Below are 143,416 nucleotides of genomic sequence, written 5' to 3' on the forward strand. Positions count from 1 at the left end.
GTTCAGCCAGAGCCTCAGGAAGGAGCTGGAACTTTCCTGTCCCTCCAAGAATATACACCAACACCTCCAAAATCCACATGACCCTTCCTTCCAGCATTCCCGGGGATTTCTGCAGTGCCAGGAGCTCTGGGACAATGTGGGAGCATGAACCTCCCTGTCCAAAGCATTCCCAATCCTTGGACTTGCCAACAACACCGAGGATGCTTAAGGATGGTTGGAATTCCCTTGGGAAGGCATCAGCTCCACCTCCAAAATCCAGGGCTCCCCTGACCTCCAAATTCCTGCTTTTCACAGAGGAAATCAAATCCACATTCAAATAAGGCCTGGAGGGCAGGAATTCCAAATGCTGGAAGTTCCCAACTGCAGCTCCCAGGAACTGGAACTGCTCCTGGTTCCAACTTCTCCAGAACGTTCTCTGCAGGGAATGCACCTTCCAAGAGAAAAAGGGCATTTTGCAGGAAGACCATTTCCCCACTAAAGCAAAGCTTCAGGGCTTTGAAGCCTTTGTGGGATTCGTTTCCAATTAAAAGCACATAAAACACTCGGGAAGAAAAATGATTGAATTAAATAAGGAAGTCGATTTTGCAGATCCCAAAGAAGATGTAACTGACATTTAAACAGGGATTTCAAAAGCCACTTCAGCCACGTCTCCCAGCCCTATGGAAAACGCTTCCCGTGGAAGAAAAACATCTGAACATTCCAGATAAAGCACCCAGGAGCTCTTGCAATAAGGAAGCTCCAATCGTTGCACATGGAAAAGAAACTTTCCCATTTTTCTGGGTTTTAAGTGGTGATGAAAGAAGGTCTTTCTAGAACACACAAAAACCTTCCCAGCTCCAGCCTCGTGCACGCCCAGGGCAGGATAATTCTTGTCAACTCACAAATAAAAGCAATTACATCCTGGAAAAAACCCTGCCGGAGAGTGGCAAGTGTGAGATGAGAATCGTTGGGAAGCAATCTGCTTTTCAGCATCCCTGCGAGGAACAGCAGCTGCTGGGGAGGCACAGGGGGGACAGAGGGACCATCTTCATGCAATGATTCATTGGTCTTAGAGAATGTTTTAAAAAGCAGTTTAAAAAAACCAAAAAGACACCATTAGATGCCCCCGTGCTTCACAGGGGTTTGAGCTCAGTGATTTCTACATCTCAAGGATTTCTAAATCCTCGCTGTTTGTTGTGAGTGTGAATTTCTGGACCACAGCAAAAGGCCAAGAACCTACTTTTTAGATCCTTTGAGAGAAGTTCCTGCAGTTTTTCTGCAAATGAGCAACAAGGCAAGCAGAAACTGCCTGATCTAGTGAAGCATTCTGTAGAAAACTCTGCCTGAGATGGATGATCCTGCTCTCAAGGCACACTTCAGTCACTGCTGCTCTCAGGTATTACTGATGCTGCCTGGAAAGGGAAAGTCTGGCCAGGAGAAGGCTGCAGGATCCTGCAGCGTCACCCCAGAAAGCTGCACAGGGAGCAGCACGAAGAACACAACCCAAACCACAAAATCCGGAGCCAGAGCCCTTCCACGGACTTCACAGGCAGCTGCGAGATGAAAAGTGGGAGCTGAGAGCTCCGGGGATCAGAAGCTGCTTTGATTTAAAGGAAATGGGCTGGTTCATCAGGAGCCCACGCTGAGGAGATTGTTCACCACCCACCAGCAGCCCCGTGTGAAGCTGTGACCTCCAGGACCCGCAGCTCTGAGAGCACCAGGCGTGTGCAGAGAGAGGGGCTGGCCAGAGGGACGGCATCAGCAGCATCCAGAGGGAATCCTGGAGCATCCCAGGGCTTTAATGACTTTTGGGAGCTGCTCAGGAGATGGATTCAAGTGGTGGGGAGGGGAAAAGGAGTTTGAGAGGAGCTGCTGGAATGCTGATGGCTCCATCAAAAATCTTCCCCCAAACTCAGCTCTCTGCAGGAACAGGGAAATCAGAGAACGGGGAAATCAGAAGCAGGGAAACGAGAGGATTTCAGGAATGCTGCTCCAGAAAGAGCTGACGGCCCCCCAAGGGGTCTCAGGAACACAGAAATGAGAGAGAACACCAGAAATGTTGCTCCAAAATGGGTTGATGGCCCCAAGGGATCTCAGGAACATGGAAATGAGAGAGAACATTAGAAATGCTGCTCCAGAGAGACCTGATGGATCTAGAGGGTCTCAAGAACATAGGAATGAGAGAAAATTTTAGAAATACTCCTCCAAAAAGGGTTGATGGCCCCAAGGGGGTCTCAGGAACACAAAAACAAGAGAGAATTTCAGAAATGCTCCTCCAGGAAGGGCTGATGGATCCAAGGGGTCTCAGAAACATGGAAATGAGAGAGAACATCAGAAATGTTGCTCCAGGAAGGGCTGATGGCCCCAAGGGATCCCCTGGGCTCAGCTCCAGAATAAACCCACAAAATCAACCAGAGGAACTTGGAATTCCAAGGTTTTTGGTTGTCCCAGGCTCACCTGGTGCACGGGCACTTTTGTTTTCACCCACTGCCCAACATCTGGAGCACAGTGAGGTGCCTGTGCTGCCTTCACATCTGGCACAGCTGTGCTGGAAGTGTCTGCAATAATTCACACCCAGGGGCAGGTTCCTTCTCCAGGAAACCACGGGACAAAGCCAAAAGGAATTCTACACAAATGAAGTGAAAAAAACACAAAAAACCCCCACCAAAAAACCAGAGGAGAAGAAAAGATTTTGTGCAAGGGAGGGAAATGCAGCGCCCAGGCTGGAGAGGGGAAACGAAGACGAGGCACTGAGGGGGAGGAACTGAACTCAGACAGGAATAAACTCCCTGGATTTGGCCATTCCTCACTTGCAGCCCCTGCTTCTCCCACCACATCCCCTCAGCATGGGATTACCATGGGAAAAATCATGGAGCAGAAACTGGTTCCCAGGGGGAATGACAAGGGAAGGCTCAAGGAGTGGGAGGCACTTCGGGGCAATGTGACAGCTGATGCAACTTTCCTAAAATAAACCCCAAAAGGCTGGGAGCATTCTGTGCTCTAAAGCCCACGACATCAGGATAAAGCAGCAACAGCAGCACAATTCCCAATGAAAATCCCAGTCCCTCCCACCCACACAAAACACAACAGGGATAGAAAAGATCTGGAGAGCCTCGTTATTAAAGCAACAATCTCCAGCCTAAAAGTCGATTTCCCACCTAAATTTTCCAATCAGGAACGTCTCCTGAAGCTGCAGAACACCCCAGTCTCTGTCAGAGGCACGTTTTGGGGTGTTCAGTCTCACAGGTTTTGGGGTGTGAGGCTCTGAGCAGGTGCCACAAACTAGGGACACTCAGCAGCAATTCCCAACAGTCTCAGCAGCAGGAATTCCCAGCTCCAGCAGGTCCTGGCACAAGCACACCATCAGGCCCTGGAAGGACTCAAACTGTTCTGGAGGATTTTCCTCTTTTCCATGGATTTAGAGGAAGAATTTCACTGATCCTGTCAGATCTCTCAGGGACAAAGTGAAGGGAAAAGAACCCCAAGTCTGGAAGCCGAGAAAAAGTTTGGGGGTGAGGATGCCAGAGAATCCCAGAGTGGACTGGGTTGGAGGGGACCTCAAAGATCCTCCTGTTGGCACTGGAGGGGAGCATTCCACACCCCGGGGACAGGGCAGCTCCTGCCCTGCTCCCATTTCACCTCCAGCCTGGAGACCCCACATCACCCTTCCTGATCCCACAGCCTCATCCCACCCTGCTCCTTCCCCATCCTCAGCTGATGCCTTGAGTTTGATCTCTCATGATTTCCATGTTGTGTGGTGCCCAGGGGAGCAGCTCTGAGCTCACAGCAGTGTCACTCAGCTCTGCACACAGCAGGGACACAAAACAAATCCTTGTCCTGCTGCACACCAAGGACACCTGGGACAAGTTCTCAGGGCCAAAGGCACAAACAAGGGTGGGCTGGAGGGAGGGACAAGAAGGATGGGACTGCATCAGCTGGAGCTGGGATGGGACAATTCAACCCCAACGGGAAAATGGACCAACACTTATCAAAGTGTGAGACCTCGTGACCGTTTGTCCATTTTGTGCCCATTTTGTGTCCATTTTGTGCCCACCTTGGGTGTAGCCCTGCCCAGGCTCTTGTCCTGCCCAAGATGCACCTTAAAGACCTTTAAATAAATCTCTACTTTGCTCTCCAGCTCTGTCCAGTCTCTGTTCCAGCTCAGCCTTCCCAAGGCATCACAGCAGGATTTTATTTCTCACCTGTCAAGGCTCAAGGTCCCCTGACAGAACCGTGGGAGCAGCTGAAAGAGCTGTAAATGTGTGATTTTTATTAATCTGTCTCAAACAGCTCCTGCACTGCTGCTGCTCTGCCTGGCACAGCCCTTTCCCTTGGAATTCTTCCTGCAGGATTCACATCCAACAGGTTGGGGAACAAAGGAAACCCAGCTCAGGACTTTCCAGGCCGTGGGATCAATGTGAAGGCACTTAAAGCAAGTTGGCTCATTAAAAAAAAAAAAAAAAAAAAAAAAAAAAAAAAAAAACAAAAACAAGAAAACCACCCCAAAATTCCATTTTTAAAGCCGGGAGGGTGAATGATAATGCAGTTTTTTTCTAAAAGCAGGTCAAGTCAAGGTTACTTGAAGTGCTGAGTTAATGGGCTCATAAATACCATCATTAGGTGCCATTCCATAGCCTGGAAACTCACAGGAATTATCCTCCTGATGAAATTGGATTTTGTTTATTTGTGCCCAGCCCTGGCCATGACTAAAAACTCTTCAGAATGCTCAGAAAATGAAATATTTGAACTATTCAGCTGCGAGAGGCTTCAAGAGAATTGGCTGCAAGTCTCTCTGCCCTATTACCAATAATTAAAACCTGTTTTTTTTCATAGGCAGAAGGGGGAAAAAGGGGTTTGAGCTCTCTTTTCCTGCTGAATCACATCAGCATGGTTAAAGATGAGATAGGAGCATCAGGTTTGGTTTTTTTTTATTCCCCCTACGGGCAAAAATTATTGAGAACTGACTCATCTGAATTTAATTACTGGGCCGGCTCAGAGAGATGAAATTCCAAACGAGACTCCTCTGCAATTCCACTTGTGGGACTGCGAAGTTTCCTTTCAGGAATGTGAAATGAGATGCCCTGGAACGGGCTGGGGGTGTGGAATTCGGGGATGTGGAATTCAGGGATGCACCTCAAAAAAGCAGCTTCTGCCAAGGGGGAATTCCTGCAGGTGGGAGCAGAGGATCCCAAAAAGGGCTGAGCTCCTCCAGGGAGAGGAAAGGCAGAGTCAGGGATGCAGCACAGGCACACCATAACGGGAGCAGGGATGCAAATCCATCATTTTCCCTCCAACAAGCCCCAAAAGTGCCACCTGTAGCACTTAAACCAAGCTTTAATCTCATTTTTAATGCCTGCACTACAGCCTCAGCTCAAAGCCAGGCTTACATTCCCCCCAGTTAGCATTTTTAAAGGGTTTTTTTTTTTTTCCCCTGCTGTATTTATGAGGAGTTTATTAATTTTATTTTATTTTTTTTTTCTCTCTCCCAGCAGGTTCCCTCTGCCAGGCTTCGTTTTATTTTTGACATGACAAGACACAGCTCTGCTCTGGCAACACCTCCAGGCTGAATAATGTTTCTTAACCAACTCCATCCATCTTCCCAGCCAGCACAGCTGAGTGCATACGAACCAACAGAGCCCTAAAATATTAATGCATTCTAATAAAACCAGCCCAGGCTTTTTTTTTTTTTTTTCATCAAACAGCAACATCTAATTTTCCAAGGGGGCCTGGGAACGGTAAACAATTGGGTACGTGGTAAATGGCAACTTCCCTCCCATCAATACAGCCTAAACACTCCAATCCTGCTCCCTCAGAATTGCCAGCCAGGATAAATCACTCAAATAAATGGGATTTGCAACAGGATCCTCACAAATAATCACAATTTAACTGGCTGCTGATAATCCCAGGCAACACCCGATCATTTCCAACGCTTCGTTCTTCCCTTTCAGGGGGATGTTGGGTTTTAAATCCAACTTCCAGGACCTTCCACCTGCTGCCACTCAGGATTTTTAACCGTTTGCTGAGTGCAGTTGAGCACCGTGTCCAAAACCAATGCCAGGAACACACCAAATTCCCTCTGCAGTTCCTGATTTCCCCTGCCTTCAGAGCACTGGGGGAAGCTCCCGAATATTGGGAATATTGGCCTTTATCCCGAACCAAAGCAATATTTCTGAGAGCATTTTCCAGACGACCCCTGGGATGAGAGAGGAGGGTTGGAATTCTGTCTCCTGTCCCAGTGGATGTGGTGAAACATTTCCAGAAGTTCAGCAACAGCCACAGGTTTAGCAATAATCAGGATTTTTAGCAGCACCTAGGCTTGAGTGTGGCAGGGTTGGAAGGGTTCTCAGAGGTTGGGTGGTTTTTTTAAAGAGGTTTGGGATTATTTTTAATTTTTCTTCTCCTACCCAGCCACAGCACAGACTCTCCTTGCAGCCAGTGGGATCCACAGCAGCCAACGCTCACTGCAGAGCTCACCAAGCAAATCCCAAACCTCACCAAGAAGCCACTGGGAATAACTGGGAATTTCCCCCTCCTTCAGGCCCAAGCTGCTCGCTCTGCCCACCCTGGGAGGTTTGGCTGTGCCCACACAGCCCACGAGCGTCCCACAAGGAATCAACAGCAGCAGGAACCTACCAGAGCGAGGATCCCTCTGTGCCAGCAACTTCCAGGACGTCATATCCATCCTCCAGCTGGAAATCCATGAAAACCAGGGCAATGGTGTCCCCAGGCTCGGCCAGGATGGTCCAGGTGCAGTCTGCATTGTTGCCATACTCCAGGGGGAAGTGAGGGCTGGAGATGATCCCGCTCTGGCCCCGCAGGGTCCCTCCACAGGCATCATCAGCTGCAACACAAGGTGAGGGGTGAGCCCTGGGGAGCCCCAAAACCCAGAACCAAACCCCAGAGGAGGTTTGATGCAGGCTGTGTGAGGCCAGTGTGGTATTATCAGCCCCACAAAGGTGTGTCGAGCTCTGAGGGGTGACCACCAACCTCCCAGAAACGGCTTCAGAATGATCAGTGAGGCAACTGAGCAGAGGTGTTTCAAAAAAAACCCAAAAAGGTTTTAATAAAATAGAAAATGACAAACTGTACAGAACTAAAGCCATGCAGAGTGCAGTAAAATCCCTCAATCCTGCTAAGACACCCCAAAAAGGCCGAGAGCATCACTGCTTTAAGTAGGTAACGAGTGAGGAGGGTTTTTTGGCAGGCTGACCAATAGAAACAGTCACAGGTCTTGAGGTACATTTTTACTGCCCTGCAGGTGCTTTTCTGCTGGCACTGGGTCAATCAGGGTGAGAGAAGCATAGAAGGTTCTGGTTCTTCTTCCTTAAAAGTGCAGGGGTGAAACTGAAGCCCTTTTCCCAAGGTGGGAACACCTGTCGGGCGTGGGGGTGCCCTGCAACATCAGCTCACTGCCCACTCTGAAGGATGAAAATGCAAAATCCAGCAGGATCAGCCAGAGGCTCATTCCTGGCAAGTCTTGGCTCATTTCCCACCAAGCTCTTGGCTTGGTTCTAAACATCCCCAAATGCCAGAGCTGCTCCAGCTCTCCTGAGGAGCCCGTTCCCAGAACAACTCCCTGTCAGACACGATTTTCTTCATGGCCCAAAGAAATGAACACAAGCCAGCAGTGTGCCCAGGTGGCCAAGAGGGCAAAGGGCTCCTGGCCTGGATCAGGAATGGGGTGGCCACAGGAGCAGGGGCTCATTCTGCCCCTGGGCTGGGCACTGCTGAGGCCACACCTGGAGGGCTGTGTCCAGTTTGGGGTGGACACTGAGAGCTGTGTCCAGTTTGGGAAGGACATTCAGTGCTGTGTCCAGTTTGGGATGGACACTGAGAGCTGTGTCCGGTTTGGGATGGACACTGAGTGCTGTGTCCAGTTCTGGATGGACACTGAGTGCTGTGTCCAGCTCTGTCCCCTCAGTTTAGGATGGACACTGAGGACACTGAGTGCTGTGTCCAGCTCTGTCCCTCAGTTCACGAAGGACATTTGAGATGTTTGAGCTCATCCAGAGGAGGGAATGAGGCTGGTGAGGGGCTGGAACACAAACCCTGTGAGGAATCTGCGGGAGCTGGGGGTGTTTGTCCTGGAGAAAAGGAGACTCAGGGGTGACCTGAGCACTCTCCACAAGCCCCTGAAAGGTGGCTGTGCTCAGCTGGGGCTGGGCTCTTTCTCCAGCAGCACTGACACAACGAGAGGACACAGCCTCAGGGCCAAGGGAAATACAGGTTGGGTATCAGGGAAAGGATTTTACTGGAAGGGTGATAAAGGACTGGAATGGTCTGCCCGGGGAGGAGGTGGAGTCCCCATCCCTGGGGGTGTTTAAAGCAGACTGGATGTGGCACTGGGGCCAGGGGTTAGCTGAGGTGTTGGGGTTTGGGTTGGACTCGATGATCTTGGAGGTCTCTTCCAACCTCCACATTGTGTGATTCTGTGAAATCCTTCAAACTTGGCTGCACCTTGCACAGGATACACAGCGGGACCTCCAAAGATCCATGGAAAACTCCAACCCACCCCTTGGGCTGGAAGGAACCACGAGGGGATGGAGAAGAGGCTGAAGGATTTTCATTCAATGCCACATTAGAATTCCTCAACAAGGGACTACTCTGTTTTTATGCAAACTCACAGGAGCTGAGGATCCAGTCAAAAGCACGGTGCTTTGGCTTTTTTTTTTTTATTATCATCATATTTATTATTACGAGGGGAGTTCTTAATTTAAATTCCTTGACAATTTTTTTTTCCAACACAGAAGGTATTTAACAGGGAATATTTTCTCTTCCCATCCACCTTTAAACACACCCTTCCTCGGTTTGTAGAGGCTGTTATTGCTTCAACACAATCCCACAACCTTCCCAAATCTGCTGGAGCAGCCCTCCAATCATTCTGGGCACGCACAGCCTCGGCAGCTGCTGGAGTTACAGTAAGACAGAGCACTTTTAATGAGATGATGCAGATTTGATATGCCCAAAACGGAGCTCCACAAATGTTCCCAACTTTTCCTGTGGCTTTGCTGAGTTTTTTTTATTCCACCGCCCACCAGAAGCAGAAACCCACCAGTTCTGCCTCAATTCAGCAACAAGTCTGGGCAAAGGCTTCTCCCTGCGTGCATGGAAGTGTTTTCCCAACACGCTGGGATGTTTCTGGGATCGTTTCCTGCTGCTCCAAAGGCTCTGCTTTGCTGGAGGTTCACTGGTACAGGTGAGGGCACAACGGGAATTCTGCTCCCAGCATTCCAGCTGCCAGGATAAAAACACAGCTGGGTTTGTGGGGATCAGCCTAAGCCCCGTTTAGGCTCAGAACTGCCCTCATTTCACTGCTGGGGGCAGAAGGATTGGGCAGGAAACGTGTAAAACACATGGGGAGATGATCCCTGTGTCAGGAATCCCTGACCTGATCCCTATTCCAGGGATTTCTGACACAGGAATGAATCCCTGACCTGATCCCTGTTCCAGGGATTTCTGACACGGGGATGGCATTTTTCTAGTGCTGGGATAAACCTCAGCTTAGCCCAGGCCTCAGAGGCAGTCAGGACTTCCCAGCTGTGGAGGCGAATTCCCAAATTCCACAGCCAAACTCCCGCCCCAGGTGCTGCTCTCCTCCATCGCAGCCATCCCTGGGGAGATTCCAGCCCTTCCCACCCTTGTCCAGCCCAGCAGGGACCAACCCCAGCACAGGGAGCCTGAGCTGCTGGATCTGTGCTGAAAGGATCCATTCTGATCCAGCTGTGCTCCCCCAGCTGAGCTGGAAATCTTCCTGCACATCTCCATCCTGATCCTGTGGGAATTCCCTGCTCCTTTCCCTCCCCACTGGGTTCCCGCTCGTCGTTTGTGAGAGAACTTTGTCACTCCAAAGTTTGTGATCCCAAAGCATGTCCCTGAGCTGGGTAAAGGCAGTGCAGCCAGTTCCCGTGGAGGAGGAGGATGAAGGTGAGCCCAGCATTCCAACACTCTCCTGCCCCAGCAGATCCTCCCCTGGATTCCTCCTCTTTCCCTCCAGGAATTTCTCTCTGATTTTTTTCAATGCACCGAGACCAGAGCAGAGGCAAAGCTGCCAACACAGGGACAAAATATCACAGAGCAGGGGAAAAGCAGGAAAGAAAAAGCACAAGGAAAAGCCTGGATCAGAATTCTCCAACACCTCCCTGTCATCCTGGAGAGAAGGGGAGAGGGAAGAGCAGAGTCCCCAAACTTTGTCCTTTAAAGTGACACTGGACAGGTCTGTTCCCCAGAAATCTCCCCAGGTTTACCCTGCTCACCCTGAGAACACTTTTCTTCCCAATTTATCAGGATCCCATCCCAAACTCCCATTAGAAAATGAAATAACACCTACAAATACATTGAATAAACTTCCCAATGGCCACGGCCAATAAGCCAATTTTAACAGAATTCGTTACAATCTACAAAGGCCACAAAGATCTTTTTGCTCTGAGGCAAACCTAAATGTATTAAATATATTTACTCTCCTTCAGGCAAGAGCTTTGGAGCCATCCTTTTCCCTGCATAAAAAAGGGAAAACCTTTTTGACAGGATGAAATTCCTTTCACCCTTTGCTCCAAGGGCGAAGTTTCTCCAGTTTATCCCAGTTAATCAGCCAAGCACGACTGGGATGCTCCTGGGAGCCCAGTGATGCTGTTGGAAGTTCAGCAGGGCTTCAAACCCACCCTCTGCAGCCTGGATTTGCTGCTTGCTGCCTTCCTGGAACGAGATTTTAACGTTCCAGGAGAATATTTCTCCTGTCCACCTTCCAAAAAATGCTTCAAGCGCAAAATTCCGAGGTAAAGTCTTGAAGGATCAGGAATCAGGACCAAACCCAGGAAGCTGCAGGCACAGCTCCACCAGAAAAGCACATTTTGTGCTGCCCGTGGAGGCATTCCCTGGATTTTCCTCCTTGCTGGAGCAGCTCAGGCACCAGCAGCCCCAGTGCCCAGACTGGAAGGGCAGCCTCGAAATCAAACACCAGTTTGGCAGCTCAGGAGGGAGAAGCAGAACTGGGCTGCTCCTCCAGCTGGAGAGGGGAGCTCAGAAATGGAAATGATGCCCAGGCTTAGCTCCAGCACCAGCTGGGGTCAGGATTAATCCCTGCCTCCCTGGGGTTCCCTCCACAAATGCTGGATGAAGCTGGGCAAGGAGAAGACTCTGGGAAATGCTGTCACAGGAAACTGCTCCATCCAGGCAGGGAATTCCCTTTTCTCCTAACAAAGTGTTGCCTGGCCCGTTCTCAAGGTGGAATTTCAGGGAATTTCACCTTTTAGAGTGTCCAGAGGGGGCAAAGGGGCAGCTGAGGGCACCTGAGGTGTTCAGCTGGAGAGGAGCAGATTGAGGGCAGAGCTCAGAGGGGCTGCAGCTCCTCCTGATGGAATATTAGGATGGATTTAGGGAAAAAAATCGTCCCCCCAGAGGGTGCTGGGCCACTGCTCAGGCTCCCCAGGGAATGGGAACATTCCCAAGGCTGCCAGAGCTCCAGGAGAGTTTGAACACCACTCTCAAGGTGGGATTTTGGGGTGTCAATGCAAGGCCAGGAGCTGGAAGCAATATTCATTCATCCCTTCATTATCATTATTTGAGTATTTTCAACTCCAATGAAACTCAAAAAATAGATTTTTACCAAAAAATATTATCAAAGCATCAAAGACCATCCTAAATTGGAAGAATAAGCAGAGAAAAGCATCGTAATTGACCATAAGAATCACCAGGGATAAGCATCCTTCTCTCAAGCCACTCTGAGCCCCTCCTCACACTCCCTAAACGCTCCCAAACCAGCAGGAAACGCCCAAAAAACCCCAAAAAAACCGCACTGAGAGGCAGAGCACACCTCTGCGTGCATTAAAAACATCCAGAACAAACAACATTTGCTCACTTTTTAAACCCCAGCTCCAGGGCCCGGCTTGGAGGGGCTGATTGATTGCACGGGCAGAGTCAATAAAAAGGATCGATTGGAGATGCTCTGCTGGAGTACACAAGGAGCCGAGGGGATGAGACCTCAGGAGCAGCAGCAAATGTTTCTGGTAGAACAACACGGACATTTGTGTATTTACAGACTCTCCAAGCTCCCCCCGGTGGGAGCACAATTAGCAAGGCACTCTCTGGGCTCAGAAAGGAGTTTGATGTTTTCCCCGCCCCTAAACGAGCAGGAATTTGGGAATTGGTTTTCAATCCAAGGACATCCCAGCCCTGCAGCAGAGCACCACGATCAGCCCGGGGATGTGCCACAGGAGAGGGAAGGTGGCACTGGAAAGGAAAAAATCCAGTCTCATTTCCAGTGTTTGGGCTGGAAAACGTGGTAGGAGCTTCTGGATAATCATGGGATTGTGATTGGGTTGGGAAGGAGCCGAAGGATCATCTCAGTTCACCCTATTCCCATCTTCCACTATCCCAGGGTGCTCCAGCCTGGCCCTGGACACTTCCAGGATCCAGGGGCAGCCACAGCTTCTCTGGGAAATCCATCCCAGCCCCTCACAGGGAGGAATTCCCTCCTGATATTCACCCCAAAGCTACTCCCTTTCAGTTTAAAGCCATCCCCTCCCTGTCCTGTCACTTGTCAGATTGGGGTTTTTCCTCACTTCACATGAAGAAACTGCAGCTAAAGCAGCTCTGCCCCATCCCCAACACTCTGAACCTTCACAACCTCCCCACTGTTCCCCCAAACCCCAACAGCCCTGAGGAACCCATGGAAAAGGATTAACCACAGCCCCAAAAACCACCAACCACAGCCCCAAAAACCACCAACCACAGCCCCAAAAACTACCAACCACAGCCCCAAAAATCATCAACCACAGCCCCAAAATCTACCAACCACAGCCCCAAAAACCACCAACCACAGCCCCGAAATCTACCAACCACAGCCCCAAAAACCATCAACCACGACCCCAAAACCCACCAACCACAGCCCCGAAATCTACCAACCACAGCCCCAAAAACCACCAACCACAGCCCCAAAAACCACCAACCACAGCCCCGAAATCTACCAACCACAGCCCCAAAATCCACCAACCACAGCCCCAAAATCTACCAACCACAGCCCCAAAACCCACCAACCACAACCCCAAAATCTACCAACCACAGCCCCAAAACCCACCAACCACAACCCCAAAATCTACCAACCACGACCTCAAAAAACATCAACCAAAATCCACCAACCACAGCCCCAAAAACCATCAACCACGACCCCAAAAATCATCAACCACAGCCCCAAAAACCATCAACCACGACCCCAAAACCCACCAACCACACCACATTTACTCTTCCCTTTTAGGGCTGGTTTTTAAGGGTTGGCTTTCAAGAGCGGATTTTTAAGGGTTGATTTTTACGGGTTGGTTTTTCAGGGCTGGTTTTCAAGAGCTGGGTTTTGAGGGTTAAATTTAAAGGGCTGGTTCTTTAGGGTGGATTTCTAAGGGTTGATTTTTAAGGGTGGATTTTTAAGGGCTGGTTCTTAAGGGTGGATTTTTAAGGGTTGGTTTTTCAGGGCTGGTTTTCAAGGGCTGGATTTCAAGGGTTCATTATTAAGGGTTGGTTTTTACGGGTTAATTTTTAAAGGGCTGGTTCTTAAGGGTTCATTTTTAAGGGTTGACTTTTAAAAGCTGATTTTTAAGCATGGAGATTTTTAAGGATTAGGGGTTTTTTAACCCTTTTAAACCAAGCCCCCCACCCCGAACACCTCCACAACCCCCATTCCGAGGGGGATCTCGTTACCTCTGCAGACGGGGAGAGGGAAATCCCAGGAGGCTCCGTGTCCCGAGCTGGCCTGGCAGGTGAGCAGGGCGTGGCCCTCCAGGAAGAAGCCGGGGTTGCAGCTGTACCTGACCCTGTCCCCGATGCTGAAGGTGGTCCCTTGCTGCACCCCGTTCTGCAGCCGCCCCGGGTTCCCACACGTGTGGCTGGGCAGGGCTGCAAGGAAAGCAGGGCCTGGTTAGGGACAGGGAATTGTCACAGGGATGAGGGAAAGCCTCAGTTAAAATGGAATAATCGTCACTGAAAACAGAATAATCGTCATTGAAAATAATCGTCACTGAAAATTGATTAGTCGCCATTGAAAATTGAATAATTGTCATTGAAAACAGAATATTCAACTTGGGCTGCAAGGAAAGCAGGGCCTGGTTAGGGACAGGGAATTGTCACAGGGATGAGGGAAACTGCCACTGAAAACAGGATATTGGTCGTTGAAGATAACCATCACTGAAAACAAAATAATCGTCACTGAAAACAGAATAATCATCATTGAAAATATTCAGCTTGGGCTGCAAGGAAAGCAGAGCCTGGTTAGGGACAGGGAAATGTCACAGGGCTGAGGGAAAGCCTCAGTTAAAATGGAATAATCGTCACTGAAAACAGAATAATCGTCATTGAAAACAGAATAATCGTCATTGAAAATTGAATAATCGTCATTAAAAATAATCGTCATTGAAAATATTCAACTTGGGCTGCAAGGAAAGTAGGGCCTGGTTAGGGACAGGGAATTGTCACAGGGATGAGGGAAATTGTCACTGAAAATAGAATAATCGTCACTGGAAACAGAATATTGGTCATTGAAAATAACCATCACTGAAAACAAAATAATCGTCACTGAAAATTGATTAGTCACCATTGAAAATTGAATAATTGTCATCGAAAACAGAATATTCAACTTGGGCTGCAAGGAAAGCAGGGCCTGGTTAGGGACAGGGAAATGTCACAGGGCTGAGGGAAAGCCTCAGTTAAAATGGAATAATCGTCACTAAAAACAGAATAATTGTCAATGAAAATTGAATAGTCGTCACTGAAAACAGAATAATCGTCATCTGAGCTCTGGTCACACACAGAGTGTCCCCAATGCCCGTTTTGGGGTTTCTCAGCTGTCCCTCTGGTCACACAGCGTGTCCCCAAGGCCAGTTTGGGGTCTCTCAGCTGTCCCTCTGGTCACACAGCGTGTCCCCAAGGCCAGTTTGGGGTTTCTCAGCTGTCCCTCTGGTCACACAGAGTGTCCCCAAGGCCAGTTTGGGGTCTCTCAGCTGTCCCTCTGGTCACACAGAGTGTCCCCAATGCCAGTTTGGGGTCTCTCAGCTGTCCCTCTGGTCACACAGAGTGTCCCCAATGCCCGTTTTGGGGTTTCTCAGCTGTCCCTCTGGTCACACAGAGTGTCCCTGGGGCTCCAGCCACCCCCAGCCCCTCCCTGCACAGCAGCAGGGGCAGATCCCAGCTCCTGACACCATTTCCCCCCCTAAATCCATTAATTACATCCTCCCCCAAAGCCCCTGGAGCTGGGACATTCCACCTGGGAACATTCCTGCCCAGGCAGGTTCTGGGAGCAGGGGCTGCTGTCAAATCCAAACGGGTGGAAAAGCAGCCCAGAACTAACATTTCATTTTCTGTAATGATCCTCAAACCCCCAATTTAATTAAATTACCAGTGTTGCTTTTTTTTTTTTTTTAAATGAACCCATTCCTGCTTTTATGCTTCCATCCTTTAAAATTAATGAGGAGAACTCCGCTATAAATAAAAATCCATCATTTTTAAAAGTCAATCTCCACCACGAGCCGCTCTCTACTTAATGAACTGTGAAGAATCAGACAACCCTGACCTGCATGGGATCTTAAAAATCAGACTCGAAAAACAGATCTCAGATTAAAATTCTGCTTCACTGGGCTGCCTGCACATCTCAGATCTCGTTCCAGGAGGGGAGGCACAGCAGCATTAACCCCCCACTACCCTGGGTCCCGGCAAGAAACTTGGATTTTTTTGTTTTTTCCAAATCACCCAAGTGCAGGAGACAAGGAGATCTTCCAATTCCTGCTCGTGGAGAGAGAAAAATGATCCCAGAGGGGTTGAGGTGACATCCAGAGCTGAGCTGAGCTGCCCAGGTGCAGAAGCTGTGCCCAGGGAATCTCGGATTTCCCATCCTTTGAGTGCCCAAGGCTGGGTTGGAAAGGACTTGGAGCACCCTGGAGTGGGCTGGGATCAGCTGGAGGTCCCTTCCCACCAAACCCAGCCTGGGGTCCACGTGGTCAGCCCCAAACCAGACCTGCTGGAATCTCCCTTCCCCTGAGAAGAGGGCAGGAGCGGAGCCCAAGGACACAGCACTGGAGCCTCAGAGAATTCCAGCCTCCTTGGGGCTGGAAAAGGTCCCCAATTCCAACTCTCAGAGAATTCCAGCCTCCTTGGGGCTGGAAAAGGTCCCCAATTCCAACCCTCAGAGAATTCCAGCCTCCTTGGGGCTGGAAAAGGGTCCTCAATTCCAACCCTCAGAGAATTCCAGCCTCCTTGGGGCTGGAAAAGGGTCCTCAATTCCAACCCTCAGAGAATTCCAGCCTCCTTGGGGCTGGAAAAGGGTCCCCAATTCCAACCCTCAGAGAATTCCAGCCTCCTTGGGGCTGGAAAAGGGTCCTCAATTCCAACCCTCAGAGAATTCCAGCCTCCTTGGGGCTGGAAAAGGGTCCTCAATTCCAACCCTCAGAGAATTCCAGCCTCCTTGGGGCTGGAAAAGGTCCCAAATTTCACAGTCTGGTGACCCCTCCATGGTCACCACTGACCCAGGTCCTCAACATCACACCCACACTTTGCTCAGGGCTTCCAGGCTTGGTGACTCCACTCCCAAACATCCTCCAGGCCTGGCCAACTCTTCCAGTGAGGACATTTCTCCTCGTATCAAACCCCAACGTGCCCTTAGGGCCATTTCCTTGTCACCTGGAGAAGAGTCTGACACCTCCTGCCAGGGAGTGTGGAGAGGGACAAGGTTCTCCCTGAGCCTTTTTCCTCCTCAGCTGCTTCTCTGCTGCTCCAGAACCTTCCCCAGCTCTGAGAATCCCACAGGAGTCTGAGAGGGGTCTGGGGATGTCCTTGGAACCCTGAAAATGCCACAGGAGACTGAGAGGGGTCTGGGGATGTCCCTGGAACCCTGAGAATCCCACAGGAGACTGAGAGGGGTCTGGGGATGTCCTTGGAACCCTGAAAATTCCACAGGAGTCTGAGAGGGGTCTGGGGATGTCCCTGGAACCCGACTGTCCCCAGAGCTTTGGATCCCTGTGAGTGACTCCCTGAGCTGCTGCAGCTGCTGCTTCCATGGATTTGGGATTCTGCTCCAACACCCCTGAGCAGAGATAATATTTTATTGTATTATTGCTCATCCTTGGCTGCCTCCACCAGCCAGAGCCCTGATTGCTGCAGGGATTAATAGAGCTGGATTATTTACCTCAGATGTCGCCCAGAATAATGTTATTAAAGCTCTGTCTTCCCCACTTACCAATTCCACTGCAGATTAGGAGCAGGGAAATTTTTTTTCCCCCCCCTCACCTGCCCATAAAAGCTTTGTTCCCAGCAATCAAGGGAGTATTTCCCAGTGATTGTATGGAAATGAGCAGAGGCACGGAGCAGATCTGTGGAGATGAAGGGAAGGTCCTGTTACTCATTTGGTAGCTGAGGCTGTTCCTCCCCACGATGAATTCCGAGCAGTTTGTTTCATTTGTCTGGATCTGAACAGCTGCCAAAGCCTTATCTGATTTTACGACAGAGGAAAGGCAATGGGATTATCCTGGTGCAGTGGCACCTCCAATGTCACTGTCCCAGGGCTGGCTGGGCCCTGGACCCCTCCCTGCCAAGGTGACCCAGCACAGGAGCCACTCCGGGGGTGGGAAAGGCCACCACAGACACGGCAGAACCAGGGGTTAGCTTTAGTTTTAGCTTTTATATTTTTCATGTTGTGTGGTGCCCAGGGGTGCAGCTCTGAGCTCACAGCAGTGTCACTCAGCTCTGCACACAGCAGGGACACAAAACAAATCCTTGTCCTGCTGCACACCAAGGACACCTGGGACAAGTTCTCAGGGCCAAAGGCACAAACAAGGGTGGGCTGGAGGGAGGGACAAGAAGGATGGGACTGCATCAGCTGGAGCTGGGATGGGACAATTCAACCCCAACGGGAAAATGGACCAACACTTATCAAAGTGTGAGACCTCGTGACGGTTTGTCCATTTTGTGCCCATTTTGTGTCCATTTTGTGACCATTTTGTGTCCACCTTGGGTGTAGCCCTGCCCAGGCTCTTGTCCTGCCCCAGATGTACCTTAAGGGCCTTCTAATAAATCTCTATTTTCCAGCTCTGCCCAGTCTCTGCTCCAGCTCAGCCTTCCCAAGGCATCGCCAGAGCAGAACCACGAGTGTCACACCAGGTGACAATGACCCAATGTACAAGTGGCACCTTCTCAGCAAGAAGCCAGGCCATGGAGAAGAGTCTGGGATAAACCCAGCAGCACCTGGAGCTCTCCCCCTTCCTGCAGCTTCCAATCATCCCTGAAAGCCACTCAGCCATCAGAAGGGAACCTGGAGGGCACAAATCAATCTCTGCCCAGCTGAACGTCCTCCTGCTCCACATCTTTTCCTTTTCCCTTTCAGTTTGGGCCCTTTAGTCCCATCCTCTGGGACAGGAATTCCCGGGATTTCTGTCTCACCCTCCATTCTAGCTGGAGGTGTCCCTGACCTCTGGGGGTGGAACACAAAGAGCTTTAAGATCCCTTCCAACCCAAACTCCTCCGTGATCCTGAGATTTCACCCTGGGAGAACCATCCAGGACTCTCCTTCATCCACACTTTCATGCTTTTCCTCCTGGGCCCAGAGCTGTGAGTAGCAGAGCAGATCTGACCCCCAGATCTGACCCCCGGATGTCACAGGGGGTCACCTACAATGGAATGAACTGGAAATGGAAACGGGAGATTTGAGGCATTTCCATCACCCATTCCCTGGAGCTGCTGCAGAGTTCTCAGGACTGCTGACCTGCACCAGCAGCCTCAGCCCAGCCCCTGATTTTCATTTTTTACCTCCCTTTCTCCCTGCTCTTCTGAACTGTGAGCTGCCACAGAGCTCCCAGAGCTGCTGATCTGCACCAGAACCCTCCTCCCATCCACCTTCATCCGTTTCTTTCCGCTCCTTTCAGCCAGGCTGCTCCCAACTTTCCTCATCCCAGGATGGCTCCACTGCGAGTTTTCAACATCAGGAGCTTTCACAACCTGGTGCTCGTCAAGCTGTGCCTCCTTGTTCCAGTTCATTCGAAATTAATTAGGAGTTTTTAAGTCATTAGATGTGACTCAACGCATCCTTGGCCAGAGTCCCACCATCACAACGCATTCAGCCTAATTACATCAGCCTCTCCCAAGCCCCCAAAGCTCTCATTGTCAGAGAGGAAAGAAAAGAGAATTAAAAAAAAAAAAAATCAAAAATAAAGAGATGCTTCTCGTCTTGCTCGCCATCAGCTCCTTGACCCATTCCAGGGACTTTCAAACAAAAACCCAAATCCATCCTCACTCCCCTGAGGAGAAATCTTCCCTGCTTCCTGTTCCAATTAATCTCCAGCTCCGTTTTGTCTGTTGATGGTGTTGGGATATGAAAGAAGCCCGAGGTTTAGCTCTATTACCCTATTTACATTGCTAAAAGCAGCTTTTTTATGGCTCGAATTACCCGGGCTGCTTTACGACTGGGAGATTTCCACGCTATCATTGTTCTAACCTTGAGATCTTATCAGCGAGCTCAGCGCCGATGATGTGAGGCTGTACATCACATCTCCGCATTCCCAACTCATTTTCATCCCTAATAAAAGAGGAAGGAAGGCGAGGCAGAGCAGCAATAATTTATAAATCCCATGGAACGACGCTGCGCGGAGCACACAAAAATAACAAAATCATTGACCTCAAGCACTTGGCTCAGGCAGCGCTGCACACACGGCTCCAAATTAATCCCCATTCTGATTTTTTTCATTTGTTTTTAACCCTTCTTTGCATTTTCCTGCATTTTCTGAGGGGGGTTGGAAGTGAAGATATCCACAGGAATCAACAGGAGAGCCAGGGCAGGAGATATTCTCTGAATGAGCCAGCCTGCACTGGATCCTAGAAATTCAAGGCAAAAAAACAGGATTTTTAAAGAGAACATCCATCACAATTCAAGAATTAAGAGGACACCCATGGAGGACATGGAGAGTGGAGGAGAGACCCACACAGATCCATTTCCTCTCCCTCTGCATCCACCCTGGGCCAGGTACCCCAGGGACACTCCAGGGCTGTCTGAGATCCTTCAGCAGTGTTTTAGCACAATCTGCTTCACTTCAGGAGAGTTTTAATCTTCACAAGAACTGTCCAGAGTGTGTTACAGCAAAGGAAATAAATGGGATCGTTTTCATTTCATTTTATCCCTCTCTTTTTTTTTTTCCGTGCCATGATTTGTTTCCAGTACAGCCAGAGATAAAACTAAATGGAAACTACTTTTCTCCCCCTCCAATATTTCTCTGTTCACTAAAAACCAGCCAGAAAGTTACTTTGGGATAATAGCAATCAAAATGGATCATCATCTGTCTTGTTTGTGGGAGTAGTTCTGGGGCTTTTTGGTTGGATTTTTTTTTTTTTTTTTTTTCTTTTTGGAAACTCAGTTTCAGTTTTCAATTTCTCTTTCTGGAATGTGCCTGAGCAACTTCTGAGCAACTTGAGTGCAACTTCCAAGGATACCCCACCAAGGCTGGGAGAGGATGAGCTTGGATTTGCTGAAATCAGATTCAGAAATTCGAATTCAGGCTGCAGAAATAGCAGATGAGAGCAGTGAGTCGAGGGGAAATTCAGGAATAAACAATCCCAGGTGTGTGGGGGGATGTGGGGAGCATCCCCAGCAGTGGATTTCTGCCACTCCTCATTCTGACTTTTAAATCACTGGCTGAGCACAGAAGAGGAAGCCTGGCTGGAATGATGCCACAAATCCCAAGATTACGGAATGTTTTGGGTTGGGAGGGGACTGAAACTCATCCCCATTCCATGGGGACACTTCCACTGTCCCAGGCTGCTCTAACCCCTGTCCAACCTGGCCTTGGACACTTTCCAGGGGCAGCCACAGCTTCTCTGGGAATTTCAGCCCAGCTCCCACAAGGAGGAATTTTCCCCACACTCTTTAATCTCACCTCAACCACTCCGTGGCAGTTTGAGACCATTCCCTCCGTGGGAAATATGGAAAAACGGGATGTAGGAAACCTCTGCTGCCCCTGCAGAAGGACCTGAGCCCAGCAGACCTCATGCTCCAGAGCCCTGGGATGCAGCAGGATGCTCAGCAGGGATCTTTTTATCCCCATGAACACAAGACTCCAGACACGGCTTCATTTAAAGGAGGTGCTGAAGTGTTGGAATGGCTTTAAGAGTGTGTTTAAAGGCTCCACTGAACTGGCATTTGACAGCTAAAGTGACTCCAAAACCCTTCCCCAGGGAGCAGGGGGTTCTCCATTCCCTCTCTCCCTGCCCTGAGCCCAGGTTTATCCATGCCACGGTGCCAGGAAAATTAATCCACCAACACCCGAGATTTGTGTCCAAAAAGGAGACAGAGGAGTCCTGGATTTTTACTGGAATAAAGGGAGAAGCCATGGGGCATTTCCCATGGGGTCTCTCCAATTTTTGGAGGATGCAGACTCCTTTTTATCCCAATTTCCCGGCTGCATTTCCCTCTCTCTTTCCCCACTGGCTGAGGGACTTGGGAGGTACAGACTGCCCAAACCTTCTAATGTATAACCCGTTTTTTCTTTTCCTTGTGTCTCATTTTTCCCCCCCTCTAAACCCAGGGATTTAGCACAGCTTGAGTGACTAACAGCCTGTGTCCATCAGTGGAATTCCTATGGAATTTAGGGTTATTCCCATTGCTTCTTTCACCTCTCCAGATCTAAATTTTTCTACCATCAGGCCCAAAGTTTGCCTGTAAAATGAAGACACCTCATTGTTCACAGAGGGAAGCACAAAAAGTGCAGCACAAAAAGCCCAGCCCAGAGCACCAGGAGAGCACAGAGGGCCCCAAACTGAAGTTTTGCCTCTCGTATTTCCCAGATTTTGTCTGTTCTGAGCTTCACGGAGAGTGGTGGCAAGTCCTCAGTTTAGTCAGAACAATCCTTTTCCAGCCCAAGGGCACCACTGCAGCTTCAGGCCCAAAAAATGCCAACAGCAGCAAATTGAGGGGAGCAAACTGGGAGGGGGGGACCTCATCACCTGGAGCTGGAATTGGACAATTGTGGATAATACATGGAAATACATTTAAGTACCCTCAATATGTAAATAAACCAGAACTTTAAAAGTGTGAAAACTCGTGACCCACTGTCCATTTTGTGACCATTTGGGGTCCATTTTGTGACCATTTTGTGTCCATTTTGTGACCATTTTGGGTTCATTTTGTGACCATTTTGTGACCATTTTGGGTCCATCTTTGGTGTAGCCTCTGCCAGGCTCTTGTCCTGCCCAAGGTGTATCCTAAAGGCCTTTTAATAAACACCCACTTTGTTCTTTAACTCTGTTCCAGGTCACCTCTCAAGGCACCAAACCAGAGCACACCTGGAGTGTGGGCCTGATATTCCTGGGTCTGAGAGATTTTTAACCTGCTAAGCAGCTGTGAACTTTTTCCCAAGGAAAAATTCCTCAAGAAAGTTTCTTCTCAAACCAATCCTGGCAAACAACTCTCCTTTCTCCAAACAACCTTTCTCCAGGTGGTGTTTTGCTGTTTCTCTGGTTTAACTAATGGGATTAGAGAGGTGTCGTTCCTATTCACCAACCATGTATCAGAACACCTTATAAAAGGTAGTAAAAATTAGAAAATAAAACCTTTTTTTTTTCTATGCTCTTTGCCTTCTGAAATATTTGTGGAGTCTTTCTTTGGTGTCCCACAGAGCAGCAGCCCCGGGTAAATCTTTGAAATCATTGGTAAATCCTTGGTAAAGCCCCAAAATTCAGTGTGGGACGAGCTCAGGACCACTCCTGCTGGGTGTGAAGTGATCCAACACAGACACTGGGTGCCAGTGCTGGCCTGCTCTGCTCCTGGCTGGCCCTGCCCAGGGAACACTCTTTGTCCTGGGGGGGAAAAGCCACTTTCCAACTTTAGAGACCGCTTTATTTTGCTGCTCGTTGATCTCCTCTTGGCTGCTCACCCAGGAACGGGGGCTGCAGCCAGCTCCATCTGCTGGAATTCAATATTTTGCACCACAGCACAGCATTTCCAGCCTGTCACATTCCTCCTTTTTCCAACCCGGAGATGGGGCAACTCTGCCCCTGCAATTCTGGAGCAGTGAGGAGTGTGGGGCACTTGGTACTGGACACACACATTTTTAAGTTTCTTTCCCCAAAACAGCCAACCAAGGCTGGGTTGTGCAGCTTTCAGTCTGAGCCACAGGATTCAGAGGAAGGCTCCTGAAATCAGGATCAGTTCTTGTCCCTGAACAGATTCAGGCACTGGGGAGATCCCACGTGGGGCTAAAAGAGGTGAGCCCTTCCCAAACGCTGCCTGTGCTGAGCCCTGGGCGTCTCTTCGTGACATAATTGGATCACTCGAGCTGTGTTTGCAGTGAAGGGGATAAAATTACCATCTGGAGGTTTGGGGGGAGAGTTTGTTTTCATCAGTTATGACCACAAATTAATAATGAGTCTGCAGAGCTGCAGGCAGGTGGTGACCAGAATGGCTGTGGCAGCTCTGTGGGCTGTTTGTGGCACCATCCCCAGGATGGTTTTGGTGGCTGGGTGTTGATGTGAGGTGGTGGAGCTGCCAGCTCACCCTCCTTTGGCTTTTGCTCTCAATTGATTCACAAATTCAGTGATGTCAAACCATCGTTTTGGCATCACTGGTGTAATATTTCATTTTTTTCCCCTCTCTTCCCAAGGGCGCTTCCCACAAACTCTGTGCTCTCACTCACTCCTTCACGTCCTGCTCTGGGAGGCTGATGTCCTGGGAAGTCTTTTTTATAAAATAATGAGCATTTCGTTGGGTTTGAGTATCCAGGCTTCCCCAAAGCAGCAGCAGAGGAAGAGAAACTCGTGAGAGGGGCTAAAGGAGAAGGGATAAATCCTGAAGGCAGCTGGAAAATGGAAACAAACACGTTTCTATCCCTGTTTATCCGCGGGTGTGAGGCAGACCTTATGGAGTCTGAACTGGAGTCTGAACCAAGTGGCAGCTGTGAATTCTGGAGGTTTCTGGCCCCAGCTCTCTGAGGAAGTGAGTGCATCACTCACTTAACCTCAGTGGAGACTCAGTCTCCTCACTGGGGACAAGGGAGAGCAGGGATGTGCTGTGGAACCCCCACCTGCCCCCCAAAAAGGCTTCTGGAAGCTGAGAGGGAAAATGGAGCTGTGTGTGGTGCTGTGGGGACACCCAGGTGACACCTGCAGCACCGCTGTGCCCCTGCCAAGGACAACAGGCACGAGTTACAAAAAATAAAAGCACAAACGAGTGAGGGGAGGAACAAGAAGGATGGGACTTCATCACCTGAAGCTCTGATTAGACAATTAAACCTCAATATGCAAATGGACCAAAACTTAGAAAAGTGTGGGACCTCGTGACCGTTTGTCCATTTTGTGCCCATTCTGGGTCCATTTTGTGCCCATTCTGGGTCCATTTTGTGCCCATTTTGTGCTCATTTTGTGTCCATTTTGTGCCCATTCTGGGTCCATTTTGTGCCCATTTTGGGTCCGTTTTGTGCCCGTTTTGTGTCCATTTTGTGCCCATTTTGGGTCCGTTTTGTGCCCACCTTGGGTGTAACCCTGCCCAGGCTCTTGTCCTGCCCAAGGTGTACCTTAAAGGCCTTTTAATAAATCTCTGCTTTATTCCCCAGCTCTGTCCAGTCTCTGCTCCAGCTCAGCCCTCCCAAAAGCTGCCCTGATGTGGTGAGGACAGACCCTGGTGCTCCGAGGGATCCTCCTGTGCTCCCTCTGCCCCTGGAACAGACCATCCCCAGCTCCCAGCTCCTGTCCCAGGGCAGGAGCAGCCACAGCAGGCTGCTGAGAGCTCTGAGGGATGCTCCTCACCTGCAGGGAGCATCCTGAGCCCCGGGGGAGGCAGAGGTGACTGTGCTGTCACTGCTGAGGACACGGGTGTCACTCAACCCTCCCTCGGCCAGGAGGGGTTCTGGATAATTCCCAATCCTCCTGCAGGGACACTTCCCTCCTCTCTGCCACTTCCCATCACCTTCCTGCACTCACACAGAGGTTTGGGAAGGAGGAGGGAAATGTCCAACCTCCACCAGGAACCTTTTCCAGGGTGGAAAACCTGAGTGCTGGGAGGGCTCTCCCAAAACCCTTTCCCCAAAAAAATGCAGGGAAAGCACAAAACTGCCCTTCCCGACTCCAGCTGGCAATTCCCACTGAGAGAAAAGCTGTGGCTCCCTCCTGAGCCCTGGTTTTTGGGGAAGGCAGGCCCTGCTCAGCCAGGCTGGGAATCTGTTTAGTGCCAGCTCTCAGGGGATTTCTGCTAAGGGAGTCTTCACCTGTGGCAGAAATGCCATAAAAATCCGGGTGTCAGGAGCTGCAGGCCCAGAATTCCTTAAAAATCAGGGTGTCAGGGGCTGCAGAGCCCAGAAATGCCATAAAAATCCAAATGCCAGGAGCTGGAGGGACACCAAGCACACACCAGGAGTGCTCCCATCCCTCCCTTTTACTCCAAAATCACCTCGTTCCCTCCTCTCTCCCTGCACAAAACACTGGGAAGCTTCACCCAAAAGCTGGGTGCCTATTTCAAAACATTCATTTGGAACAGACGATCCAAACAACTCAAGGAGACCTTAAATACACCAGGAATTCACGGGAAAAAAAAAAATCTATATATCCATACGGCAAGGCATCTACTGTACAAACATTGTCATGGAAACAGGACTCGGATCTGCTTTAAAGGACAAGTGGGAGGAAAAAGGGGCTGGACTGAACCCAAAAAAACCTCCCAGACACCTCAAGGTCTCACGATTTGCCTGAATTTTCTTCCACTTTGGGGCAAACCCACTGCTTCAATTTGCCATCACTGAGCTGGGAGCTGAAGATTCGATTTAAACCATCTCAAAGGGGCGTAAATGCAAAGACAGAAATACCACGGTCAGTTCCAACGTGGAGAGGGAAAAAAAAGGCAAATTTCACTGAGAATCTGGTTTTGCTGGGATCAGGTTTTGCTGGGATCAGGTTTGGCTGGAATCAGGTTTACTGAAGTCAAGTTTTACTGAAACCAGTTTTTACTAAAATCAGGTTTCATTGATATCTGGTTTGACTGGTATTACTGAAACCAGGTTTTATTGAAACAGTTTTTACTGAAGTCGCAGTATGCAGAATTCCATGAAAATGGGGTTGTCAGGAGCTGCAGGCTCAGAATTCCATAAAAATCAGGGTGTGAGGGGCTGCAGAGCCCAGAATTCCATAAAAAACAGGGATTTCAGGGGTTGCAGAGCCCAGAATTCCATAAAAACCAGAGTGCCAGGTACTGCACAATGTGGACACTTCTCCAAGCTCCCAAAACTTTCCATTCCCAACTGATTTTCCCACCAAAAAAATCGGGATATCCCTCCTCTGATCCAGCCACTGCTCTTCCAACCTGCCCCTGGAGTTTCCAGGGGGAATTTCAGGGCTCCACTTGCTGCTGACACAAATTGCTCCGGGGCTTTGCTGTGCTCTGCTCCACTGCCCTTGCAGCAAAACATGGATTTTCCCTGTAAAATATCCAAATTCCAGCTGCTCTGGCCCCGCTGAGGAGCTGCTCATGCGGAATTACAAACGTGGAATGAGGAATTTGATTTTTTTTTTTCCCCCTCTGCTGAATTCTTTCCCGAGCAGCTCCTGAGGACGCAAAATCCCATCACTGAAACAACAGGAGATGGTTTGGGATAAAAACCACCAGGACTTGGCTGGGAATTCCCACCAAAACACGATTAATGGGATTATTGGAGGGAATAAATAGATAATTTTTTTTCCCTCCCATTCTGTGCTCCTGGTTTAATTTTATATCCATGAGAGGAGCATTGAGGAGCGGGATAAAAACAATATTCATTACTGCAAGGTGTTTTAAAGTGGAAAAAACCGATTCCTCTGCTTTAGTTTATAGCATTAAATCTATGAATATTTATATCACAAAATGTCTGGGATATGAATTCCAGTCTGGGACCTGGGTCACTGTCCAGGACACTCTGAAAAAACACAAATCCAACAGCTTCTGACACGGCCTGTGGAACAAACTGCTCCCATTTCTCGGGATAATTTTGGAATCACCTCTCTGTCACTTCCATTAAGATTTTGGAGGCTCCTGGGCTTCAAATCCTGTTTGTTTTCCTCACACTGAGCAGGGTTTATGTAATTTTTTTATTTTTTTATTTTTTGATATGAGAGGAGAACTCCACGCCAAACTCCAGGTCCTGGTAAATCCAGGATGGGCTCCAAAGCCCATTCCAGACATTCCTGAGCTCCAGCCAGGCCCTACAAAGCAGCACTAAAGGGATTAAAAATCTGCAGGAGGGGAAAATCCACAGGATTCAATGACACAGCACTGGAAAAAGAAAATTTAAAAATAAAATAAAATAAATTCCAGCAACCAAAGCAACTCTGAAAGGGATGGAAGGGTTGGGAAGAGGCTGGAGCAGACGTTCCCAAATCCAGGGATAAATAAATGTGGATTTGCACAGGTGGGACACCCAACCATGAGAAAAAACTACCAGAAATGAAGTAATAAAATGAAGAGGGGAAAGGAGAGAAAAGAAATATTCCTGCAATTTTGCTTCCTCCACGAGGCCAGGGCAAAACAATCACGGAATTCCTCCAACAAGGAGATCAAGTTTCCACATTCCAGCTCCACCAGGGCCAGGAGGGGAAGTCTGGACTCTGCAGCCAAGAATTCCAGTTCAATCTCAGCTGCTCCACAGTGATAAAGAAGTAATTTAAAGACAAATTCTTTCTGAAAATCACCAGGAAGAAATAAAAATGGGGAAAAAAACCCCTGCTCTGGAATCATTTTGGGTGCTCTGAACCCAAATTGGTTGGTTGGTTGGTTACTTGGAACTCAATTTTCCTCTTTTTTTTTTTTTTTTTTTTTTTTTTTTTTTTTTTTTTTTTTTCCTTCAGCTTTTCTACAAAGCTGAAAATCCCCAGGCAGTGCTTCCATTTATTCCAGAATGATTCTGGAATAAAACCCAGGGCTGCCAAATTCCCCACCCTCCATTCTCCCCTGCTCATTCCCAGCCACCATTCCCAGGCACAAATGTGCATTTCTACATTTTATATATATATATATATATATATATATATATATTCTGTTTGGAATTGAATGAGCTCAGATTTTGTTTCCCCCTCAGGGTGAAATGGTTTTATGGGATTTTTTGGGGGGGGGATCACTGGATGTGGAAGAAGATCCAGCAGAGGAGGAACACCTGGATTTACAAATATTAATATATCTGTTCAATGCATTCAGATGTGTAGCTAATGTGTTTAATTTGTTGGTATATAAACTGCATATACTAATGTATATTAATATAATAATGTATATTAAAGATGCATTAATACAGTAAATAAATACACCAATAAAACAATATGTATATATGTGTGTATATATATATGTATTTATATATGTATTTATATACATATATAAATATATATGTACATATATTTATATACATACATGTATTTATATACGTAGCTGATATGTTTATTTTATTAGTATATTTATTTACTATATGAATGGATATTTAATATCTATTATTATATTTATCTACATTAATATATGCAGTTTATATACCAATGAAATAAATATATTAACTACATCTACATATGCATTTAATATATGTATTGAATACATTCATATGTGTATTATGAATGTTTGATACATATAATACATTCATGTATATTTGTTTTATTGGTATACTTCATATATTAATGCATATTTAATATACATTCTATTAACATACATTAATATATGCAGCTTATATACTTATTTATTATATGTAAAGATAATAAATATATTCATATATTGGCTAAGTGTATTTTAAAAACACCTCTCAGACTGTTTCCAAGCCCAGGGGGAATATTCCAGGGCTCCTGGGCAGGTGGATTCACTGTTTTTCCCTCTATTTTTCCCCCAAAACACAAATCCAGGTGAGTTTGTGTGTCCAGGGATGGATGGAAGTGTTGGACCAGTGAGGAAAAGCTCAAACCCTCAGGAAAACCTTTTCCTGGGGATATTTTTGGGGTTTTATTTTTTCCTTTTCTCCCTTTTTTCAGAGGAGGGTTCTTCCCTCTCTGCCTGTCCCACCTCAGGCTGGAATTCGAGCTGGAAAATCCAAAATTCACCTTCCACAGAGGCTGAAGGGGTTTTGTTGGGAATTGTTGGGCTCATGGAAAACCCAATCACCTTTGCTGAATCCCTATTAAATATCCCCAAAATCCCGCCCTGGGAAATGATCAGGGTGGAATTCCACCCCTCACATCTTCTGGAAGCCCAAACCAAAACCCAACAGGAGGGATTTTATGGCAGAGCCAATAAAAATTTCCACTTAAAGGGAATTAATGCCTCCAATAACACATTTGAGTCCCCGTCTCTGGCATAAATGAAAGGTCACGCACTCGACTCTTCCAAACTCAATTATTCCTCTCGTAATGAAGTTTATACAGGACATTAAATGGGCAAATCAAACTGAAACCATCCCTCTTGACCAGCTGGAGTTGGAATAATGATGAATGATAATATTCACTGCCCAGAAAAATAAAAAATATTAAAAAAAAAAAAAGAAAAAAAAATCCTAATTTTTCCTGAGAGCTGATGGCCACTGATTTGCTGTTGGAAAGGTTCAGGATACTCCAAATTTCCCTTTCAGGAGAGGTTTATCCGAGTGGGCACTGCTCCTATCAGCCCTCCACATCTGCTAATTAAGCACTCTTCAGTAATTAAAGTTCTTACAGTAAAATAAAAAAAATGAAGAATTAGGAGGCGATCATTAGGGATTAAACACTCCCAGCACAAAGGGGAACGTGGAAAAGCTGATTTGCAGGAACAAATTGGGACCTGTTGCAGTTTTTCTGCACAGAACTGGGGAGGGAACGGTGTTTACATAAAATTTTCCTGATTTGGGTGAGTTTTTCTGCTTTGTCACTGAAATTATTAGAAGATGAAATAACTGAGTTAATTAGGGCATGTTTAGTTCAGCTTTTCAATTTATTTGGTGGTGGTGGATTTTCCTGTTATTTTCTACTGGATTTTACCAGCACCCACAGAAAAAAAAAAAAAAAAAAAAAAAAAAAAAAGATTTTTCCATAAGGAGGAAAATAAATAAGTAAATAAATAATGAATAAATAAATATAATAATTTAATTATCAAAAAAAATTGCAGAGTTCCTGTTCATGGTTAGAATTCTATGATTTGTCTTCTAATCTCAGCCAGGGGTAAGGAGGTTTTGGGTCACTTCATCTTCTGAATCAACTGAAATCCTGTTGGGTCTGAAAATGTGAATTGTGGGCTTTGGAAATCTGAATTTTGGTGCTCAGAAACCTGAATTCTGGGCTTTGGCAATCAAAATTGTGGGCACTGAAAATCTGAATTATCTGCTCTAAAAATCTGAATTCTGGGCTTTAGAAATCTAAACTGTGGGCTTTAAAAACCTAATTGAGGCCTTTGATTCAGCGATTCGAGGACAACGATGGCTCCACTGCCAGATGACACCAAAATGGGTGATATTAAAGCACCAAAATGGTCCAATTAAAGCACCAAAATGAGCCAAATTCAAGCATGAAAATGGGTGAATTAAAGCACCAAAATGGGACAAATCAAAGCACCAAAATGGCCAAATCAAAGCACCAAAATGGGCCAAATTCAAGCACCAAGTGGGCCAAATTAAAGGGCCAAAATGGGCGATATTTAAGCATTAAAATGAACTGAATCCAAGCACCAAAATGGCCAACTCCAAAGACAAAAATGGGCCAAATTAAAGCACCAAAATGAACCAAATCCAGGCACCAAAATGGGCCAAATTAAAGCACCAAAATGGGTGATATTAAAGCACTGAAATGAACTGAATCCAAGCACCAAAATGGCCAAATCCAAGCACCAAAACGAACCAAATCCAAGCACCAAAATGAACCAAATCCAGGCACCAAAATGGGTCAAATTGAAGCACGAAAATGGGCCAAATTAAAGCACCAAAACGAACCAAATCCAAGCACCAAAATGGCCCAAATCCAGGCACCTGGCTCAATGCAGTGCTGGAGCCCAGCAAGTGTCACTTGACAAACGCTTTAACAGAGGTCCCCATTTGCAGAGCACAGCCTTCTCTCCAGGCTGATTGGCCTCATCTGCATATGCAAATAGGAGACACTTAATATTCCCTGGGCTTCATTTAGGGCTGCAGCAAACGCGGGTCAATATCTGCTCCATGCTCTGCTGGGAGGGGATGGGGGCTTGGGGCTGAGTCAGCAAATGCTAATTAGCTCTGCCGGCTTCCAAGCCTTCAAATCAATTAGTGGGATATTAAGGCAGACTGGCTGGGAGCTCATTGGAGTAATAATTTTTTTTTTTTTTTTTTTTTTTTTTTTTTTTTTTTTTTTTTTTGGGTGCGTGTGGCTAAAAAGAAAAAAAAAAAAAAAAAAAAAAGAAAAAAAAAAAAAAAAAAAAAAAAAGAACAGGAAGGTTTGACTCTTCCTCCCCCAGGGATTTTGGGATCCTGATGGAGAGAAAATTATCCAGCCCTGGAATGTGGCTCTGCTGAGCTGGATTGGGAAGGGAAAAGCAGAGAGGATATCCCAAAACCACGGGGATTTCAGTGGGAATTTGCCCCCTCTGCTCTTGTTGGAACAATTGATGCCTTAAGTTTGAATTTTCCTGTATTTCATGTTGTGTGGTGCCCAGGGGAGCAGCTCTGAGCTCACAGCAGTGTCACTCAGCTCTGCACACAGCAGGGACACAAAACAAATCCTTGTCCTGCTGCACACCAAGGACACCTGGGACAAGTTCTCAGGGCCAAAGGCACAAACAAGGGTGGGCTGGAGGGAGGGACAAGAAGGATGGGACTGCATCAGCTGGAGCTGGGATGGGACAATTCAACCCCAATGGGAAAATGGACCAACACTTATCAAAGGGTGAGACCTCGTGACCATTTGTCCATTTTGTGCCCATTTTGTGTCCATTTTGTGACCATTTTGGGTCCCATTCCTGCTTTCTGCCCCTTTTCCCACCTAAGGAACTATCAGTTCACCAGCAAAACTCCCAAACTCACAGGGAAATCAAGCACTGCCCAAACTTCCATTTATTCCTTCACCCTCTAATCATGATTTTTTTTTTTTTTTTGCTTTATGAGTGCACCTGCTGCAGCCCCAAGCTCGTCCCCACTGCCCCAGGGGCAGACACCTGGCTCGTCCGCTGGATTTTACATCCCAGAATTTATTGGACACGCTGGAGCAGCGCTCGCCCAGCCCCTGCCAAGGCTGGCAGGGATCACTGCCTCACCCCTGCCATGCCAATTTGCCATTCCCTCCCCTTCCCCAAGGCTGGAATGTGCTGGAGAACAATTCCAGCTCTGTTCGCTCCTTTTTTTTTTTTTTATTCCGGAGCGAAGTGGAAATAAAGGAGCAAAACAGGATTGAAAAGGCAGCTTTGGGTCTCTCAGGTGGCTTTGTGTGCTCTGGGATGTTGGCCAGGAAACAGCAACTCCTGGCTGGATGCTGAAGGAGGCATTTTTGGGGGGTCTTTTTGACCCCAAATGAGGAATTTATTCACTGCCAGGCCACAGTTCTCTCAGTGCTGGCACAGACCCCGAGCACGGGCAGGAATTGGGGTGAATTTGGGATAAAAAACCCGGGTGAGGGATTTTGACCAACCAGGTGCTATTTCTCCCTCCAGATTCCCACCCACGTCACTGGCAGGGAACACTTTTGTGCCAAATCCCTCATTTCCAACCCATGGCACAGGGAAAGGGACCAGGAGTTGCAGGTTACAGACACAAAAAAAAAAAAAAAATCCCCATGAAAAACCTGTTCAAGGCAAACCAGATTTTTTTTTTTTTTTTTTTTACATGAGGTGGAAAACACTTAATTGGGGATGGAATCAATGCAGGGCTGCGCTTGAAATCTAATTATCCATCTCCTCTTGCAGACACTGCCCTCTGTAAAACAACCCTGTCACTCAATAGTATTGACAAGCCAGCCCTGCTCTCCTGGTTTTCCATGGAATTGAGGGAATGACACCTTGCAGGAAAAAACCCCAAATTAAAACCCCTGTGCTGACACACCCCAAAATCCAGTATTTTATGGCCTGCCATGCTCTTCTTCTCCCTGACTTTATCCCCACGAGCTGTGAAGGGCTACAGAGTTCATTTTGTGACTGGAGCACAGGAATTTCTGCTCAGGAATAGGGATGGGGAAGGTCCGATGTGGATATTAAGGAATCATTTCCCCACTTGTCAAACCCCACAGGCACGTCAGGCACCTCCACCTGCCCCAGCCCCAAAAAAAGCCCCAAAACTCGGGGGGAATTCGAAAGCAATAAAGATCTTGAATGCCGATAAAATTGTCTGAGCTGAAAGAGGGAAAGTTCTGGTCAGAAATTGGGATGAAATTCCTTCCTGGGAGGGTGGGGAGAGGGTGGGATGGAATTCCCAGAAAAGCTGTGGCTGCCCCTGGATCCCTGGAAACGTCCAAGGCCAGGCTGGAGCAACTTGGGATGGTGGAAGGGACTTGGAATGAGATGAATTTTGAGGTCGGAATGAGGTGAATTTTGAGGTTAGAATGAGGTGAATTTGAGGTTGGAATGAGATGAATTTTGAGGTCGGGATGAGATGAATTTTGAGGTCTCTTCCAACCTAAACCCATCCAGGATTCCAAACGGGAATTCCCAAAGCTCAATCTGCATTTAGAACCTCATTAACAGCTGGAAATTCGGAACACACCCTCAGTACACAGTGGTTGGTTGGTTTTGTGGGGTTTTTAGTTTGTTCGGCTTCCTGTGGTCTTTAGTTTGGGGTTTTTGTTTGTTTGGGTTTGTGGGGATTTAGTTTGTTGGGATTTTGCAGATTTTAATTCGGTTTTGTGTCCTTTTAGTTTGTTTGGGGTTGTGGTTTTTAATTTATTTGGTTTGTGGTTTTTAGTTTGTTTGGGATTGTGTCTTTTTAATTTGTTTGGGTTTGTGTCTTTTTAGTTTGTTTGGTTTGAGGTTTGGAGTTTGTTGGGCTTGTGGTTTTTAATTTATTTGGATTGTGGTTTTCAGTTTATTTGCGTTTGTGGTTTTCAGTTCGATTTGCGTCTTTTCAGTTTATTTGAGTTGGTGGTTTTTAATTTGTTTGGTTTGCTGGTTTATTTGTTTGTTCTGTTTCTGTGGATTTTTTGGCTGGTTGGTTTTGTGGGTTCTTTAGCTTCTTTTGTGGGTTTTTAATTTGTTCGGTTTTGTGGGGTTTTTGTTTATTTGTGTTTGTGGAAATTAAGGTTTTTTGGGTTTGTGGGACTTTATTTGGGTTTGTGAGAATTGAGTTTATTTGGGTTTGTGGGACTATATTTGGGTTTGTGGGACTTTATTTGGGTTTATGGAATTTCAGTTTATTTGGGTTTGTGGGATTCCAGTTCATCTGGATTCACTGGATTTCAGTTTATTTGGATTCGTGCTTTTTAATTCATTTGACTTTGTGCTTTTAAGTTTATTTGGGTTTATTTGCTTTGGGTTTTCCTCCTCCAAGGCCAGCGTCAGCCCACCAAACCCAGAAGCTCCTTTGGGGCAGCTTTTAGAGAAAAATCTCGATTTTTGAGCTTCCAACACCAACAAGAACTCGAACTGATCCACGAGCAGGAGCTGCAAATCCAAACTCCAGCTGGGAAAAGGGAAAACCCAAACCCCGGAGCCACGAACGCTCCGAGAGGGACAAGAAACAACATTTAATTGTATTTTCTCCATCTGTTTGCACAACTCCAGCTCCGGCTCCTCGGGGCTGTTTCCCTGGGGATTTAAACGCCTCTAATTCCTGAAAATTAGCAGTGTTCGTGCAGCCCTTAATTGTTCCTTTTCAATCAGCCCCGAGTGTTTGCGAGAGAATTTGGTGCAGCTGCCATCGATGTCTTAGGAAAGGGAAAAGCTTCATCCTCTGGAATTCCTCAGGGATGCTCCCTCCAGGAATTCCCACTCAACTCTGCTTTTGGAGGGGGAAAAATCCAGACCATCAACAAAAATCCAGCCCTAAAATTTAAATTCTAAGTTATGAAGAGGAAGGTTTCTAAAAAAACACCTGTATCCCTCTTAATTTTTTTTTTTATGTTTATATCTATTTAAAATAGTAATTTATTGGTTTTGTATCCCTTTAAAAAACACAAAAACACGTCCTGGGTCCCTCCAGGAATTCCCACTGAACTCTGCTTTTGGGGGCAGTAAAAATCCAGCCTATCAAAAAAAATCCAGCCTTAAAATTAAAATTCCAAGTTTCATAGCTGAGTGTTCCTAGAAAAATAACATCCAACGTTATTGCATCCCTCTACTTCTACAGAGCCCTCTTGGTTTATATTTTACTTAAATATAGGTGTATTTTATATTTATTTCTATTTAAAATATTGGTCAGCTTTGTCATATTTGTATTTATCTCTATCCCTTTAAAATAGGTTTTTCTTTAAAGTCATATATAATATATAAAAATATGTTATACACATCTATTATATATGTATACAAAATATTTTATAATTATTTTATATATAATTTATTTAATATATATCTAATATATATGTATATCACTTTTTAATATATATAACCCTCTTACTCTTAAACATATATAAATATATATACAATAATATATAGTATAATATTTAATAATACATATATAATGTGTGTATATATATATATATATTTATAACCCTCTTATTCTTAAAATAGATTTATAAATTGTGTCCTGACAAGGCTATAAATGAAAATACAGCCCCATGCTCTGCTTGACAAGGTGGGGATTGCTCCAAGGTTTGATTTGGGAAGTTTTTTCCAACCCAAACCGTTCCACGATTGTGTTTTCCCTTAAATCCCTTTTTATTTGTCACCCTCTGGTCTCACACAGCATCCAGAGCATCAATTACATAATAATTGAATTTACTTGAATAATTTAATCTTCTTTTATCCCTTCGTTAGTGAACAAATAAACCACCTGCTCTGCATCCTCTGCTTTATTTATTATTTCTGTGGAATTTGTATCACTTTTCCTCTCATTGTCCAACACTTGGCTGATTTATTTCAAGTCAGCTCTGAGTGAATTCCTCAGGTGTGAGGCAGCAAAAAGAGGAATTGAATTCCTTTTTACAGTCCAGCCTCACACATCATCCAGGGGAAACAAACAAAAAAAAATTAAATAAATGGGCATTTCTACATTTTTAGGAAGATTTTTCACCAGATGAGGCTGTTGAGATTCACGTCCCAGGCAAATTTAACTGGGATTATTTATAACTGGCTCCAAAATTCTGCAGCTGAAGGGAAATTCGGGACTCCACAGCTGGGTTGGGGCTGGGAGAAGAATCATTTAGTGAAGGAAAAGAAGGAAAAAATCCCCCAGTCTGAGGGTGAACGGGGCTAATTAGGAAATCATGTTGAATTCAAGGGACAGTAAACGAGGAAAGAAAACAAATTTCGGGATGCTGAAAGCATGAAAAGCACTTAATTTAAATATTTTTCTAAATACGACGTGCTGAAATGGAGCTCCCTGAACTGCTGGTGTTTCCTAGAAGCTCGTAAGTAAAAAAAAAAAATTACCTTGAGATCAAAGTGTTTTATTGAAATGGAAATGAAATCCTCGCTGTTCTCCAATTCCCCAGGAAAAAGCTGACAGGTTTTCACTCCCAGTGGCCCAGCCGTGGCTGCCCTCGGTTCTGTTCCCACACCAGCCACGAAATCCAGGGATTTGTGCTGCTCTAAGCCTCTCTCCTCTCCCCAAACGGGATTTTGGGGGGGTCCATTCCTCAAACGGGATTTTGGGGGATCCATTCCCAAATTGGGATTTTGGGGGATCCATTCCCATATTGGGATTTTGGGGGATCCATTCCCATATTGGGATTTTGGGGGGGGTGGTCCATTCCCAGATTGAGATTTTGGAGGATCCATTCCCAGACTGGGATTTTGGGGGGTCCATTCCTCAAACAAGATTTTGGGGGATCCACTCCCATATTTAGATTTTGGGGGGTCCATCCCCAGACTGGGATTTTGGGGTGTCCATCCCCATATTGGGATTTTGGGGGGAACCATTTCCACATTTCCAAGCCCCACAGCTCCTCTGGAAGAGGAATTCCCACCCCCAGGAACATCCTGAGCTTTTTTGGGGGGCTCACTTGGGACCTGCCAGCCCTGTGGGGTGAGGGGGCAGAACCAGCTGTGCCACATCTGGAGGGGCGAGCCCCAAACCTCTGGAGGCTTCACCCCAAAACTCTGCAGCACATCTGGGCCAGGGGAGCTCCAACCTTTTATTTCCTGCCCTGCAGAGGGATGAGCACCTCCAACTCTACGTTTATTTTTGTTTTTTAAAGATCTTTCCTGAGAGCTTTTCTTCCCCTTTTCAAAATTCTGGGGTTTTTTGGGTGCGTTTCCCAAGGATGGCTCTGAGGGAGGAGAATCATGATGGGGCTCTGGTGACAAATCATCCCAAAGCCATTCAGTGAAGGATTCCGACGCCTTTAAACGGGAATTCTCTCCTTATGGGCTCTTCCCTGAATCACAGAACCCCAAAGAACCGAAGCAGAACTCCAGCAGCATCCAAACTGCATTTATCACCTCCTTCAGCCTCACTTAACACCCCAAAATGGAATAATTTGCTTTGGGGCAGGCACTTCCAGCAAACAAACCCCTGTCCCGCCCTCAAAATAAACCCCTGATTTATACCAACGCTCTCTCTGTCACTCCAGCTCAGGTTCAGTTTTAAATACATTTATTTTCCCCCTCAAGTCAGAGCCTTGAAAGCCTCCTAATCAGCAGTCAAACAAACTGCAGATCGTTTCAGATGTGTGTGACTAAAGGGCGCCGGCCTTTGTACGAGATTTCCTGCGGCGTGGAGGTAATAAAATAACATTACAAAGTGTACAAGGAGCCGTGTGTAAATGCCAAAAAATGAACTTGGAAATGTCAAGGAAGTGCAAGAGCAGCTGCGTGTGCTCTGCCTCAGGATTTGGGGTGACGTGGGCTCACACAGAGACTGGCAGATGTTCCAGCAGAGGGGCTGCAAGGGGGAAAATCTGAAATAAATGGTGAAGGTTTGGAGAGAAAAAGGTGGTTTTGTAAATGGGTTTGGCTCTCCTGCCAACAGGTGCTGAGCTCACCTGTCCCAAAATACTCATCTAGGCCAAAATCTTCACCTGTCCCAAAATCCTCACCTGTCCCAAAGAGCTTTACCTGTCCCAAAATTCACACTTAGCCCTAAATCCTTGTCTGTCCTGACATCCTCACCTGTCCCAAAATCCTCACCTAGCCCAAGGTCTTCACCTGTCCCAAAAAGCTTCGTCTGTCCCAAAAGATTCACCTGTCTCTAAATCCTTACCTATCCCAAAAGCTTCACCTTTCCAAAAATCGTCACCTGTCCCAGAAGCTTCACCTGTCCTGACATCATCTGTCCCCAAGTCCTCACTTGTCCCAAAAATCCTCACCTGTCCCGACATCCTTGCCTATCCTAAAAGCTTCACCTAGCCCAAAAGTTTCACCTGTCCCTAAAATCCTCACCTGTCCCCAAACCCTCACCTGTCCTGCCAGCCCCAGAGCCTCCCCAGGGAGCCCAAGCCCTGGGAATAACCAGAGATGCTGTCTGACCTTATGGGGACAAGTGGGAAATCCTGGATGAGCTCTGCCCCCACAGCTGACCCCACAAACCCCACAGACCCCACTGCAGACCCCACAGCTGACCCCACAGAGCCCCTTCCAGCTCTGATCCCTCCAGCACCGACAAAACCCTCTCAAGTAGCTCGAGACAGAGCAGAGAACTGGAGAATTTCAGCAGAAATTAGAGGGGACTGGAACAGAATTTAATTGGCAAGAGCACGAAACGCTGCGAGGCTCCAGCATCACCTCAATGAAGGCATTTCCCTGCCTCAATGTCCGGGGTAATTGGCTGGTTGGACTCATTACCAACAAGTTCTCAGCCTTAATGATAATTTTAAGGACTCCAGCAATAAAAAGAAGAGAAAACATTTATGGGGAGCTGAACAGCGTTTTAGGTTCAGTAATCAACAGGCGTGTAAGCTGAATTTTAACGTGGTTAATTTGTCATTTCCCCGGCAGCACCACGGACATGACTTCCACTGTGAAACAGCTTTTTCCAGATATCCAAAGGCTCCGCTGCCCCAGAGTGTTTGAGGGTTTGCAGCTTTCACACACAGGCACTGGGCATCGTTTATGGCAGCAAACACAGGGCTGGGCTCAGGACACGGGGGCAGGGAAAAGCAAAATAACAACTGGGTGGAGAGAATGTAGAGAAAAATGCAATCATTCAGATCTCCTGGCGACTACATGGACACTGCTCCTGGAAATCCCACTGTCAACCCCACCCTGCCCAGCCATTCCAGGGAATTCAGCCAGGGTACACTTGGAATAGAGAAAAAAAAAATAAAAATCCCACTCTGGATCCGCAATTTAAATGCTGAAAAAAAAATTTAATTATTAAATTGCACAACGACGAGGCAGAGCTGCCCAGATCCTGGCACAGACCCTGCAGCTCAGTTTCCCACCTCCCAAGGTGAATTTAGGAGCAGTTGCAGCCCTGGACTCACCCTCGTAGCTGGCCTGGAAGCCTTGGGCACTGACGGCGTAGTCACTGACGAGCCACAGGGACAGCACCAGGCCAGTGCTGACGATGGGAGCAGGCAGCTGGAATCCTGTCAGCCTGCAAAAAACCCACAGCGCGGTCAGACCCACCAGGAAAAACCCACAGCAGAGTCAGAATCACCAGGAAAAACCCACAGCACGGTCAGACCCACCAGGAGAACCCCACAGCAGGGTCAGACCCACCAGGAAAAACCCACAGTGAGGTGACATTCACCATTGCCCCCAAAAAACCCACAGCAGAGTCAGAATCACCAGGAAAAACCCACATTAGAGTCAGAATCACCAGGAAAAACCCACAGCAGCGTCAGACCCACCAGGAGAACCCCACAGCAGGGTCAGACCCACCAGGAAAAACCCACAGTGAGGTGACATTCACCACTGCCCCCAAAAAACTCACAGCAGCGTCAGACCCACCAGGAAAAACCCACACGAGGTCACACTCAGCACTGCCCTGAAAAATCCCACAGCAGGGTCACACTCACCAGGAAAATCCCACAGTGAGGTGACATTCACCATTGCCCCCAAAAAACCCACAGCAGAGTCAGAATCACCAGGAAAAACCCACAGCAGGGTCAGACCCACCAGGAAAAACCCACAGCAGGGTCAGACCCACCAGGAGAATCCCACAGCAGGGTCAGACCCACCAGGAAAAACCCACACGAGGTCACACTCAGCACTGCCCTGAAAAATCCCACAGCAGGGTCACACTCACCAGGAAAATCCTGCAGTGAGATGACATTCACCATTGCCCCCAAAAAACCCACAGCAGAGTCAGAATCACCAGGAAAATCCCACACGAGGTCACACCCACCAGGAAAAAAACTCACAGCAAGATCACACCCAGCATTGCCCTACAAAAACCCACAGCAGGGTCAGAACCACCAGGAAAATTCCACATAAGGTCACATCCACCAGGAAAAACTCAGAGCAGGGTCACACTCACCATAGTCCTACAAAAACCCACACAGGGTCACACTCACCACTGCTGACCCGGCAAAAAAAAAACCCACAGCAGGGTGAGAATCACCAGGAAAATCCCACAGCAAGGTCAAATCACCAGGAAAATCCCACACGAGGTCACACCCAGCACTGCCCTGCAGTAACCCAGGAGTGGGGCAGATCCCATCCCGCTCCTGGAGAAGGAGCTCAGAGCTGCACCTGTGACACCTGGGACACCTGGGACACCTGGGACACCTGGAGAGCAGCAAACCCGGAGCGTTCCCCACCTCCTGCCTGACCACAGGAACTGCTCCTCTCCTTTTTCACAGTTTTTCACTGTTTTTTCATTTTTGGACAGGTTTTCTCCACTCCTGTGGTCCTTCCCAAAGCTCTCCCTGCGTCACACCCCGGTCACCAACACCTGCCCTGGGGCACTGCACAGACCCAGGAGTTCTGCTGGAGCAGAGCCCACCCCACACGCCCCAGGACAGAGATTTTGGGGGGCTGAGTGAGCCCAGGGCATTGCTCAGGAAACCTTTAAAACGTTCTGAGAACCTTGGAGTAAAAATCTGACTGAAGAGTTGTACGAACTGCACCAAAGCGAACACAGGGACAGGGAAAAAAATGGATGTTAGCACGGAATTAAAGCCTTCAGTGTGGCTGGAAGTTTCTAGAAATCCTCACCCAGCCCATCACAAGGCCAAGGACGGGGGTTTATAAATCCAAAATGCCCCACAGCAAAGGTTGGTGTGGTTCCCAGAGGTGAAAATCCAAGCCCACAGCCATGGAAGTGCTGCAGGAGAGGGGCTGGGAGCTGCAGAATTCCCAGGACACAGGCACAAAGCAGAGGGAAGAGAAGAGAATAAAACTGGACCAATTCAGGAACTCCCAGCCCTGGTGTCTCATCCTCACACTCACTTCTCTCATGGGCTCACTGCTCAATGACAACTGGTTTTATAATAAAAGCCTGTTCATTGATGATTTTCATTAATCCCAAACACAAACCCCTGATGCTGAGCCATCCCCAGACCAGCTTATTCCCCAAAATTACAGTTTTACAACTTCCAAACCTTCTCCTTCTGCTTGGCCAAGGGGATTCCTGGACAGATTTCCAGTTTAAATCAATCCCACAGCTGACTCCTGCCTGCTCCAGGAATCCAGGGGCAATCCAAACTGCCCCAAACCCAGACTTGAAACCCACAGGAGCAGCAGGAACTGCAGGAATTTGGTATCATTTGGGATCAAGAGCGCTCAAGGGATCACAAGGGCAGGAGCAGCATGAGATAAACAGGGAAAAGGAGGATTTCAAGGAGATAAACAAGAAAAAGGAGAATTTAAAGCTTCTTACAACACACTCCAAGGCTTATCCCACTCAGAGCAGCCAGATTTGTGCCGGGGGGGCAAAGGATCACCTGGGACACAAAAGCTCTGTGACCCTTCCAGAAACACCTGTAAAAATTATCTCGTTCAGGGTATTTCCTCCCTCCACATGGAATGAAAAGGCACCCACAGAACAAAACCAGATTTGAGGGGAGACTGGCCACCATTTAAATTTCTCTGAGCACCCAGCTCAAGCAATTCCTCCTTCAAGTCATCACCAGAGACAGCCAGGGAACTTCCCTGCTCTTCTCTCCCTGGCTCTCATTGAGCAAACCTAAATATTATTTCACACACATTTGAGCCCTGACTGATGAGAGCTGACAGGCTCTGCCTGAGAACTTTATTGAAGCAAAATTTCCAGTTATTGGCAGAGCTCACGGAATTGCCAGCCCGTGATTTAAGTTTTAATGTCAGCACTGACCAGCCCTCGGCATAAAACTCAATGTCTGGACAAGCTGGAAGGACAATTGCTCCTATTTATTAATAATCAAAGCTTCCAGCATCCAGAAAGGTTCAGTTTCTACTGTGCTGAGTAAAAGCATCGGGTTTTTTTATTAATTAATTTGGCAGTTTAATTAGAGTGGCCTGATGAAACAGGCTGTGCACTCAAAAAAAAAAAATTAAAAAAAAAAGAAAATCCAGGAAATGCCTGGACCAGCTTTAATAAAAGCAGAGCCTGCTGATTTCTCACTCAGCTCAGGAGATCGTTCTGGGCTTTTCATTACCCAGAGTGGATCTGCTCCCTCTGAACGGAGCTTTTTGCATCCTGGATTCTGCTCACAGCCCCCGAGCCAAGAGGATCCCACTCTGCAGATGTTGCTTTTAATTCAGGGCAGCACCAACACGTCCTTTACCTGTAAGGAAGAGCTGCTGTCCCCGAGGAGCCACAGGAATGAAGTGTCACCTGGAACAACACTGCCCTGCAGCATTTATTCCAACACCACTGGTATTTGCTGCTAACAGGGCTTTAAAAGAGAAGAGTCTGTGCGTGAGGGCATGAAATGGTCACTGGGTTGGTTCCACACTGACTGGAGACACAATTGCCAGGGGAAGCTCTGGAGATTGATGAACCCAACCAGCTCTGATCCTCAGAGGTCCCCTCGTGTGTCCCCAGAGCCAGCAGAGCAAAAAGGGACTGGCAGCACCAAAGGGCACCAAACTCTGCACCAAACCTTACAAACCCTGCTCCAAACCCAAACCCTGCTTCAAACTGCTCCAAATCCTGCTCCAGACTCTGTTACAATCCCAAACCCTGCCTCAAACTGCTCCAAATCCTGCTCCAGACTCTGCTACAATCCCAAACCCTGCTTCAAACTGCTCCAAATCCTGCTACAAACTCTGCTACAAACCCAAACCCTGCTCCAAACTGCTCCAAACCCTGCTCCAGACCCTGCTCCTCCAAACCCTGCTTCAAACTCTGCTACAATTCCACACCCTGCTCCAAACCCTCCAAACTCTGCACCAAACCCTCCAAACCCTGCTCCAAACCCTCCAGACTCTGCTCCAGACCCTGCTCCAAGCCCTGCTCCAAATCCTCTAAACCCTGCTCCAAACTCTGCTCCAAACCCAAACCCTGCTCCAAACCCTCCAGACTCTGCTTCAAACTCTGCTCCAAACCCTCCAAACTCTGCTCCAGACCCTGTTCCAAGCCCTGCTCCAGACCCTGCTCCCAGCTCTGCTCCTGCACACCAAAGAGCCTCTGCCCACAGAACATCACACACGGCTCCACTACACTGCTACTGCTGAAACCAAACTCAGTCAGGAGGGAGCAGGAAACGCCGCTTCCATCAGGAAAATTTTATTCACAAATTAATGAACTGAATGAAATAGCTGATTTTTTTTCACACACACAGCTGAATTTTTTTTTTTTTTTTTTTTTTTTTTTTTTTTTTTTTTGTTTTTGTTTTGTTTTTTTCTCTGATGTCCTTGTCTCGTCCAAGTGAGAGCCCAGGCAGCATCCCCTTGAAGGAATGATCATTTACCATCTCCACGTTCAAAACCTCAGCTCTGCTCTTCCAAAGCTCCAGGACAGCCAGGAATTGGCAGGAATCCCTGCCTGGTAACTGTGCTCCTGCTTTCCTCCCTAAATCTGCAGCCCAGAGAAATTCAAACCACGGGAATGGAGCACAGAACACGGAATCATTCCCCACCAAACAGCAATTCTGACACCGCCGATCTTTAGGGCAGCAATCACAAAAAACACACACTAACAAGGCAGAAAAAGCAGCAAACTCCACTCCTTGTGTTTTTATGGAGGTGAGGGCAGTAATAACAGCAGGAATAATCATATTCCATTCCTTCTGTACCTCTGGCCAAATGGATTATTGAGTGATTATCCCCTTAACGTGCTTGGAGCCAGCGCTGATTGTGTGAGGTTTGCAATGTGTTTTTCATTGGCTCAATTTTGCTCCTGCAGCGAGGAACCAAACGAAACCAGCGCCAGAAATGCCACTTGATAAGCTTGCCCTTGCAAAAAAAAAAAAAAAATCAATATATCCAAACAAATCAACACAGAAATCCTCTGCTCTGTTTGCATCCCTCGTGCTCTGCTCCAGGTGTGCCACAGACGCTGCAAATCTTCCTGGTTTGGCTCCCAGTTTGCAGCAAGATGGAAAAATCTGGGTTGGGAGAGCTGATGGCAGTGAAAAGGACCTTCCACAGGTGAGAACCCCACCAGCCACGAGAGTCAGCCTGGAGCCAGGTGGGACAGAATCCCAGAATCACAGAATCAGGAGGTTGGAAAAGCCCCCGAGTCCAATCTGTGCCAAATCCCCACTTTGTCCCCAAGTGCCACCTCCAGGTGTTCCTTGGACACCTCCAGGTGTGGGCACTCCAAACCTCCCTGGGCACCTCCAAGCCCTGATCAACCTTTTCATGGAGAAATTTCCCTGATATCCAATTTAATCCTCCCCTGGTTCATCCTGAGGCTGTTCCCTCTCCTCCTGTCCCTGTCCCCTGGGAGCACAGCCCACCCCATCCTGGCTGTCCCCTCCTGCCAGGGACTTGTGCAGAGGCAGAAATTCCTCCTTTTCTCCAGGCTGAGCCCCCTCAGCTCCATCAGGAATTCTCCAGCCCCTTCCCAGCTCCGTTCCCTGCCCTGGACACTCTCCAGCCCCTGGGTGGATCCGTCCTGGGTGATGCCCTGCCTCAGGCTGCAATACAAGATGTAACCAGCAATTTTTGTTCTGTCACCAGCTGTTAAAACCAAATAGAAAAGAGTTTCTTTATCCCTGCCAGGACCCACCCTCCCTGCAGGGATATCTGCTGTTCATGGGCCAGCCAGGCTCACTGCAGGGCTCAGACAATCCCATCATCCCACTGGGAGAGGCTCCACCCAGGGGGAGGAGCCCAGCATTCCCCGCTGGATCAGCCCTGGGGTTCAGAAGCCCAGCACAGGCTGTTGGCACTGGATTCCCAGAGGAGAGCAGCCCCAGCTCAGCACCACTGGGCCCTTCTCCAGGATCATCTCTGCTCCAGCAGAACCACGGCTGGCCCTGCAGGACTGGGCTGGGCTGAGAACAGCCTGACCAACAGGGCTCAGGGGTGTTCTGATCCCTCAGTGGCTTTTTGTACTACTCATTTTTATTTTAATTTTCCTAGTAAAGAACCTGTAATTCCATATCTTTGCCTGAGAGACCCTTAACTTCAAAATTACAATAATTCAGAGGGAGGAATAATTCTCCATTCCAAGGGAGGCTCCTGCCTTCCTCAGCAGACTCCTCTCTTTCCAAACCAGGACAGCCACCGATGGGAAACTGTCCCCTGCACCTCTGAAAGGAGCTGAGCCCCAGCCAGAGCCCCCCTGCTCTGCTCAGCACCTTCAAGCCACACCTGAACACTTCTTTTCCCCCAAACCCCAACAGCTGTCAGATTATCCCTTTTTCTGACCCAGACATGGGGCAGCTGAGAGGCCTTTGAAAAACTTGCATTCTATTTTCAGTCTCACGTGAAGGATTAAACAATACAGGTGTTAAAATTCACACCATCACAATCAGAACCTAAACTTATTTCCTAATCCCAATAAATTACAAGCATTTTTTTTTACCCATTTTGCTCCACGACGCCACAAATGCCTCAAAGCCTCTACAATCACCCCTCATAATTTTAAAAGCTTCAGCATTCTCTACAAATCCACCTCCCACAAATCCATTTCCCCCCTGTTCCAAAGCCCCTCAAGCTCCATCTGTTGCACATCATCCCAAATCCCTCTGGATGCAGCCCCAGCGTCCTGCTCGTGGTGACGCAGGCGCCCGTTTGGGACTGCAGGTGCCATAATTAAAAGCCCAGCCCATTATTTTTCTGGTAGGATGCCCACCATCAGCTCAGGCTGCAATCAAAACAGTTATTGCAGCTGGCAATCCAGCAGCCTTTAAAGCGTGAACGTTGGAAAAGCGTCGCAGAACATCTAATGAAAATGCACTGGATTGTATCATTTAACCCAGCGTTAAATTACACCACCCCACAGCTCGGTGAGCTTCTCCTGCCTGCCATTTAAAGGCACCTATTAGGGGAAATTTCCCGTCGGAGGAGCCACTCTCCTTGCTGTGTGCAGGGCAAATGACACCAGCCTGGCACCCCTGCACCATCCTGGGATAATGATCCTCCCAAGGCAGGTGTGAGGGAGGGGATCCTGCCCCTCTGCCCAGCCCTGGGAGGCACATCTGGGGAGCTGGTCCACCTCTGGATCCTCAGCACAGCAGGGACAGGAGCTCCTGGAGCTGAGGAAGGGCCTGGAGCAGCTCCTTGCCCAGGGAAGGCTGAGGGAGCTGGGGCTGAGGAGATCTGAGAGGGGTCCTCAGCCCTGGGTGACCCTGGGTGTCCTTGGGTGTCCTTGGGTGACCCTGTTGTGACCCTAGGTGTCCGTATTCTGACCCTGTTGTGTCCCTGTTGTGACCCTGGGTGTCCCCGGGTGTCTCCGGGTGTCCCTGTCTGTCCCTGAGTGTCCCCATGTCTGTCCCTGTCTGTCCCTGGGTGCAGGAGGGTCAGAGCAGCCCCAGGCTCTGCTCCAATGTCACCAGAGGAAGGGACAGGATCAGATCCCAGGGAATTCCACCTGCCCAGGAGGCAGAATTTCTGCCCAGCCCCGAGCAGAGCCCAGAGAGAGGCTGGAATCTCCTCCCTGGGGATATTCCAGAACCACCTGGACACAATCCGGTGTCCTGTGGGCTCTGGGATGGCCCTGCTGGGGCAGGGAGGTGGCACCAGTGACCCCCTGTCAGCACAGAATATTCTGAGTTGGGATAGATCTGCAAGGACCATCCAGGTCCAGCTGCTCCTGGTCCCTTCTCACCTCGCCCATCCTGGGATTGTGTCACTGTGTGCTGAGAGAACACAGCTCAGAGGGAAACCTGCCCTTTGGGAAAGTCTGGGATGAGCAATCCTCTCCCACTGCTCCCTGCAAACAGCACAAAGCCAGCCTGGAGCCCTGAAAGGTGAATTCATGAAGGATTCAACTCATCCAGCACCAGCTGGGGCCAACAGAAGAGCCCAGTGACTCCCAAGGGACTTTGAATCCAGTTCCATGGGCTTTGTCCAGGGAAATGAGGGAGCACCAGGGAAAGGGGCTGGGTGTCCCAGCTGAAAAACAGCCATGAGAAAAGTGAGATTAACCAACATTTCCAACTTCCTCGGGGCCATGAAGGATGTGGGAGTGCTGCTGCAGGGGGAACACCTTCAGGAATGCAGCTGGATGCACGTTTGGGATTTAAACTCCACAGAGAAGCTGGGAACAGCCACGAGCTGGGGTCACTCACACATGTCCTGCCCCATGGAATGGGCACCAGGAACAAGAACAAATGCAAGGGAGGGGATTTCCCCACAGGGATCCATCCCATCTCAGAACTCAGCACAGGAGGCAGAAATATTCCCTGTAAAGACACAGCTGAGGGTGGGGAAAGAAAATCTCTTTTCACTCCTAGGCATGCCTTCATTCTAGAAATCATCTCTCATCCTCAAGGGGTTTTAAGATCTCCTCCAAATCTTGGGCCAGATCCCGAGGGAACATTTAGAGGGAACAGCTCTGCAGAGCTGGCAGAGCCCTGGGCAGCAGGGGCTGTTTGTCCCCTCAGTGGGGCTCCAGGGATGTCCCTCCAGGCTTTTCAGTGCCACCCCTGTGCTGTGCAGCCCCTCCAGCACCATCCTCCTCCTCCTCCCGGGCTGATCCCCTCTGATCCCCAGGTGCTGCTGCCTCAGCCTCTCTCACACACCTCATCCCTTCTCCTGCCCGCAGAACTTTCCCTGTTTGCAGTGGATAAAAGCCACACCTGAGGAGCCAGCTCGCTCTCTCCTGGCATTTCCTCAGGCTTGGCTGGCGCAGGAATTCCTCCCCTCAGTGGCTCTGTTAGAGATTTTTTTTTTCCCTTGTATTTATTAAAGAAAAACGCAATTACAGCGAGATGTCAGCTTTTTTTTTTTTTCCTCCAGAGCGCACGAACACGAAGGCTCTCATTAATCATCAATAAAACAAGCAGAGCATGATCTGAGAGCTCTCCCAGCTCCCAAATGCTGCAGACACTTAAAAGGCAGCTCTGTCCGCCAGGCACAGCTCGCTGGTGTCACTGAGATAGTTGTCCTTTCATTTGGAGCCCTGCAAGGCTGAAATGATGCTCTGGACCGAAAAAAAAAAAATTAAAATAAAAAATCAATCCTCAACCAGCTTAAAAAGATCCTGCAGTGACACAAGAACAGTTCCCAGTTGGATTTACCCAAGCTGGTGGAGGGATTTGTGCTCAGAACCCAACAGCTTTTGTTTGGGAGCGAGGCACGGAACAAACACCTGCACAGGAGTGCTCCAAGCCCCAGCAGCTCCTTGGATCTTCTCACACTTCACCAGCCAAACCCACGTGGCCCATTTTTATCCTATCCCAGCTGCTGGAGAATTGATTCCAAATAATCCAATTCCCTTGGTTCTGATGTTCACTACTTCTTATTTTTCTTACCACGACAGTAACAAGGAAGGGGCAAAACCCCCCAGGTTTTTTTTTTCTGTTCCTGAACCTCTCACAGTGCCATGAACACCTCCAGTTTGCCCAGGAATTTTATCCAGCCCAGCTCTCAGTCTCAGGAATCAGCTGCACTTCCCTCTCTGGCCCAAGCCAAGCACAATCCATCAAGGCCCAGGAGCCCTTTGCTTACCTCTGACACTGACAAAGCTTCATTAACCAACACGGGCTCGGGGGACAGTGACAGAGCTCATAAATCCCAGCCTGGATGGATTTCTCCACTTGTTTAAAGCAGGGTTTGGGTCAATTCCCGCTAGAAAAGTGTTATTTATAGAGCCCAGAGCCAGCACAGCCAGCTCAGATATATGAGGCCTTCACGGCTCAGACTGGAGACAGGTACTGAGCATCAAATTTCAATAAATTTGATTTTCCATGCAATGCAATGGAGTGGGAAGACCACGGAGCTGGATGTGATTTATAGCTATTCTCACATCCCTTCCACGCTCGTTTTTCCAACATTTCCTGGGGTTGCAGTGGGATTTTGGCCCTTCTGCCCTGCTCAGGTGAGACCTCACCTGCAGAGGTGCCTCAGGGGCCAGCACAGGCAGGAGCTGGGACTGGGGAAGGTGCCCACGGGGCTGGAGCTGCTTTAAAATTCCCTTCCCACCCAAACCCTTCCAAACAACTCCGTGAAACTCCGACTCTGGCACCTCTCTTCTCGTTATGACAAACCAAGAGGAAGGAAAAGACCCAAAAAAAAAAAAAATCACAGGAAGGTTCATCAAATCTCAGTCACCCCCTGGCAAACCCGAGCTGACATCCTGAGTAAACAAAGACAAGTTTGGATCCAACCCAAGCACGGCTCAGAGGCTTCAATTCAGAACTTGGCAGATTTGGGTTATTTGTGGCTTTCTTCCAAAAAAAATTAAAAAAAAAAAAAAAAAGAAAAAGAAAAAAAAAGAGAAGTCAGTAGGGGTGTGAAACTGAGTAAATGGGGAAAAAAAATAAGTTCTTGGAAGCCCCTGGAAATGACAGGGGGTTTGTTTAGTGCTGCACACAGGGTGAGTGGGGAACAAGGAGCAAGTGTTGTCACAGTGGAGGTGTTGAGAACCCTCCAGAGCAGGATCCCAGTGGCCTGCAGCCTGGAGAACAGGCACAAAAGTCTGCAATAGGGGAAACACAAGCAGGGAAGGATGGAGGAGTTCTCAGGCCAGCAGCTCTCTGTCATTCCAGGATTATGGCATTTTACAGCTGGGAGAGCTGATAAGGGATGTGTCCAGGGAGCAGAGCAGCTCCTGGGCCTTGGGCAGGATTGATCCCTGCTCTGGGAGGGGTTCCCAGCACGTCCCAGGGCTCTGCCTCGCCCCCAGAGCCTGTGCTGGCACCAAACCCACAGAGAGCAGTGCCAGCACCCTGCTCACCCAGCCTCAGGGACATCAGCTCTGAAGGGCTGGGACTGGGTTAAGCCAAGGGACTTTGGGGACAGGTTCTTCCAAGGCACCTCCTGGTCATGGAGCAACTGGGCAACAACCAAAACCCTCCCTGTGCTGCCCTCAGCCTCCTCAGCCAGCCCTGCTCCCTCCCACAGCAATCCCACAATGAGAAGCACAAAGCCAGGGCCATGGCTTGGGTCAATTCCCCTCCTTCCACTGCTAAAAACCTTCATCTCGCTCCTTCTGATCCCCAAAAAACTCCCCACTGGGGCTGGAATTGTCATTCCTGCTCAGGAATGAAGGCAGCTGAGTGTGAAATGAGTGACTCGAGGTGGCTGTGACTGTGTGTCACTTTAAACAGATGAAAAAGATGATCAGAAGATGATAAGCCTGAACTCCAGAGACCATTTCTTAGTGGAGCACCGGTTGGGTTTATCAGGAGCCCTGAGAGCCACCTGAGGCTGGATTTACCTGGGGGTCTGCAGGGCTCACAGGGAGCCCTCCCCACCTCCTGATGCCTGCACGGGCTGGGCTCACCTCAGCAGGTGCCCTGAAGGAAAACCCATCAGCTGGGGGACCTGGGTCACAGAATGCTGGAATGCTGCAAACACCAAACAGAGGAGCCCAGGGACAATGCCAGAGCTCAGTGTCTCCTTCTCCCTCCATTCCAGGGACAGTGCCAGCCCTCCCTGTCTCCTTCTCCCTCCATTCCAGGGACAATGCCAGAGCTCAGTGACTCCTTCTCCCTCCATTCCAGGGTCAATGCCAGAGCTGAGTGACTCCTTCTCCCTCCATTCCAGGGACAATGCCAGAGCTCAGTGACTCCTTCTCCCTCCATTCCAGGGTCAATGCCAGAGCTGAGTGACTCCTTCTCCCTCCATTCCAGGGTCAATGCCAGAGCTGAGGGTCTCCTTCTCCCTCCATTCCAGGGACAATGCCAGAGCTCAGTGACTCCTTCTCCCTCCATTCCAGGGTCAATGCCAGAGCTGAGGGTCTCCTTCTCCCTCCATTCCAGGGACAATGCCAGAGCTGAGTGACTCCTTCTCCCTCCATTCCAGGGACAGTGCCAGCCCTCCCTGTCTCCTTCTCCCTCCATTCCAGGGACAGTGCCAGCCCTCCCTGTCTCCTCCTGCCTCAATGCCACCTGCACAGGGGCAGAAGAAGGGCTCAGGGTGCAGGCACAGCCCTCCCCTCACCCTGACTCACACACAGAGGGGCTGAGCCACCTCCAGCACCTGACACCTGCATTTCAGGCAGCCAAAGGGCAGGAATGAACCTGTCCTGACCCCAAAAAGAGCAGCACACAGGGCAAGGCTGCAGCAAACCAACCATCCTGGAAGGTGCCCTCCAGCCCTGGGCATTTCCTGACTCTGGGAATGGATCAGTGGAACAAAAAGCAGCAGCAGCAGCACTCCCAGCCCTGTCAGACCTGCTGGGGGGACACAGGGGAGAAATCCCTGGTCACAGCCTGCCTTGGGGGGCTGCTGGTTCCTCCTCTCAGGCAGTTCTGAAAGGTTTGTGCTCCTCACTGTGCCCCAACACACAGAACATCACCCATCAGCTGGGCTCTGGCTCTGCAGTTGTTATATTTTATTCATTTCACAGTGACCTGGGACCCCTGTGCTGCCACCCAGAGCAGCTGAACCCCAGCAGAGGAGGCTGAGGGGAGAAGTTTTGGGCATTTTGCTGTCAGGGGTCACAGCAGAGCTCCTGCTGCTGCTCCAGCCATGTCCTGCACAGAATCCCACTGCCACAGCAGGCTTTAAACAATTCCATCAGTGTGGAGATAAACGGAAGGTGAAGGACATCATGATCCTCCCCAGAATTTCCATGCACTACTTAAAGTTAGCCCCAAAAAGCCCTGCCTCACTCACCAGCAGCAGCCAAGGCTCACAGAGCCATCAAAAGCTGTTCCAGGGCAGAATCTTAATTAAAATCCAGTAGGTGCTGCCCAATTACAGAAAATCTTTCTACACTTAATCCACTTCACACACCTTATTTTAAAGGAAGACTCCCAGAATTCCAGGACCTGAAATCCCATTCCAGCCCTGCCATGGGCAGGGACACCTCCTCCTATCCCAGGTGGCTCCAAGCTGCCCTTGGGACACTTCCAGGGCTGGGGTTTGTCAGGATTTGCTGGGAGATTGTCCCTATAAACGTGGTTAACCAGCAGTTTGAGGGAAAACAGAAACAATTTGGGGAAAAAAAATATCATTTAGTAACATCAACACCTTCAGAGACCCCCACCTGTGTGTGTCACCTCACACCTGGGACAGCAGAAATGAGAGGAGGTCCCTGAACCCCTAAAGCAGGAAAAACTGCTCCATCCCCATCCCTGAAGAGGCTGCCAAAATATCGGAGCCAAGCCTCCTCCTCAGCCTACAACATTCCACACGGTGCCAGGGAAAAAGCTCCCACTCGGATTGAATCAGCTGCTTTTATCACTCCTCCTGATGCACCCTCTGCTAATAAATATGGAAAAAGGGAATCAGAGCCGCAGAGCCCTGCTGCAGCTGCATTTACTCCATTACCTCTCCCAGACTTTCAGCTCCAGTTTCATCAATTATCCTCCAGGCTGAGTCGAAACACTCAGCACTTCCTCAGAACAAACCAGGGATGATGCTGAAGGCTCCTGGAGCGGCTCAAACACGGCTCTTCCCAAAGAAAAACAAAAAAAACAAATCAAGGGGATTTTATCCTCCAAAGCAGAGAACATCAATTTCAGTGAGGTTTTTGTTGTGTTTCTTTTCCCATGGAGTTAATGGGAAGTGACAAAAGGCTCTGCTGAGGGGGAGAAGGAGGCAGGGCTCCGATGTTTGCTAAAGGTGACAAAGGATTTAGCTGGCCCTCTGCTTTATTTATCCCTCCCCTTAGCAAAAAAAGGACTGTAGTCACCTTGGAGACACGAAGCAGTGACACAGGAATATGTCACTGGACCAGAGGTGACTCAACACCAACTCCTCACACAAGCTCTGTGTGTTCCCAGCTGACAAAGGTGGTTTTTCCCAGGAATTTCTTTATCCAGGATGATGTTTCAGCCCTGATTTACATCTCCTGCAGGCCACAGGAACACTGGGGGAATCTCTCCTCCCCAGTTCCCTTTGCCCCTTCCTCTCCTCCCACCTTTGGCTGTCTTTAAGATCAAAAGCTTCGTGCTCTTGATTGGTAATTAAGTACAAGTCACCCAGGCTGCTTTTTCAAAGAGTAATTAAAAGGTTATCAAGAGAAACACAGCCAGGCTCAGGTAATTCCTGGTGCAGCTGTAATTAGGTCAGCCCGGAGATAACTCGGCTCTTATCACAGGGATCACATCGTCTCTCAGTTCAAACAAAACCCTGAAACTTTCCCTCAGTTACACACAGCCCGAGATGAGGGTTTGAATTGCTCCCAGGGCAGATTTAATGGTGGCAATCCTTGTCAGGGAGGGAGGATGAGGGTTTGGAAGCAACTTGAGGAGACACTGAGGTAGATGTGTGTTATAAATGCCCGTTATAAAGTTGGTTTTTCACAAGGTGTGTGCTGTAGGATTCATAACTTCGTGGTAAGGGTGTAAGTTTTTATTTCTGCTGTTAGTAAAGAAAATTAGGCACAGTGGTAGTAGTGATACAATATGCTTAAACTGTCTGTTTGGCTGGGATAACATCCAGTGAACATGTAAAGAAGACTCTGCTGTTGATACACCAACTATCAGCATCTCCCATCTGAAGACAGCACAGACCAAGGCCCAAGCTGGAGGTGATGATGAAGACACAGCCCAGAAACACGCAGCTCTAAAAAGGCAGACCCAAGGATGGGCCATGCAGAATAGTTCCTACATTATGGAAAAATAGGAATATTCAACAGATTGATCCAATAGAAAGGGTATTTAAAGAAAGTCTCTGATACAGCAGGTCATCCAGCCCAGCCACACTTTGCTTTTTTTTTCCTATCTCCTAATTTTCTATTTCTATTTTTATTTTCTATTTTCCTATCTGTCTTCTTTTCTATTAAACCTATTTCCTAAACCCTACAGAAGAAGCAAACCCTGTATCTCACACGTGGGAGCTGGTGGAGCAGCAGGACTGCTCTGCTCTGCACAGGACCCCGTGGCAGTAATAACTGCAGAGCTTTCCCCACACCCTGCACACTCTTTGGGCACGGGAATTTCTGTAAAATCCTCCTGGAACAGGCGTGTTCCTCCTCCCAGTGGGGTCAATAAACACCTGTGAGAGATGAGAGATGCCCGTGTAATGGCAAAGGTGCTGCCGAGTTGCTCTGGGAGTTGGTTTTTCTCTGGATGTACAGCCTCCAAACAAACGTTTTCTCAAAGCAAATAAACTAAAAACGTTTTGTTTGAACAGGAGGAGAGACCAGACACAATTCCCTGCCCACAGCAGGCGGGAAGGGAAGCCCAAGGGGTGGAAACTCCAGCATGGCTCAGTACATTTACAAGTGAGGAGTCTCTGCTGGTAGAAAACATCCCATGTTCTTTGTCCCCCTGGGCTTCCCAATGTAGCTTTGAACATTTCTGGAAGGAAAAAAAAAAAATAAATCTGATTTTCTAAGTTGACCATTTCCATTTGGAGTGTAAATTCACCAGGTCTCACAGGGAAAGCAGAATTAGGGAGCTACAAGGACTGACTCACAGGGAGACTGTACATGGGTTTTCCCCGGATCTGAGGACAAGCCCAAAGCTTCTAATCAGGGACTTTGCAAGTGATTTAAGATTCTCTCATTAAAAGGGTCCTGCAAATTATCAGCAGATGAAGAAGCTGGGGGGAGCCACATGGTTCTGTCACTGCCCACTCTGGGGATGTCATGGAACAGGAGACTGACACAAAGAGGTGATGCCTCGAGTTTGAGTTTTCCTGTATTTCATGTTGTGTGGTGCCCAGGGGAGCAGCTCTGAGCTCACAGCAGTGTCACTCAGCTCTGCACACAGCAGGGACACAAAACAAATCCTTGTCCTGCTGCACACCAAGGACACCTGGGACAAGTTCTCAGGGCCAAAGGCACAAACAAGGGTGGGCTGGAGGGAGGGACAAGGAGGATGGGACTGCATCAGCTGGAGCTGGGATGGGACAATTCAACCCCAATGGGAAAATGGACCAACACTTATCAAAGGGTGAGACCTGGTGACCAGGCAGCCACTTTTGGGACCATTTTGTGCCCATTTTGTGACCATTTTGTGACCATTCTGGGTCCACCTTGGGTGCAGCCCTGCCCAGGCTCTTGTCCTGCCCAAGATGTACCTTAAAGGCCTTTTAATAAATCTCTGCTCTATTCTCAGCTCTGTCCAGTCTCTGTTCCAGCTCAGCCTTCCCAAGGCTGAGTCCCCCAAACCCCAGAGCAACCCCAGAGCCATAAATAACCCCCAGAACTCCAGCTGCAGTCAGGTCTGGGCTGAGCTCCTGAGCCCAGCACAGTGGGAAGGCAATCAGGAAGGAAAGCTGACTGGAGCAGCCTGGGAACGACACAATCACCAGGCACAATGGGAACTGGGAAAAGACTGTTCTGGAATAACTGCAGGGCTCCACACAACTCCCTGATCCCACAGCAGCTGGGAGCTCGAAGGAAGAGCATTTGGGACAGTGTGGTCTGGTGTGACAAGTTCAAGAGCAGGGGAAGTCCTGGACAGGAACCAAATCCTGATGTCCCCCATCGAGGATGAGAAAACTCTACAGCCACCACAGCCCTGAGGTTCCACAGGAAATTCCCCCACAGTGGTTCCTGCTGGAGAAACCAGGAGCTGGGAAAATTCTAGTGCACAAGGAGGAACAGGTTCCAACTGAACAAAGAGAAAAAAATTAGGTTCTATTTAGGTTATATACATGGGAAAAATCCTTCCCTGTGAGGGCTGGGAGGTCCTGGCACTGGTTGCCCAGAGGAGCTGTGGCTGCCCCATCCCTGAAGTGTCCAAGGCCAGGCTGGAGCAATCTGGGATGGTGGGAGGTGTCCCTGCCCATGGCACAGGATGGAACGAGATGGAATTTTCACTTCCCTTCCAACCCAACCCATTCCAGGATTCTAAAAACCCGATTATTTGAGAGAAGCTGAAATAGCAAAGGCTTGGAAACGAGCTCTGATTTTAGCAAACAAAGCAAAGTCATGGCACTGAGAGATGACAACGGCCCTGGATGTCTAAATTAAGGCACTGAAACCCATTTAATATTCACGTCCTCATCACAAACACGCAATGCAAATTCCCTAATATCCAGTAAAGCTGTTTATTAGCAAATGCCTCATTGGATTAGGGCTGCTCTTATTCTATTAGGGAACCTTCACACCACATTAAATTGCAAGACAAGAGGGTGTTTGCCAGCACACGATGAACACAACATTAACCCCTTCCCAGGAAATCCTGGAGTGGTCTGGGTCGAAATGCATCAGGGATGCTCAAAAACACAAGTTTGAGAGGGGCAGAAGCAAAGAAATCCAGCTGTCCCCTTCTTTTCCCCTTGCTCACAGCTCATTTTGGGTGAGCTCTGATGAGTGACACGTGGCCATCCATCTTCAGGGCTGCGCCTCGGTGATGAATTGAGAACATTTGGAAAGCAGGCAGGAAAAAGAAAGCAAAATTGATGGCCACGAGAAAGAGAAAAAAAGGAGAAAGAGGCAAAAAAAAAAAAAAATAAAAGAAGTAAACCAGTGTTAGGCAAGAGTTAAGGAGTTTAATGAGACTGATCTACCAAAAATAATACCTGGGATCTCCTGAGGTGGGAGGGAGCCACGAGGATCAGGGGACAGCCCAACAATCCCACCCTGTGCATCAGAGCATTGCCCAAACACCCCAACTGGTGAGCAGAGAGATGAGACATCCGACAGCCCAAAGGAGCCAACTCCAGGTTTAGGAATTACTAATCCAGAAATGTCCAAGGGGAGGAAGCTCAGGCCCACAGTGCAGGAGTTCATCTTTTACTGGCTAAGCCCTAAGTGCTCTCAGACCTCTAGAAATCCCCCTCTTTATTTCCCCTCTTGATTTCACTTCCCTGCCCTAAATACACCCCATTTCCTGAACTCCCTCTCAGAGGGGGAATATTCATCCCACACAGCTTTTACTGCTGGTTCCACTCCCCAGCTCACATCCACCTGCCCAAACTGCACCTGAACTTCACCAGGGATGCAGAGGAGGGACTTTTCCTCACCTTTTTCCTCACCTACCCCCCAGTGCAGGGCCCACAGATCCCCCAGGGCAGAGCCCCAGCTCAAGATTTTCTGCTCCTTTTATTTACAACCAGAATATTCCTGTGAGCATCCCACAGCAGCATCAACTTCTCACCGCACAAACTTTCCCTGAGCTGGATTTTACCCCCAGTTTTCCACCTTCCCATTATCCCCAAAGCAAAGCACTGAACCCTCCTGATTAAACACCGAGGTCCCATAATTAAAGTGATTCTCAAGCACAGTTGCCAAATGAGGAGATGATTTATTTGCATAGCTGAAATAATCTACATAAAGAGCTGATTTCCACCAGGGTGCAGCTCAGATGTTCCACTCGGGTTTAGACAAGACACTGAGGTCAATGGGTTTGTCCTGAACTCGAGTGGTTGGAAGGAAAATGGATTTCCAGAGCTCCAGCATTCCTGCCAAGGGCTTCAGAGCCTGGATTGGGTTTTTTACTCTCACTGAGAGGCTGGAGCTGCCACCAGCACCTCCAGTCGTGTCCCCAGCTGAGAGGGCTGAGATCACGACTGCTCCACAGCTGACACCTCCCAGAGCATCTGCTGCCACAGCAACACGTCCAAACCAGCCTCCCACAAAACTTCTTTTAACGCTGAGAGCCTCGTTTGAGAAACCGCGGGGAGTTTTCCTACTAAACTGGGTTCCTGAACACTTCTTAGCCCTGGAGATCCCACAGATGGGAGGGAAGGCAGCCCTGGGAGATCAGGAATAGGCCAGATCTTTGGGGGGAAAGCCCACAAACCCTTTGGCAGAGGTCTCACTGAACCCCAGAGCCCAGCCTCCCACTCCAGGAGTCTCGGTTTGGACTGAGGGAAGCTCTCTGCACATTAACTCTGCTTCCCTCCTGCTCCATTTGCTAATTAACTCCTCTGGATGTCTAGGATGAGCCTTGATAAATCATTACTGTCAGGCGTTCAGAGAAACATTTCAAGCCTTATCAGAGATAAGAAATCAAAACAACTGTAAGAACTGCTCACGGAGAAACATTCCCCAGTTTATTGCAGCATCACCATCCAAGGCCAGATCTGATCCCAGGGAGGGGGAAACACGTTCATAAACATCACTGAAATGAGCACTGTACCTCGTTCTCAGATTCCCCTGCTGAGGCAGCCCATCGTAGATGGATAATACATCAAAATCTTCCTCTAAGGCAAAGGACTGGAAAACAAGCTGTATCCTGTTCTGCTCCTCGGCAGTGATTGTCCACGTGCAGTTTGCATAATTGGGGTATCCATAGGGAAAGCCTGGGCTCTGTATTGTCCCGTTTGGGCCCTGCAATGTGTGACTGCAGTTCTGGGCTGGCGAGAGAAAAGACAAAAGCACAAAGTCAGAGGGTGTCAGGTGAACAGTGAACAGTCCTCACCATCCCGGCGGAGCACACACGGCTCTTCCCACCAGGCTGCTTTGCCCCAGGGAACAGAGGAAAGTCAAACCTGAGGATGAAGCTTTGGCTTCCTCCCCTGCAGGGACGTGGAGCCCAAACCCCCAGCCACATCCTGGGCTCTGCTCCCAGCAGCTGTGAGCACAGCTGGATCCACAGCTGGATCCACAGCTGGATGCACAGCCCGGCCCTGGGGACAGCTCCTTGCTCAGCGCCCCTTCCCCAGCACAGCACAGCCCCAGAGCTCTCCCATCACACATCTGGGATTTCACCTGAGCCAGGTGCCAGGCCCTGCTGGTCACACAACAGCTCAGGGACAGTGCCAGAGCTGAGTGACTCCTTCTCCCTCCATTCCAGGGACAATGCCAGAGCTGAGTGACTCCTTCTCCCTTCATTCCAGGGACAGTGCCAGAGCTCAGTGACTCCTTCTCCCTCCATTCCAGGGACAGTGCCAGCCCTCCCTGTCTCCTCCTGCCTCAATGCCACCTGCACAGGGCAGAAGAAGGGCTCAGGGTGCAGGCACAGCCCTCCCCTCACCCTGACTCACACACAGAGGGGCTGAGCCACCTCCAGCACCTGACACCTGCATTTCAGGCAGCCCAAAGGGCAGGAATGAACCTGTCCTGACCCCAAAAAGAGCAGCACACAGGGCAAGGCTGCAGCAAAACAACCATCCTGGAAGGTGCCCTCCAGCCCTGGGCATTTCCTGACTCTGGGGATGGATCAGTGGAACAAAAAGCAGCAGCAGCAGCACTCCCAGCCCTGTCAGACCTGCTGGGGGGACACGGGGGAGAAATCCCTGGTCACAGCCTGCCTTGGGGGGCTGCTGGTTCCTCCTCTCAGGCAGTTCTGAAAGGTTTGTGCTCCTCACTATGCCCCAACACACAGAACATCTTCAGTCAGTCTCTCTGAGGAGCTGCTGCAAGGCTGCATCTTCTGAGAACAAATCTCCCTCCTGTAACAGCAACAAAACACCTAAAAACTCCCTCCAGTCCATTTCCCCTGCCCAGGGCAGTACCTGGAACACTCCATCCCAAAGATAAACGATGTGCACTGACAGGAGAAATGAGATTTCCTTCTCTCTGGGGGCACAGGTACACGAACTGTGTTTTGGGAACAGCCCAAATGACAAATTCCCTTCAGTGTTTTCCTCTCCCTTCACTGCTCCCGTACCTGGGTGCCTTGGTACCAAGCACCAAGAATTCTCTCCAAACTGGCCCAACCCTCCCTGCTTCAGTGGACGAATTCCTCCACACAAAGCCAAATTCCAGCCAGCTGGAATGGTCAATCTGGTGGCCCAAAAGCTGAATTTCACCTTTATCCTCGGAGCTGCTGACCCCTGCCTCTGCTCCAGCTTTTCCCACCCATGCTGGATTGTTTACCCTGCTGATGGGGACAACAGAGCCTTTCAAGCCGAGATGCATTAGAGTAGAAATTACTTCTTTGATTTCTCCTTGCCATTTTTTTCCTTCTTATTTTCTTTTTTCTTCTTCTTCTTTTTTTCTTTTCTATTTTTTTTTTTTTCAAAGGCAGCAAAGGCATTTGCACTTCTGAGTGCCAAGCAGCTACAGGTACAGAGCTGCAGAGTGGTGCTCATTAAAGCCAATTATAATTAGATTGACCTACTTCAGGTGCAAAAAAAAAAAAAAACAAAAAACCCACTCGGTGGAACTTCTCTCCCCGCAAGACAGAGTTCTCAGTTTTATGAATCTAAAACGGCCCATCCTATTTACTACCCAGGGAAGCTTTTTGTAGCACGTTTATCTGATCAATGAGAGGCAGGACAGCCCCACAATCCACCAGGGATGAAAGGGAGGGAGGCACAGGATCCCCTGACTGGAGTATTTTGCATTTCTGTAGCACCTGGCAGCTGCATCAGAGAGCAATCCACCTCCCTCCTCCTCCTCCTCCTGGGCTCCATTTCCTTTGGGGAGTTCGCTGGAAAAGCCATTTGCTCAGGGCCAGAAAGCTGCACAGGACTGGGAATATCCCTGTGATCACAGAGGAGTGAAATGAAGCCCAGTTTGGTTTAACAACCCCCCAAATCCATGAGCTCAGGTCTCGGATTCAATCGAAGCCTTTTCTCCAAGCACAGCGACGCTCGATAGGCAGCGGGGGGGATATTGAACTGTCCCTCCTGCTCCTTTTTATTTTAATCACAAGTTCATCAGAACAATTTAAGGCAAATGGGAAATTAAAGAGGCTGTATCTCTCCATTTCCTGATGGTATAAATGATACCAAGGCTGCAGGAAGCTCAGGAAATAAATTCAAGGTCAGAGGCGCCACGATCCAAACACTTCCAAGGTCGTATGGAAGCTCCAAAATCCACAAGCTCAGCTCACCCTTCCACCAGCAGTGCCTGTGCCACAAATGGCCATAAATCTATCTGAGAGAGCAAATAAATAATAGAAAAATAAGGCAGAGCTTTATGATGCATCCAATCAATCTACTGAAATATTTGCATGTTCACGACGTTGACCCAGAGGTGCTCTGGGCACAGATAAAAGAAAATTGCTTATTGCAAACAAAGAGCAGCTTTGCAAAAGCTGCCAAACTGGGCAGTAATATATTCTGTAATAGCTGTAATAGCAGGGAACTTCATTTATATTGGACATTGCTGGAAAAAGTCATCAGGCACAGAAAGAAATCCGGGAAGCTGAGGGAATTTATGTGTTCTATCATTTGCTTCCAGGTCTGAGTTAGTTCAGCTCATCCTTGACTGACAAAACCTTATCTAAAATTCAAAATTTCTCCTGTGAAGATTGCAGAAACAATTCCCTTTATCCCTCTGGCCCAGGAGCACAAATAAGTAGAAAGATAAGAAAGGGCAGCGCCGGTGCCTGTGCTGGGAAGTTCCGGGTGGATTTGGGGTTGGCAGAGGACAATTCTCCCAAAATTTCTGGCACTTTCTGCCCAAGCCAAAGTCTGACAAGAGGCACTTTCAACTCCTCACCCAGAGATGAGAATGCTGCATCATCATCCCCGCTCCAGCTTTGCTTTTAACCTCAGCTCAGGTGTGTTCCTGTGGATATTCCAGCTCCTCATCCATGGGCTCACATTCCCGAGGGTGGGCTCATCACAGGGATGGGTTTGTGGGCATTTGTCCCGATTTGTGACGGAGGGAAAACAGAGCTGAGGCCAGGCTGGGCTCTGCCAGCACCTCCTCTCAATTCTGGAGAGTGGTTTATTGGGAGTGGAGCCCTGAAATGAATCCCTCAGCGCTGGTTTGCTGCAGGGAATTCAGACAAGGACAAGAGCTGGCACTGCTCAGATCCTTCCTCCAAAGGGATCCCAGCCCCAGGGCAAGAAAAAACCACGACCCAAAGAACCACAAAATTATTTAGGCTGGAGAAGACCTCCAAAATCACTGAGTCCTTTAAGGAAGCCAACGGCACTTTGGGAAAACGTCTTTATCTGGGACACCACAATGACAATTCACTGATGGAGATTCCATTTTTCAATTTTTTCACACCTTGGTTTAACCAACTGCACCAAGCCTCCACTTCCTACAGCTCTTTTGTGCACCAGGCATCCTTTGAGCAATCCCCAGACTAACTGGCTTCACCCTGGGCTCCTCACCAGGGAAATGATGGAATATTTACTCTGCAATACTCTCACAGAAGAACTGAACCGTGAGCTGCCCAGGGCACTTTGTAACACACACTTTAATCCACAGGGCACAAAACTTAACGTGACCAGACACTGCAGCACTGAAAAATAAATATCAGCTGAGCAGAGGAGAGCTCCAAACCCCCCAGGCTTCGCTGTGGGGCTGCCAGGAAGAGAAAGGAAGGGTGGCAGGAGCAGGAACAACATCCTTGTGCTCCAAACCAGAGTTCTTTTGACAGGACGAGCTCCAGGAGTGGAGCCAGAGGCTCGTGGGAGGTTTAGTCCCACTGTAAATCCAAAGTCATCTCGACACACGAGCCAGGACCATTCTGGTGCCAGTCAGGGCAGATTTAGAGGGGCCCCAAAGCAGCAGGGCTGGCTGGGCTCTGGGGCAGCACCAGCTCACTCCAGTCACTGCACTGGGGCAGCTTCTGCTGCATTCTGTAATGTGGGAGAGTTAAGGATTGACAGAGTTATTAAGAGAGGGTTTTGTGGTTGTACCGAGACAGGGAATTGTAGGAAACAGAAAAAAAAGTGAAAAGAGCTTCATTATTAAAATGTTCTATTATCTTGCTTAACATATTTTCCTACTTGCTAAGGCCTAACGTTACACACCACAAAACCACAGTCTTATTGTTCTGTGTCCTCGTTCTTGTATCTTTTTAACTCCACATCCACACTGCTGTCTCTGCTTTTTCTGTTTCCCACACCAACGTCCTCAGTGTCCCCGAGGTGGCAGTGGGGACAGTCACTGCACAGTGACCAAAGCCACAGGGTTATGTGCACGAAAACCAGGAGATTCAACCCCTGAAGGACACTCCCAAGCAACAGGATTTTGTTATTCCCTTCCAAGAAGCAACACTTCAGGTCAGGAATGAGCTGCCCCTGCCTGATGGGGAATTCCAGCAGCTCCAGGCTGAGATGAACTTGAACATCCAAACTGTGTCACTACAAACCTCCCCCAAGCTGTCAGGAGGTAAACAACAATAGCAAACAAAGGCGTTGTCTGACGTGACAAGTGCAGAGGAAACGAGCAGGAAAAAAAAAATCATCTTCCACCTACTTGCAATTCCTTAAACTGAAATCCCAGGCCAGACCCAGGGTGGTGTAAACCCAGGAAGAATTGCAGCTGTTGGTTTACACCTTGTTATTATCCAAGGAAGCAAAGCTTGAGAGAGAGAGAGGGAGAGACTGAATTTATCTCTGAAGTGCTTCCTGAAATACAAGTCTCTGCACTTTGTTCCTCGGCAGAAACAAAATCTAATTTAGCAAACGCTGATGCATGGTCACTGCACAATTCCGTGGGAACAAATATCAAATCATGCACAGTGCCTTGCTCTCAGCAGCATCATTGATGGAGGATCCACGGCTGCCTCCTCCCTAATGCAGCAGTTTGGGGTTTTGCCATTTGCTGTAGTTACAGAAATGCTGTTATTCCCTGTTGTTCTACAGCCCATTCCAGCAAACGCAGGCTGGACATAAAAACATGAAAAAAAACCCAACCCCTTTTCCCCAGGCAAAGTGAAATAAATCCCCATCCAAGCACTGAAATCTCAGGGGTAAACCCTGCTCGTCCAGCAGCACCTCCAAGTTTTGCTCACCTCACCAACCCCAATTCCTCCTCACTGTTTGCTCTGCCTTCTAAAGAGAAAAAACCCATTCCTTTGCCCACTGTTTAGTGTTGTGAATCATTTATCAGGCACTGAAGATGCCTCCTTACACGGTGGTTTGTCAAGTCATTACAGCTGATCACAAACAGGGAGTAGTGTACTCCCAGCCCGGCTCACCCAATTTCACTGAGCAAACAGGGAAAGCACCTCCACATTTGATCAACCCCAGCCTTGCTGCCCTCAGGATTCACCTTCTCCGAGCTGGAGCTTAACCTCCAGCCTCCTATCAAAGCCTGCTGGGTAATAAATAATGCAGAGTCATTCCATTAACTATAACTTAATCAAAAGCCCGTGGATCCAAGAGCATCATCAAGGGGATGATTTCCATCTCAGCCCGAGCCCGTTCCCCTCTGAGCACGGGGAGCGATGAGCTGGGCAATGCAAGGGCAGAAAAAGTGCATTTTGAGCTGAATTCAGCTGCTGCCAAGCCCGGGAAGAATCCCAAACCCCTGATCAGCTCGAGGGAGGACATCCAGATTTGCACAACGCCACAAATCCCCAAATACACCATGGTTCTGGGGGCACACAGAGCCCTTCCCTCCCCATCCCAGGAGTGCCTCGCTCCCCTCTGTCACCCCTCTGTCCCTTTTAGTGCTGCCCAGGCTTGTCACTGCTGAGCTGCCACCCCTGGCACTGCTCCAGCCCAGCAATTCCATCTTCACGCCTTCCCAAGGAGGGAGAAGAGAGGAACAAAGGATGCCAAAGTTATCCCCAGGTGTGTTCTCCCTTCCTTTCCCAATTAAAAATGTTGTCCTGGACGACCACAGGAATTTCCTGGGATTCCACAAAAGCCCCAGCTGAGCCACCACACACCTGAAAACCACAAACACCCGCTGAGGAAAAGGGAGTTTGGAAATTCCAAGTGTCACTGCCCCGTCCTCAGGCACCACCACACGGCTCTGTCATCCCATGACATTCCCAATGGGTCTTCCAAGCGACACTTTTGTATTTCAGATCAGGAAAAACCTGGACCAAAGCACCCCAGGCCTGCATTTCAGGGATCCATGTCAGAGGCATCCCGTTGTTGCTTCAGACCATGGAATTTTCTCTTTCATCCTGTTATTGCTTCAGACCACGGCATTTTCTCCTCCCTGCGTGGCCTCAGAGAAAGGTTCATTCTGCCCAGACAGGGGATTTTCAACCTGCAGCTCATGAACCCTCTGGGGATGTGTGAAAGGCAGGGAAGGGAAGGAGAACAGACACGAGGCTTTTCCAGTTCTCTGGAAATGCCACGAGCACCTGCAGAGAAAGAAAAAGGCACCAAACACTGGGAACGCTGGAACCTACAGACCCAAAAATGTTGAAAAGCACAATTATGGGATAAATGAGCCCAATCTGTTCAATGCTTCCCTCTTCAGTGATGCTTCTGACCCCTGGTGGGGCTCTGGACTCTTCCCAGCTGTTCCACATCTGTCCTGAAGTGTCACATCAAAAACTGGACACGGAGCCCAACCCCAGCTGGACACTGGGGTGGATGGATGTTCCTTCTGCCTCATCCCAGTGTTGAGACCTGTCACCTCCACTGCCAACCCTCCTGGAAGAAAACCTTGCCAGCTTTCTCATCCTTTGGGTTTACATTCCACGCCTGAGCCTGTGGGGAGCACAGAGCTCACTGCAGCTCTGACAGGCGGCGGAGAAAAAAACCCCAGGAAATGTCCAGCTGCAGGTGACATCCCAAAAGCCTTCCAGGGAGGGAGGTGACATCCCAGGAACATGACACTGCACAGATGTCCTGTCTCAGCAGCGCACAGCAGCGCCCTGACATGTGGAGAGGCCAGAGATTCCGGCTGCTGGGAAGGACTGGGGAGGACTGGGGAGGGAATATTGCCATGGGTTATGCTGGGAATTGCTGGAGGAGTCGCTGGTCCTAAAAGCAGCTGCCAGATTTGGGCCTCCAGTCCTCCTGTACTCACAGTGTCACCCCAATCCCCCCTCATCCCCCCCAAGTCGGGATCAGGGAGAGAGTGGAAGGGTAAAAACCAGAAAACTCGTGGGTTGAAATAAACAGTTTCATAGGGAAAGCAGGATTTCCCCTTCTCTTGAGCTCGTTACACCAGACCACACTGTCCCAAATGCTCTTCCTTCGAGCTCCCAGCTGCTGTGGGATCAGGGAGTCGTGTGGAGCCCTGCAGTTATTCCAGAACAGTCTTTTCCCAGTTCCCATTGTGCCTCCTTCTCACGGGGCAGAGAGTTGGGAAGATAAACGCCATCATCCCAAATGTCCCCTCCTTTGTCTGCTCGTTTTATGTCACACATTCTGGGGTACCCCACTGGTCAGCTGGGGTCACCTGTCGCTGTCAGGTCTCCCCCACACCCCCAAATCCCTCCCGTGGGAGGGGCAGGAAAGGCCCTGGCTCTGGGGCAGCTCAGCAATAACAAAACATCTCTGTATCATCAACCCCGAGCTCAGCACAAACCCAAGGCACAGCCCCGGGAGGAAAATCCCCTCTAGCCCAGCCCAAAGCAGCACATCCCAGCCCTTATTCCACACCCAGATCCCACATTATCCAGCACAACTTCATTCCCACCTTTTGTTGTAACAACAAATATCCTTCCCATCATCCCAGCAAAACATCCAGAATTCGTCCACGGAAAGTCTGTTGGATTCACTGAATCCATGAATTTTGCTCCGTCTGTCCTGGTGGAACCAACTCCACCCCAGTGAAGGCAGCTCGGGGAAGGGAGAGCGTGGCACAAGTGACCTGAGTGTCCCCTGTGCCAGCCCTGCCCTGGAATGACCTGCAGACAGGAGGGCTTCAGCCTTCCCTGCCCTCAGTGCCGCTTTTGGAAACCCAGATCATTATCCAAGGCATCCTGGTGTCCCGCTGGCTCCCACCAGGTGCTCGCTGTGCCATCCCCAATCACTCCAGCAGATTTATGGAGCACTTGGCCATCTGCAGAGCTCCCAGTGCAGCCGGAACCGGAGCAGGTGAGACAAGGGGACAAGTGTTTGGGAGGGGAGAGTGGCAGGAAACGAGGGGAGAGGGAGATGGATCCTCTCCTGTTCTCCTGCTGGAAGAGGAGGCAGCAGAGCTTCAGGACTAATAATGGAAAATGCAAAAAAATTCCTTGGGAGCTGCTGGAAGGAGCATTTAGAGATTCTCCTGTAACTCATCAGCTTTACTATCAGCAGCACCGAAGTTTCAAGTTTAAAGTGCCTTGTTTATCAAGGCACGTTAATGAACACACGTCTCCCTGACTATTTCCAGTCAGCCAACTGCAAAAATTGTGCGTTTGATTTGCACTGACTCAAGGTGGAGAGACAAACTCTGCCTCATCCCCCACCTGATCTGACAGCAATGGATTCAATGGCTGGAAATGCCTCCAACATGAGCAGAGAAAACTTAACCTGGTCAACACTGATGAGGGATTTAAATTAGTCATTACAACACGAATAGGGAAAGGAAGGGGAGGGGGAAAGAGGGAGGGGAAGGAAAAGGGAAAGGGAAAAGGGGAAAGGGAAAAGGGGAAAGGGGAAGGAGAAGGGAAAGGGGAAAGGAAAAGGGAAAGGGGAAGGGGAAGGAAAGGGGAAAGGGAAAAGGGAAAAGGGAAAAGGGAAAAGGGAAAAGGGAAAAGGGAAAAGGGAAAAGGGAAAAGGGGGAAGGAGAAGGGAAAGGGGAAAGGAAAAGGGAAAGGGGCAGGAAAGGGGAAAGGGAAAAGGAAAAAGGAAAAGGGAAAGGAGAAAGGGAAAAGGCGAAAGGGAAAAGGGGAAGGAGAAGGGAAAGGGGAAAGGAAAAGGGAAAGGGGAAGGGGAAGGAAAGGGAAAGGGGAAAAGGGAAAAGGGAAAAGGGAAAAGGGGAAGGAGAAGGGAAAGGGAAAGGGGAAAAGGAAAGGAAAGGGGAAAGGGGAAGCTCCTGAACCTTTCAGCACTGCCCAAGGCCCAGGACTCCTGTCAGCAAAGCCAAACTCCCCACACAGACCCTGCTTTCAGTGACCTGAGCTCCACTGCTCAGTCCCCAGTGAAGATCTGCCCCAGTGCCATCTCTTTGTCATTGCCAAGTTCCAAGGGACAGGATTCAAGGAGAAGATTCCTTATCACTGAAGATTTGCCTCTTCCCACTCCACTCCACACACTGACCACCACACAAACCCCAGGGCTGTGGCAGGAGCTCCAGGGGCAGCAGGGTCACAGGAGGGGCTGGCTGCTGTCCCTGCCTGTCCCTTGGCGTGAAGGGACCACCCCAGCTCCCTGCCAGGGTCTGACACTCCATCCCCTTCCCCAGGGGCAGCAGAGGAGCTTTGTGAGGCAGCAGGCAGGACTCTCAGAGCATGGCAGAGACTCTTTGATCCATGCAGGACAAATATCCAGACTTACCCAGATAAATATCCAGAGATAAATATCCAGGATTGCACAGAGCCCAGCACCCACCCCTGGAGCTCTCTGCAGGCACAGCAAACCAGCCAATTCCTCTGTGCTGCCCTGGCTCCTTGCTGGACCCCATCCAACCACACCAGCCTCTGTCCTGTGACAAAAGTGACTTTATTTCATGCCTTCTGCCTGAGAACAAGGGACATTGGTTCTGCCAGGCCCCTTGATCTCCACAGGGCTCTAAGGCACCTTGGCTGGTGGAGTTCAGACATTCCTATCGCAAAAACCCCAAGCTAACACAAAACCTGAATGCCCCAGGAAGAGAGCCGTGCTTTAAACACTTCCAAAATCAAATTAGGCAGCCCCAGCTGATAAGCCTTTAAACACAATCCCAGCTTTCTGCCCTCTCCACTCCTCAGCAAATCCATTTCTCGGTACACACGTTCCACATTTTAAGTCTGGCCCCCGTGGCACTGCAGCAGCCTCAGACTCAGGTGACATCGCTGGAGCTGTGTCACAGGAGCTGTGTCCCCATCCCCAGGATTCACCCAGCCCCGAGCACAGGCTGGGCTGGAAAACTCCTGGCCAAGCTCCCAGAGCCTCGCACACCCTGGGCAGGGTTTCACTCCCCTGGTTCATGGCAGAAAGCTGCTGGGGGGCACTGAAGGGAGCCTGAAGGTCAGCAGCCTTTGGAAGGTTTGGAAAAGCAGCAGCAGGATGGTTCATCCCCAATTACCATTCCAGAGGTGGTGCTCTGACGTGTCCAGGCTCAGTTGCTAAGCACAGGCACACAGGGAGCAGCTCCAGAGCTTCCTTGGGAGAGCAGAGGAGAGGGACAAACCCCTCTGGGTTTATAAAGGCACAGAAATTTCTGTGTGTGCCGAGCCGTCAGGGACACGGACACACACAGAGCAGCTGCGGTCACCAAGCCATGGAGGATTTCCTTCCCTTTCCTCTGCCACCTTCCTGCCTCGGGATTCCAGCAGCTCCAGCTCTTTTGGGGCTTTCTGCCCAAGCCATGGGAAGTGGTGTGGAAGAAGCTGCAGGAGACACAAGGGAAGAACTGCTGCAGCCAGCCCAGAGTGATTGCAGCCTTAAACACCTGGTTTGAATCTGAATTTGAACCTGAATTTGAACCTGAATTCAGCCCAGGGCAGCTCAGCAACAGAGATGAACCTGAGTGTTTTAAGCCAAGCCAGAGGCTGCAGATGTGTCCAGGACACAGGAGCAGAGCAGCTCATCCCACGTGCTTGGAATCAAAGGATTTTATCAAGATGCCAACATCAACCACTCCCAGGATGTGGAAATTCAGGATAAAGCCACAGTTTGGAGTTATTTCTTTCCAAACTAACATTATTTGTTTCACACTTTCCCCCATTCTGTTTTACCTGGCCTGGATGTATTTTGGATAATTTGATGCCCTTCCTGTTTTCCAGGCCAGGTGAGCGCTGTGCTTTCACTCCTCTAGGATTCACCTCTGATCATCCTCAGAATTCTCATCCCACTGGGATTCTTCTGTGCCAAGGACATCAAACCACCTCAGTCATTCCTACAAAGGTTCCTCAGCAGCTCATGAAAACTTTTATCACCTCTTCCTCATCTCTGCTGGAAAAAACCCTTTGGAGCTGTCTGTACACCAGCTGAAGCTTTTGTCATTCACAATCCGGAAAATCCAGGGAATTTTTCAAGATTGTTCTTGGATTTCACAAGAGCTGCTCCAAAACTCCGGGACTTTCATGCTCCAAGCAAACCTAAATAAAGGGAGTTTTTCCCAACCCACACTTCCAGCAGTCCCTCATTAACCACAGAAAACAATTACCTGCAGAATTTTCCCAGCTGCACAATCCCTGCTGGAACCAGGAATCCTGGGCACCCCAAGCATCACTTGGAATGATTTGCTCAGCTCCAGGAAGCACCACAGCCATCCCAATAATCCAGCCAGAAGGGGCCTCTTCTCCAGAGGGATGTCATTTCCTTCCTTCCAAACTCTCCCTTTCAGACTGTCTCTTAATCAGTTTTGGCTGTTCCCTCAGCGCCCACCACTCCTCTGCACAGCCACTGTCAGAATAATGAACCCAGGCACTTGTGGAACTATTCCCAGCTCCAGAGTGCTCCAGAGGCGTTCACCAATTCATGCAGATCCTGAGGAACAGCCCCAGCTGGGAATTCCCAGATCTTCCCCTCGTGGCCTCTCAGCTCCTCCAGGACTCTTGGATTCGGATGGTTTGGGCTGGGAAGGGACCTCAAAGCTGCTCTCCTCTGCACAAACCAAGGGTCACCCTCCAAAAACAGATGTTTTAGGGAGTGGTCAAGGCACTGAGATGGAAGCTGGGAGCTCTGAGTGACGCTGGGGTCACAAGGAGGGGTCAGAGACCAGGTGACCCCTGGGTGACAAACGCCACCAAGCCAAACCCGAGCTCACTAATCCTCTCCAAAGGGACTTCAGAGCCACAGGTTTACAAATATTTTATAATTAAAGGACTGCAGGGAGATGCTCTGGAGCCTTCCTAACCCCAGCTGGGCTGTGCAGCCACATTTCCTTTATAACCACAGGCAAGTCTCCACTGATTTTGGTATCTCAGTATCCTTGAAAATCTTGCCCTGAGCCTCACTGCAAATGTTCAGGCTGATTCGAAACCTTCTGACAATTTTACTCTTTATTTTCTCTCCAAGATGAACACAGCGAAGATTTCCTTTTTTTTCTCACCTCCACTGCAGATATCTGTAAAAATGACACGGATCATCTCAACCCCCAACTGAAATGAAACTCAGAAAACAGAAGGTAATTTGATGAAAAACTTTTTTTACCCGGCGTCTGCAAATGGACTCCCACTCATGTGCAGCATTTTTTGACTCAGCCTCATTTACAAGGTGCTAATTATTGTCACCAAAACAAATTTTTTCAATTTGCCTTTCAATTATTTTGCAGTAAAATAATGTTTGCATTTAAATGGGTTATCCAGGGGGCTCAGAGGCATTTTCATCTCGGGTGTCGGGATTTACCTCAAAAAGGAAAAATAAAAAAAATTGAAGAAGGCGAAGTGAGGTTCAAGGTGAAATCCATCCCAAGTCAGAGTGGAGCCAAAATTAAAGGATTCCTCATGAAAATATTTCGTTATTGGTCTCCCCTTGTCACCATGGAACACCTAAAAACACCTTGAATTCCCTTTGCCACTGGAGCTTTGTGTGAAGCTCAATGTTCCCCCAAAGCCCAAGGGAGATTCTGAGCTCCAAATCCCATCTCCCTAAAAATTCCCAAGCCCTTGGAATTCTCCCAGTACCAACAATCCCATCCTTTCCCTGATGGAGAGCTGATGGTTTAAAGAGTGGGCAGAGCCCCTTCACAAATAAACCTGCCCCAAGCTCTGAAGGAGTTCCAAAGGGGTTCTTCCCCTTCTCCACCAAGTTTTGGATTCTAAATTACATTTTACACACCAATTCCTTGACCAGGTCGTATTTTCAGGCATTTTTTACCCCCTAAAAAGGCCAGAAGTTGCACAAATCCCCTTTTGGTGCTCGCAGGGAGGCCACAGACCCTTTCCAGCCCCCAGGGCTCAGAACAGGGACCCAGAGAATCTCTGCTGCAGCCAAAACAGAAGAAACCACTTCATCCCCTGCAGCTTACACCTCCAGACCCGAAATAAATTAAAAATATCCCTTAAAAACAAGCAGAGACTCCACTTATTAAAAGCTCTTCCCTCTTGCACCGCCGTGTCTCATCTCCCCACGCTCTGCAAAGTGAAATGTTCTCTGTGTTTACAAGAGCTCTGAGATCTTCCAACAAACCCCCTTCTGCCAGGCAATTGTGTTACAACAGCTCACACTTGTGTGATTGGATTTGAATTACAAAAAGAGCCCAACAGAAAGCAATTCCTCCCGGGAATTTTTGTTAGGATATAAATCCAATTTTTACTTGATTCCGTTAACAGCACTTTCATATTCACTTCCTTTAAGTATTGCAGCACTTGATATTTATTACCTAATGCCTCCTTGTCACCTTGAGCAATCAATGAAAGTCACCTGGAGTTGACAGTACAGAGGAAAGTTAATAAATAAAAGTTAATAATTCACTTCACCCAATGAGCCAAAAAAAAAAAAAAAAACCAAGCCCGTCACATGCCCCAAAGAATAATAAGCTACAAAAGGCTCCTACCAGATTATCTGGAGAGTGAAACATTTCAATTATACTGAATTTTTTCAGCCCATTCAGACGTGAGTTTCACTTTTACAGCGGCAAAAGCTCCGTTATTATTTTCAGGGAATCATGGAATGGTTTGGAAGGATCAGCCACAGGCACTGAGAGCTCTGAGCTCTGTTCAACAAGGAATGTCCCTCTGTCCAACCACAATCTGCTTGTGGATGCTCTGATAGCCCAAACCCAGAGTTTTCTGGTTCTGTTTTGACCCAATTTAGAGAAACTCTTGTGCCAAGCACTGACTTTCCATGGTTTGTACAATTTCTGCATCCCGTGACCTCCCCACCTCTGTGTGACCACCAGAGAAACCCAGAACTCTCTCTCCTATTAACATTACATTGTGTTTTATTTTTCTCCCGCCTCCTCCATCCATTTAAAACCTCATTTTCACCCACAGACATATTCCACTTCATCTTAGTTTTCAATCCCCAAAGCAGATCAATACCTTTCTTCTCCAATCTACACAGCTCTCAATCAAGGAGCTAACAGGGGGTGAATTGAATCGACTTGTACGTTCAAATTGGGGATTTTTTGTCCAAAGTCTCATCTGTTAACTGCATTTCATGGACGAAAAAGCAAAAAAACTCCCTCTAAGAGCCCTCAGCGCTGGATTCCTGGGCAAAAAAAGGTCATCATTTGTTCTCTAATTTAAGATTGGGAAGTGCTCCCAGGAGGAACAAATGACAGAACTTCCCCAAAGCTGCTACTTCAAATCCAGCCAAATGAACTTCTTAAATAAAATTAGTTAATTCAGTAGGAAGAAGTGTGTTCACCAGGAGGTGACACCAGCAGGGACCTTGCAGGGTTGGTTTTTCTCCCTTTGAATCTTGCCCAGGGTCAGCACCAGCCCTGAGCCACTGGAGAGGGGCCCTGGGTCAGTGAGACACCAGGGTAAAGCTAAAAACAGGACCCTGGAATGCTTTGGGCTGGAAAGATCCTAAATCTCACCCAGTCCCACACCTGCCACTGTCCCAGGTGCTCCCAGCCCCATCCAGCCTGGCCTTGGACACTTCCAGGGATCCAGGAGCAGCCACAGCTTCTCTGGAATTCCATCCCAGCCCCTCCTCACCCTCCCAGAGAAGGATTTCTCCCTTTGTGATCAAAGAACTTCACTCAAAACCCACCCTGGGCTTTATCTCTGGGCTCTGCTGACAGCACGGGGACAGTAATTCCACACCTTGTTCCCTTAGCACAAGAGGGAACTTTTGGGGCTTTTCAAAACAGATTTTCATTAAAGCCCCCACCAAAGCAGAGAAACTCCAATCCAGCTGCTTTAACACTCTTTGAAGAGCTGCAGAATTTGCAGGACGGGACAGCAGAGCCTGCAGAGAGGGCAGATTGTCCTTCTGGTCAGCCCAGAGCTGCTGCCTCCAGAGCTGGTGCTAAACCCAACCCTGGGAAGGAAACCCCAACTCTGGTGACGCTTTTTTGGGCAGACAAAATTAAGGGGATAAAAAGCAGTTCTGTCTATTGTAGGGCCTTCGGGTACATTTAGGGCAGATCAAACCCATCCATGGGCTGCACCCAAAAATGGACAATGGTCACAAGTTTTCACACCTTTTTAAGTTGTGTCCATTTGCAGATTTGGGTTAATCTTCCAATTACAGCTTCAGGTAATGAAGTCATTTACCCCAAGTTTGCTCCCCCAACTCACTTTAGTTTCCATCTCTCAGGTCTGAGGCAGTGAGGTGTCCTTGATCCCCAGGCCTGGAGAGGAATTGTTGTGTCTGACCAAAGTGGGGAAGCAGCAGCTCACACTGTGTGTGGAGTTTAGAATTATACACTAAAGAATTGCAGGGTTAGAAATACACGAAAAACAGAAAAGCTAAAATCCTAAGGCGCCACCGGGAAAAAAAAGTCCCCACACAATGAGGGACAAACTCCCCATCCTTCAAACCCTTCATTATTCCAGCAGGTGGACACTGTTTTAATATTAACAGCCCAAGTGGTGCTTGACTTTAATGAGAGCCCCTTGGGAATGGAGCTGACAGCTGCCCAGTGTCCAGGATCCGTGCCTAACCTTTCCCTAATGGAGACAAAACAACAATAGAGGGATATAAACAATATGCTGTGGGATGCAAGGAGCATCTTTAAAAATGGCACTGCCTTTGGAAAAGCACCAGCTCCATTATCCTTCTGCAGGATGGGATCTTGTCCTCCCCCTTTCCAGGAGGAAATGGGATTTTTTCTGGCTGTTATTATTTGGTGGATAAAGGGGAAAGGAACATTGAGTTGTGCTTTTGTCACAGGAGAAATGAGCTGGAATTTTCTGTACCCCCTGACTTTAGCAGCCTTTGCAAGGTGCAGAGCCTCCTTTGCCCACAGCAGTGGGAAGAGGGGAGAATCCTGCTGGGATTCCTGGATTTAAATATGTGGAGGAGGAAGGATTTGGGGACAGATGTGACCCCGTGTAAGCCCTTACACCCCAACACATCCCTCCCCATCACAGAACTCCTCAGCAAACTTTCTGTGCCTAAAATCCCACTCCTCCTGGTTTTTTGGTTTTTTTTTCAGGGAACAAGCTCCACCTCAGGCCATCAAGACTTCAAAAGTAATGACAGAAATCCCACCAAAAAAAAAAAAAAAAAACTTCTTATTTCAAACTCTGCTTTCACTAAATTAACTAAACAAAATATTGATAAACTGCTGATAAATAACAGGAACCGTAACAAGGAAACAAGTTCTCCATTTGATCTCTGCCATCCTGCAGGCATTCATCTTCATAATTAATTAGATAATACTATTAGTACAGCACTATTTTTCCCCCTCCACAGACAAGAAGCTGGAGCTCGCATAATTTAAGCAACTGCTTCAAAGGCAGAGTGTGTGGCAGGTGAAAATCAGAAGGTCCAGACCGTCCTCTCTGCCAATATCCTCCTTTTCTGAACAACAGCATCCAATTCCCTGATGCATCTGGCAAAAATTCTCCGTGCACACCCCTGCCACCTTCCCATCTCCACTTCGCTTTTAAAATCTGCAGTCTTTGCATAAAACATGGCTCTAAAACGTATAAAAACTGTAAAGGCAATTCCGTACGAGTTACAGGAGCTGTACAAAATCCTCCCTGCAACAGAAACTGCACTTGGTTTTATTCCTGACCTTTTTGGGTTTTGTTTTTTTTTGGACAATACTTCTTGAAGTTCAGCAGCAGACAGATGACAGTCACCTCAAAATGTCATTCACAATTAATCCCAAATTGTACATGAAATGGTTGGATTCACTCCACGCAGTCAAGGGAGAGAACCAAGAGCACACACTGGAGTTGTGCAGTTCATCAACCTCGTGCCATTTGTACCTGCTGAAAGCTCCTCACAAACACCCCAAGATCTCTCTCTCTCTGCTGAATAAACCTGTAAATCATTTCCCAGATTCTCCCTGGTTGAGGGATGGGGAAGGGAAGCAGTGAGGATCCCCACAGCCATGGAACAGGAACCAGGCTCTGACAACTCCTGCGAGTCAGGGGAGTGTGCAAATAACAGGAGAGCACTGGAGCAGCAAATCCCCAGTTGTGGTTAATTCTCTGCCTGTGATTAACTCATCTTTCTTGGCTATTCCAGCCCTACTTGCACCTTCTAATGCAGCTGGGGCCGGGATTATCAGGCTGTGACCGTGCTCTGGTCTGCACTGAAGTGACAGCCGAGGAACAGGTAAAATGCCACTCTGCAAGAAATGGAGGTGGCACCAAGGCGGGTGCATGAAACCCAAATAAAGCCATTTCACCAGGACAGAACAGGCTCCCCCTTCCAGAGGAACAAATGTTCCCTTCCCTTTTGTTTTAAAGTGTTCTGGACACAGACACCTTTATTTGAGATTCACCGTTGTTTTATCTGTCTGGGAACGGGGAATCGCAGACACTTTGATAAATGGGCGCAGGGATTGTTCTGTTCCAGTGTAACCACTGTGAAATGCCTCTGCACAGACACGGCCCCGAGCTCCTCTGCAGCAGGAAAGGCTTCTCAAAAACCACCTCAGGAGCTGCAGCATCACATCCCCGTGCCGCTGCTCCTGGGTGTGGGATGACGCAGGAGTGACATCCAGGCTGCTCCTGGCTCTGCTGACACCCTGCTGGGTGACCTTGGCCAGGTCTCTCTGCCTCCCCACTCTAGAGGAGCTTTCTTTTACCTAACAGCACGCTGGTGAAATGGTAACGGGCTCAGATTTTGTCCTTTAAGGACGGGTAAATCAAGCCTTGAACAAACTACACTGCGGGATTCTCGCCGAGCAGCGTTCCCACGCGAAGTGCTTTCCTTGAAAGGAAGGTTGGGGAAAACAGCAAAGTTATAAAAGTGAGCCTGTCCATCCTCCAGTGGCCTGAACATCCTCTTCCTCACCCTCCTCCAGGACACAGAAAAGCACATTTACAGCAGACCCCAGCGAATCCAAAGCAGAGCTCTATCTAGCTTTCCATCCATTTCTTCTCCTGGTGTTTCCACTTGCAGCTCCCTGACTTCCAGCCCCTCCTGGGGCACCCACTGCCCTGCCCAGCAATGAAACTGGAGGAGAAACGCCTTTACACCAGGAGGGAAGGGGAAAACGTTCACCAGCAGGAAATGGGATGCTGCACGTCTCCTGCTGGTGGGATGGAAGGAGGAGCTGCCTCCCGAGGATGCTCAGGATTCACAAAGGAAGAAGCTGAAATGCCAGCAAGGGTTGAGATTTTTTTTTTCTTTGTGAGGACTTGGCTGCAGCTCCAGTCCTGCCCAGGTGGTGCCCACACAAACCAGGCTCTGGTGACACTGGTGGCCTTTTTTCCTGTGCTCTCCTAAGGACAAGCCTTGCTTGACAAGCACTGGAAGAAAACCCCTCTGGGCTGTAATTTCCACCTCGGTCACAGCCCTCCAGCACTCCGGCATCACACAGAACCTGTGGGGAGTTGAGAATGTCCCCTCTGCCACACAAGGGCCACCTCCAGGTGAATCCAGGAGGAATTTCCCCATGGGAACAGCCCAGGGAGGTTTGGGGTGCCCATCCCTGGAGGTGTCCAAGGGACACCTGGATGTGGCATTCAGTGCTCTGGGTTGGGGACAAAGTGGGGATGGGTCACAGCTTGGATTTGGTGACCTTGGAGGGCTCTTCCAGCCTCACTGATCCCGGGATTTTGGGTGTTTGCACCTCACTGGGCAGGTAATGACACTGCTGATGGTGACACCCCAGTGTCACACAGCAGCACCACGGGTGTTCCTGCACCCCTCTGCAAACCTTCACCCCCCAAACTGGTTTTATTCCTGACTTTTTTTCAACAATACTGCTTGAAGTTCAGCAGCAGACAGACAACGTTCACCTCAAAATGTCATTCACAATTAATCCCAAACTGTACATGGAATGGTTGAATTCACTCCATGCAGTCAAGGGAGAGAGAAGGAGCCAAGGGTTCATTTCCCAGCAGATTTTTGCAGTCAGCAATGGGGCAGGATTTGATTTTATTTTTTTTTTTATAATTATTCCCTTATCCCACACCTCCCTGGCAGCCACTACAAAATCCCCCTCCAGTGGAAGTCACAGCATCACCACCTCCTTACTCCAGGATTTTTCTGCCCCTTTGGGAATCCCCAGCACCAGCAGGACTCTGACACAAGCCCCAGTTCTCTCTCCATCCATCAGACCCCCTGCACTCAAAAACAGGGAGTTTATTCCTACAGGTGATACAGGAAATTATCACAAAGAGCTGAGCCAGGGAATGCACCTGACACTGGGGAAAAAAGAAGAAACACCTCACAAACCACCGTGAAGTGCCATAAAAAAAGATGAAAAACCACCCAAAAAAAAAATCTCTCTTCCACTTTCAAGCAAGGGAGGTGTAAAATCATTTCATCCAAGCTCCCTGCAGTCTCCAGTCTGGAGCCAAGACACTGAAGCAGAGTTAATTTGATCCCTTTAATCAATGGGATTGTCCCAATTACACATTAACCACCAGCAGGCCTGGCTGCCACTGCAGAGCAGGGAGAACCTGCAGATTCCAGCTCTGCCATCCTGGTGATGGAGAGCAGAGAACATCATTCCTCATAATGGCATTGTCCTGCACTGCCCCAGAAACGCTGTGTACACACACAACTGTGCTGCTGCTCTCACTGGGTTCATCTCCACACCCCAATCCCACTGGAAGCCATGGAAGTGTCATCTCCTGGGAGCAGGGAATAACCTTGGAGCTGCACTGGAACCACCTCACAGCCAGGAGCCCCGTGGAATTGAGGAATAAACCAGGAAAATTGACGTTGTGGTGCCCCAAACTCCCCAAACAACCTCATGCGAGTCATTCCATGGAGCAGAATCATTCCATGGGGTGGAAGAAACCTCTGGAGATGTCGTGAGGGATTTGTGTCTGCTCTCAGAGGCTGCTGGGTGGGATCAGAGCCAGGACAAGGATGGGCTCCTGCCCTGCAATATCTCCAGGACAAGGATGAAGTGCACACGCTGGAGCTCTCACTAAACCCACCTCAGGGAAGCGTTTCAATGAGCAGTGAAAATTAAAATCCCGAGCAGAACCATAAATGCTGAGTTACCAGGCAGGATGGATGGTTCTCACCTCTCCCCAGGTGGAGCAAAAAAGCTTCACCTGGTGTAAACTCCCCTCCAAGCCTGGTTCTCTTTCCCTTTCCATCGTTCCTCACTGGAATTAGAGCCAAGCAATGGGATTCCACCACCTCTGGCAGTTCTGGCTGCTGTGGATGTCAAAGAGACAGCTCAATGCTGCACTCAACAATTCCAGCAGTACAGAATCTTTACTATTTAATCAGTTCCTTTTTTTCTTTTTTTTTTTTTTTTTTCTTTTTTTGTAGCCCTTAAAGTCTTATCTCTCCCCTTCCATTTGAATTTGCTCTATTTTCTGTTGGGGAAGGAAAAAAAAAAAAAAAAAAAAGAAAAAAAAAAAAAAAAGCCTAATTTAAATTTAGGCCTATTCATGGTGTTTCTGAACCTCCCAATGCCTAGAAACATGGAGGAGGGTAAAGAAGTATTATTTAAAATCCACTCAGCTAAACAGAGCTTTGTTATAATTTCACTAAAGCCTCTGAAAAATTACTCCAGCCCTGTGTCTCAGGATAGTCCTGATAAAAACGGAGTTAAAAAACACTTTTCTTGCAATGCTACGGGCTCAAAACCAGTTAAGGCTGCCTGACCTTGCCCCTAACTAACCCTCAACATTATCATAACAATTTCCTCTGGTCAAGATCCAGGCCGAATTCTGGCAGGGGCTGGGAGGGCAGCAGCAGGAAGAGAAGCACAGCTGTGAAATTTGGCATTTCCCACCCAGCTGAGCTCTCGGAAACCGGAGAAGGGCAGCGAACACCACACGAACACCACGCAGCAATTCCACCCTGGAAACCCCTGGAGGAGCCAGGAGCCATTCCCTGGGTGCAGGGCAGGGAGGAATAAACACAGTTCTGCACAGGGACACATCTCCAGCAGCACTGAGATGCCCTGATCAACCTCCCAGCCAGAGCTGGGACACAAATCCTGGATCCCAGTCCCCACAGCAGCCTGGGCTCTGCCAGCAGCTCCTGACAGGGGACACTGGGACACTGGGACACTGGGACACTGTACTGACTCCCTGACCTGACAGCAAGCCTGGGAAAATAGTTAATGCCTCAACTACCCGTTTAGGTCTAAACTGATCAACTAGCAGCAGCAGAGGAGCAAACACCCAGCTCTGCTCCCTGCAGCACCTCCCGGGAGCATCCCAGCCCAGCAGCATCCAGCATTTCCCTGGGAGGCTCCTGGGGATGGGCACAGCTCCGTGGGGAGAATAGCTGAGATGTTCTTCAGCAGCCACAGCAAAAAAAAATAAAAATAAAATGACAAAGTGACAGGTGAGGAGCAACTTCCAATGCAGGGAAATTGCCTGTCCCAAAGGATGGGATGGGAACAAGGAATGGGGAGGCAGAAGGTGAGGAACAACTTCCAGCACAGGGAAATGCCTGTCCCAAAGGTTGGGATGGGTACAGGGAATGGGGAGGCAGAAGTTGGGATGGGCAGTGCTGGGTTGGTGATGGATTCCCTGGCCTTAAAGGCCTCTCCCTGGAATGGTTTTGATTCCCTGTGCCCAAAGCTGGCAGCAGAGTCCTCGAGGGCTCCTCTTCCCCTCCTCAGACACTCCACGGGGAAACGTGCTGGGTGAGGATGTTCCTCAGTGGGAACTCACAGGTGGGGACTGAAGGCAAGAGAAGGAAATGAAGGGATGATTTACAGCATCAGTTCACACTGTGGTGGGGCAGCCCTGAGCTCACCCTGGGCTCAGCAAAGCTCATTAGGCCCCGGTGCTGATTAATTGGGGGCTGGCTCATCAGAGACCCCCTCTGCTCCCAGGACTCCTGGCATCTCACTCTCCTCTTTCCTCCCCAACAGCCTCCAGACTCGGTCTGTCTGAGCAACAGGAGCGGAATCATGTTTTAGCAACTCCACTTTTTGAGGAGAATTCCCCCAAAACCACCTCGGAGGGATGCACAGGAGCTCTCTAACCCCAGCAGGACCCACCATCACCTTCCACAAGCTGATGGATGGATCCAAAACTTCCTCTACAGGAACAACAGTTCCACAGGATGCTGCAATGAGCAGCACACCGAGGGGATGAAGCTGCTTCACACGTGTTTTAAACGGTGCTGTTTATGACAGGAATCTGCTCTGGTTTTCCTCCATCCCATCCCGTGTTCCCAGTGTGCCTCTGGACAGAACAAGGCTCCAGCTCAAGGCTTTCATTCAAGTTTGATCCAGAAGCACCAGATTTAGTGACTGCACCTCCTGCTGAGCCTTCTCCTCACATTTCCAGCCTACACCTAATTAAAAACTTTTTGTTCTTTAACCCCTTGTGGTCCCTCAGGAGAGTGGAACTGAAGGTGGAGATCCCTGCAGTGAAAGCTGCTCTGCCCTCTGTTCCTGCCCACATCTTAAATTCACAAACAAAATTCACAAACAGCTTCCTGCTCCTCCACTCTTCAGGAGAGATGTCTGGCAAAAACTGTTTTCCATCGGAAAAAAAGAAGAAAATGACAGGGGTTTAAAATTGATGAGCTGCTGTTTCAAGCTGGTGCATCCTCCCTTAAGCCAGCACCAAGCAAGGTGCTGACTAAAAAAGCCCAGTGTGTAAATAATGGTGTCAAGACCCTTTTAGAATAGGCCATTAAAATGGATTTTATCTGTGTTTATCCACACACACAGGGCCTACACATGCCCCCAATGCACCTGGCAGTGCTGATTCCCCAGCAAACAGCGGCCAAGGGGTTTGTGCCCACCTGACTGACAGTCCACACACACAATTCCAGAACCATCCCACTGGAGAGGCCGGGCAGGGCTCACCAAGGACCCGCAGCCAAAAGCAAATCCCTCTGCCAAAATCAAACCACCCCTGCAGCCTTAAAACTGCCAGGGAGAACCTCAGGAACCAATTCCTCTCCTCTTTCCATCGCCACAATGAAGTTCCCACCAGCAGGCAGCACCTCTGCTCCAGCTCCATCCTGTCCCCAAGGGAAACTCTGTCATCCTGCCCTGAGACACGGCAGCACCTGAGAGCACCCCAGACCTTGTGCTGCTTTTTACACACCATTTCTGGGCTGCAGGAGCACAGGCAGAGCCCAGCTGCTGTGACAGGAGCAAGGTTTCTCCCCGTTTTCCTAACTCCTGGCTGACAGCTCCACGCACACACACACACACGGCTCTGCTGCCACACTATGGGAACTCCTGGCTACTGCTCCCTTCCACAAAAGCGGGAGAGAGGATATTTTTTTTTTTTGGAGCTTTCAGGACTTTGTTGCACGGAGGATGAGGGTTCAGAACAAGCTGAACTGATTTCCTGGGATTTTATCCCAAAGGCACAGGGACCTTGCAAAGGGTGGGTGCCTCCCCTCCTTCCCTGCGCAGGCCTGCGGATCCAGCAGCAGGCACCGACACTGGAGTTGGCATGCTGCTCCCAAAAAAAAAAACCAAAACCATCATTGCTGGGGTTTCAGAATCTAAAGAGAGGACTTATTGATCAATGCCGCTGGCTCTGATGCAGATAAAAAAAGAAAAAATTAAAAAAAAAAAAAAAACCACCACATCTGAGGTCTAAAAAGCTTTCGCAGGTCTTCTCTGCTCACAAAGCAAAACAACCCAGAGCATCAACCTCTGGCTGAAGGATCCAGAACAGAGAGCTCAGAATGCAGACAGGAGGGACCAGGGGCCTGGGAAGAAAGGATTAAATGCTCAGCGAGGTACAGAGTGAAGCCTGGAAGATCCAGTATGAATAAGGCACAGACAGCTCAGAAGAGGAGAAAAAAAAAAAGCTGTAAGCTCCTGGTAGAGTAAATCTGAGATTAAGGTATCTCTCCATCAGTCTGCTCACATGAGGAAAAAGCTCAGCAGAAGCTGCTGGAATGGTTTTCTCCTCTGTGCACGGGCTGAAGGGATGAAAAATCGCCACCAAAATAAACATTCAGCCTTTCTTAGGGACCTGTAGGTTGTCTGGGTGGCTTTACAGCCTTTCCTAACAGATCCTCCCAGTCAGCAGAACTGCTCAGCTCCCCTGCCAGAGTGCTCAGGAGCAGCAGTCAATCCTCAGCCCCCAGCCCCTGAAAGGAAACCTGCCTTACATAATAAAATCAGCCTTGCATTCCAGATAAAGTTCTCCCCACACCCCCCCAAAAAAAAAAAAAAAAAAAAAAAACCACACCCAAAACTCAGGGAGATTTCATCCACATCAACACCCAAACACACATTCCTCCAGCCTAGGATACAGCAGACAAGACAACGGGACTTGGAAACTCTGGGAAATCGGGGCACTGCACAGTGTGGAGAGCAGCCACTGCCAAGCACTCGGCTCTCCCACTCTTCCCCCTCCTACACACGCACAAGGACAGTCCCTAAATATTTGCTGTTCACACCAGAAATAAACTTCAGTCCCTGGATCTGCTCTGGCTGCAAGGGCAGCCGCGGAAACGAGGCAGCAGACACAAGCAAACTGCCCCCAAATTCCAGTCGTCTTCTGCTTCCAAAGCCCAAACATGCATATTTCATAAAAGCCAGGATGCTGAGGCCAACGAGCTCATATATAAGAGATATTCAACCGGGGAGGCAGGAGGAAAAGGAGGAAAGTGCTTCCATCTTCATGCAAGGCGTCCAGAAATCTGTTTGAGCAGCTGTGGGCAAGCAGCAGGGTGGTGAAATCCTGACTTAAGATGCCAGGGGAAGGCAGAGGGGAGAGAGGGGCTGGCGTTTTTCACAGTCATCCTGCACATGGCAGCGCCTGTGCCCAAAGCTGACCCACCGGAGAGGGGAATGAGATCATGGAGACCAGCCTCGGTGACAGCCCCGCGCCTCTGGGATCGCTGCTCCCGAGGATGCGGCTCCAAAGGCTCAATCGAACACCCCCAGTGCCGTGCCCCAGGCAGCGGGGCGGTGTGTGCTGACAGCCCGGGGCCACCAACCCGGGGCCACCAACCCGGGGCCACCAACCCGGGGCGGGCAGCCCAGTGCCATCACCCCGGTGCCATTACCACAGTGCCACACACCTCAGTGCCACCAACCTGGGGCTGGCACCTCAGTGCCACACACCTCAGTGCCATTACCACAGTGCCACACACCTCAGTGCCACCAACCTGGGGCTGGCACCTCAGTGCCACACACCTCAGTGCCATTACCACAGTGCCACACACCTCAGTGCCACCACCCCAGTGCCATCACCTCAGCACCGCATACCCCAGTGCCACACATGTCAGTGCCATCACCTGTGCCACCACCTCAGTGCCACACTGCCTAGTGCCGTCACCCTAATGCCATCATCCCAATGCCACCAGCCCGGTGCCATCACCCTAATGCCATCCACCCCAGTGCCACCACCCTAGTGCCACACAGCTGAGTGCCACACAGCCCAGCAGTGCCATCACCCCAGTGCCACCACGCCGGGTGACACACACCCCAATGCCAGTACCCCGGGTGGCACACACCCCAATGCCACCACCCCGGGTGACACACACACCCCAGTGCCACCATCCCGGGTGGCACACACCCCAATGCCACCACGCCGGGTGGCACACACCCCCCAGTGCCACCACGCCGGGTGACACACACTCCAGTGCCACCAGCCCGGGTGACACACACACCCCAGCGCCAGTACCCCGGGTGGCACACACACCCCAATGCCACCAGCCCGGGTGGCACACACACCCCAGTGCCAGTACCCCGGGTGACACACACCCCAATGCCACCACGCCGGGTGGCACACACCCCAGTGCCACACAGCCCAGCAGTGCCATCACCCCAGTGCCAGTACCCGGGTGGCACACACACCCCAGTGCCACACAGCCCAGCAGTGCCATCACCCCAGTGCCAGTACCCCGGGTGGCACACACACCCCAGTGCCAGTACCCCGGGTGGCACACACACCCCAGTGCCAGTACCCCGGGTGGCACACACACCCCAATGCCACCAGCCCGGGTGACACACACCCCAGTGCCACCAGCCCGGGTGGCACACACACCCCAGTGCCACCAGCCCGGGTGACACACACCCCGCACGGGGGGCCAGCGCCGCTCCTTTCCTCTGGGCAGCCCAAAGGCTCCGTGCACAAGTTGCCCGGGCACTCACCCATGGCCGATCCGGCCAGCAGCCCCAGCGACAGCAGCATCGCCCGGCTCCAGGCGCTCCCCTCCGCCGTCATCAGAGCCACGAGCCCCAGTTTCCACCAGTGCCTGCCGAAGCTGCAGCTGCATCCCGGCTGGTCCCATCCCAAGGCAGGTTGCATGTCAGAGGGCAGCAGCAGGAATGGGGCGTGCTGGGGGTCTGCCGGTTGCCGCTCTTGGGTGTTCTTTTCCAAACCCTTTTTTCTCCTTCCCCTCGGCGATTGGGATAGTCCTCGGCTCGGCTGGATGAAGAGGAGAAAGGAAGGAGGAAAAGGGGGAGGTGAGGGGGGGAAGCGGGTCAGGCTTGTGATTTGGATTCCTTCCCTTATTTTTTTTTCTCCTATTCTTTTTTTTCTTTTTTCCCCCTTTAATTTTTTTTCAGCCCAGGAGGAGGGAGAAGGGGGAAAAAAAAATCCCACCGCATGGAAGGCTCTGAGCTTCTGCAGCTGGAATGAACCAAGTGTGGCAGCAGCTCGGGGAGAGGAGAGGCAAGGCGAGGAGAGAGGAGAGCAGAGCAGAGCAGGGGAGGGCTGGCGCGTCCCTCCCGGTGGCTGTCTCAGAGCCAGCTCCTCGGCAGCACCACCACCAGCACCAGCACCACGCAGCCCTCGGGGATTTATACTTCTTCTTCTTTCCCTTTTTTTATTTTTTTATTTTTTTATTTTTTTAAAATTTTTTAAATTTTTTTTTAGTTTTTTTTTTATTATTATTATTATTTATTAATAAGTTTGATTAATAGTTCCCGGAGCTTTGTTCCCATTCTCTGGAAGCCGGGGCTTGTTGTGGATTTGTGTGGATGAGGGGGGTGATGCTGTGCTGTGCTTACATCCCCCCCAAACCCGGCACCAGCCTCCCACCAGCACCCAGCCCCACAGCCCGGGCTCCAGCAGCCTGTTTATTTTTGATACTCCACGTTTCTTGATAAGGAACGAGCCCCCCCAACCCCCATTCCTCTCTCTCTCACACATACACACACATCCCTGTTATTCACCGCCTCCCCTTTTCCCCCACAAACAACTTGATGCTATTGACACAATTTTTGTGACGAGGCGAATCTTGTTGCGAACACAGACCGGCGACAGACCCTCCCCTCGCTTCTCCCCAGCCCCAGAGCTCTGCCTTGGGACCGCTCCAGGGACATCCTGGAGGTGGGCAAGGCTGTGTCCCCTCCTCAGAGCCACCCGGCAGGGCTGGCAGAGCCCCTTTTTACCCCCTCAAAAGCACCACCACCACCAGCAGCAGCAGCATCTCCCTTTTGGTTTTGTTTGAACGTCTCCCGGCACGCCGGTCCCTGGAGCCGCAGGCAAGATGGGGAGAAAGGGAGGGGAATGCAGCCACTTAACGCCACATTCGGGAGCTTCATTATCTTGCTAATGATGCTCAGATCCAGGGACGAGGAAAAACAACTCGAAGGCGACACCAGAGCTTAAGGAAATAAATAAATAAGGAGGAAAAAAAGGCACTCTGGAACGCTCTCCGAGCATCCTCCTCCCTTCCTCCCTCCGAGCACCGACTTTGCGTTCGGGAGATGCTCGGGGCTGCCCCTTTCCCACAGCCCTGCGTTGAAGGAGGTGTTTCCAGCCCTGTTAGCCCCTTTTCCCCGCCGTCCATCCCGGTTTTCCCCGCTCCCCCCGGGATGCCGGTGACCCCCGGTCCCCAAAGCGGCTTGGGGCCGCTCCCCCCGGGCTGTGCCGGGGTCACCTCGGGGGTCCCCTGTCCCCCAGCCCCCTGCACCCCTGGCTTTGCATTTGCTGCAGTTTCTTGCTGCAAACCCCCTCTTCTCCAGCCGTGTTCTGGTTTGCCTTCAATGAGCTTATTTAACAGCGGAAAAAACCCTCAAAAACAACCCCCAAAAAAACCCCCTAAATTATATATCGAGGGCTCGCAGATCTGTCCCTCCAGCCCTGAGATCAATCTCCTCCTTTTCTCTTGCCTCTGTCCCTCGGTCCCCTCCTCGCACTGCCCACACCGGGAGCCGCTGCCAAGAGCCAAGGCAACCGGGGCTGGCACATGAAAGAGTCGCTTTATGTCTGTTTTAGCTGCAGCATCAATTCAAACAGCCGCGATTGTGCCCAGGGGCACGGCTCCCCCAGGGAAAGCTCCGGGGACATGGGGCCACCACCACTCAGCTCCCTGAGTGTCCCCTCGGCCACCCACCCAGCCATGTCCCCCCAAATATCGCAATATTGCACCCTGCTGAAGCTGTGATGGGGGCTGCTGCAAAGGGTTGAGCCAAAAAAAGAGCTCCTGCATGCATCAGGAAGGAGCCACACAAATAAAATAAATATTTTTTTAAAAAAAAGGCATTGAGGAGCCACAATCCCACTTTTATTCCCGGGCAATCGGATGGCAGCTATTTCAAATCCAAGGGGGTTCCTGCCGGCTAGGTTTGCGTCGCAAAAATAAGAAAAAAAAATTTTAAAAAAAAATGAAAATAAGAAGGAGAAAAAAAAAAAAACCCCAACAACCCCGAGGTCTGAGGTTGAACTATCTCCAAAACAATTAAGGCAAAACCACTGCGTTTATTCCCGGAATGGAGCAATTGCGCTGAGCACAGCCCATCCCTGCCATGCGCCACATCCCCGGGCCCGGAGGGAAGGAAGGATGCTCCGCTGCTCCGATGCTCCTCTCCCCAGCCCGTCCCTCACCCCCGGCAACTCACTCGGCGTTCTCACCTTGCCAAATCACCTCGCACTAAACACAGAATTCCTGCCTGCCGTGCCCAGCGCCCACCGGGACACAAATCCTGCTCTGCAGTGCCACCCGCAGCCGGAGCCGGGCTGGAATGACACATTCCCTGCAGCTGATATTCCACTCGGTCGTGTCTCGCTCGCCAAAACTCTGCTCTGGTTCCTCCGAGCCACAGCAGCGACCCCAAATTCCAGGTGCTGCACGGCTTTGGAGGGTGGATTTGGGGAGGAAATCTTTCCCTGTGAAGGGGAGAGGATCTGGAATAAGGAAGCTGTGGCTGCTCCATCCCTGGAAGTGTCCAAAGGCAGGGTTTGGAGCAAGCTGGGAGAGGGGAAAGTGTCCCTGGCCATGGCAGGTTAGAGCCAGGATCCCTGAGCAGGGACACCAAGGGGGTCACAGGGATGGAGCAGCTCTGCCATGAGGAAAGGATTGTTCCTGCAGAGGAGAAGGCTCCAGGGTGATCTAATTGTCACTTCCAGGACCTGAAGGAGCCAACAAGAAACACGGGGAGAGACAATTTATGAGGGCTTGGAGTGACAGGACACAGGGAATGGTTTCCCACTGCCAAAGGGGGGTTTGGGTGGGATTTTGGGAAGGAATTTTTCCCTGTGAGGATGGGGAGGCCCTGGCATCGACAACCTGTGGCTGTCCCATCCCTGGAAGTGTCCACAGCCAGGCTGGACAGGGCTTGGAACATCCTGGGATAGGGAAAAGTGTCCTTAGCCATGGCAGGGATGAGCTGAGCTGATTTAAGCTCCTTCCCCATCCAAACCATTCCACCATCCTACACCTTGCCCAAGGTGTCACCTGTTGAAACAAAGCCTGAGGCACGGGCTGTACATCCTCCTCCACAAATCATTCCTGCTTTTCTCCACCACCAATTTCCTTTGGGAGGAGTGTGTCCCATGAAACCCGACTACTTCAGATTCTGAAGCACCCTAAGCAGCTGCTGCCTTCGCTTCCCCACAACATTTAAAGGAAAAACAGCCACAGCCACATCAAAATATTTACAGGAAGAAGCAAAAGCGGCATTCAAAGGAGCAAAATTGAAAATTAAAGTGTAATAGGGAAGCTACTGTAAACAGCTGATCCTCACAAAGAAAAGCTGAATTTAGCACAGAAAAATTTATGCCAAATCATGTTTCGCAGGACAAATAATGGGGAGAGAGGGAAGGATGCTCTTCGCATTAATTGGATAACATTTACTGTGTGCTCCCAAAATAGGAAAAGTAAAATTGACAAATCCAGCTCACAATCAACAAGAATTAACACGTGGCCAATTCGAAACGTCCCAACAAACCCGGCCCATGTTCCTGCTTGGGACATGGAAGTGTTAAACTGATCTTTCATCTTATAAAAAATCACTTCACAGATGAGGAAAGAGAGAATTTTCCAGACGAAGCCATGGAGGAACAGAAGGGGAAGGCTGCAGCCTGTGAAATCACCAGACAGGAATCCCTTTGAGAAAATGGGGCAGAAAGTTGTTTCTGTACTCAGAAATAGTCTAACAATGTTCTATTTTCATACCCACGGCACAAATCTGTTGAGGTTTTTATTGCAGAGAATATCTCTGTTCTTTAAAAATAGAGGGGAGCCAGCATCCCACTAATTACAGTGAGCCTATGATTAGAGATAATTAGATACATTTACAATTTAGAATTTCCTAACTTTAGCTGTTTATGAACCATAGATGTGCCCATAGTGTGTGCACAGAGCATCAGTCATTCCCTCCAGCTACGAGGAGTAAATTGATAACACATTAAATTATTGAACATGGCAGGAGCAAACTGGAATTTTAAATGGGTGTTTGGAGGAGAGAAGCCCAAGAATTGGGATTTGGAGCAGGTGACCATCACAGGCACGTGGATGTGGCTCAAAGGAACACAAAGCTGTTCAATCCCACTGGAAATCCCAGAGGAATCTGGGGGGTTTAGAGGGGCATCACTGCAGGCTCTGCTCTGTGGTGATACCCAGGCCAGGACTGGAAAGGTCTGGAACTGCCTTTTCCACTCAGGAATTGTTCTGTTCCATGCCAGGGGCTGCTCTTTTCCCTAACAATCAATCCAGGATCTCCCTCCTATTGGAATGCAGCAGACACAGGAAACTCCACAGAGAACTGGGATTGTCCAGCCTGGAGAGGAGAAGCTCTGGGGGAATCCCACTGTGACCTTCCAGGACCTGAGGGGGACAGCAAGGATGGAGAAGGGACCATTTACAGGGGATGGAGTGACAGGACACAGAGAATGACTTCAAACTGGAGAAGTGGAGATTTGGGTGGGATATTGGGGTGGAATTCCTCCCTGGGAGGGTGAGGAGGGGCTGGGCTGGAATTCCCAGAGCAGCTGGGGCTGTCCCTGGATCCCTGGGAATGTCCAAGGCCAGGCTGGACATTGGGGTTGGGACACTGGAAGGTGTCCCCATGGCAGGGGTGGCCCTGGATCTGCTTTAAGGTCCCTCCCAACCAAAATCATCCCAGAATTCTGTGGCTGACACATTCCTTGAGGCATCTCAGCATGGACAAAACCTCTGGAGCACATCCAGCCCTCCTGTCCGGGTTTCTGAACTGAATTCATCATTCTGGAGGTGTAAGACACAACCAACAGATTCTCCTTTGCAGTTCCTCATCTCCAAGAGCTCTGAGCTTTGGGCAAAACCTTTGCTTCTATTCCTAGAATTTCGTTTGGTCTCATGAAATTCCAGGATATTCTTGGTCCTCCAAGGGGATTTCACTGCTAATTCTCACATTTTGGGGGCTGTGTTGCACAACTATGGACTGGCAAAGTAATTTGCCTGAAAGAGACTTTGCTTACAGGCAGAGCATGTCCTCCTAACTGCAAATATCCCAGAGATTAATGAAGAAATTGCACGTTTATTAATACCTTTAACCCTTGTGTTGTTTTACAGGAGCTCCTGCAACTCCGGTTCAAAAATAAAAATAAAAATAATCCCAGTACTTCTGATTTTCTGCTTAAAATTATTCACAGCAGTGGCCAAGGCTGAGCTTCCCTCCCTCTCTCCATCTTCCAGTTTTCCCCACCCATCCAAACTTGCCACTCTTTCAGGGAACAAAACAGACCCAGATTTTGGGTGAGGAAAGAGCAGAACAACTCAAAAGCTTGGGGCACGATATTGAGAGCTGTGAAACCGGTGAAAAAAAAACCCAAAAACCCACAACCCAAATTGAGGATTGTTGTCCTACAAGTTAGGGGTAAGTGGCTTCTGGGGTAGAGAGGAGAAGCTCATCCTTCCCTCTGGATCACCTTCCTAGAAGATAAAATGTAAAAAAACCCACCCAAAAACAGATAAAGGCTCCTCAGAGCTCCATTATTGGGAAGAGAAAGAGGTAATTTGGAAGTTTGATGCAATCCCCTGAAGCTCGACTGAACTCCTGGGTTAAATTCCTGGAGAAGCTGCAGGGACAAACCTCAACTGCTGCGCCAGTGAGAGCCATGCAAAATGTTAAGGGAATTCAGTTTTTCTGTCCTGGCATTGTGAGGAAAAGCTGCCATTTATCACAGTCCCAGAGTCCTATAAGGACTTCATGTTTTCCCCAAAGTGAACATTTCCATCTCGAATAATCCCCTATGATTTATAGGGTGAGAAACAGCTGGATGACAATTCATCTGAAATAAATTTTTTAAGGATGACAGAATAAGAAGGAGGTTTTTTTTTTTTCTTTTCTTATAGCTTTTTTTTTTTTTTTTTTTTTCCGTATGGGATGATGGAGACAAATAATAAAAATGTTTTATTTATGAAAAATGCCCGAGCTGCTCAGAATTGAGTGCTGGTGCAATAAAGATGGTTGATAGAAGAGAGACTTGGCTGCGAATTTCAGAGATAGGGACTTTATTTGTGGGTTCAGAGGGAGATTAACACAAAACACTCAATGCCTGGCTGATGCACGACTCACTGCTGCCTCATTCCCTCAAACTCTTGTTAATCCAGAGTTTAAAACCTGAGTTTTAACAGTAAAGACCAAGCCATAAAGCTTGGATGTGGAATCCTGCTTAATTATATCCCCTTGGGATGCTCCACTTGGGAATTCCAAGGCTCTGAGCTTGACAACAACCCCTGCAGCAGAGCAGCTTTGCTCTCTCCCATCCAGGGGCTGCTCAGTTTCAGCCACTTGGCTGGTTCAGAGGTACCAGACTGATTAAATGAGATTTTACAGCCTCTGGGAGCCCCGTCACAACAAATCACCACCAAACTCTCGCCCAGCCTCACCACCAGTGACTCAGGGCAGTGACAAAGATCTGAGTGTGTGTTTCACCCAGCACCACTGAGTCAGCCAGCTCCCAAACTCACATTTAGGCTTGGTTTAAGAGGATACTGCATCTGGAGAGGTCAAAATGGGAATTAACTCAACAGGAATGTGAGTGTGTCTCTGACCCAGCACCACTGAGTCAGCTCACTCCCAAATTCACATTCAGGCTTGGCTTAAGAGGATATTGCATCTGTAGAGGTCAAATTGGGAATTAACTCAACAGGAATGTGAGTGTGTGTCTGACCCAGCACCGAGTCAGCCAGCTCCTAAACTCACATTCAGGCTTGGCTTAGGAAGATATTCACATTTAGGCCTTGGCTTAAGAGGATATTGCATCTGTAGAGGTCAAAATGGGAATTAACTCTACAAAGATCTGAGTTTTTCACCCAGAACCACTGAGTCAGCCAGCTCCCAAACTCACATTTAGGCTTGGCTTAAGAGGATACTGCACCTGGAGAGGTCAAAATGGGAATTAACTCAGCAGGGATGTGAGTGTGTGTCCGACCCAGCACCACTGAGTCAGCTCATTCCCAAATTCACCAGGGAAAGGATCACGGGGGCTCAGGGTGGGACAGACCTGGAGATGCTTCAACAAATCATGGGATTTCAGCATCGTCAAATCATGGAGTATCATCCAGTCGTGGAATAGAATCCCAGGATCCAGCTGAGGTTGGAAAAGAGCTCCAAGGCCATCGAGTCCAGCCTGTGCCTGATCCCCACCCTGTCCCCAGCCCAGAGCACCCAGTGTCACCTCCAGGTGACACCTCCAGGGATGGGCACCCCAAACCTCCCTGGGCAGTCCCAATGCCTGACCACCCTTTCCATGAAAGAATTTCCCCCCAAATCCAGCCCAAACCTCTCCTGGGGCACCTCGGGGCCACCTCCTTGTCAACCCCAGGGGAGCTCTCTCACTCCAACATGACAATGATGGCAGCGGGGTCCCATTTCTTGTGCCCAAAGATCTGTGTCCCTAAAGCTAAAACACTAGGCTTGGCTTAGGAGGATATTGCACCTGTACAGCCCAAAATGGGGATTCACTCTGCACAGCTGGAGAAGCCTGGGTGTTCTGCAGTATTTACAGGTCCTACAAAAGGTGGAGAACATTCCTGGAGGAGCTGCAGGATCAGATGAGCTTCACCTCTTTAGGCAAAGCACTTCCTAAGGGGACAGGCTCCAATGTGGGTCATAATTCAGTCAAAAGCTGGAGCATCCTCCTGGTGGGAGCAGCCTGGGATAGTGGGAGCTGTCCCTGCCCCGCTCCCGAGGGTGGAATGGGATGAGCTTTAATGTCCCTCCCAACCCAAAGCACTCTGATTCACCGAGTTTAGATTTAGCCCCTGATTCACCAACACCAGACTTAGTCTCTCCTCCTGTGTTTAAAAAAAAAAATTCAGCTCTTCCTTCCCCTTTAATCCCATTTATGCAAACAGAACCACGAGCTGGTGAGAGTATAAAACTCAGAGTCTGTTTACTCTGGTGGGCTTGATAAACACTCTCACAGCGATCCTCCAGGTGACATCCTGCACATTAGAACGACTCCAGCCCTCGCCGCTCCTCCTTCCACGCTGCATCAACATCTATTTTGGGTTACCCAGATGGCTGAGGTGCTCTAGGACAATTTATAAGGAGGAATTCATGCCTTGGCAAGATGTGCCCACTGGCCCTTTCTCTTCCCTCACTCCACGTGCGGCTGCGAGCCAGAATTTCAACTCAGATAAATTAAGACGAGCAATTAGGAACCTCCAGTGTTTCCACAACATCCCTGCCTCTCCTCAGCTTGAGGGGAAGGGGACAGGGGGGTGACACCAACCAAACTGAGAGGCTGTAGGAGGAACACCCAGGCAGCTGGGAGAAATCCCAGAGCCCGTCCATCGCTCCCAAACTCCCACCAGGAGCAGCAACAACCAGCTCAGAGCCCCAGTGCACCTCAAATGTGGGCAGAGGAGAGGGGGGACACCAATAAAAAGTCACATCCCATCCCTGGGTGTGTCCAAGGCCAGGCTGGATGGGGCTTGAAGCAATCTGGGATAAGGGAAGGTGTCCCTGCTCATGGTGGGATGGGCTTGAAGGTCCCTTTCAACCCAAACCACTCCAGGATTTTTTATCAATGTTTAATTCCTTAGGGACAAGCAGCCTGCACTGGATCTATCCCTGGGATCCGTTCAGCTGGAGATCAGGGAGCTGAGGAGCAGCCAAGCTCCTTCCAGGCCCCAAGAGGAACGAGGCTGGAGCATCATGAAGGCACAAGGGATGGAAACTACAGCTCTGCTTCAGCCAGGAGTGTGGAACAGCAAGGCAGGGTTCTGTGGATTTAATAACCACAATTCCTGCCTTATTTCACTGAGATTTCATGGCTTCTCCATGAAGAATTCCTGCCTTGTTTCACCAGGATTTCATGGATTTAATAACCAGAATTCCTGCCTCGTTTCACCAGGATTTCATGGATTTAATAACCACAATTCCTACCTCGTTTCACCAGGATCACATGGATTTAATAACCACAATTCCTGCCTCATTTCACCAGGAGTACATGGATTTAATAACCACAACTCCTGCCTCATTTCACCAGGATTTCATGGCTTCTCCCTGCAGAATCCCTGCTTTATTTGACTGGGATTACATAGTTTCTCTCCCCAGAATTTCCAGCACAGGATTACACGGATTCTCCACCCACAATTCCTGCTTTGTTTCACCAGGATTACACGGATTCTCCACCCACAATTCCTGCCTTATTTCACCAGGATTACACGGTTTCTCCACCCACAATTCCTGCCCTGTTTCCAGCACAGATTACACGGCTTCTCCACTCAGAATTCCTGCTTTGTTTTGCAGGATCACACAGAATTCCTGCCCTGTGGAATTCCCAGAATTCCACCTTCACTGGGTGTCTTTAATCCCATGCCCTATTTCCAAGATTCTCACCCATTTTTTCCTCTTTATTTCCCATTATCCACCTCATGGCTGTGCTCCCACATGGATCTACAGCAGTATTCCAGTTCTCAGGAGCTTTTTACTCACACCTGGAAATCTGCAGTTCCAGCCTTTCCCGACACATTTGTCCCCAACCTCTGTGAAAGACAGGGAAGAGAAATCACCCCCATTTTACAAATAAAAAAGCTGAATTCTGGGAATTCAGAACTCAAAGGCTTCATCCATCCAGTTTAAGGGCACAAACCACAGGAAAATAAATTCTCAGGGACACAAACCAGAATCTAGAGGGCACAAAAGTCATAAAACTTTTCCTCTGCCTTGACCAATTCCCAAACTCCCTTCCAGTGCTTTCCATCATTACTGGATGTCACATGAAGCTCCCTGGGCAAATCCTGATTTCTTTCTGACCTCACTGCATTGAATTTTCTCAAAGATTCTCTTGCAGGATCCACTCCTTCCATTGTGGCTGCTACAGGCTTCCTTTGAAAAATAATTTTACAGAGCAAAATAGTTATTTACTTCTGGTTTTCCAACCCAAAACTTGGATCAGAATTTCCTTTGGCTCAAGCCAGGTCCGTTCTGCCCCAGTAAATTCCCATTTTCTTTAAGTGGAGTAGAAGCTTGGACTTTTCTCCTGTTCAATGCACTGCCTGTTTTCCTCCAATATTCCTAACGCAATTAGCATAACAAGATAAAGGAATCATCAAGTCCCTTCCCATTTTTCTTCCTTTGTAAAAGGACTGATGACAAACTGGGAATCAGGATCTGTATTGAATTACATTTGCCACAAAAGAGTTCATTAAGTAATAGTACATAATAAAAATCATCTGTCAGCTTGAGGGATTGACCAAATCCACTTAAGGGAACAGCTGGTTATTTTCTGGAGCACTCCAGAGCCAACGGTCAATATGCGCAAGGAGAAAGAGTGGGACACAAGGAAACAGGGAACAGGTCAGGGATGGGAATGCCAGGGAAGTTTCTGGGATTTTCTGCACAGTTGGTCAGGACTGGAGGTGAGATTTCGCCCATGGCAGCCCAATTTCTCCCTGATTTTAGTGCTGGCAGCAGCTCCTGTCACCAGGGAAAGGATCACGGGGCTCAGGCTGTGACAGACCTGGAGATGCTTCAACAAACCATGGAATTTCGGCAGCCATTTGGAGAAGGTGCAGCCACCCAGAAATTGCAGTATTTTGGAAACAGAAACACCTTCCCTCACAATTATCTCCCTTTCCTCTCAGAATCTCCCCCAGCTGGTGTTGCCACCACTGCAGTTTTCCCAAAGTTGTTCAGTCCAGCTCCCCAACCCAAACTTTTTCAGAATGAGCTTGGCTCCCATTAATGTGGGGAGGGGGATTGATTGAGCAGCTATTAATCAAAGGATGGGGTTTATTCTGGTGATGTCATGAGCTGCAGAAGTAGAACTCATACAGTTTATTAAATTACAGGAATGCCAAGAAAAATAGATAGCTTTAATAATCCATTTTTGCCTATCTGCTGTATTTTGTATGTAGCTTGCAGAAGAGAATTAAAAAGTTTTCTACCATGTAAAATTGCCACTTAAAGGAAGGGGGTGGGAAAAAAAAAAAAAAAAAAAAAAAACAAAAAACCCCAAATAGATTCTGTCACTGATAGAGAATACAATTATTCCAGGCTAAAAAGTTTATTCTTTTGCTAACGTGTGAGATTACAGCAGCTCAGAGCCCACAGGAGAGGAGGGGGAAATGGCTCCAGCATGAAAAATGGTCCCTGAGCTTTAAAAGCACGAGCACTTAAAGACTTAAAATTTAAAAGCTGAGGAACAACAGCAGACACACGAGGTGTGGCTTTGAGGGGGGAAGGTCTGAGGATGCTCCAGCAGCACCCCAGGGGCTGGATCAGATTTTGCTGCCCAAATCTGGAGGATGCTGCCACAGCATGGGATTTCGGGCTGCCAGGGGAGCAAGGCACAGTCAGCCAGAGGTGGCTGAAGGAGAGGAGGAAAATGGCCACAAAAACTGCTCTTCATCAAGGTGCAGCTCGTGTGAGAGGCAGGAGATGTGTTTGGGGATCAGCTCCGGGCAGACTGAGCGTCTGGATGAGATGAAGGAAGGAATTGTTCCCTGTCAGGGTGGGAAGGTCCTGGCACAAGGTGCCCACAGAAGCTGTGGCTGCCCCATCCCTGGAAGGGTCCAAGGGCACCTTGGGCAGGGCCTGGAGCAGCCTGGGACAGTGGCAGGTGTCCCCTGCCCATGCCTGGGTGATCTTTATGTCCCTTCCAACTCAAACCATTCCCTGATTCTACAAATTATCCTTCCCTACAGCCCCAGCCAAACCCAACACTCTCCTGTTTCTCATTATTCTCCCACTCTCCTCCTTCCTCTCCATCTCCAAGCCTCTGCTGTGATTCAGAAGCCCACCCATCCCAGCTCCTGCTGCCTGCAAATCCCAGTCACACCATCTGCATGGAAAGCACCCAGACAGTGCTGATGAACTGGATCCCTTTCCTCTGGGAAGCAGACTCCCAGGAAGGCTCCCAGGGCCTGCCGCGCTGTGATTCAGGATGTGCTGTGTCTGGCATAGCAAACAAAACACGGAATTGTGAACCCAAAGCCTTCAGGACTGACACTTCCAACTGCTCCAGGCAGCCAGGCTCGCACGTTGGAGGTGGCTCATTTCTGTTGATGAGGCAGGAGCCAGTTCCTGCATCTCGAAACTCCTGCAGCCTTCTCAGCTGTGCTTTAGGCATTGCCCTCCCACCGGCGGCGTGCAGGGACAGACACGGATAACACCTTGTACTACCAGGAGCTCGTGCAGGGAGCAGCTTCCATGGAGCCAGGTTTATCAATCCAGCTGCAGATGCAGGGAGGTGTCAGCGCTGCTGAACAGGGAAATCCATCTGACACAAGCAGGAGCACGAGCAGCGAGCTCAGAACACATCCAAGGGTCTGTTTTGTTTTTTTTTTTTTGGGGAATTTTATCTCCTCTTCTGAAGCTCGCCCTTGTTCATCTTTCACAGAGAAAAGCAGAGCTGGGGCAGGGATGTCTTGCTGAACAGGCAGCCCCCCCAGGGCAGGCAGCATCTCCTGGGGTGAGGGAAGCATCCAGCTGAGGGATGAAGAGCAGGAAGCATCCAAATCCATCCCAACCCTTCCCACTGAGCCCTCCTGAGGATGTGGGGAGCACTCAGGCACACTCAGAGTGCAGGGAGAGAAGGAAGCTCCAAAGGTCACCCAGTCCATTCCCCAGCCCAAGGCAGAGGCAGGAACATCTGGCACACAGCTGGCAGAGGTGGAGCTGAGCCTGCCCTGGGCAAAGCCTCCCTGGATGCTTTAGTGCACAGTCAGTGATTCCTGGCTGAGCAAAAAGGAGATCCAGGCATCCCCTTCCAAATGTTCACTGCCAGCAAATCCTGTCCCTGCACAGGGACCCTTAAATCCACCTTCAACTCAGCTCCTGCCTTATTTGTGCATTTTTCTCTTCATGGAACAGTCCCTAAAACAGATATTCTCCCACAAAAAAAAAAAAAAAAACAGTTCCCAAAAAAATCCAATGAAGTGGCCAACACTGCCTTGGCATGGTTGGCTTGGGTGTCATGGTTGTTGTGTTTGTTGGGTTTCTCTTTCTAACTTTAAACAAGGTTGTATTTTCTTGCAGACAAATCAGCTGGGGATTAAGAGTTCAGTGGTTTGCCCACCTCCCATTGCTCCTGGAGTTCTAATTCAAACCCCATTTTCACGCAGAATTTGGTGCTATCAGAGCAAATTCTGATTTTCTCCAGTTCATTTGTTCACGCTGAAGCAGATGAACATTAGTTAAAAGCTCACTCCCAGCTCCAATTCCAACCTCCTGGCTCACAACACAAGATTCTGAGAGCAGCTTCATGAGAAACTGCTCCAAGCTGGCTGCCAGGTTCTGAAGGATCTGACAGGGATTCCAACGAAGAGAGGAAGGAGTACTTTTAATCCTGGCCATAGCAGCTCTCTGCACATCTTCAGACACTGGCACAGCTCAGGGACAGGGAGATTTCCTGCCATTTTCCCGATTTTTTCCCTGGCAGAGCATGTCACACCCTGAGCAGGAGGCTGAAGGGCTCATCCCACCATCCTGCTCAGCAGAGAATTCCCTAAAGGAGCCTGGGAACAGATCCACCCCTCTCACCACCCGGTTCTGAACATTCTGGACAATTTGGCACTCACTCATTCTTCTCCAGCAGACTGGAAATTGGAGCTGTGGGGTGTGGCTGTAATTATCTCCCCCCTGTTAATGAGGTATCTTGCACTGACAAATGTGCTGCTGGGGCTCTCCTTCCCCATTTGTGCACTCCTGAATTAATCTTATCAGGAAGCACAACATTCCCACAGCATTTATTCCTCACTTCCTTTCATTTGTATAAATATGTTGCTCTGCCATGTTCTCTAATTGCTTAACATCTGCTGGAAGGAAGAGAAAATAAACACATTATGGCAAGAACAAACTGTGAGAGCCCTTTACAAATCTGAGTGGACTGAGAATTCCAGGAACACCACCAAGTGGAAGTCACCCACCAGTGAAGTGAGGAGAGTTTGGGATCAAGATTCCTGCACTGGGATGAAGCAGTTCATCTCTGGTCCAAGTGTGGAGCTGGACCTGAACCGAACTTTTGCACTTTTTCTGCAGGTGCAAAGCATGAGATTAGATTTAGAAAGAAAGACAGAAAACACCACAGCAGAAAACTACATGACATGGAATCACCACTCAGAATCACAATCCATGTGCCTGCCACATATCCTCAAGGATTCACATCGGATTTGGGATTAAATGAACAGAATTCATCTCTCCATGACCTGTGTGGATCCTTTCCATGCCAAGGTTTTCCAGGATTCCGATTTCCTGACGGTGCTGTTTGCCCAAAACCTGGGACAAGGAGCCCAGAAAGCCTGACAGAGCCCTTTTCTCCTCAGCCACTGCTCTCAGCATCCTCAGCACTTACTCAGCTTTTTCACCAGCTCCCGTTTATTAAATGAACTTTTATTTCAGGGGTCAGGGCCAAAGATGACAATGGATTCATGGGTGGCACTTCTGTAATCCCACAAAAACTCAGGGCAGACAGACCCCTGAGGTTTTCCTAGAACACATCTGAACCCAAGGTCTGAGGTGGTTTTGGTGGAGTTCACTGAGAAAACTGACAGAGATATGGCTTAGACCAGTACAAAACACCATAAAACTGGGCTAGAACCTTCTGCTGGAGCAACAGAATAGTTAAAGAGTCTTAATTTCATTTCTCCAGCTCAAGAAATCCTTCTCCTCTCTCTCCTCTGCTCCAGCCTGCATTTTATCACCTGTTTAAAAGGAGAAAACAAAGCCTAATTTTAGCTAAAATACGAAGTCACGGGGTGTAACGTGAAGCTGCTGTACATTACCTGTACAGCTCAATGTCACTGTGACAGAGCTGACAGTGCACTCAGATTTTATTGTGTGATTTCATGAATGACTATTAACCACTGCACTGAGCCCTGTAAATAGCAGCTCGTTTCTGCGAGCTTTTTTTTATTTTTATTTTTATTTTTTAAATGACTCCTTGCTGCTGCTGCCATTCCTTGCCTTGCTCTCTCTGAAGATGCCACTTATCAACAGAGGAGATTAAATTGTGTGCAAATGAAGAGTTTATTGACTTTAGCATTTTTCCCTCTATATTTTTTTGTAAGCTGAAGCCCAACCATTCACCCAGAAAGAAGCATCTTGTAAAAAGAGGGGAGGAAAGATATCAATTGCAAGAGATCTTTTATCCAAAATGCAGCTCCTGGAGGCTGATACTCCTGGACAAAACCAGGAGGGCAACGGGGACAAAATGGGGATGTTATAATATAAATCAACTCATGAGGTGGCAATTCTGGACTCTGCACCTCCCTATATATATTCATGAAACCCTTTTTGTGCCCTTCAGAGGATTCTCCTTCTCACAGACCCCCACTGACAGGGCCAGAAAAAAAAATATTCAACTTAAACGCAATTATTTTATCCATAAATAAAGCTCCAACCACCAGGAACACCAAGAGATAACACCAAACACAGAAACACAAGGAGATAACAGTGCAGATGCCAAGATAGGAGCAGCCTTAATTGTCTGGATCTGGCAGGGAGAACAAACTCCTGTGCACTCGGGTTTTCCTCCAGTGAGTGCTTTGTGTCTGTGCTGGGCAGCCCAGCTGAGGGCAGGGAGGCAGCTTTGCTATCAACTGCTTGCTTTTAATGAGCAAAAATTATTCTGCCTCTGCTCTGCAGGCACAGCTCCAGGGTAAAAGGCAGCTCTGCCTGCCTGGGAAACGGCTTTTTGTCAGGACAAGTTAATCCTGTCCAAGGAATCTGTGTTATCTCGACACCTTCGGGGAGCTCATCCCTGGGATGCTCAAAAAGGGAACTCGAGACTCTGGAGCACAAAGGTGGGGGAAAGATGAGTTATCCTGACCCAGCCCAGCTCCTCCTGCAGCATCTCCAGGCTGGGAATCAAATGGTTTCATTGGAAAACCCCACAGGAAATGGGATCTGTGGGACAGCACTGCCTGTCCCAGCTCCCACCTCACACCATGGAGTTTGGCAGCACAAAGTGGGGGGAAAGATGAGTTATCCTGACCCAGCCCAGCTCCTCCTGCAGACCTCCAGGCTGGAAATCAAATGGTTTCACTGGAAAACCCCACAGGAAATGGGATCCCAGTTCCCAGTTGCTCAGTACCTCCCAGTGCCCAGTGCAGTCCAAGGCTGGGACTTGGCAGTGATGATTTCAGTTTGAGTTTTCATGATTTTCAGGTTCTGTGGTGCCCAGGGGAGCAGCTCTGAGCTCACAGCAGTGTCACTCAGCTCTGCACACAGCAGGGACACAAAACAAATCCTTGTCCTGCTGCACACCAAGGACACCTGGGACAAGTTCTCAGGGCCAAAGGCACAAACAAGGGTGGGCTGGAGGGAGGGACAAGAAGGATGGGACTGCATCAGCTGGAGCTGGGATGGGACAATTCAACCCCAATGGGAAAATGGACCAAAACTTATCAAAGTGTGAGACCTGGTGATATTTGTCCATTTTGTGACCATTTTGGGTCCATTTTGTGTCCATTTTGTGACCATTTTGTGACCATTCTGGGTCCACCTTGGGTGCAGCCCTGGCCAGGCTCTTGTCCTGCCCAAGGTGTACCTTAAAGGCCTTTTAATAAATCTCTACTTTATTCTCAGCTCTGTCCAGTCTCTGCTCCAGCTCAGCCTTCCCAAGGCATTTCAGGCTCCATGAGTTCTATTTGGGATAAAATACCTCTTGGAATTGATATATTCTCCTCCCATTTTTACTTCTGTCTCAGTGACTGGTTTTGACTTCAGCTTCCAAAATACAGGGGGAAATACTGAATCAATAAACTCCTCCTCTGCACAGAATCCCCTCCTTCTACATTTTCCTTTTAAAAGGGGAGGCACTACTTCAGTCTAACTGGAAGAAGTGTTTGAGATCCAGCTCACTTGGTAATAAATCTCTGAGGGAGAGGGGTGGAAAAGAGGCAGGAACACGAGTCTTTAAATCCATAATGGATGGGAAACACTCATCAGAACGTGTGAAAAGTGGAAACAGTTCACACATTAAAACCTGGCTGGTTTAAAACACTTCCCTAACATGAAAGTCCCTTTTTTATTAGTTAAATATTGATGATTATTGTAGGATCCTACTTAGAGTCAGCTGGAAAGGTGCAGAGGGCCTCAGCAGCTGCTACTGAGAGAAAAATGCAAACATTTACTCCATAAACCAGGCAGATCTTCTAACTAAAAGTGGGTTTAGATTGGATATTGAGAAGGAATTAATCTCTGTGAAGGTGGGGAGAGGCTGGAATGGATTTCCCAGAGCAGCTGTGGCTGTCCCTGGATCCCTGGCAGTGTCCAAAGCCAGGCTGGATATTGGGGCTGGGAGCACCCTGGGACAGTGGAAGTGTCCCTGCCCATGGAACTGGGTGAATTTTAAGGTCCTTCCCACTCCAAACCATTCCAGGATTCCAAACGGGATGTTCCCATTAGGTTTGGCATTATCCAGGATGAGCACTTCCAACCCCAGGACTGCCAGGATGCTCCTTTCCTTCCCCTGAGGGAAAATCCCTCCACTAAAACATCCACCCAGAGATGCTGGAGCAGGGGACAGGGACACAGGGACTGCAGGAAAAGCCACACAAAAATATCACCCTTCTCATCCACGCGGGGAAATATCCCAGATTCTCCTCAGTGCCCTCTGCACGCCTGGCAGGAACACATCCTGCAATTCACCTTCAGTTTACAAATGGGCCATGCACCGGGGAGGGAAAAAAAAAAATAAAATAATGAAGCATGAAATGCAAACCCTGCATTGAAGTGAAGCGTGAAACAGCAGCAGCAGCACAGCTGCACCCAGAGCCACAGCCCAGAACACAACCTGGGGAAAACCAGGGCCAGAGCAGCCCCCATCCCAAAAGAACCCTGCAGGAAAGGGAAAAGGAGTTGGTGGGAGAAATCCCACCCACCAAATTCTCTGTCTGGAGCAGGGAAAGCTGAAGGCATGAAGGTGGAAGCACTGGGACAGTCAGAACCTGCAGCAGATCCAGAGTTGTTCCAGGGGTGTGGAGGCAGATCAGTTCTTGTTTGCTCCTGTGCAAACACAGAGCAGCTCCAGGGGAATTATTGGGGTAAAACACCACCAGGGTCCTGCCAGCCCAGCCCAGGGACACACACAGCCTCAGCTGCCATTCCTGCTCTCTCCCAGGGATGTGCTGCCTGCCACAGGCTCCAGGAGCCACCAAACTGCCCCAAGGAGCTGCACCTTGGCTGTCCCTTGTGTGCCTGTGACCAACAGCAGTGAGGGCATCCAGCCCAAACCCCAACACCTCAACTAACCCCTGGCCCCAGTGCCACTGATCCAGTCTGCTTCAAACACCCCCAGGGATGGGAACTCCACCTCCTCCCCGGGCAGACCATTCCAGTCCTTTATCACCCTTCCTGTAAAATCCTTTTCCCTGATACCCAGCCTGTATTTCCCTTGGCCCAGCCTGAGGCTGTGTCCTCTCGTTGTGTCAGTGCTGCTGGAGAAAGAGCCCAGCCCCAGCTGAGCACAGCCACCTTTCAGGGGCTTGTGGAGTGATGGGGTCACCTCTGAGTCTCCTTTTCTCCAGGACAAACACCCCCAGCTCCCGCAGATTCCTCACACGGTTTGTGTTCCAGCCCCTCACCAGCCTCATTCCCTCCTCTGGATGGGCTCAAACATCTCAAATGTCCTTCCTGAACTGAGGGACAGAGCTGGACACAGCACTCAGTGTCCATCCTAAACTGGACACAGCACTCAGTGTCCTTCCTAAACTGGACACAGCACTCAGTGTCCATCCCAAACCGGACACAGCACTCAGTGTCCATCCCAAACCGGACACAACACTCAGTGTCCATCCCAAACTGGACACAGCACTCAGTGTCCATCCAGAACTGGACACAGCACTCAGTGTCCTTCCTAAACTGGACACAGCACTCAGTGTCCACCCTAAACTGAGGGGTCAGAACTGGACACAGCACTCAGTGTCCATCTAAACTGGACACAGCTCTCAGTGTCCACCCCAAACTGGACACAGCTCTCAGTGTCCATCCAGAACTGGACACAGCCCTCAGTGTCCACCCCAAACTGGACACAGCCCTCCAGGTGTGGCCTCAGCAGTGCCCAGCCCAGGGGCAGAATGACCCCCTGCTCCTGTGCCCACCCCATTCCTGATCCAGGCCAGGAGCCCTTTGCCCTCGTGGCCACCCGGGCACACTGCTGGCAAATGGGAACCAGTGTCCCCCCATTCCCTCTGGCCACGAGCCATCCCAGTGGGAAAAGCAAGCCCAAATCAATCCTGGAGAGCTCCTGAGGGCTGTGGATGCTGCCGGTGGGGTGTGAAGGACCTCAGGAGCGAGGTGCACGTTTTGATAAGAGCACACCACTCACCTGAAGTGCCCCCAGAACCCTTCCACCACTTTCTGGGTAAGAATGCAGCTCCCCAGCCCTGCAGCAAACACAGCCCTGCCTTCCCTGCCTCTCCTGGAAGGAGATCTGCTATCAGCTATCAATTGCAGCAGCAAGCATCTAATTTGACTTTGGCAGCAAGATGACAGTGTCTTGAATGCTAAATTACATCTGCAAAAAGGTCAAACCCCATGGATACCTGAGCATTTACATAATTCAAACAGCTCATCATCAGTTGCCTCCTTTTTTTTTTTTTATTCCTTCCTCTTTTTTTATTTTTTTTTAAGCTACTCCAAGGCAATGAATTTGCCATGACTTTCGGGAAAGTGACTTTTAGTGGGTAATGTTCTTGGGCTTGACCTTGTTTCCACGGTGTTAATTACTGCCATTATCAACTGCTTGCATCTTCAGGAGAAAAAAAAAAAAAAAAAAAAAAAAGGCAATTAGTTGTTGGAATCAGCCCTCCCCTACACCGGTGGTAATAAACCCAAAACCCCTGGCCTGGCAGGGACAGCTCTGTGCAGCCTCCCATCACCTCCAGACCCTCCTCCCTCCATAAAACCACCCAGAGCTGCTCAGCAGACTGGAGACAGAGTCATTCCTCAGCAGTGCAACCGATTTCCTGAGCAACTTTTCCCAATTGTGCAGCAGAAAACACTCAGAGAAATGAAAAGGGATTTCTGTCCCCTGCTCGTGGTGAGGAGCAGTCAGGGCTTTCAGACCCCAGCTGATTTTCTGGATAACAAACACCGGCGATTTTCCCATCTCAGTGCCTCAGTTTCCTTCCTTCCTTCTTCCTGGGAAGCTCAGCACAGACCAAATTCCAGGGACGGACACCCTGAGGCTGCTGAACTCCTCCAGCTCTCCTCACTGTTCAGAGTTGCAGATGAATTACGGCTTCCTAATTAATCTTGCCCCCCTCCCCTTTTTTTTTTTTTTTTTTCCCTAACTCTGTATGTTAATCACCGTGATTATTTCTGGTAATTCCCTTTTATAAATGCTCCTGGAAGCGCCGAGCAGTGGCTGCACTGTCTGAAATGAAAACCCTGCCCAGGATCCAGGGCAGAGCTTTGGGGACACAGATGGAATTGTAGCAAGTGCCCAACACTGGTTTTGTCACTGGACTCAAGAGTCACAAGGTGGGTGAGGCTGGAAAAGCCCTCCAAGGTCACCAAATCCAACCTGTGACACGTCCCTACCTTGTCCCCAGAGCACTGAGTGTCACCTCCAGGTGTTCCTTGGACACCTCCAGGTGTGGGCACTCCAAACCTCCCTGGGCACCTCCGAGCCCTGACCAACCTTTCCATGGAGAAATTTCCCTGATATCCAATTTAATCCTCTCCTGTTCAGCCTGAGGCCGTTCCCTCTCCTCCTGTCCCTGTCCCCTGGGAGCACAGCCCACCCCATCCTGGCTGTCCCCTCCTGCCAGGGACTTGTGCAGAGGCAGAAATTCCTCCTTTTCTCCAGGCCGAGCCCCCTCAGCTCCATCAGGAATTCTCCAGCCCCTTCCCAGCTCCGTTCCCTGCCCTGGACACTCTCCAGCCCCTCCAGGGTCACTCTGCCACGAGTGACCAGAGCTGTGCCCAGGGCTGGAGGTGGCAGTGCCAGCCCAGGGGACAGTCCCTGCCCTGTCCTGCTGTCACATCAGTGCTGATGCTCTTCCTGCCCCACTCCCATCACTCACAGCAGGAGCATTTGGAGCAGGAATCTCTCCCTAAGAGACTCTTTCCCTCCTCCTCACACCCTGGGGCAGCTAAAAAAATAAAAAAAATAATGTAAAAACAGGACAAGGTTTGCTCTGAGCTTGTCCATTCACTGCTAAATCAGGAACAGAAGTTCCAACACCTCCCCGAATTCCAAACCCCCCGAGCAGCTGTGCCATCAAACCCATCAGGCAGCAATCCCTGCTGCAGCAATCCTGCCACAGCCCCTGTCCCACTGCCACCACCCAGCTCAGGATCCCACTCCCCAGCCTGTGCTTCCCTCCAAACCCATTCCAACATTTCAATTCCGCCTCTCTCTCGAGTTAAAAAGAAAAAAAAATCAATTTTTTTCCTTGTCCAAGACCTGAAAACACACTGGAAAGACACGGTTAGGGTTAATAAGTATCTCTATCAATAGAATATTCAATCAGTATGAATAACCATCAGATCTCTCCCCACCCTTCTGACTGATGACAGCTAAATTACTTCTAAATATAGCCCTTAAAATCTGCATTAATCCTGTCTGCTCAAACACGTTGGCTTTATTGACAGCATGAAGATATAAGCCAAGCACCTGCATGGAGCACGAGCTTATAAAACAGGAAATAAGAGCAATCCACATGAAATGCAACTCCCATTAACCTTGCCTTTTTGTTTTCACTTCTCTGAATGCTCACACTGCCACCAAATAATCATTGCATTGCAGGCAGCTCTGGACTCCAGCCCTAACAGAGAATTGCACAGCAGAACCACTTCCATCCACACTCCATTATTCTCCAGCTTGGAGGAAGATAACAAGAGGGAGAAGTTCCTCTCAGGAAACCAAAAGGTCAAGAACATGTGTGGCCTGATGGACTTGCAGCATCTGTTTCCCATTAAAAGCTGTGTCAGTGTTTCCTGTGAGTCCCACACCGGAGCCATCGGGAACAATTCACTTCCCAGCTGAAAACATCCCCACTTACAAGCTCTGAGGAGCTCCTGGAGAGCTGCTGGGTAAAAGAAATCCGTTTTTAATGCCCATGCCTGGCTGTGTTTGTATTCACCAGCACCTGGATGAAGCCAAGGTCTCACTGTTCTCACCATGAGTAAAGAATCCCAAAATCATGAAATGGGTTGGAAGTTCCAGCTCATCCCATTCCACTCCCTGCCACGGGCAGTGACACCTTCCACTGTCCCAGTTTGTCCCACCTGGACACCTCCAGGGAGGGAAGAGCCACAGGAATTCCTCCCTGCACCACTCACAGGGCACCAAATCCCAAGGGATGTTCCAAGGGGAATTTTTTTGGAGCCAGATCTCCAGCTGGGTAACTCCAGGAGCAGCTCAGGCTGGATCCCTCAGCACCTGCAGCTGACACAGGGTCCACAAGAACACATCTGGAGTCCGTCCCCTTTGGCTCTGGTGTGAATTACACATAACTCCACCAACTCCAAGGGAAATACAGGTTGGATATTAGGAAAAGGCTTTTTACAGAAAGAGTGATCAATACTGGAATTGTCTGCCCGGGGAGGTGGTGGAATCACCATCCTCTGGGTGTATTTAAAGGAAGATTTGATGTGGCACTCAGTGCCAGGGTTTAGCTGAGGTTAGGGCTGGGTTGGACTCGATGATCCTGGAGGTCTCTTCCAGCCCAGTGATTCCGGAACTCCTGGAGTCACACCAGAGCCAGAGGTGAAGGAGGCCCTGCTCATCCATCACCCTCTGGGCTAATGCACAGCCCTGGGAGCTCAGGGCTCCTCGCCATCAGCAGTAATTGGATTGCAAGAAAAGCACAGATCTGCCTCCAAATGACATTTTTATCAATATCTGTCTGTTTACAGGTGTCTGTCATAACCTTCAAATACACTTAAAGAACTCATCCATCCGAGCACTGAGCCTGTGCTGGGGAGAAGATTCATCAAGCAAATGCAAAACTGCTGCTCCAGTTTCTGCCTTCTGAGGAAATGTTCATCAAGGAACCTGGAAAGGTCCTGGAGATCCTTCCTTGGACTGACAGCGTGGGATGAGTGGCCAAGGTTTCCCAAGAGGGGAGGTGGAGCCAGCAGAAAAAAAGATTCGGCCCAGAAACAATTCGGTGTTTCTTTACAAAAGCTTATTTGAGATTCACTGCTGCCCAGGGAACAGCTCAGCTCAGCTCTATCAATCTCACTGCAATTTCAGGCTGAAGAATCGCCCCGGCCAGTGTAAAAGCTCAAGGTTTCATCTGGATTCTGATATGCAAAGCCAAACCCGTGCAAATGAAGAATAAATCTTTTAGCCCTTCCCAAACCTCCTGGTCCCAGCCTGTTTCAAGCTCCAGCGAACCCAGATCACTGCATCTGAGCTTCTGCTCCAGAATTTAAGTCCAAACATCCCTCAGGCCAGCCCAACCTGCACGGCAGGAGCTGATCTTGGAGCTGAAGCCCAAATTGATTTGTTTGCCATTCCTCCCGAAGTGTTCTGGATCCAGCACTGAGCACCCCTGGCTGGTTTTGGTCTGTGATCCACAGGCAGGTGAGATGGCAGGAATCAAATCCAGCAAAACCAGGCTTTGGCAGCATCAGCACCTTCCCAGACAATACCAACACTGAGAGGAGTTTTTCCAAGAGTTAAAGGTCATGGGATGGGTCAGGGCAAAAAGGGACCTTTAAGTGTAGTATTTTTTATATGTGGGGGGGAAAAAAAAAAAAAAAAAAAAAAAAAAAAAAAAGGAAAAAGGATAATAAACCTTCACATGTGTATTTAAAACTACAAGAAATGAAACCATTTGAATCGTGGCACTCACTGAACTGCCCAGAACACGCAGTTTTTCCAAGAATTCAGGGGATCATGGCAAGGTCTGAGCTGCCCCAAGCCCCCTCCCAGCACTGGAAGGATAACACTTGGAATTAACACCAAGACAGTCTTAAGCTGTGAGTTTTTAAGGGGAAAAAAAAAACCAACTTGGAGCCTCCTCCTTGAGGGAGGTTAAAATGCCCTCCAAAGCCCCTGGATGACTCCAGCCTGAAGGGAGCTGCTGAATGATGCCTGGAAAACAGAGCAATTCCAACCCTGTCTGCTGTGCAATCCCTTCTCCTTTCTGAGACACCTCAGTGCCATCTGAAAGGGCTTTTTGGAGAGTTTGTGACCACCAAAGCAACAGGAGAAATCCACCTTCTCTCTCTCTCCACAGCTCCAGTCCCCAGAATCACACAACTCCTGCTTCCACTGAGCAAAGAAAGATAAACCCTTCACAAACAGAGGCTGAAAAAACCCCAATTTCCAATATGCCTTCAGATTCCTTCTAGATTTCCTTTACTTTTTATTTAAAACCTGAGAAATGCTGGAGATTGTGCTTAGCTCTGAGATAAATCAACAAATGGAGAGGAGAGGAGAGGAGAGGAGAGGAGAGGAGAGGAGAGGAGAGGAGAGGAGAGGAGAGGAGAGGAGAGGAGAGGAGAGGAGAGGAGAGGAGAGGAGAGGAGAGGAGAGGAGAGGAGAGGAGAGGAGAGGAGAGGAGAGGAGAGGAGAGGAGAGGAGAGGAGAGGAGAGGAGAGGAGAGAGGAGAGGAGAGGAGAGGAGAGCTCTGATGGGCACCACAACCCCCTGGAGCACACACAGATCCCTCTCTGGCAGCACTCTGGGTGATTTTCAGTGCCAAGTTTGTTCAGTGCCCAGCCCAAATCCCACCTCCCCATTCTCTAAACGCTGACCCTCCACCCCTGGAGCCTGCACACACTCCCTTCGATTTATTCTGCCTCGCTAATGACCTAACAAATTAGGAAGAGGCTTCTGTGTGTCAGATGAAAGCTCCGTGATAACGTCTTTAATGTTTCACTTTAATATTAAATTTAATTAGGACGGCGAGAGGAGGTGGCTGAGGTGGAGAGAGGAGCAGAGGGAAAGGACCAAAAAGCTGGGAAGTGTCACCAGCAGCTCCTTTCCCACATGTGAACGGGAATGGCTGCCAGCCAGAGGAGCAATTACTGCAGGAGCAGGCAGGGCCAAGCCAAGCATGCCAGGCCCATATGGCGCTGCTGGCCCCAGCCAGGCTCTCTGAGGAGCTCTGCCACTCCCCACTGCTCCCACAGGCACCCCAGGGTGGCACTGGGCTCACAGCAGAGCGGCCACCCTGGAGGGTCCCTGTTGCCAAGGATGCTCCAGGTCCCTGTGGTCCCTCCGTGCTCGGGCTCAGAGTGAAGCAGGTGATGCTCAGAGCCACAGGACAGCCAGGCCACCACACTGGGGTGTGGGGACATGGGGACAAGTCCCTGTGACAGCAGGGCTGGCTCCTGGCAGCAGCACAGATGGGGCTGTGCTGGTGTGGCTCAGCAGCTCCTCTTCTCCAGAGGGGTCCCCAGGGGCTGGGATGGTGCCACCAGCACTGCCAGACATCCCTGGGGACACAAGTCATGGGGACAGGGAGCTCCTCAGCCAGGTCAGCAGGGACATCCTTCACTCGAGCTCAGCACAGGGTCACAGAGCTTTGGATGTCCCTGACATCCCCACGGGGCACTGCAGGGTCCTGTCCTGTCCTGGGCCACACAAAGGCTCCTACAACTGTCACTGCCACCGAGGACATCAGGGGACAATGCTGGAAGGGGACACTCAGGGACAAGGAGCTGCTTGAGCAGCTGAGTTTAACTGTGCAGGTGATGCCTTGGGAAGGCTGAGCTGGAACTGAGACTGGACAGAGCTGAGAATAAAGCAGAGATTTATTAAAAGGCCTTTAAAGTACATCTTGGGCAGGACAAGAGCCTGGGCAGGGCTACACCCAAGGTGGGCACAAAATGGACACAAAATGGTCACAAAATGGCACAAAATGGTCACAAAATGGTCAGAAGGTCTCACACTTTGATAAGTTTTGGTCCATTTTCCCATTGGGGTTGAATTGTCCCATCCCAGCTCCAGCTGATGCAGTCCCATCCTTCTTGTCCCTCCCTCCAGCCCACCCTTGTTTGTGCCTTTGGCCCTGAGAACTTGTCCCAGGTGTCCTTGGTGTGCAGCAGGACAAGGATTTGTTTTGTGTCCCTGCTGTGTGCAGAGCTGAGTGACACTGCTGTGAGCTCAGAGCTGCTCCCCTGGGCACCACACAACATGAAATACAGGAAAACTCAAACTTAAGGCCTCAGAGGTGCTGCCCTGGGCAGTAAAGCTGATGTTGGGGACAGGGGCCCAAAGAGTCACCAAAACCCATCTGGGTACAGACACACCTACAGCTGCAGGAGCCTGATCACCCCAGGCAGCCCAAAGGAGCCTGAGAAGCCCAAATCTCAAACACAGCCCAGAACACAGAGACCCTTGAGCCTCCTGCTTGAGCAGGGCACGAGCCAGGCTCTCCTTGCTAAAGGATCATGCCAAGGCTGGGGTTGGAAGGGACCCCAAAGCTCATCCAGTGTCACCCCCTGGCACAGCAGGGACAACCTCCCACTATCCCAGGTTGGCCAACCTGCCCTGGTCACCTCAGGGATTCTCTTTTTAAGGCACCTCATGTCCCCAACCCATCTAAAACCAGAGGAGCTTGCAGTAATAGCTGTTGCATATTACATTTACAGAGCCCTTTGTCCAAGGATTACAGACTTTCCAAAACTTAATTAATTAATCTGTAACCCCCTCCTGCCCTCCATAAGGTGCACTAAATTCTCTGTCAGCATTTCCAGACTAAAGCACTATTTTACAGCAGTTATTAATTGGCTGTAGGTTTCGAGTTCCTCACCCAGGGAAAGATTCAGTTCCTGCCTTCTAAGCACAAAGCCCAAGTGAGGATTTTTGGGGGGTTCTGGCGTTGTTTTTTGCCTTCCTGACATCACACGCAGCCAAACAAACAGGTCAAAACCTCCTCATTTCACAGCTGCCATCAGAGGAAGGCAGAGAAATGCAGATCATTAGAGCAGTGGCCATTTCACCCCGCACAGAAAAATCCCATCCATTGTGCACAGCTCTGCCTGGGGCCTCCCATCTCCAGCTGAACCCAAAGGGGTTTGCACAGCGGAGAGAGCTCCTGCACCTCAACACAAATCACCTGCTGGTTACACTGAACAACCTGTCACAACATCCCCAAAGCCAGAGGTTGTGTCTGTGCTCGGTGTGACACAAGCATCCCTTGCTCTCTGGAAACAGCAGTGGGATTTTTAGAGGGTAGAGAAAAGAGCCACCTTTAGTTTTGTATTTATTGCAAGCAGATTTCTTCATTTTCAGGCCTGGCTGGGAACTGAAGTGGAATGCACAGCTCTGTGCCTGCTAAGATGGTCACAGAAGAGAGCTGGGACCACCAGGAGCACTTTACTGGGACCTGGACAAAGCTGGAGTGGGGAGCAGCTGGGGAGGGACTGGGGGGAGGAAAAGAACAACACCCTGGTGTGATGAAGTGCCCTGAGCAGAAAAAACCTTCCCTCACCCTTAACCCAGCTCCAGGCAGCACTCAGCACAGGGAAAAGGGGCTGAAGGGTCCAAACCCCCAGTTCCTTCACTGCCTCATCTCCCTCACCACGGAGAAACAAGAGGGTTATGGGCGCAGGGTTTAAAAATAAATCAACTTCTGCGTTGTTTTGGAAGCAATCTATGAAAGAGATTTGGTTGTAAAAGCTGTTTTATAAATGGAGGCACAATTATTGTTTGACAATAAAAAACCCAAACAGTTTTCCTATATTTGCTGGGACTAAAACCATTTTGCAGATGTCTTCAGACAGCCTTTTCAACCGCTTTCCGCATCTTAATTTTCCTTTTTAGGGTTTTTATTACGTTTAAATTAAACTGATGCCTGTAAGCAGTCAAGGGCAACTTTTAACAAGTCTATCAGCGCTGAACTTTTCACTGCTCAGATCTCTCACCTTTGCCCAGGAGACTGTAAACAAAAGCTCACCTCTTCTCCAACACCCCTCCTCTTCCCTGCTGAGGCTTTTGCAGCCCTCTGAGCTTCCAAAAAAACCCTCCTGGTTTTCACTGTCAGTCGTTACTCTAATTACTCATCCCAACACAGGAGCCAAAAAAAGCCCTTCTTGCATCTTGGCTTTTTGGGAAACAAACCTTCCATCCCAGGAGCTGGAAGGTGAGGAATAACATGCAACAGAGGAATAAAGAGAATTTTTTTTTGTTTTTTTTTTACTGACCAGCTCAGACACTGACAGAAAAACCAAAGCTATAAAAACCCCTCCACTTCCCAGGGCAAAATTTTTGCTTGAACGGAGCTTGGAACAAGAAAAGGCTCCTTAAAATACCTTAACAGAGACTCCTGAAGTAAGTTCAAGAGCTGTGTTCATCAGGTTTCAACAGGAATTTGGCAGGAGTTTTGGTCTCCAGCAGGAGAAGAGATCATTCCCACTCCCTCACCTGTTTTTTCCCCTTCCACCACCATTGGTGCTGCTTTCTCACCCAGCAGCATTTCAGCATTTTACACTGAACACCAGAGCAGGGACTGCAGCATTGGGAAACACCCTCAGGAGAGGCAAGAAACACCCCAAAATTGAGGCTATGGCTGGGCTGAGCTCTCCTAAGCTTGGTGTGCTCACACCCTCCAAAAAAACTAAAAACCTGCTGGTCCCACACAGCCTGAGCATCCTCTCCCCACCTCCTCCAGGACACAGAAAAACCCATTTTCCACCGCTTTGAAGTAGCCTGAAATCTCTTTGCCAATCCTTTTTAAAATGAAAACTGCATCCAAGGAGCCAAACCCAGGGAGAATTTCCAAGGGGCAGTCCCTTCCTGCTGCTGCCCCTGTGTGTTCCCGAGGTTTCCAGCTCTGGCAGGGCAGCTGTGGTGGCTGCAGGCTGGATTAATGTGGCGTGGCAGAGAGGAGCCCAGCACACCTGCTCTAAATAAAGATTTCACTGCTGTTGCTCTATTTATTCTCCTTTCACTCCGTCTCAAAGTAAATTCTGTGCGGGCTCCAAGCTGCTCTTGGCTTATGGGGAAAGAATGAGAGCCCCCAGGTAGAGCCAAAGCTCAGAATTAGGTAAATAATTAAGTTACCTCAGATCCTCTCAGTTAATTCCCATGGATTTATTTAGTTCCCGTTTTCTGGGTTGAATGTACTGTTGCATGAGCTGGAATTTTTCCACTAAAAGAATCTTCAGGCTGTTTGGGGGTTCTGTGGATTGATGAAGATTCCTGCCACGGATTCCCCTAGGAAGGAGGGAGGCTTTGGTGTATTTAGCCTTTTTGTTGACTCCAGATGTTCTGCCAGATCTGTGGAGCCACCAACATCTCAGCCCTGAGGACGGGCACCACCTACCAGAAGGTTCCACCAGGTAAAGGGAGCACATTTTTGCTCAGCACCTGGAAATTCAGGAGGGGTTTCTCATGATTTGTGTCAGCCAGGCCCAGATCTGAAACACAAACAGCATTTTCTGCCTGCACTGGGGGTATTTTCAGCTTCACCTGCACAGGGCAGCCAAAAAAACCCCTTTTCCAGCTGTTCTGTGCCTTCCCAGGGCTGATCCCAAAGCCGCAGTGGGGAGCCCCTGGCTCTGCAATATCTGCAATAATCTGCTTTTTCCTGCCCTGACAAATCCTGACGTGCACAAAGCGATAGCACAGAGCCTCCAAGTTTATCAGCAGCACATGTAAAATTGCCTTCTCCTGTCCTGAAGACGGGCAGGGACGAGCTGCTCCTGCCAGGGACCACTCCACAATTCCTTACAGCCACCAGAGCTTCGTCCCTCATCCCTCTCCTCAAACCCCGCTGCTTTCTCCTAAAATTCCTCTGCCACACTCAGCAATCCCTGTTCTTCCCCTCCACATCCAATTCCTCTGCTCACAAAGGAATTAAAACAATTCCAGCTTCCCCCCAAATCCAATTCCTCTGCTCACAAAGGAATTAAAACAATTCCAGCTTCCCTGGAGATGCAGCAAGGATTTGATGGGAATGTGTTCCTACTTCCACCTCCTCTTTGGTTTGGATTTTTTTTTTTTAATGCACACCCCTAAACCTGTACCAAACACATCCCATCACTGGAATAAAACCAGCAGCACAGCCAGAGCAGCAGGATTTCCAAAAACACTGCCTGTGTTTTCAGCTACCTGTGGGTTGAGCCAGCCCAGGTACCCAGCAGATGTTTGAACAAAGTCAAATTTTTCTCCACATGGCTCCAAAAGCCGCTTTTATTTGCATGTTTCTGGGCAGAGCTGAAAGGCTCCCCAGGGATTCTTCCAGGTGCTCACATCTCTCCTTCCCCCAAATCTCCAGCAGCAGAATCAGCCAAAGTGCCTCTGCTTTATTTCTGAATAAAATGGGGCAAGTTTTGCCTCTCTCCCAGCTCTGCAGCCTAAAGCAGAGGAGGAAAGAAGAGAACCGGAGCCAGGAGAGCAAAACCTGAGCACAGGGAATTTACAGACTCAGCACAAGGTGGGTGCTGCGAAGCCAGCTCAATTTGAGTAATAAAAGAATGAAATCAGATGGATAAGGAAATTGGTAAAAAACCAAACCAAACCAAACCAAAACAAAACCCAAAAAAAGCCCCCAAAAAACCAAAAAAAAAAACCCCAAAAAACCAAAAAAACACAAAACAAACCAAGAAAAAAGACCCAAACAAACAAAACACCCAAAAAACACCAAAAAAAAATAAAAAAAACCCAAACAAAACCCCCCCAAAAAACAACCAAAAAACCCAAAAAAAAATAAAAACCAAATCAAAACAAAAAAAAACAAAAAACCCCCCCAAAACCCCAAAAAACCCCCCAAAACCCACAAAACAAACAAAAAACCCCAAACAAAAAAACCACCTAAAAAACACCCAAAAAACCCCACCAAAAAAACCCAACAAAAAAAACCCCCCAAAAAAACCAACCAAAAAAAAAACCCCAAAAAACAAACAAACAAACAAAAAAAAACCAAACAAAAAACCCCAAAAACCACAAACAAGACTCAACAAAAAAGACTCAAACAAAAAACACCCAAAAAACAAAAAAAAACCAAACCAAAAAAACCCAACAAAAAAACCGCAAAAAAACCCCAAAAAACCAAACCCCCCCCAAAAAAAACAAAAAACACAAAACAAACTAACAAAAAAGACCCAAACACCCAAAAACCACCAAAAAAAAAAACACCAATAAAACCCAAAAAACCCCCAAAAGAACACCAACCAAACCCCCCCCAAAAAACCCCAAAATACAAAAATAACCCCAAAAAGCCACAAAACGAACTAACAAAAAAGACTCAAAAAAACAAAACACTCAAAAACCACCCCCCCAAAAAAAACACACCAAAAAAACCCCCCAAAAAGCCAAAAAACCACCAACAAAAAAAAAACCAAAAAGCAAAAAACAAAAAAAAAAACCAAAAAAACCCCCAAAAAACCCAAAAAAACCCACAAAACGAACTAACAAAAAAGACTCAAACAAACAAAAAAACACCCGAAAACCACCCCAAAAAATTTAAGAAACCACCAAAAAAAACCCCAAAAAAAGCCAAAAAAACCCAACCAAAAAAACCCCAAAAAACAAAAACAAAAAAAAACCCACAAAACGAACTAACAAAAAAGACTCAAACAAACAAAAAAACACCCGAAAACCACCCCAAAAAAATTTAAGAAACCACCAAAAAAAACCCGAAAAAGCCAAAAAAACCACAAAAAAAAAACACAAAAAACAAAAACAAAAAAAACCACAAAACGAACTAACAAAAAAGACTCAAACAAACAAAAAAACCACCTGAAAACCACCCCAAAAAATTTAAGAAACCACCAAAAAAACCCCGAAAAAGCAAAAAAAAACCCAACCAAAAAAAACCCCCCAAAAAACCAAAAAAAAAAAAAAAAAAAAAAAAAAAAAAACCCACAAAACGAACAAAAAAGACTCAAACAAACAAAAAAAACCCCCCAAAAAACACCCCAAAAAAAATTAAGAAACCACCAAAAAACCCCCCAAAAATGCCAAAAAAAACCCAACCAAAAAAACCCTAAAAAACAAAAAAAAAACCCAAAAAAACCAAAAAACAAAATACAAAAAAAACCCAAAAAAACTCAAAAAACCCCAAAAAACAAAAAACAAAAAACAAAAAACAAAAAAACAAAAAAAAACCAAAAAAAAAACCAACCACAAAGAAAAACCACACACACACACACACACACACAAAAAAAAAAAAAAAAAAAATATTTAAAAAAAAATTAATGAATGAGTTAAATTAATTCGAAGGCGCCACTGCAGGGGTGTGCCCTGGCCCCAGCACCCCGCTGGCACACCCCTCTCCCCAGGAGCTGCTGCTGCTCCAAACCCCGCTCACTGCAGCCTGAGGGACAGCGACAATTGTCACCGCAAACACCCCCGGCACGGGGACAAGGGCAAGGACAGGCTCTGGGGAAAGTGCAAACTGGACAGGACTCACCCCGGGAGCCGGGCAGGTGGGTGCTGAAGGTGCTGAGTTTCAGGAGGGTGTGGAATGTTCTGGAAGGACAAGGTATGGAGAGACCTCCCCTTCCCTTTTCCCTCCCGTTCCCGTTTGTGTCCCACACACAGCGCCCTGGGGGTCGGTAAGACCACGGTGTAGGAAATCATTTCCTTTAAGAGTTTTTTAATTTTTTAATTTTAATTTTTTATATTTTTTAATTTTTTTAATTTTTATATTTTTTATATTTTTATATTTTTAATTTTTTATATTTTTATATTTTTTATATTTTTTATATTTTTTTATATTTTTTATATTTTTATTATTTTTTTAATTTAAAGGTGTTTTTACACATTTTAAATTTTTTTTACTTTTTTTATTTTTAATTTAAAGTTTTGTTATTTTAAAATCTTTACATTTTTTAATTTTTTTATTTTAAATTTTTTACATTTTTAAAATTTTTACATGTTTAATTTTTTTAATTTTCTAATTTTAAAGTTTTTACATTTTTAAAATTTTTTTAATTTTAAAATTTTTAATTTTTTACATTTTTACATTTTTTACAATTTTTTATTTTTTTAATTTTTTAATTTTATAATTTTAAAATTCTTACATTTTTAAATTTTGTACATTTTTTTAATTTTTAATTTTTTATTTTAATTTTTTACATTTTTAACATTTTTTACAATTCTTTATATTTTTAATTTTTTTAATTTTTAGAATTTTTTATAATTTTTACATTTTTAATTTTTTAATTTTTAATTTTAATTCTTTAATTTTCTAATTTTAAAATTTTTGCATTTTTACATTTTTTACATTTTTTTCATTTTTAATCTTATAATTTTTTACCTTTTAATCTTTTTACGTTTTTAAATTTTTTACAATTTTTTATTTTTTAATTTTATATTTTTTACCTTTTTAATTTTTTTACATTTTTAACTTTTTTACAATTTTTTATTTTTAAATTTTTTTATTTTAACTTTTTTTTAAAATTTTTTTAAATTAATGATGACCAGTGCCCACTTGCAGCCAACACCAGCTGAATTTCCTCACCAACCTTTATCATTACTTTGATCTTTAAATCACCTTAAACCTTAAATTTACTGAATCCAACATTGACCAGATCCAATAAACTGAACCAAAGGAACTCAGAGATCTGAAAACTGAAATTTTATGGCATTTGGAGGATGTTGGAACAACCAGGAGACATCCTGGAGAGGATCTGCAAAGTCCCTGCTGAGAAAAGGACTAAAGGATGAGCAGGAAGAGCAAGAAATCAATAATCAATAGAAATGCTGATTGATGAAGAGAATTGGGCAGTTTAAAGCCAGGAAGGTTAATCCCTTTGTTTGCTAAAAACTGATAAATAAATGAAACAGTTTGAGATCTCAGGGGCTGTGTGGAGCTTTGGCAGCCAAAAATAAAACAGCACCAGGCTCACGGCCACCGCTCCTGGGGAATCTGGTTTGTCCCCAGGATTTTGGAGGATTTTGGGAATAAGAACCCAGCTCAGGTGCTCTCTGGCAGCGGGCAGGAGAGGGACCCTGAGGGGGCTCCTCCAGTTTTTTGCTGGTTCTATCACCCAATCTCAAATCTATTTTTCTTTCCCTTAAAAAGAAAAAAAAAAAAAAAAAAAAAAAAGAAGCTTCTGTTTACTCGTTTATTTATTTACAACAAATTTTATGCCATCTAAATGAGAATATTAATCATTATAAATGATTATTTCCTCCGCAGGAGTCCTCCATTCATGCCTCTAGCTAATTACAATCCCACCCAAATTCCAGCACAGCTCACCCCTGGCTGGCACATCCTTTATTTCTGGCTCTGGAGCGCAGGGATTGCTCCAGAACCCCAAATTTTTGTGGGTTTAGGGCTCTCAGTTCTCCCCCTACAGCAACTGAACCTCCCTAAAAAAGGAGATGAAGGTTGGGCTGAGTCTGTGCAGCTCTTTTTGGGGTTCAGGTGTTGGTGTAAAACCGTGGGTTTGGTGTAAGAGCTGGCCTAGAGCAGACCTTGCACGTTCTTGAGCTTGCAAAAAATAAAAAAAAAATTAAAAAAAATACTCATTCATAACCAGTTGGTTCTCAGCCCACGGATGGGAAGTTGTGAATCATGGATTAATTCCCAGTGCAGAGCTGAATGGAGAGCGCAAGGGGGATTTGCTTCTCTGCTTTTACCTTGGTGGTTTTCTGGGGATTTTTTGTGGGGGTTTTTTTGGTGGGTTTTTTTGGGTTTTGGTTTTTTGTTTGTTGTTGTTTTGTTTTGTTTTGGGGTTTGGTTTTTTGGGGGTTTTATTTTGGTTCTTTTTGGTTTTTTGGGTTGTTTTGGTTTGGGTTTTTTTTTTTGCAGGGGTTTGTGGTTTTGTTGTTTGGTTTTCTTGGTTTTTTTGTTTTTTGGTTTTTTTTGGTTTTGGAGGGTTTGTTGGTTTTTTTTATTTTTTGGTTTGGGTTTCTTTTGTGGGGGGTTTGTTGTTTTTTGTGGGGGTTTTTTATTGTTGTTGTTTTAACTCTCTGCAGCGCTCAGGTCTTTCAGGAGGCTTTATTTAATTCCCAATTTTTTTTATTTTTTTTTTTGCTGGGCTGCCCAGGTAGGAGCAGCTTCCTGGTGTCCCACAGCACCTGGGGAGGGTTTTCCTCGCTGCTGATGGAGCAAAGACAGCTCCACACCACTGATACCTTCCCAGGTGGAAAGAGAACAGAGGGATTTTCTGAAAAATACAGATATTTGTGTAGGTTTTTGGCCGTTCCTGGTGGTGCTGAGCTGGGGCTCGGTGGCCAGCAGAGCCCCAGGGGTCTCTGGGCTGGGCAGGGGGCTCAGCCCCAGTGTGTGACATTGTCCCTGTGGGGTTTGGCTCACACTGGGACCAGCTGGAGGGAATGAAAGTTTCAGGAGGGTTGTGGGGAGGTGTAATATCAAATTATCACCTCCTGGAGCTGAGCAGAAGTCGTGACCTGAAGCAGAAATGCGACAGAAGCTTTACCAATTTCCAGCTTTTAGTGCCTCTGCCATTTCTGATTGTTTCCAGGCTGCTCCAACCCTTCCAGGACCCATTCCCACCTCCTCCCTTGACCAGGCTCCAGCTTTACCAACCCACTGACCCACGTGGCACCTGAGGTTTTCCCTCCTCATCCAGAATTTCTGAGCCTTCTTCCCTCGAGCTGAACACGAGTGAAAAGCCCTGGCAGAGTGGCTGTGCTGCTGCACGGAGTGATTTCAGCACTCTGCATCAGGGATTAGCTGCACAACTCCTGTTGCCATAGCTCTGGTCCCTCCGAGACTGAAATGTGTCACATAAACTGAGCGAGGAACACAACCAAACCGGGAGAGAGAGGAAAGGTGGGCCACAAAGGAAAGAGCCACAAACAAAGCAGGAATCCTTCTTCCCTTTCCATTCCTCAGCCTCGTGAGTCAACATTTATGGTGACAATAATTCCGAGCTGTAAACAGCCAGTGAACAAAAACCCCGTGTGGGAGAGGGGGAAGGCACGACTGGCATTCCTTGAGATCCTTCCAAACCCTGTGTGTTCATCAGAGCCCTGACAGCCTTCCCAAAGGAAATCCCAGCTCCAGGACAGACCAGCAGTCCTATTTAATCCCCTCTGGGGTGTGTGTGCCTGAGTCTGGGTGCCAAAAGCGGGAAATCATTCCCAATTCCTGGAGTTCCTCACCGCAGTCCCCAGGGCACGCTGCTGGAGGAGGTGGCAATAAATGAGAAGCTGCCTGCAAGAGTTGGTCGGGTTTGTTTTCTCCCTTTATGGAAAAGGGGGGAAAAGTCACATTTCGGCCACAAAAAAGCTTCCCTGGGAGCCTTTCAGAGCAGTCATAAATAGTTCTGTGTGCCAGGGTTTAAGAGGTGCCAGTTGTCCAGAGCTGGGGCTCTTTGGTGAACAAGCAGCTGCTCAGTGCTGGGGCTTGGCTTTGCCTGGAGCAAGGAGCCCACCACGGCAAAAGGCCAAAAACCAAGTGAGATGGGACCTAAAGGAAAAATCCCCGTGGTTCTGGGTAGGTGGAATACCCTGTGACAGCAGGAAAAGGCAGAATTTATTTGTCACTTGTTGCTTGTGTCAGCCTTTAAATTTAAAAATCCAAAGTCTCCTTCTGTTGTGTTTTAGGGATCGGTGCAAGGTGAAGTTCTGCTGTTGAAGGTTGTACCTGCCCTGCTCCAGCAGTTTGTGCAGCCAGGCAGGGTTCTGGGGAGCAGGATCCATCCAGGGATTGCACTGGGAGCTGAATTGTGGGATTGAGCACGGAAAAAGCCCATGTGGTGAGCAGCAAGGGCAGCAGGAGCCAGGCTCTGGGTCAGTGTGTGGGTTACAGACCAGGGGGAGGCAGAGGATTGCTGGAGTCCAGGACATCCCCTTGGATGAGCTGGGACCCAAGGAGGGGAATTTGAGCCCTGGACAGGGGGGTTCAGGGGGCTCAGAGACCTTGGCACAGAGCCCAGGAAAACACTAGGTTTGATTTTAGTCCATGGGAGAGGTTTCTGACACAGAGAGAGGAATTGCAAACCACCGGGATGTGAAAACAGTGGTTTAGCACAGTAGAAGATACAAAATTCAGTAGTTTTAGGGTTTATAGAATAGAGGTAAATGGGGACAAGATAGTGGAATTTGGGTGGTACCTCATGTACTTCTCCTTCTTCCTATTCCTCCATCTTTCGGGGTGGTGATGGCACAAAGTGGTTAGAGTGGATTGGGTCAAAGTAGAAATGTCACTTTTAGTGTGGGCACTGGGCATTGGTACAAAATAGTAAATACCCGACCCGTAGTTATCTGTATAAATGTTAGGGAACATCCCATCTGTGGGGCAGTCCCCTCGTGTCCCAGCTGCTGTCCGGACCTCGGCTGGGAGCAGAGAAAATTCTGAGATATCGAATAATAAACAACACGAGAAACCTGAAAGCAAACCTTGAAGACTTTGCATTTTTATACCAACGCGACTCGGGGCTTTTAGAGGGCCAAGGACTTTAAACCATCCAAATCTCGGGTGAGGGAACCCTCCTCGAGAAGGATGGATGCAAAGTGGTGGGAGCACATTCCCAGAGCGCTGGAATTCCCTCTGGAGCTGTTCATCACGGATCCTGCCTCCCCACCTGGCCCTTCTGCCCTCTGCAGTTCATGGACCTTTCCTGGAGCTCTCCTGCAGTGAGAAAACCTGTCAGAAAACCTGTCTGCAGGCCCCAAGGGTCAGAGGAGTTAAAAAATCAGGAATGTCTTTAGGGGGAAAGAGAATAATGAAAGTGATGAGGCTCAATTGCCTTCAATCCATTTGGCTTTTAATTCCACGATAATGGGCACCAATTAGCTTAAGGAAACACTCATCTTTGAAATATTCATTGGGATGCTGGAAAATTGGCTTCATCTTCCTGGGGAGGAATCTGAGGGAAAGGGCCGTGTTGGGGTTTTTCATTTCAAAGAAAAAGGAGAGGCGGATTTTTTTTTTTTAGTGCCATGTTTCCAACTGTTCCAAAAATATATTTTTTTTTTCTCCCGAAATCAGTGTCATCTTTTGTAAATGCTGCTTCCCTTCCGGGATGGCTCCATCCCAAGGCAAAGTAGCCCAGTTTATTGGCAGTGTGGGCGTGGAGTTGGGTGCTTTATTTATCTGCTTTGATGCAGGACCCTGGAATGTGGAGCAGAGGAGGACAAAGGGAGGTTTAGAATCCTCATTTCCAGGACTCCCAGGTGATGTCCAGTGCTCGTGTTGAGCAGGCAGCAGAGAGCTTCTGCTCTGGTCCATTTTTCCTTTCCAAAATTAAAGTCTGCTGAGAAAAATATCCTTCCAGAGGCTTTCAGCTGATGAAAAACCCTTCCAAGGCTTTTCAAAGCTGTGGCTGGCCAGCAGAAAATGTCACTGTTGAGAGGGTCTTTCCCTGAGAAATTCCTGAGTGTCTCTTTCCTTCATGGCAGAGCTGCCAGAGGAGCAGCCAGCCACCTTCCTGTGAACCTCACCTGAGTGAATCTGATCCATTTTATTCCTGTTTTCCATGCAGTTTTCTAATTTAGCTCCCCGCAGCCTTGGGCTGCTCTCCCTGTTACAGTATTTAATTGAAATAAAGGATGTGCAACACCTGTTCTGGTTGGACTCTCACCTGGGGCTCTCTGTGCAATGGAAATAATGACAATAACTTCAAATTGTGGTTTGGAGTGAGTTGTTTGGCACTTCTGCAGCGCTGCACAGTGGAGCAGGGCTGAGGAGAGCTGATCACACAGAGTAATTCTGGCTTCCATACCATGATGTGGCTGCATGAGGGAAATGTTCACCCACAGGTTCTTCTGTGTCTCGGGCAAAAAGGCTTTAATTTGATGTTTAATGTGCTCAGAATCAGGTTCTGAGCTGGGAGATCTGAAGGGAGTGTCAGGCTCCTGTGCTGGGCTGGGATTTGGTGTTCCCATCTCCTCGGTGTGTCCTGGCAGGTGTTTGGGAGATGCTGGGACATTCCTCGTGCTTGGAGCTCTGGGGATCACTGAGTGCTGCTGTGTGGCCAGAGAGGAAACTGCTGGAATGACAGAGCAGTTTAAAACAACGACTGGACAGTTTAAAATAATGATAAAATAATGACAGGACAGTTTAAAACAATGACAGAACAGTTTAAACTTGTGCCTCTGGTTACCTGCCCCTCTCCTGCTCCAAGATTTGCATTTCTGCACTGCAGATGAGTTGTTTACAGCCTTGGGCCTTCACTGTCATCTCCTGCCTTTTGTCTTATCATCTCATGTCTCTTCCCCATGTCCCATTTTCAAGGTCCCTGCTGTAATGCCAGGCCTGGGGCCCCCAGACCTCTTACAAAGGGACAACGGGACAATGGCTTCAAACTGAGAGAGGGCAGGGTTGGATGGGATATTGGGGAGGAATTGTTCCTGGTGAGGATGGGGAGGGGATGGAATGGATTCCCAGAGAAGCTGTGGCAGCCCCTGGGTTCCTGGCAGTGTCCAAGGCCAGGTTGGACATTGGGGTTTGGAGTCACTTGGGACAGTGGAAGTGTTCCTGCCCATGGCAGAAGGTGAAATTGGATGAGTTTTTATGTTCTTTTCCAACCCAAACCATTCTGGGATTCCCATCTTCCCTGCTGCTCCCGCCTTTGGAAATGAGGCTGTCACTGTCAGAAGGGGCAGTGAGAGAGGAGCAGGGACCTCAGTGACTCCCCTCCAGGACACCATCCCTGTCCTCATTGAATTCTTGCTTCTCCCTTCTCTGCAGCTTCCTTCTCAGGCAGCAGAGCCAGCCCAGGACCTGCAGCACTTTTACACCTTGTCCTCATCCCTGTCCTCATCCCAGCTCCTGGTGCCCCGGGTGAATTCGGGCAAGGGAGGTGATAATGGAGCTCCTGATTACCCAGCCCCGGGTGAGCGACTGAGGGACGAGCTGGGTGGAACAGCGATGCTGTCGAGACGCTTTTCCCCCCACCCTCTTTTCTTCCAAATCATATATTTTTCAAGTTCACATCAATTACTTCTGTTTCCAACTGGATAAATTTGAATGAGACGCCTTGCTGTAATCTGCTGACAAGACAGTGAAGCATTTTTTGTTAGCACCTCCTGATGCCATCTAAATTGGGTGTTTGCAGGGAAGAAATGTAGCGTGCAGTCAGAAAGATGGAGAAAAAAAAAGCAGAGCAAGGGAAGGAAGGGGAGATGTTATTTAGGGCCTGTGTTAAGGTGGGAGTGCTGGGCTCCAGTGCAGGGGACACGAGGCTACAGCTGGATGAGGTGAAATAAAAGGGTTTTGTGGGTTTGTCTGGCTCCTTCTGCTGGAATTCCTCAAAGGATTGGAAGGACCAAAGGGAATATTCTTGCTAACAGGAGTGGTAAAGGTGTCTGCACCCTCTGCTCTGGGCACCACACACTGAATAACCACCGTAAACGTGGTACAGTCAAAATCCACCTGGATTTAGGCAGGTGTCCAGGAAGTGTTTTCTTCTTAACTTAATTCATGATGGATAAGGGATGGAGAAAAAAAAAAAAAAAAAGCTTAATCCAAACTGTTGGAGGCTGCATCCACAACTTTCTGCCAAGCATGGCTGTGCCTCGCTCAGCCTGGGGAGCTGCTTTGGCAGTGGGTGTGTTTGTAACATGTTTTCAGTGCTTTTCTCCAAAAAAAAAGATGCAGAGCTGCCTGTGATGCATGTGGAATGGTGGGGGAGAGGGCCCAGGGAGCTGTGCAGGGCATCTCCTGCCTCTGCCACCTCACTGAGCACCTCCGTGGTGGAGATGACACCTCTGAGGGCAGGAGAAGGGAAGAGGTGAAGGTAAAACCGTGGCAGAGCGTTGCTACAACAACCTCCCTCTGCAGCAGAGATTTGCCGTAGCAATAAACTTTAACAAGAGGGATTTGGGATCGGTGTGTTCCTCGTAAATCGTCTCCTGGCTGTTTGCTGCCGAGGCTTTGGGGAGGGTGAGTGAGAACACATCTCTCTTGGTCTCAGGGAGCAGCTGGAGAGACCCCACTGCTGAGAGGGGAACTTAAAATCCCCAAATCAGAGCAGGGTGAGTGCAGCCACTGCCACCACCCAGCCCTGCCTGCTGGACAGAGTTAACATCTGGGAGAAAACTCAGCAGAATTCACAGGACCAGAGAGTTGGAAGTGATCTTGTTGGTCCAACCTCAACACCTGAACTAACCCCTGGCCCCAGTGCCACATCCAGTCTGCTTTAAACACCCCCAGGGATGGGGACTCCACCTCCTCCCCGGGCAGACCATTCCAGTCCTTTATCACCCTTTCTGTAAAATCCTTTTCCCTGATACCCAACCTGTATTTCCCTTGGCCCTGAGGCTGTGTCCTCTCGTTGTGTCAGTGCTGCTGGAGAAAGAGCCCAGCCCCAGCTGAGCACAGCCACCTTTCAGGGGCTTGTGGAGAGTGCTCAAGGTCACCCCTGAGTCTCCTTTTCTCCAGGACAGACACCCCCAGCTCCCGCAGATTCCTCACAGGGTTTGTGTTCCTGCCATCCAAGCTCCTTTACCTGGCTCCTCATCACCTTCCACGTTGCCTTTCCTTCCTGACATTCATTGTGTGCAGAGTTTTCAATGTAAGGAGAGCACATGAACTCACCCCAACCCTGTTTTAGGCACTGGGAGCTGTCCGAAATCCTTCTGTTTGCTCTTTTTTTTGGGGGGGAGGTTTAGGGAATGCTGTCGGTGACTGGCGAATTAGGAAGAGCCTGTTGAGTCACCCAGCCGCGAGTTTTGAGTTGGGCAACAACATCTCAACGGGTGTTTAACCAAACCCTGGCTCCTGCACGGAGCTGAAAGGCTCCTCAGTGGAACTAATGATGCTTGTTAGGCCCGACACAGTCACTTTTATAATGCTGAGCAAATAGCAGCGAGATTTTAATTTCCTTCCCCAATTATGATTATGCTACTGGAAAGCTTAATCCAGGTTTGTTTTTGGGGAAGGAGCTCAAGTATGGCGAGGACACGAGCAGCAATCAGGGGACACCAGCAGCAGGTTTGGCTGGGAAAAGCTCTGCTCTGTCCCTCGGGGTTTGGAGGGGTGAAATGCAAACGCTTTGGGAGCTGATTTCTTGGCAATGGGGCTGTTTTTATTCCTGTTTCTTCAGGGTTTTTCCCAGTGTTTTGGTTTACTGTGAATTCCAAGCTGAATTTCAAGACTGATGGATGGGTAGAATCGGATGCTGGTGGAAGAACCACTGGAGAGTTTAGAGCAGTTTTTCTCTTCCTTTGCAGCTACCCGAGGCCTGGAAGAGAATCTGTTGCCTGAAAGGAGGAGTGTTTTGTGTTTTATCTGTCTCAACAACCTCCCATCGAGCTCCTCTTTTGTGATTTCAAGCTGCAGCTGGGAAACTTTGCGGCAGTTCCATGCAAATCCATCCTCCACTCTTCTCGCAGGGCTTATGGAAATAGCAGAGGAATTGTCACACATCCCAGAGTGGCAGAGCTGGCAGCAGCACTGATGTTCTGAGCAGAGAAATGGGAATTCAAGAAGCCCTTGATGAAGTTGGGCTGGGCCGTTGGTGCTGCTTTTCTGTCAGGTTCCCCACGCGGAATTTCCCACCTTTCCTGCAGGTTTCGTTGGAAAATCGGGGATCTGTGGAAGAAGCAGAGGGAAAGGAGCTGGGAGGGGACTGTGGGGAGGGCTGATTCCATTCAGGGTGTCACTTCATCCTCAGCTGGGTGATGTCCTGGGACAAGGATCAAACCTGAGGAGGGCTGAGGAGTTCCAGACCTCGGTGTTTTCCCTCTGTTGCACGAGGCAAAGGGTGCAAAGGGTGATCCTGGGCATTCCCAGCCCTGCTGCCTCTTGCTCCAGCTCCCTGCCCTCCCTCCCACACTCCTCATGAAGCATGGGGAAGGTGCCCTGAGGAGGAAAACACGAGGTGGAAAAACAACACATGAAAAATTCAAGGATTATTTTATTGATCATCGAGAATAAACCTCCCATATATTTACGTGGTATTAGAAGCAGTTGCAGCAGCTCCAAGCCGGGAGGGAGAGGTGGGGATTGTGGTGTTTCCATGCTGGGTGTGGGATTGAAATCCCTCTCCAGAGGAACACGAGGCAGTTGTGCCATGGCTGGTAGAGATTTGTGGCTCTGCACCTTGGGTGTCTTGCAGTGTGTGAACAGCACCTGGCTCTGGGTCTGTGACCTCCTGTAACAACCCTGAGCTCTGCAGAGGGTGAGGTGTGGGGCAGATGTGCACCCACCAAATCCATCCTCCAGCTCCCCTCCACAGCTGGACTGGAGAGAGAGAATTTAATGAACAGTTCACGGGTTGAGATAAGGACCAGGAGAGATCACTCATCAAAACAGGCTCTAATTAGAGATACCAAGTCAATTTATTGCTAACAAAATCAGAGCAGGATAATGAGAAGTGAAATAAACCCTTAAAAACACCTGTGGCTCTCCAGAAGCTGGGGGAGGATCTCCACATTCCCATGGATCTCCAGGGGCTGTAGGGTGTCTGTGTACCCCATGGATCTCCAGGGGCTGTGGGGGATCTCTTCATCCCTGTGGATCTCCACATTCCCATGGGAGATCTCCACATTTCCATCTTCTGCATTCTCCAGAGGTTATGGGTGGATCTCCACAATCCCATGGATCTCCAGGGGCTGTGGGGGCACAGCTGCCTCCCCGTGGTCTTCACCCCAAGCCTGCAGAGGAATCCCAGCTCCTGTCCTTCCTTCTCCACCACCCTGGGTGTCTGCAGAATTGTTCCTCTCACGTTGTTCTCACCCCACTCTTCTCTGGCTTCTCGTGCAACAATTTCTTGTTTCCATTTCTTCCTAAATCTGTTATCCCAGAGGTGTCCCCACCATTTCCAGGCTTGGCCAGCAGCACATCCACCTTTGGAGCCAGCAGGGATTGGCTCTGCTGGATGTGGAGGAAGCTTCTGGCAGCCTCTCACAGAAGCTGCTCCTGCAGCCCCCCTGCTACCACAAACCCTTTAGATCTCTTTAGGTGGCAGAGGTTTCAGCACTCCCTCGGTGTTTGAACTCCAGCAGGGACAGAGCATCACCTGCTGCAGCTGGGCAGTGTCACATGGAGTGGTGTCACTTCAGTGCCTCAAACCCAGCAAGCATTTGGGGTCCTGGAGTGCCATCAGACCTGTGCTTGCCCTGCCAGCTCCAAGGCAGTGGGGTTCTTCTGTGTTTTAGGTTTTTTTTTTTCTGGGCCTTTGAATGCTGTTTGTATCCCCTCCAGTTTTCCCTTTTTTTTTTTTTTTTTTTTTTTTTTTTTTTTTTTTTTTCTTTTTCCCTTTTTGTAGGAGGAATGTAAGGCTGAGGCAGAGACAAGGAAACACCTTGTTCAGAGTGTCACTGCTGCTTGTGCTGAGCTGCTGTGCCAAAGGCAAATCCAGGGCGAGGAGCTGCCTGGAATAGTTCCCTGTCTAATGGAGAGCAGAGGGATGTGGAGCCTGGGCTCCTGATGGGAAGGAGGAGATTGCAAGGTGAGCAGAGCACCGTGAAGGTGCTTCTGAGCCTCTCTCACAAGATTTGGATGTTTCCTGTGCAGCTGCCCACAGCAAATGTTTGCCTCCCCCGAATGGGAGCTGCCTTATTCCTGGTGGAGAGAATATCCACTCTAAACCGTGTGGGATGTGGAAGGTCAGAGCACCCCAGCACTCCTCCCTGGAGTGGACAGGTGGCTGAAGGTTACCACAAAATCCACAGGAGTTCCTTCTCCTCGGCGTGGCAATCGATGTTGTGCAAGGAGCCAGATCCCTGCTTGTAAATCAGCTCAGCCTGTAATATCTGTCAAGTGTTTGGGGACACCTGGCTATCCATGCTGGATAAATGTCAGCTGTTATTACAGTTTCTTGCTCGGGTTATTGATTTCTCCCCTGCTGCTCTCCCTGGGACGGAGCCATTTGAGGGCTTTTGGTGGATCAGCTCTTCCTCCTTCAGCTCATCTTGCAAACGTTGAACCCTGAAGGGCAGGGCTGTGACCAGCTCTGGTAATTCCCAGCCCTGCAAGAGTCCGAGGAACAACCTGGGATAGTAGAAAGTCTCCCTGCCCATGGTGGGGGGTGGAACAGGATGGGATTTAAGCCTCCACTCAAACCATTCCACGATGATTCTGTGTTAAACAATTCCTGCTTTCCAGAGGTCGAGCACTGCTCATCCCCTGAGTGCATCCTGCCAGGGGCACAGAATCTCCCCTGTGACCCTCACAGGGATGTTCTGGCTTCTGCTGCTCCTCCAGTGCACGCACCCAGTTCCCCTTTATCCCCGAGATTCTCCCCCGTTTGAAAGGAAATATGTTCACCTCTGTTATTGCAGCCTGAAGGACGAAGTTATCATTCTGTCTCCCAGCAAATGCACTGCCCTCACCTTTCAAAGCTCAGCCATGAAATGCAAACCTTTGACAGGATCTGATCCCCAGGAGTCCCCCGCAGTGTTTTAGCTTGGCTGTAAAAGCTGCCTCGCTTAAAGGGGGAAAATATATTTATTATTCTCTCCCTCCAACTGCAGAAAGTCTTCCCTGCCCCCCTTTTCCCTCCTGCCATCACATCAAGAAACTTTCCTCGCTAGTGTAGAAAATGTTCAGCTTTTAAGGGCAGAAGGGCCCAGCTGTGATTATTTAGTCAGGATTTATTGAAAACACCGATGTGCAAACCTTGGTTTTCCTAAATCAGCTGCTCCAAAGGCGGAAAGACTCTGGGTGTGCTGGGTGGAGATGGATGTGCCTCATTAGCAGGGCAGCTGTTGGGGAGACCCTGCTTCTTCTAAAGCCTTTTGCTGACCTTCCCACGTTACAGGAGTGTTTTCCAAATGCCACCAGCCCACAGAATGGGCTCTGTTCTCCTCCAGCCCTGCTCTCAAAGCTTTTTTTTTCCCCCTCTGGCTCCATGTGAAGCATTTTTTGGGGTTACCTGTGGGCAGCTCTGGCTGGTGCTGGAGTGTCACTCCCCGCAGTAAGAACTCAGCCTGCTGTAAATTGACTGCGTGGTTGTGGCAGGGGATGTTGTTGATTTATAGACTGAAAGTCTGGCTTGCTCATCTTTTTAATTAGCATCGGATCCTTGCCTGGGAGCCTCCTTGCATCAACATGTTGCTGTGCCAGGTGCTTTGGAAAGGCAGCAGAAGAGACTCCAGGTCCCCAAGAAGATGCAGTCTGGTGCAATTACGAGGGGAGAGCTGCCTGTGTCACATCTGCTCGCAGCTGCAGCCCTGAGAACTGCCCTGAATTTCACCCAGATAAATCCTGGCACCAGCACTCCCAAACCCTGATGTGGCTGTGCTCAAGGTGCCTGATTTAAAGCCTCACATTTAAAATTTAGCTCCATCCACGGGGGTGTCCTGGAGAGCCAGGTCAGGACCAGAATCAGAAATAGTTCTGTGACTATTCAAGGTTCAGGGCTCAGGGTTAATTCATTTATCAGTGCCTTGATGAAGGGGCAGGAGCCTCCTCAGCGAGTTCTTTGGTGACACAAACCCAGGAGGAGAACCCCGGGGTGCTGGAGAGGTGGGCACAGAGGATCTGTGTGCAATTCAGCAAGGGGAAAAGCAGATCCTGCTTTTCCAGGGGGAGGAAAAACCCCAGGCACCTGGCCAGGCTGGGAGGAGAACAGAACCTGCGTGGTCCTTCCAGCCATGGTGTGATTTTATCTGTTAACAAATCGGTTTTTGGGCAGCGCAGAGAGGCAGAGAGTGGAGCAGAAATAACCTCTCCCAGCTGTCAGGTAGCAGCATCCCCACCTGCTGCACCTGGAGCCGAGCTGAGCTCCTGGCACAGCAGCCCCAGGGCAGGAAGGACACGCAGCTCCTCCGTGCCAAGGCAGGGAACTCCATCCAGACCCTGGCAGGACAGGAAAGGGCGAGTCGTGCTCACCTCGACGTGACTGAGACACACTTTATGCGTTTCTTTCTGATTGCACTGGGAGCAGGGGGCAGTAAATCGCTGGATTTTTTTTATATCTTGCGCAGAAGCTGACATTGCTAAAATATCCCATTATCGCAAGCTGCCATAAATGAGCTCTTCCAAGAGCCACAGCTGGACTCTGAGGGTGGAAGCAAAGCGATTACCGGAAGCCATGAGCTGCTCCTGGAAGAGCAGTGGGAAAGTCAATAACTTATTAGCACCGGTTTCTGGATTATCTGGTTTCCTGAAGTGTTCTCCGTCCCCCACTGCTCGACTAAACGGGGTTTTTGGTATGCAAAGCCACGGATTGTCAGCCCCTCGTCCCTTCCCTGCGAAGAGCTGGTGTTTAACAGAGTGAGAGCAGGGCTGAGAAATGCCAAAGGCACCGAAATCACGGCTCGGCGTTCTTGAAAATTCGCCTCTGCTCGCCCTCGCGGTGAGAAATGGTTGAAGAAAGTGAAGCGTCGCTAAAAATAAAATAAAAATAAGATCCAAGATGGTTAGAGCTGATCTGTGTGTGTTGAGAGCGCTGAGGAGAAAGTCCTGATGGGGAGGGATGAGGAATTTATCATCCTTCTGTGGGGAGAAGTCCCTGAAGTTCTTCACCTTGGAGCGGGGACCAGGCGGGCGAGGAAGAAAAAACTTCTTGACCTCAAAGGGAGACTTTGAGGGACAAAAGGTTCAGTCCCAACCTCCCCAGAACCTTCCAAACACTTTGGTGTCGGTGTTTTGGCCACTCTGGAAACCTCTTGGGAGCTGTACAATGGATAAGGAAAGAGGAGCTCGGGATGAGTTTCACTCGGGGATTTCTCCATTTGCTCCTTCACATGCACTAAATTAATTTACTTATTTGATGGGCCATAATCTCTCTGTCACCACTAAAGCAGGATGTACACACCTTTATAGAGATGTGTTCCCTGCACCATTAAACCACTCTGGCTGTGAATAAGTTCCAGGAGGTAACCTCAAATGTTTTAGGGCACGGCTTGCTAATAAATATATATGGATATCTGCCCTTGGAAACTCTTTGGGATGCAGCAGATAAAAAAAGGAGGGCAGTAGGTTGGGGAGGAAAAGGCTGTTAACAAATTGGTTTGAACGTTCAGCACCTCTGCTGCTGTTCCTCTGCTCTGAGTGCACATGGCAGCGTAATTTATGTCCTGGAATTACAATCCATATGAATTAGCCTGGCACAAATAGATCATTTCCTAATAATAATGGCAAGATGCTTCAAGGAATGATGATGAGAACAGCACTTTCTTGTATGTTCTGCTTTACTGCTGAGTAATTAGCTAATCATTTCCTTGTAGGGATATAACAGGGGGGTTTATTCCCCCCTTGTAAAGGCAACAAGTGCTTTTTGGAGGTTGTGGTGAGAAACAAAGCCCAGAAATAGCAATAATTTTCATGCTGACAACCCAAGGAGAGTGCCCTACCCAGGTCAGGCTTTAAGGGAAAGTCCAAGTGGGGAAATCCGAGGTGTGGTTTGGGGTAAATTCCTTCTGTTTCGCTTCAGGAGTGAGAAATGAGGTGATTATTGCAAGACGTGATCACAGCATGGTTTGGGTTAGAAGGGACCTTAGGGATCATCTCCTTGCACCCTCTGCCATCCTCCTGTGGGCTCCCTTCAGGCACCGGAAGGCCAAAATTAGAACACCCCAAACCTTCTGTTTCCCATTCTGAACAACCCCAATTCCCTCAGCCTTTTGAATTTGCAGCCACATCCGCCTGTGCTCTGTACAGGTTCAGGGAAAGACTGGGCTTCCAGGTGCCTCTGCAATATTAATTGTTGAGTTGCTAATTAGTGGAGAAAACCAGATTTTTTTTCTTTTCTCTCAGTCCTCCCCTCCTTGCCTCACCTGTTGAGCTGCAGGTGCTCGGTGAGATGAGCTGCCTCTCCCTCTCCCAACCCTGGGGAGGACCTTGCATAATTCCCTTTGACTGCCTGCTGTTACCATAGTAATAAGTCACGACTAAGAAAACCTGCTTTGAGTCGTGTTTAATGCTGTGGAGTCCTGGCAGGGCTGACGATCAGAGAGCTGAGCACACCAGCGCTTGGATCCTTTTCTTTGCTCCGGGAGGTGCCAAAATCCAGGCAGGAATCCCGGAGGAGCCGTCACTCTGTGCTGCTCCAGCCTTGCCCTGCCCACTGTTGGCTTTGCTGCCTTTTGGGGGTGGTATCAGCATTTTTAGAGTCCTCCAGAGGGGGTTGGTGGGAAGGACCATGGATTTTCCATCTGCAGATAGCCCTTGTCCCGAGGATGGGACTGACTCCAGTCCCTGTGTGTGGTTACACTGGTCCTTAAACACTTCTGTGGTAAATGTGTTCATTTATAACACTTCCCACTGCTGGAGTTGGCTAAATTCGAATATGATTTCCCCCAAAACCTGGTGGGTTTTTTGTTTGCTTGTTTGTTTTGTTTGGGGTTTTGGGTTGGTGTTTTTTTGTTAGTTTTTTGGGGGGGTTTTTTGGGTTTTGTCTTTGTTTTGTTTTTTGGTTAGTGGCTATTACAAGAACATTTTCAGCAAATTTCCTCTGCAAATAGCCCTTGTCCCGAGGATGGGACTGACTCCAGTGCCTGTGTGTGGTTACACTGGTCCGTAAAGTCTTCCCACTATTGGAGTTGGCTAAATTACAATATGATTTCCCCCAGAACCTGGTGGGAGTTTTTTTTGCTTATTGTCTATTACAAGAACGTTTTTTCACCCCTTTCCTCTGCAAACACCCCTTGTCCCGAGGATGAGACTCACTCCAGTGCCTGTGTGTGGTTACACAGGTCCTTAAAGACTTCCCACTATTGGAGTTGGCTAAATTAGAATGTGATTTCCCCCACAACCTGGTGGGATTTTTTGTTGGGGTTTTTTTGTTGTTTGTTTGTTTTTGGATTTTTTTGGGTTTTGGGGTGGGTTTTTTTTTGCTTAGTGGCTATTACAAGAACATTTCCAGCAGGTTTTTTTCTTTCCCCAGCGCCTCCCTCTTTGCAGCTGCCATTTGACCACAAGCTGGACGTCTCCTGTGCTGCTGCTGCCAATTTATTGCCTCCCCAAGGTGCCATCAACCCCTTCCAAAGCCAGCCCGGGCTGGAGGACACGACCCAAACGTGCACCAGGGGGGCAGCAGGAGAGCAGCTCCCAGAGGTTCTCCATCACTTGTTTAACCTGCTGGCCCCTGAGCAGCAGCCCAGTGAGGAATGGCTTTTCCTGGGGCTGTGCCCTTGTGGATAATTACCTGGAGGTTGCTCCAAGCGCAGGGAGAGAGGCAGGAGAGGCTTCTGCGTGTCAGAAGCTGCTGAGGTGGCCGTTGTCACCGTGCTGGGGGGACACAGCACTGAAATCATGTCCCAGTGACCTGCTGACACCATTAATGACACACCTGGGATAAGCAGAGCGGCTCGGTTCTGGCCTCAGCAGGGCAAAAGTCGCTGTTTTCAGCCTTGGTGGTTTCTCTGCACGGGTTGTTGCTGCCCTTGGCTCTGAGTCTGCTGTTCTCAGTCCCCCTGGCCATGCTGAGAGGGCACAAAAATAGAGAAAACCAGGGAAAACTGAGTGCTGGAGGCACCACAGTGTCATTTTCCAAACAGCGTCAGGCAGGAGTGGGAAGTTCAGGATGAGGACTTGAGGTGATGATGCTGATGTGGTTTTAAGGGGTGTGAGTTTATTCAGGCAGTAATTAATCCCCATTTATCCCCCTCACCACTGTTCTTCCTTGGGGAATTCCATTTTTTTTGAGCAGTTTTGCAGGGTTTGATCCATCCCAAGTCCTGGTGAGGCAAATCCTGTTGGAGAGGTGCTGATAGACCAACACATTTCATTTTCCTTGATTCCATGAAAGAGGGGGAAAAAAAAAAAAAAAGCCCTGCTGAAAAGCCCTGGGCAACTTTGTTTGATTGAAACATAAAATCCATCACAATAAAAAAAGCAGCCAATGTATCCAGGAACGTGCATTAAGTGAAGCAAGCACTCGGAAGCCTTTCAATGACACCAAATTAATAATACTAAACCCCAGTGCTGGGTGATGAGCTGCCTTCATTGTGAGCCTGAGTACATTTCCACATTTACAACCTCGCCGTGAATTGTGCTGCTCTTGCCTGTGTGGGCTCCTAATTGAGATTTGAACTGCTAGATAACTATTAGCATGCAAATCAGAAATAGTGGGAATAATAATAATAATAATACAAATGTTCTTAACCTACTCAACTGCTGGAACGAGGCTGCAGACAGAGAAGGATGATCCTGCAAGTGAGGTGGCTTCTGGATGTGAAGATTAAAGAACAAAAATACACTTGGCCTGCCTGGCTGCTTGTTATTTTATTATATGTTATTATATATATAGATAATATGTATATCTATAAATAATGGATTTTTTTTAAAGCGACGTGAGCTGCTCTTGTTGCTGTACCCCGCTGATAATCTGTGCAAATGCCACAGCACAAGTGTGGAACAGAATGATTTTGAATTCCCAGCCTGATTAACCCTCCCTGTGCCACCAGAAAGGTTTTGGTTTAGTGGCGCTGCTGCTACGCCGGGATCCTCTGCACCATTTTTTTTTATTTCTGTGATATTATTTATTGGTGTAATTAGAAAATAAAAGGTCACTCCGGCTAATAATTTGTTTCCTGATGTAGCAAAGCTTCTAACACAGCCAGGATGAATTATATTTGTCCAATAGTCATGAATTTTGGTGAAACATTTCAGACTGTCTTGCTGGCTTCAGTGTCAGGGTCAGGCCTTCTGTTTCCTTCCATTTCCTTCTGTTTCCTTCTGTTCCCTTCTGTTTCCTTAATTTTTCTTTCTTTTTCCTTCTGTTTCTTTCTGTTTGCTTTTATTTCCTTCAGTTTCCTTCTGTTTCTGTGTATTTTTTTCTGTTTCCCTCTCTTTCTTTCTGTTAGCTTCTGTTTCTTTCTCTTTTCTTCTATTCCCTTCTATTTCTTTCTATTTCCTTCTTTTTCCTTATATTTTTTTCTGTTTCTCTCTCGCTGTTTGCTTCTATTTCATTCTATTTTCTTCCGTTTCCTTCTGTTTCCCGCTCTCTATTTCCCCCGCTGGCTGAGGGAGAGCTGGATCTCCCCAAATCTCCCTTTCAGTGCCCAATTCCCCCAAACCTCTCTGCTCCTCATCCCTGGGAGGGACAGAGGGAGATGGGAAGGGACATCCCTGGGGACGTTTGGGGTGCCCACCCCTGGAGGTGTCCAGGGAGCACCTGGATGTGGCACTCAGTGCTCTGGGCTGGTGACAAGGTGGGGATGGATCACAGGTTGGATTTGGTGACCTTGGAGGGTTTTTCCAGCCCCGGGGATTCTGTGGAATGAAATCAGAGTTGCTCCGTGTTGGAAGTTCCAAGGCTGGCAATTTTAGGGATTTTAGGTCGTGTTTTTCTGCTGAGGATCTCCTCCTCTCCCTCACACCATTATCCTGCCTTTTAATGACGTGTCCATGCCTGTGCTCCCCTTCAGCCAGGGAGCAGGATTATCATTCTTCTTTTATTACCAATGACAGCGTGAGATTTTTCAAGGCCCTGCAAACACTGTTTGGCCGATCACTTTGTAAGCGATTGGGTTATGGTGAATTATGGAGTCCTTTCTTTCTGCTCCCAGCAGATAAAAACACATTTCCTCGGAGCTAATCTCGGTGTAAAACCCAAATCCTGTCTCCATCTGTAATGTGTGATGTGATTTGGGCAGGGGCTGACAGAGAAGAGCCTTTAATGAGAGGAGCCATCACCAACGCCAGATTTTGGGGCTGGTTCTTCTCCCTCCGAGGGCCTGAGAGAAAACAGGCAGAGATTTGACAGGCCCAGTCAAACAGAGGCTTTGACAGAGGCGCTGAATTCCTGGAGTCACTTGTGGAATGTTGGTTTGTCAACATCAATAGCAGCAGCTCCAGCAGAGTGACAGCCCAGCCCGGGGATTCCACTCCAGGCACGTCCTTGGCCATAATCCCTTTGCTCAGGGCTGAGGTGCAATTACACATAATTATGTGCAAGGGTATCAACCCCCCTGCAGAGCCCGTGCTGCTTAATGCCAGCGCACTGTGAATTTCTCAGCCACCTCTGCAATCACCTCTTGCTTTGCCTCCTTATCACCGGGATTTAATATGAGGACTGGCAAGTGAGAAACTCACCCTCTGCTCTCCCCTTTATTTGTTGTCATGCTTGAATTAAAGTGGGGGGTTTGAAAAAAAATAAATACAATTTTAAATTGCGTTTTATTTCCTTACCAGCTGCTAACTCCGCGAGACCGATTGGGAGATCAATTATCACAGCGGTGAATAAATCTAATTTTTCAATATAATTTACGGTAATTCCGTATCCTCTGCCCGAGAAGGAAATAGTGCTGGCCGCTTTCCAAACCAGGGCTTGGAAAGAACTTCAGAAGGATCCTTACAGAACCAGCAGCACCGCTGAGCTCCTGGTCCTGACCGTGGTGCCAAAGGTGGGGAGGGCTGGATTTGTGTGCTCTGGAAAAAATTCACCTGGAAAATTCTGGAATTGGCTTTCGGGGAGAGAACCTCAGTGGAATTCTGAATATTTGTCCTGGTTTTGTGGAGGATTCTGGCTTTTGGGGTGTGAGGACTCTCTGCTGGACTGGGCTGAGCTCTGGGACATAATCCATGTGTGGGATCCATCCCTGTGTCTCTCTTCAGCGTCCAAAATAAGGAAGATGCCGTGTGCACTCCTCTGGGCCAGATGGGCTCAGGGCTTTAGCCCAGCACCGACCCTCTGGAATGTGGGGATTACATCAGGAGGGTCAGCCTGCAGGTGCTAGCAGTGGTCAGGAGGCAGGATGGCAATCGGATCATAATTACATTCCAGGATGGCAAATCGGATCATAATTACATTCCAGGATGGCAAATCTGGCTGATATCACATCCCAGGATGGAAAATCAGATGATAACACACCCCAGGATGGCAAAATGGATGATAATCATATCCCAGAATGGCAAATGACTGATAATCACATCCCAGAATGGTAAGTCTGGCTGATTTCACACCCCAGGATGGTAAATTGGATGATAATCACACCCCAGGATGGCAAATCTTCCCTGGGTCCCACCTCAGTCACTGCTCCCCTTGGATGTCACTCTGTGGAGTCACCTGAACCAATGGAACCTGGAAATGTCCCACCCCTTGTGCCTCTACAACTGGTTTCCACCTGGAAATCTGGAGGCAAAACTCAACATTCCCTGTTCCAATTCCATTTCCCCGGAGTTCTTCCATGGCTGATCAGGAAGGCCAGCACTGGGCAGCTCTTCCCGGGCACTGATGTCACTTCTAGAAAATTCTGGTGTTCAGGTGACTTCAAATGGGCTCAAATAATTCAAATAAACGCCCTGCAGATGTTGGACAGGGCGGGGGAAACAAAAAGAGGCAGCAAAACTCGTTGTGTTCATTCCAAAACTCGCTTGAAATCTACCAGGAGTAGAAACAATGCAGTTAGTTGGCAGAAATTTAGAAATCCTTTAATTTTGGAAGCCCCAGGACAGACAGATTGCGAATCTCTGGGTGTCACCAAGGGTGCTGCACATGGCCTGAGCTGCAAACAAGCAGGGAAAGGATTTTCCACGTTATTTATGGCTCATCCTCACCCAGTGACAGCACATTATTGTACCTTGCATTAAAGATTCATCCCCAAGCCGGTCAGATTGATTCCTCCCCTTGCCATTAATGCACAAACAAAGAAATTATTGTCATTTCTCAGTGCTGTTGAAGCTGCAGCACAAACACTTGCAGAGCACACAAACAGCCTGGAGGAGGTCACCTGCCAGGTCACAGAGGTTTTTTTTTTTCCTTTCACCTTGTTCACTCAACAACTGCAATTTCTACCTTTTTTTTTCTTTTTTTTTCTTTTTTTTTTCTTTTTTTCTCTTTTTTTCTCTGATGTTTGCACATTCCCCAGTGCCCTTTGCAGCCTGTGTGATTTTCCACATTTAGGATTGAGCCCTCTATTGTCCAAATGACAAGTTCCACTCAGGTAAAAGCCACACCCGGCATTTTGGGGCAATTTGAGGGAGGTGCTGTTTCAATCCTGTGCTGGATGGAAGGAACAGCTCCTCTGACTGCTTCTGCAGAGGCAGAGAGTGCTTTTGAACGCTCAAGGCTTGCACAGTGAGATGCAGAGCAGCAGATTCAGGGCAATATCCCAGCAGCCAAAATGCAGCACTTGGGGACTTACCCAACACCTTTAAATGTGAATTTGTCTGTGGAATGCTGGTATCGAGGCAGTTTTGCTGAGCAGGGCACAAGGCCCTGCAGAATTTTGGGTGCTTCCCTTGTTGGCAGGTTGGAGCAATGCCATCCTTTTTGTCTGTTTGGTTTGGAAACTGCTTGGACAGAGCCTGTCGTGTGTCTGCAGGACACAGTGAGGTCCTGGAATCGTGTCCTTTTGGAATTGCTCTGTCACGGATATCAGTGGCTCCTGAGAAGGCCTGGGAGAGTTTTGTTTCGGTGTTCAGAGTGAGAGTTGAGCTGCTGGAAGTCATCCTCATGGAATAATTGTCACAGAGCAGCCTGGATTGGAAGGGACATTAAACCCATCCAGTGCCACTCCTGCCATGGGCAGGGCCCATTCCTCTGTCCCTGGCTGCTCCAAGCCCTGTCCAGCCTGGCCTTGGGCACTTCCAGCCCCTCGTTCCTCCATCCCTTCTGGGCAGGGCTGCTCCGGGTCTGTCCAGGTGTGTCAGAGCAGTTTGTGTTCCTCTGGGTGAGCAAAGGCACACTCCAAATCACACCCAGGGCTGTGCACACACTGAATCACACCCAGGGGTCTGCACATTCCAAATCACTCCCAGGGATGTGCACACACCAAATCACACTCAGGAGTCTGCACATTAAATCACACACAGGGATCTGTACACACCAAATCACACCCAGGGATCTGCACATTAAATCACTCCCAGGGATCTGCACATTAAATCACTCCCAGGGATCTGCACACTCTGTCACACCCAGGGATCTGCACACTCCATATGACACTCGGTGACATTTGCAAAAGACTCCATCGTTTGCACCCCTGAGCATTTAGCCCTGTAAATATTGATTAACCTCCTCTCAGGGGTGGCTGGACAGAAATGACCTTCCCTGCGGCTGTGGGTGGAGAAGAGGGGAATCCCTTCCACTGAGCACCTGGAAAGGCTGGAATATTCACAGCTCTGACACTTCAGCGACACAGTGGAACAGCAGAGAGCCAGAGGAGGCAGCGAGGGGCAGAATTATGGGGCTGCTGAGAGCAGCACAGTTCTGAGCTCAATGCCAGCACAGCTCTGCCACCTCAGGGCTGCGTGGGCTTGGAATTGTTTTCAGTGCCTCTTCATTAAGGTAGATTGTCTTTGCAGCCTTTGGAGAGCAGAGGAAACTGTTCACCTTTGTGAGGATTGTGTTAGTTGGCTGCTGCTCCTACTAATGGCATCGCTTCATTGGTTCAGCTGTGTGGCTTTAACACCGAAAATCCTGATTTTAAACCTCCTGGCTGGGAGCGAGGGATTAATTCCTTTTTGCCCGAAGTAAGCGATTATTGACAGTAAATGAAATAGTGGTGGTGGGACACGGGGGTGGCCAAGGCGCTGTGAAATTTCCTTGCTTTAAAAATTCCTGAGTAAATCCAGAGTGCCAAGCCCTTGCACAGGGAACAATAACGTGGCCACCAGGGGCATTGAGGTGGAGTAGCTGTGTTTAAACCAGACCTAAGAGGGTCCAGGTGGCCCAGAGCATGGGCCAGAGGAAGTGGTGGACAGGGCAGGAGAAATGTCCTTAGTTCATAGAGCGAAGAGAACTGAAGCCAAGTGTCTGGAGGGGAACGTTTATTGACTCCTCAGCATCACAGGCAGCATCCTCCCATCTGCTGTGGCCTGACTGAGGCACCATCTGTGCCAAGGGAGACTCAGAGAAGTCTGCTCCTTCGCCCCAGGGCACAGAGATGCTGCAGGATGAGACGTGCAGAGGAAACAGGAAGCCTCCTCACACGATAACTGTGGATTTGTTAATGAGCTAATAAATAAGCTGCTGCGGGGTAATTGCACTGTGATCTCCTCTGGGCTGCAGGGATGGGCTGGGGGCTGTCCCTGTCACCTGCCCTGGTCTGTCCCCAGGAGAACACCTGTGTGGGTCACAGGGAACAAAGATCCAAACCCTCTGAGCTGTTGTCTCTGCAGAGCCCAGCAGAAGCAGCTGTCTCCAGCCCCTCTGATGGACTGGGATGATGTTCCAAGGCTCTCCAGTGACACAGTTATTCACACCTGAACCATTCCCTGTTCCCCTGAGTGGGGACAGGAGCTCCTGGATAACCCACCGGGAGTTTGTGCTGCTTGGCACCACTCCCTTGGACAGTTTCCCTGCTGTTCACAGAATCCTAGAATGGTTTGGGTTGGGAGAGACCTCAAAACCATCTCATTCCAAGGCAGGGACATCTTCCTCTAGACCAGTTCCAATTCTTGGCCAACCTGGTTATTTGAACTTCACCTGAGGGGTGGGAATTGGCATAGAATTGAGAAAAAAAAAATCCCAAAACCTGGGAATCTAAAAGGATATAGACAGCAGGGAGCTGCTGGAGGTTGCAGAACCATTTCGACGTTCATATGCTAATTGCATCCCCGCTCCTCACAAACCGCAATCACTCCATTGTTTTTGTGCCGTGTGTTTGTGAAAGGATTCCGCTGAAGCCGCCTTGATGAGGCAGGCACGGGGAGTGAAGGAGGTGTGGTAGGGATGGAAATTTCTCCTGAAATGCTCCATGTTAATTCTTCTTTGATTTCATCTTAGCAAACCTGCCGTCCCGGGAAGGAGTTGTGTTCCTCTGGGGTGTCTGGAGAGAGGGCAGGGACACGGGGTGGCTGTCACCTTGTTCTCCTTCCTGGGCTGCAGGGAGGGTGACAAGAGCTCAAGGGAGATCCCTGGTGTGATATATGACATGATATAATTCGTGCTTAACATGATAATTATGGTATAAAGTCATCATATGGTATATGGTATAAAGTCATTCATGCTTAAGAATTAAAAGCTTCCAGGAATTGTGCCACCTCTGCCAGTACCAGGGTTAGAGGCCTATTTGCAATAGAAAAAGGGTGGCACTGAGAGGAGATGAGACTTCCCTGACCCCCGGTGATCAGCACCTGATGTGTTTTGTATCTACATCATCAGGGGCGTGCATCCCAGTACCAGGTTCTGGAAATCGAATCAAGCCCTCATCCCTTCCTGGAAAACTCTTCAGCAGACCAAAAACCCTT

At 48.7% G+C, this 143,416-nt stretch overlaps 1 protein-coding gene across 1 annotated transcript; it reads right to left on the reverse strand.

Moving 5' to 3' along the window:
* Positions 1–6,568: 6,568 nt before the first annotated feature.
* Positions 6,569–85,562, reverse strand: LOC136371308 (CUB and sushi domain-containing protein 2-like). The gene is made up of 5 exons (XM_066335353.1): positions 85,038–85,562; positions 58,402–58,618; positions 39,412–39,524; positions 13,666–13,860; positions 6,569–6,820 (listed from the first exon to the last, which is right to left on the reverse strand). The coding sequence occupies exons 1-5, from the start codon at positions 85,192–85,194 to the stop codon at positions 6,609–6,611; spliced, it is 894 nt and encodes a 297-aa protein (XP_066191450.1). The 5' UTR covers positions 85,195–85,562; the 3' UTR covers positions 6,569–6,608.
* Positions 85,563–143,416: the final 57,854 nt, after the last annotated feature.

The sequence above is a fragment of the Sylvia atricapilla genome, chromosome 24 (assembly GCF_009819655.1).
Source record: "Sylvia atricapilla isolate bSylAtr1 chromosome 24, bSylAtr1.pri, whole genome shotgun sequence".
Lineage (NCBI taxonomy): Eukaryota > Metazoa > Chordata > Aves > Passeriformes > Sylviidae > Sylvia > Sylvia atricapilla.

Bases quoted from the DNA above. Each gene is read 5' to 3' on its own strand.
- LOC136371308 (XM_066335353.1), bottom strand. From the start codon at position 85,194: ATGCAACCTGCCTTGGGATGGGACCAGCCGGGATGCAGCTGCAGCTTC. The intron at 58,619-85,037 runs GTGAGTGCCCGG...TTCTCTCGCCAG, and splicing joins GCTGGCCGGATCGGCCATGG to CCCAGAACTGCAGTCACACA. The intron at 6,821-13,665 runs GTAACGAGATCC...CTTGTGTTGCAG, and splicing joins CCCTCTCCCCGTCTGCAGAG to CTGATGATGCCTGTGGAGGG.